Source organism: Populus alba, chromosome 4, assembly GCF_005239225.2.
Source record: "Populus alba chromosome 4, ASM523922v2, whole genome shotgun sequence".
NCBI classification, from domain to species: Eukaryota; Viridiplantae; Streptophyta; class Magnoliopsida; order Malpighiales; family Salicaceae; genus Populus; species Populus alba.
Window position 1 is genome coordinate 19666483 of NC_133287.1, and position 141402 is coordinate 19807884.

At 33.8% G+C, this 141402-nt stretch overlaps 17 protein-coding genes and 1 pseudogene across 20 annotated transcripts in view; 5 read left to right on the top strand and 13 right to left on the bottom strand.

Moving 5' to 3' along the window:
- Positions 1–3571: 3571 nt before the first annotated feature.
- On the bottom strand, positions 3572–6515 carry LOC118060032 (UDP-D-apiose/UDP-D-xylose synthase 2). Its single transcript, XM_035073120.2, has 9 exons — positions 6038–6515; positions 5847–5939; positions 5608–5715; positions 4943–5057; positions 4728–4861; positions 4537–4638; positions 4355–4447; positions 4115–4250; positions 3572–4021 (listed from the first exon to the last, which is right to left on the bottom strand). The coding sequence occupies exons 1-9, from the start codon at positions 6311–6313 to the stop codon at positions 3909–3911; spliced, it is 1170 nt and encodes a 389-aa protein (XP_034929011.1). The 5' UTR covers positions 6314–6515; the 3' UTR covers positions 3572–3908.
- A 13285-nt stretch (positions 6516–19800) lies between these two features.
- On the top strand, positions 19801–24441 carry LOC118060023 (putative phospholipid:diacylglycerol acyltransferase 2). The gene is made up of 6 exons (XM_035073108.2): positions 19801–20259; positions 20765–20989; positions 21626–21909; positions 22127–22463; positions 22991–23259; positions 23554–24441. Exons 1-6 carry the CDS (start codon positions 19816–19818, stop codon positions 24035–24037), a joined length of 2043 nt encoding a protein of 680 aa, XP_034928999.1. The 5' UTR covers positions 19801–19815; the 3' UTR covers positions 24038–24441.
- Positions 24442–27025: 2584 nt separating this feature from the next.
- On the top strand, positions 27026–27996 carry LOC118060015 (uncharacterized). The gene is made up of 4 exons (XM_035073098.2): positions 27026–27224; positions 27307–27415; positions 27533–27594; positions 27769–27996. The coding sequence occupies exons 1-4, from the start codon at positions 27105–27107 to the stop codon at positions 27880–27882; spliced, it is 405 nt and encodes a 134-aa protein (XP_034928989.1). The 5' UTR covers positions 27026–27104; the 3' UTR covers positions 27883–27996.
- A 4437-nt stretch (positions 27997–32433) lies between these two features.
- Positions 32434–36267, bottom strand: LOC118060008 (uncharacterized). Its single transcript, XM_035073086.2, has 4 exons — positions 35489–36267; positions 34046–35026; positions 33405–33452; positions 32434–33251 (listed from the first exon to the last, which is right to left on the bottom strand). Exons 1-4 carry the CDS (start codon positions 35687–35689, stop codon positions 32835–32837), a joined length of 1647 nt encoding a protein of 548 aa, XP_034928977.1. The 5' UTR covers positions 35690–36267; the 3' UTR covers positions 32434–32834.
- Positions 36268–40616: 4349 nt separating this feature from the next.
- On the bottom strand, positions 40617–41919 carry LOC118059997 (uncharacterized). Its single transcript, XM_035073075.2, has one exon. The coding sequence runs from the start codon at positions 41545–41547 to the stop codon at positions 41035–41037; it is 513 nt and encodes a 170-aa protein (XP_034928966.1). The 5' UTR covers positions 41548–41919; the 3' UTR covers positions 40617–41034.
- A 2416-nt stretch (positions 41920–44335) lies between these two features.
- LOC118059988 (outer envelope protein 61) lies at positions 44336–49196 on the bottom strand. Its single transcript, XM_035073064.2, has 11 exons — positions 48947–49196; positions 48243–48473; positions 48018–48074; positions 47780–47908; positions 47535–47612; positions 47368–47438; positions 46993–47042; positions 46678–46876; positions 45513–46104; positions 44985–45128; positions 44336–44724 (listed from the first exon to the last, which is right to left on the bottom strand). The coding sequence occupies exons 1-11, from the start codon at positions 49040–49042 to the stop codon at positions 44578–44580; spliced, it is 1794 nt and encodes a 597-aa protein (XP_034928955.1). The 5' UTR covers positions 49043–49196; the 3' UTR covers positions 44336–44577.
- A 3878-nt stretch (positions 49197–53074) lies between these two features.
- Positions 53075–54051, bottom strand: LOC118059981 (uncharacterized). Its single transcript, XM_035073053.2, has one exon. It carries the CDS (start codon positions 53963–53965, stop codon positions 53213–53215), a length of 753 nt encoding a protein of 250 aa, XP_034928944.1. The 5' UTR covers positions 53966–54051; the 3' UTR covers positions 53075–53212.
- A 9983-nt stretch (positions 54052–64034) lies between these two features.
- Positions 64035–69405, top strand: LOC118059972 (5-methyltetrahydropteroyltriglutamate--homocysteine methyltransferase). Its single transcript, XM_035073040.2, has 12 exons — positions 64035–64214; positions 65219–65572; positions 65674–65761; positions 66237–66364; positions 66464–66855; positions 66946–67109; positions 67448–67528; positions 67617–67783; positions 67892–67997; positions 68098–68348; positions 68439–68640; positions 68808–69405. The coding sequence occupies exons 1-12, from the start codon at positions 64063–64065 to the stop codon at positions 69174–69176; spliced, it is 2454 nt and encodes an 817-aa protein (XP_034928931.1). The 5' UTR covers positions 64035–64062; the 3' UTR covers positions 69177–69405.
- Positions 69406–69536: 131 nt separating this feature from the next.
- LOC118060377 (uncharacterized) lies at positions 69537–70106 on the bottom strand. Its single transcript, XM_035073594.1, has 3 exons — positions 70010–70106; positions 69908–69930; positions 69537–69821 (listed from the first exon to the last, which is right to left on the bottom strand). The coding sequence occupies exons 1-3, from the start codon at positions 70104–70106 to the stop codon at positions 69537–69539; spliced, it is 405 nt and encodes a 134-aa protein (XP_034929485.1).
- A 3404-nt stretch (positions 70107–73510) lies between these two features.
- Positions 73511–74995, bottom strand: LOC118059963 (uncharacterized). The gene is made up of 2 exons (XM_035073029.2): positions 74707–74995; positions 73511–74467 (listed from the first exon to the last, which is right to left on the bottom strand). The coding sequence occupies exons 1-2, from the start codon at positions 74819–74821 to the stop codon at positions 73611–73613; spliced, it is 972 nt and encodes a 323-aa protein (XP_034928920.1). The 5' UTR covers positions 74822–74995; the 3' UTR covers positions 73511–73610.
- Positions 74996–80281: 5286 nt separating this feature from the next.
- LOC118059949 (abscisic-aldehyde oxidase) lies at positions 80282–87854 on the top strand. Of its 3 annotated transcripts, none has more exons than XM_035073016.2 (11): positions 80363–80503; positions 81517–81591; positions 81705–83117; positions 83283–83542; positions 83674–83883; positions 84025–84243; positions 85087–86049; positions 86393–86488; positions 86717–86815; positions 87091–87280; positions 87403–87854. In XM_035073016.2, exons 2-11 carry the CDS (start codon positions 81522–81524, stop codon positions 87630–87632), a joined length of 3750 nt encoding a protein of 1249 aa, XP_034928907.1. In that variant the 5' UTR covers positions 80363–80503; positions 81517–81521; the 3' UTR covers positions 87633–87854. The 3 variants fall into 3 exon arrangements, with proteins under 3 accessions (XP_034928889.1, XP_034928907.1, XP_034928899.1); XM_035073008.2 differs by having other exon boundaries at positions 80364–80503; positions 81417–81591; XM_035072998.2 differs by having other exon boundaries at positions 80282–80503; positions 81417–83117.
- Positions 87855–90308: 2454 nt separating this feature from the next.
- On the top strand, positions 90309–93404 carry LOC118059940 (wall-associated receptor kinase 2-like; annotated as a pseudogene).
- A 3791-nt stretch (positions 93405–97195) lies between these two features.
- Positions 97196–98948, bottom strand: LOC118059929 (uncharacterized). 2 transcript variants are annotated; one of them, XM_035072976.2, is made up of 3 exons: positions 98183–98948; positions 97696–97963; positions 97196–97571 (listed from the first exon to the last, which is right to left on the bottom strand). In XM_035072976.2, the coding sequence occupies exons 1-3, from the start codon at positions 98333–98335 to the stop codon at positions 97513–97515; spliced, it is 480 nt and encodes a 159-aa protein (XP_034928867.1). In that variant the 5' UTR covers positions 98336–98948; the 3' UTR covers positions 97196–97512. The 2 variants fall into 2 exon arrangements, with proteins under 2 accessions (XP_034928867.1, XP_073264557.1); XM_073408456.1 differs by having other exon boundaries at positions 97196–97601.
- Positions 98949–99099: 151 nt separating this feature from the next.
- LOC118059922 (protein TIC 20-v, chloroplastic) lies at positions 99100–99919 on the bottom strand. Its single transcript, XM_073408455.1, has one exon. The coding sequence runs from the start codon at positions 99834–99836 to the stop codon at positions 99225–99227; it is 612 nt and encodes a 203-aa protein (XP_073264556.1). The 5' UTR covers positions 99837–99919; the 3' UTR covers positions 99100–99224.
- Positions 99920–101473: 1554 nt separating this feature from the next.
- Positions 101474–104831, bottom strand: LOC118059918 (wall-associated receptor kinase 2). The gene is made up of 3 exons (XM_035072940.2): positions 103920–104831; positions 103178–103327; positions 101474–102732 (listed from the first exon to the last, which is right to left on the bottom strand). The coding sequence occupies exons 1-3, from the start codon at positions 104800–104802 to the stop codon at positions 101582–101584; spliced, it is 2184 nt and encodes a 727-aa protein (XP_034928831.2). The 5' UTR covers positions 104803–104831; the 3' UTR covers positions 101474–101581.
- Positions 104832–109269: 4438 nt separating this feature from the next.
- LOC118059888 (wall-associated receptor kinase 2) lies at positions 109270–112761 on the bottom strand. The gene is made up of 3 exons (XM_035072888.2): positions 111632–112761; positions 111334–111486; positions 109270–110623 (listed from the first exon to the last, which is right to left on the bottom strand). The coding sequence occupies exons 1-3, from the start codon at positions 112491–112493 to the stop codon at positions 109470–109472; spliced, it is 2169 nt and encodes a 722-aa protein (XP_034928779.1). The 5' UTR covers positions 112494–112761; the 3' UTR covers positions 109270–109469.
- A 16959-nt stretch (positions 112762–129720) lies between these two features.
- Positions 129721–133459, bottom strand: LOC118059913 (wall-associated receptor kinase 2). The gene is made up of 3 exons (XM_035072925.2): positions 132570–133459; positions 132316–132468; positions 129721–131227 (listed from the first exon to the last, which is right to left on the bottom strand). The coding sequence occupies exons 1-3, from the start codon at positions 133420–133422 to the stop codon at positions 130074–130076; spliced, it is 2160 nt and encodes a 719-aa protein (XP_034928816.1). The 5' UTR covers positions 133423–133459; the 3' UTR covers positions 129721–130073.
- A 6937-nt stretch (positions 133460–140396) lies between these two features.
- The window catches only part of LOC118059744 (putative wall-associated receptor kinase-like 16), a 3180-nt gene continuing 2174 nt past the window's right edge, over positions 140397–141402 (bottom strand). The window contains exon 6 of the mRNA XM_035072701.1: positions 140397–141402. This exon is cut by the window's right edge and continues 145 nt beyond it. Coding sequence (XP_034928592.1) covers positions 140397–141402 — 1006 coding nt within the window.

Genomic DNA, 141402 nt, shown 5'->3' on the forward strand with positions numbered 1-141402 from the left:
ATTTATTTGTTTTTATCTCTTCAATTAAATATATTCATGTTATTATTATCTTTGTTTCTTAATTTCTCTCAAAATGATAATTAAAATAAAAGATGTGTGAAACATATCTTTTCTAGTTTGAAGAATCACAACGAAAGAAAATAAAATTACCAGAATTAGAATCTTGATTTACACGGTTGTTAGACTAAATCTATATGCAATTGTTTGTTAGACTAAATCTATATGCAATTGTGCATGAAGAGATTTTTTTAAAAAAATATACATTATATATAACGTGAATAGTTAATCTGAAATGCAAGTTGTTAAAATCTTTTTTAGATTAATGTGGGTGTTCGGGTTAGCTTGTGTGTACCTCGACTAATTCCACGGGCCCTAAAATTAACAACCATATAAATCTTCAGTAATCATCATATAAGCACTTTAAAGTTTAAACTTAAAAACATAAAAAAACAAAACTCTTGGTTCAGGCTTTTTATCCAAGTTAAAATCTTGAGGTGGGACTAGGAGGAGGGATGTTAGAGAGACAGTCTGACCGTGAAAAGAGAAAAAATAAATGGCATGTGGCGACATATTAAAGGAATGCACAGATCACGACATGGTATAAAGAGTGGCAAGGTGAAAATGAAAACTTTTGTGATGGAAAATGTTCGAGTAAGATTTGATGTTGGGCAAAGGAAATAAAACAAGGCACGAGATTCTTGGGGGTAAGGCAAGGACCAGGAGAGAAACAGAGAGACAAGCGTAATGATAAGAGGCAATTTATGGTAAAACAAAAGGATGATGGTTTGTCTCGCGCTTTTTGTCGAACATTTTGCCTGCAATCCTCTAATTTACATTGCCACAACCTCAATCATTTCACTTGATCATGATCATGATTAATTCTTGACTCTACACTTAGCTCTATAATTAAGGATTTAAAACCCGTATAGCACTATAATCTACACACAAGGGAGTACTAAAACATGAATTGCCATATCACATGCACGGGTTACACAATTGGATCTCAAATTCTCGGCCTGGAGAGAAAGTAGATGGCTTCCTGTGCTTTGCAAGGTTTGGTGAAGGGAGTAAGTGAGGTAAACATGGATCATTCGTCGACCAATGTAGTGGTTAGGCTATTATTGCTAGCCAGGTTGTCCGAGAACCAAACACTACAAGATAAGGAAGCTTTTTGCTGTGAACATAATCATAATCTCATGGAGGTGCACAGGCAAGGCACCTAATTCTCCCGGTCATGCCTTCTTCCCCTATCGACTTCCGAGCCCCGAGCATTATAACTCCACGTGGAGACTAACTGGTTCGCGTTTTCGTGTTTTATTTTCTTTTTCTCTCGGAGACAAAAAAAAGGTTAAAATTTCACATGCACGCTGTGTGCTGTTCAATTTGTTGAATAATTAATTTAATCACTAAAAACAATAAATCAAACTCATTAAATTTGCTTCGGTAAACAACATGAAAACACTGCCCATTTGAAAAAAAAATTATATTTTTGAATAAAAAAAAAAAAAAAACATTATTTTATTTTTGTAAAAAAAATTAAATTAAATTTTGATTATGCTGAATCGGATCGTGAGCATAAGTTAAATCATTAGGTCTTAGTTAAATCAATTAACTCCAAGTTGACTTTTCTTTGATACTGCCCTGTGTTTTTAGAAATGATTAATTTTTCTAATAACTAGTTATTTCACTTAAAGTTATAATTTTATTAATGCAAACAAAAGGAACAGCAATTGATTGATTTGACCATATATTATATACATGTCTCGGATTACCCTACTAGTACTCCATTATTCGAGATTGTTTATGTCACAGGCCCGATCCTAACTTTCCTCCCAAGCAACCTTCAACATGCCAGGAGGAGTGATTATTCGAGAGCAGGAGTTGATCATACGATCTCGAGTGCCACGGCCTTTTGAATTACCATCTCACCTATACTATTCTCAGTTACACTCCGAGTTAACTTTGTTTGCGCATAGGCGTCTTGCCCGAATTCAGATTGTCAGTGCATGCGAGAAAACGGACAAGGAATTAACTCCTTAACGAAATTTCGGCCCAGTTAGCGATCGATTTTTGTCGAGTTGGCAGTCAAAGTTATGTATATTCGGAATGGTTCCTGTGCCTCGAAACTTCCAAAAACATGCAGTCTTGTAACGATGTTGATGTCTTCAGCAAAAAATGTTCACGATATTGAGCTATCCTGAAACCGGACTTGAAATAGTTTTCTAATTACTTGCCTCTTCGTGGTGTCCTTATCTTCGACGGAGCAAAAAGATTCCGTGGCAACACTCTCTAGCTCTTGAGAGTTCTGTATACTCATCTCCTTTTCTTGGACTGGGCTACTTTAGTACACATGATGAAAGCATCATGCTAGCTTGCCTGTCTTTTTCGTGCCAACTAGGTATACAATTAATGTACTCAAATTTACTGGTGGAGGAACCCCACTCTGACTCTGAGGTCCTGGCAAACCAAACCAAAGATGGTGCATGAAGATACAAAGCTGTTACAAGTCATTTTTCAGAAGGCAAAAATAAGAAAATGTGCTTCAGACTCGCCCAGTGGTTTTTCAGGGGACATGCCGACAGAGAGAACTTGCACAAAAGGTTATCAGATGCTTGGCAAAAGCGTGCCGATAAAAGGAATCTTCAAGCAGTGTCACCTGTGTGACGGAAGGAAAGTGCTTTATACGACCTTTTTGTTTCCTTTCGGACAAGTGACTAAATAAAGCCAAGCCCCTCCAGTCTCTAATAATGGTAAAACCATCAAATCAGTCAAATTAAGGACCCTAATCCTCCCTTTAGAAATTAAAAAGAGAAGGGAGGGAGAGGCCCTAACGCTCATAATACCGCAGACACCAGCATTGGCCAGGATAGAGACCCCTGATGAATGTATCGAAGACCTAATAATTAGATTATACTATATTATATTATGTTGCTTTTCTTTAAAATAAAATAAAATTGATAGGTGATAGGATGCTTGATGGACGTGGGAAAAGCAGGAAACCGCCTTCACAAGTCAATCCAACAGCTCGAAAGGCTTGGCCAGTCCGTGGAGCAGGTTCAAGCCCGAGTCCTGTAAGTCAACATGTATTTTTGAATCAGGATAAAACTGGCCCATACAAAGCCCATCGGGCTCTCCCCAAAGGCATACCCCCGCCCATATTACAGCCCGTTATTGAGTTCCTTTTTAAACTTTTGATTTTTTTCATTGAGTTTGTATGTTCTCTACTTGGAACAAGCCAATTTCCCTCTTAAATACACAATAGAATAAATAAAACAGATTGCTCTCGAAGAAATCCCATCTCACGTAAAGAAACACAAGGAAACATGATTCAGATGGAAGCTTCTTTACTAGTTTGCTCATCCTCTACAACACCACACGCGCTCTCTCCTGTCAACAAGGTATTTTGCATGGTGGACATATCCATGTCTAGAGTTGTGTGGCCAGGTTCCATGAATCCATTTGCTTTCTCTCTCTCTCTTTTATTCAACAAGATATTTGCATCGAAAAAAAGCATGTCATCGAATCATTCTACAGACGCAAGCTCTGACAGGTCAGGATTTTGCAAACAAGGTAAAGAAGCTTACAAGATTGAATTAATAAATAATAATTTAAGAAACATAAGTTTGATCGGGTCAACAAATTAATACAACACTTCCCTAGACCATGCTCAAAGTGACAAATTACAATGACACGGGCATAATTGCCCATCAGAATCTTCTCGAGGTTTAACATTTTGAAAACACATTCCTGAGCTACACTGAGCTACCGACACCAGAAAGCCAAAAATTGTAATGTATATCGAACCAACCATTATGATATACTTAAGATTGCCTTAAAAAGAATTGAAACACTTCGCTAATTACCAGCCCATCCAGGAATATCCCCTTCATCGTGTCTCATTTATTTCTTCAGCTGGTTGTGGGTTGTGACATGACCTTCTTGATTGCCTCGGCATACGTCTTGTGTTGATATGTGAGGGTTGAATCGAGCAAGTCCCACAGAGATGTCTTGGGGTTCCATCCTGGTGTCCACCAAACAAATGTCAAGATGACATTAAACATCAGAAAGTAGAGTTGACGAAAATTGAAAATGCAGCCAAGAAAGAAGGCAATACCAAGTTGTCTATTGATTATTGTCATGTCTGGAATTCTCTTGTCACTATCGTCATATCCCTCACCGTAGAACTCTTTGGAGCTGACATCAACTGTTGGTTCCTCCAGAGCAGGTTCTCCACTTACATTTGCGTAGACCTGTTGCAAGAAAAGTTTGAGCATCAATTTCAGGATGCAGAGACGAGATTAATAATGTAGTCGCCTAACATAAGCCGAAAGGTAACATCAGAAAAATTCCACACCGCTGTCATCATTTCTGCAAGCTGCCTCACAGTGACTTCATTGTTAGGGTTGCCAACGTTAAAAATATGACCATTGGCCCTGGAAGGATTTTCCTATATGAAATATAACACTGTTAGATACTCCTTTAGCATTGAAATATAAATAAAAAAAGGAAAGAAAGAGGGCATAGCTTAGCACGTACAATCATCAAGAGAACAGCCTCGATGGCATCCTTAATATAAACAAATGTTCTCTGGGATTCGCCACCATCCACAAGCTTGAGCGGCTCCCGGCGAAGAAGAGCCTGGGGCAATGAAAAATGGAGACATCACAATCAAAGAACCCAAAGAAAACAAATGAGCTCAAGACCCATGCAGAAAAAATTAGACTAACATTGCTAAAGCAAGCAAGAACCCGAGGAACCCCCTCACTTGGGCCATCAACACCGGGAATAAAATCCATTCTGGGTCCAATCCAGTTGAAAGGCCTCACGATGGTGAACTCAAGTCCATTCTCTGCACCCTCAGCTGTCATCATTAAGAAAAGAAATCAGAACAAAAGGTCCTAAATAGCTCAAAATTGCCAGATCATAGGTCAAGATTGATTACCATAAACTAGCCTCTCAATCAATTGCTTTGCACACGCATAAGACCATCTCTGCTTCTCAATGGAACCGAAAATGCAGGGAGAGGCATCTTCTTTAAGCACATAATATGCAGGATCCTATCACATCGTGCCAAATAAAATCACTCATCTCTAACTACAACCATTTCATAAAAAATTAAATAACAGAGCAAATCAAAAGGTCAAAGCAACTCAAAATCACAACTTCCGTAACTCGCAACAGTCAATAATAGAATGACTATAAAACAAGTTCACAATTTTATCAGTTTCTAACCTTCAACACTCCAGCAAAATAAAAAAATAAAAAAAAAACCGATGACACCTGACACCATTATACAAGTTCGACATGAACAAACTAATGAAACAGAAACTTCTCATCCGCAATCACACCTTCCATTAAGCTAAATATGATCATCTTACCTATATAAAACATTGACACAGAACCAAACCCCTCTACCTACAAATGCAAGCATATCACTAATGCAGCTTGATCCAAAAGGATCTGCTAATTCAAACATTAAAATGTTAACGCATTTCAAAGACTTTTCAAAATAAACCCACCGACAAATGCTTCTTCGATTACACATTTCAAGAAAGCACGGAGACATGAATATAATTCGCGAAAACGAAAACGGAAGCGAAATTTTACCTGACGAAGAGGACTGTCTTTAGGAAGAAAACTCCCAATAGTTTTCCCATACACTTCACAAGTCGAGAAGTGAATCAGACGCTTCCCATTCTCTGAACAGTACTTCACCTAAAATAATTCAAAAAAAAAAAAAAACAGCAACGATAGAATCTTTAACAATTTCAACCGATCTCGAAAACTACAAAAACAAATTCAACCGAAAACGAAACACGAAACTTAACAAAACGCAGAAGCATTACCACAGGCAGCGCGTCGATAAAGTTGCTATAAATAGTATCCAAAGGACGCGTATTATAATCCGCTGGAGTACAGATCGCAGCCAGATTTATCGTCTGAACCACACATTACCACAAAACAACACAAATCAACACAACGATTAGATACTAGCGCTTGATTGCAGCTTAATGACTAGAGAGGTGAAGACGAATACCAGATCTGACATCTTGATGAGGCCTTCGAGGCGAGAGTCGTGTTTGATATTGATACGGTGAAACTGGATCCGGCCAGCCCAAGGGAGGCTGTCCGGTTCGAGAAGGTGCTTGATCTTGTCATTGTAAACATCAAGGGCTAAGATCTTGTGTTGAGTTTCGTTCAAGATCTTCTCACACAGGTGGGACCCAATGAAACCACCAGCACCGATCATGCAAATTGTTAGCGGATTTATTGGTTTTCCATCAAGATCAACCCTCACCACTGATGATGCCATTGCTAAAAATGAGAGGGAGGGAGGGAGGGAGCTCAGAGGAGGTGAAATGAGTGTGTTTTTCGGAAGAAGAGAGGGAAGGGGTGCGGTTTATATGGGAAGGAGGGAATTTGTTGATGTGTTTTGTATACCCGAATTTGGACGGGGACTGTACTCGCTGTGGATATGATGCGGGACGCGGTGAAATAGTGGATTTTAGGAGATAACAGCTGTTTTGTACATGTGCGGTAATCTGATTTTTTGTTTTTGTTAATTTCTTTCACGGTTGAAGGATTGGGGAACAAGGTGGTGTTTGGCGCCCGCGTTTCAACCTGAATTTAAAAGAATAATTGTTTAAAATTAAAATATTTTTTTTTTTATAATGTGCTAATAATATAAATAAATTTTAAAAATAAAATATATATAATATTTTGATATATTTATAAATAAATAAAATATAAAAATAATTATTATAGTATCTCAAGCACCCCGTATAAGATAAACCAGTAATTAATTATATTTTTCTTCAATTGATCTTTTGTTGTAGACTTAAGGTTGTCATTTTCATGTGTTGCTTAAGATGGGTAGAATTAACATAATATTTGAAAACATGGTTGAAATTTAAAATATTTTTATATTATTTTGATATACTGATATTAAAAATATATTATTTTAATATATTTTTAAATAAAAAAAACACTTTAAAGTATAGTCTTTATCACATTCTCAAACATCAATGGAAAGTACTAGCAATTTAGCATATATATTTTTTGTAATCATGGGAAGATTGTTTAAAAATAAAGCATGAGTGAGTATTAGAAGAGATATAGTTGTGATTTATCTTGTGCTGCTAGCTTTTTTATAAACAGGAATTACATGTATGAAGCTGTGAGATTTTAAAGTGCAATGGGAAAACAAAATTTTCAACTATTAATTATCATCAACTATGTATCCAATTGTTTACTTAGTACTTTCTTATTAGGCATGTATTTGATAAAAAGAATTAAAATGCATGTGATTTATATGGTAATTGATGAATCAAGGTGACGTCAATTTCGGTCAGGATATTTGAAAGTGTAATAATAATTTTTTAAAAGTATTTTTTAAAAAATATATTAAAATATATTTTTTTATTTTTTAAAAATAATTTTAATATTAATATATAAAAAATATATAAAAAATTAAAATTTTAAAAAACATGATTTTAACATAATGTTCCACATTCCACAAAATTTTAAATTTTATTTTACTAAAAAATAATTTTTTTATGTGTTTTGTATCGTTTTAATACACTAATCTTAAAAATAATTTTTAAAATATAAAAATTATTATTTTAATATATTTTAAAAATAATTATAACCACATCTCAAAATACAGATATGTTCCCAAACTGTTAGGGAATAGTTTAATAATTAATATTAATATCAACAGCAGAAGATAAATTCGCGAGCAGCCAGAAGTTATGACATTAACTGTGATTATTTATTTAAGCAATGATTAGAAGAAGAAAAAAAAAAAAAAAAAGGGGAGACGCGGGATAGAAGTTTCGAAACACGAGAAAGGAGTAAAAATGGTGGCATCAGCGGGAGAGCATCGAATGGCAAGCAAGCCATGTGAGTGGCTTCTTCCCAATGAGCTGTCTATCTATTAGGCTCACGTGGGTTTCCGATTTTTGCATATTCCGTGTCAGTAGAAACCACAAGCCCCACCCGCCCCCGACCCCCATGCATTCTCACCACGCTCCAATCCCCGTGGAATCTTATTTCCCAGGAGTACCTTTACATGATTTTATTCTTTCCTTTATCCACTCGGATAAATAAATATCGCCAAGATAACAGCGAAAAAGAAAGAGGAGAAAGAAGGGGTGTATCTCTAATATTTCATATATCTTTAGGACTAAACTTAAATTTTATTCAAAGTTCGGGTTGCCACGATCCCCATGGCAAGAGCACCTCTTCTGCCATCGTTGGGTGATATACATGGTTTTTAAACCCGATTAAATAATCGATCCAATATAATAATTGAGTTGCGGGTCAAATAAATTAACCCAGATCAACAAAAAAAATCATTAAAAAAACCCGAGTTAATAAAAGGACTGCTATTACTCCACCTGTGATAATCAAGTTGATTAAATCAACAAAACATCACATACCATTAATGGATATAAAACCATCTTTTCTTTTTCAATATCAGACATGAAACCTCTCACCTCTCCTACGAGACAAAACAAAACAACATCATAAAAAAGTAATGTACAGATCCGTTTGAAAACATTAACTTCGATATCAAGAATTAGTTTCGGTCACTAAACTAGCACTCTATACCCATTAGGAAGAGGCACCAAACACCTTGGATATGGATTTTTTAAAAGGATTTTGAGGTAGTGGGGTTAGATTTTTAGAGATCTACGAGAAAGAATGTGAGAGATTGAAAATTGTTTTGAGCATAAGAAGAAGATAGTGGCGGAAACAAGTAACGTAACAAGAGCAAAGATGAAAGGGTATTTTCTTTCTTTGATCATATTTTGAACACCATATGCTTTCTTTTTATGAGCTTTTGAGAGAAAAAGAGTTTAAGCAACTAGCAAGGATTGAGATCCACAGATTTTAGCTTGGAGACAAGAGAGACAATGACTTTCAATTAAATTGAGTGTTTAGGCCAAAAAACGATGTCGTTTTATATATATATATATATATGAAAAAAACAACTAGGTCTCAGCTAGATTTACCCGGGTCGTCCGGGTTTTAACGGGTCAAATCCCCATATGGTTTTATCTTCAACCCAACACCGTTCCAGGCCCAAGTCGACCCGCTAGGCCGGGCTGGATTTTAAAACATTGGTAATATGATAATATTTGTATTTTAAAAAATTTTTGTTAAAAATATATTAGAATATTTTTTTTATTTTTAAATGAATTATTTTTTACATTGATACATCAAAATGATCTGAAAACATAAACAAAAGCATTTTCAAATTTTAGGGGAATATCGTTTGAATCCTATTTCCAAACACACTTTAAAATTGATTGAAATTACGTTCTAAATATTATTTTTAGAGCCGGTTATGCATACGAGCAACCTGGACGAGGGCTCAAAACCCCCATTAAAAAAAATATCCAAGAACAAGTAAGGTATATTTATCAATTATGTTTTGTGAAATGAAAATTGTCCCCTTACTCTAAATATCAAATAAAGATTGCTTGAGACTCCACTTGTTAGGCATACATAAACAAATAATAAATAAATATTTTTATGAATATCAAATAAAGTCTCATTTATAATTTCGCTTAAGGCTCGTATTCACCTTAAGTCGGCTCTGCATTTCTAAAAAGTTGATTTTTTTTTGTTTATTTTTTTATCATTTTAATATAATGATATCAAAAATAATTTTTTAAAAATAAAAAAATATGATTTTAATATAGTTATAATAAAAAAATATTTTTAAAAATAACATGAATCACCAGTTTATACATTGTTCGGGAACTTGGTGCAAATCACGTTTCATGAAAATTCAAAAAAAAATTTGCTTGGATTTTTTTTATATTTTCAAATCGTTTTAATGTACTGATATCAAAAAATAATTTTTAAAAATTAAAAAAATTATTTTAACATATTACTAAATAAAAAATAAATTAAAAAATAACAATTATTTTACCACCAAACACCCACTTAAACTAGCTACCAAACGATTGTCATAATACACATCTCCTTGTATGATTAAGACCCAAATAGAAGCTCGGGGAATGACGGTGACAGTTTGATAAAATATTTATTGCCTTTCCTTATGATTAAGACCTTAAAGGCTAAAAACCATACTTGTCAGCTGGATACAGAGTTGATGTGGAAAAGAAAAAAATCACGAGTTATCGGGTAAGATATTTTATTAAAACGAAATCTTCACAAGAACCCAATTGATATTTATCAGTTTAATATATTATTTGAGACAGACGTGAGGTGACAAGAACCCAGCATGGTTATGCGTGTGACTGTGAAATTCCCCCTTGTAAAAACGTTTATTTTCACAAGAACATGATCCTTGAAGAGTTTTTTTTACAAAAGAGTTGCTTTTTATTTTTTTAAATTTTTTTATTTAAAAATATATTAAGATAATATATTTTTTTATATTTAAAAATTTAATTTTTTAATATCAATAAATTAAAAATCAATCGGCACGTCAATCTCTCCCTTGTTTATTTTAGAGCCTATTTAAAAATATAATTATGATTATTTTTTAAAGTTTTTTTATTTAGAAATACATTAAAATAATATTTTTTATTATTTAAAAATTATTTTTGATATCAATATATCAAAATAATCTTAAAAAATAAAAAAATATTAATTTAAAATAAAAAAATTTAATATTTTTTAAAAATATTTTTAAAATACAAAAACAAACAAAAAAATTAAATTCTATATTATCACAATTGTTTCTGTTCACACAACACTTGCAAATAAGCTCCACACGAGGAAGCACACCTCATGGACCTGTCTCAACTTTTTCATGACTAGGACTCTTCAATCGAATTCCATGTTTTTTAATTGATAAATTGTATTTATATAACGTGATGTTTATTTATATGTTTTTGTGCCCTTACTTTAGCAAATTTCACCATAAATTTTTTTAATTTATTATTTTAACCATATATTAAGATAAATTGTTAAAATTAATCATGTGATTTACACGTGAAAAACACATAAAAAATTTATTAAAAATATAGATCAACTCACGTTTCCAAACACAGAACTATTCTCGTATACAAATTTCGTAATTGATTTTGCTGAGTTGGTTTGTAAATTCATCATATTAAAAATACATGCAAAGATAAAATCTACTTAGTTGAAAATATAAATATAAATTAAAAATTTCGTACCATATAAAGACGAACTCAATCATTAATTCAAAAGAAACATCTAGCTATATTTATCATGGTCGGCCATCACATAGCCATTTGTAAAAAAATGGAAAGTACTTTCATATCACTATATATGCATAAGAATCACAGGTCTTAAATCTCATGTGTACCCAATCTTACGTACAATGGCCCACACCGAATTCTGCACCAAAGCACCGACACGGAAAATCTAGCGTCGCTAAGACCACGCGGTGCTTCTGGCGCGTGTTTGAGGGTTCCGACAGAAAGGAGAGTGACCTGTTATTGGACCATAGTGTCCACTGCTATAACTGTATTATTTTCTCTTCTTTTTACTTAAAGGGGGAAAACTTGACTGGGCCATGACGAGCTTTGGAAGAAAACAGCTTGATCCATTACTTGCGAAACTTACTGGGCTAGACCCATCTATTTCCTTTTTTAGAGTCGGTGAGGAAAAGCGTGCTCATTCTTGCACTGAGGATATTTGTGAGTATGTGGGTTTAAATAATTTTTTATTTGAAAATATATTAAAATAATAATTTTTTTATTTTTTTAAAATTATTTATGATATAGCACATCAAAAATAATATAAAAATTTTAATTTTAAATAATTTTTTAAATTAAAAAAAAAAACACGATTCCACTGTGTTTCTAAATACTGCCAATGTATTTCATGAAAGTAGCCTTTTGCACCAGGCCGTAGCTGCAGCTGGATTAGTTTTTTTCTGTTTAAAAACGAAGTAAATATTATTTTTTTTAAAATATATTAAAATAATATTTTTTATATTTTTTTATATTAATACATGTAAACAATTTAAGAACACTAAAAATAATATTATTACAACAGAGAAAAGTGAAAAGGGATATTATTACCATATTAGACGTTTCAACAGTTTAATAATGCGATGTGAGTGTTTCTGATATAAAAAGTATTTCTTATTTATTAAAGTATCTTATCAAGACTTTTTTTTCATGTTTCTGATATTAAAAAATGTCAAAATCATAATAAAAAAGCCAGGCTTGTAGTAATCTGAAAAGAAAGCCTGAATTGATTTTTTTTATGCGAAGAACATCATCATAAACAATGATGTCAAGATGTATATATTTTTTGTTCGTTTTAAGATTTATTGGTTACAAAAGAAAGACAGGCATCGAGCAACTCAAGATTTTCACTCTTTGAGACACCGAGATCCACATTTTCGGTCAATTTGTTTGAAAATATCTCTTACCGATGCCCGCTCATAATAAAAATATCCGTGTTTTGCTGTAATTTAGATATTTTTTCTATAAAAATAAATTTTATATACAAGTATTTTGATGTGTTTATATTTATTTATTTATGAATATTTTTAATTAAATAAATTGAGAATTATATGTGTTAATAAATAAAAAATCAAAATATTTGACCTCACAACATGAGCCTTCGACCTGGTTGTATTTAATAACATTGTTTATCAAAATTAAATTTTTATTAAATCAAACGATAATAGAATAAACACATATGAAATTGATTGAATAAAAAAACATATATTATGTAAGGTTACAAATATTGCAAATATTTTTTTATTTATATAAAACATAAAAGAAAAGGTTATATATTAATTAAAATAAAATCTTCAAAAAATAAATGCATTCAAAATAACTAAAAAACAACTGTTATTTAAAAGAAGTTAAAATAAAAAATAAAAAAGAGAAGGAACATTAATGTAAATATAAATTAAAAAATTATTTTGAAAAAATACATGTAAAAAAAGCATCAATAAAAAAAATAGAAGAAAAAAAGAAAAAGCTAGGCCAACGCATCTACCTATTTACCAAGGGAGCGTGCTCTTGGGCTCTTAAATTTATCCATGATAAATGGAACGGATGACATGTCATCCACCCCAATTTTCTTTTAAAAAAAAACTAAGTTAGACAATGTATTGTCTGATTTTGCCTAAACGATGGTAAAAAAATTAGGGCTCAAGCTTTTTTGACACAAAAACTCATTTTTTTAACTTTTTTTTACCTCAATACACATAGAAAACATCTTGAATATTTTGATAAACTCATTGCTAGTTGAACTATTTGACACAAAGTTTAAGTGTTTTAGTGGTCGAATCTATATCAATGATATTTTTCTCTCTTTACCGTTAAAATTTAACGACTTTCTCTCTTTTCTTTCAAACTAGAAAATAAAAAAATAAAAAAAATAAAGTTTTGAACTAGAATTGATTTTTGTTAAGACTTCAAAAACTAGAAGGACCCAGTTGTTATAATTAGTAAAAAATAATGACTAAGTTGGACATTTCTTCCATGCCAAAGCATAGTTATAACTTTCAACACCACAAATCAAACTAGAATATAACCAGTGTTAGATTTTATTTCAAAATAATATATTTTTTTAATGAAATAATATCAATTTTTTTAATTAAAAAACGACATGATTTCATTGCTTGGATTGAGTTGTGAAATCGCTGTTACCATATCAATTCTTAAACCTGGTGTTGTAACTTTGTCTAAATTCAAGTGAAGGAAACAGGAAGAAAGCCTCGATTCATCTACAGAATTGATTTCGCTCATGCTTTTTGATATTCCTTTTTCTCTCCTCTCCTGCCACCGAAGATTTAACTTTTTATAAAGGGAAAACCTAAAAGAGGGCACAATTTAAATAATAAGAGAGGTCACGAAACTTCCAGGAACGTTTCGAAGATCCAAGAATAGCAGTTAAATCACGATTCGGCTGTGTAGAAGTTTCGATTGTAGAAAGTAGTTCTATCAAGAGTTTTCAGGCATTTTTCTTGTTACCATGGGACATAATTAGGAATAATTACATCGAAAGTGTCGGTTAGAACTGGTGAGGGAATCACAGGATACAATGCATTTGTACACGCTTATATGCGAGAATTAGTACAAGGATACTCTAAATCTTAAAATCATCAAAATTAGCACTATCATATCGAGAAGTTATAAAGAAACTGATTTTGCTTTTGTGTTATAGTAAAATGAATGATTGGGTGATATTACTAGCCAAGGTTAATATTCAGGTCAGTCGAAGTATATTATTTATATTTAAAATGATATTGTTTTAATTTTTTAAATTTTTTAATCTTGATCTAGTAGATTTTTGACTGGATCTATCAAGTTGTACATCAACCTATATGTCACTTGGGTTTGGTCATTTAATGTAAAAATCGGTTTAAATTAAAACTTGATTCAAATCAGGCTTTAGGTTATAAACTTATCTGGGCAAATCATTTAATGTATATCTATGACTTAAACTTAGAAGACATAATTTTTTTTAACTATCAAACGTATCACTTTTTGAGTTATTAGCTATTTAACTCGTGCTTCGCTATGATGAGTTATATTGTTTTATTTTAAATACCAGACATGCAGATTGCTTCAATGTATTTTTTCACATAAAAAAATTTAAAATATAAATTAAAAAGCTTATACAAGCATCTAGTTAAATAAATCAATTACCATTTATGTAAATAAATGAAAAAAAAAATCATTAACAGTAATCAAAAGAGAAATAAAAAAAATTAAAGAGATTAATGTAGATTAAGATATTTAATCATACAAAATAAAACATTCACCTGATTGTGTTCTCTAAATTTATTTACTTAAATCAATAAAAAATAAATTCACACCCTAAAAAACTCATGACCTAAAAAATAAACACAATGCCTAAAAAACAATTATTATTTAAACCCAAGCTCTAAAAACAATTATCCAAGGCCGAATACATCAATAATATTATTTGAAAATGGATGTTTTTTTTTATCTTGAAAGATAAATAAAAGGCCAAATCAGTTTCTTCACCAATGTCCTCTTCTCATAAATTATCTTTATTCTCGGGTGCAACTTACTAAGATCCTTCAACTTACAACAGTGTAGTAGAGGCGTTACAATATTTGTCACTGACTCGACCATATATCTCTTTTGCAGTTAACAAAGTCTGCCAATTCATGCACAAACCCACCGACAAACACTAGACAACAATCAAAAGGATTATTTGGTATCTAAAGTTTTTGATTTATTTTGGACTACTTATTAAGCCAAACAAGTCAACACAACTTTATATCTACTCTGCTGTCGACTGGGTGGGCTGCCCAGATGATCGAAAGTCCACCTCAAGTTTGTGCCTGTATTTTGGTGATAACTTAGTCTCATTGAGCTCTAAAAAACAACAAATTGTGGCGTGTTTAAACAATGAATTTGAGTACCATGCAGTTGCACATGGTCTCACTAAACCAATTGTATCAGCCAAATTTGCCTTCCACATAGACAAGCTTAACGTATATTCATCTTCGTCATATTATGAAAATGCATTATGCAAATGACGATGCATCAACAAATGTAATTGCAGATCAAGCCAAATCAACAAGTGTAATTGCACATTGATCCTAGGAGTTAATTATTTGCTTTCCATGTATATTTCATAGACTACACAACTGTAATTAATTCCTCAATAATTTGTACAGTTACTAATATAAATATACATCATCTCTCGCTGAACAGAATACACGAGAGTTTCCAGCATTTCTCCTTGATATAAAATTACAAAAATTAAATGATCATGGAAGAAATTGAAAATAAAATCTAATTAGAACTAATCAATGTTATTAAAACAATTATAATTAAAAAAAAACTAAATCAAAAGCAAAAGAAAATTGAAGTGTTAGATTAATTTTTTGCATGGACAGCCCACAATTCAAAAAAAAACAAAAGAAGCAAATTGATATAAGCCTGACCAAACCATTATTTACTGGGCTACCCAGAAAAAAAATAAAATCAAAACGAGTCAAATGATCCGGTGCAAGCGTAATTGATAATAAGATCAGAGTCCTTAGCATGCGCTGCCCGCAAACAGTGCAGCGGCAACAGTAGATCATGTAGCTAGAGACAAGAGAATAATTCAGCAGCCCTTAAAATCCAAAAAGAAAATGCATAAATACCTTAATATATCAAATCGAAGATACATAAAATATCTATGGATTTTAGCTGGTAGCATCATCAGCTAGACGAAACAGATCAACTTTGTACTTAACTCAGTGTCTCCTAGCCTGGCACTGCCACTTGAGCACAGAAAGCTTGACTGCTGTCCTGTCAGAACATGAACAGATTCTGAGTTCACCTGCAATGCTGCAACCACCAGCAACCATCCCTGTTCGTGGAAATTTGTCCCCTCCCGGTATTGTCCTCGGCCGGAGAATCAAATCTGTAACTGAGAAGACACAAAGTAAAGATAAGAAATCAGAATATAGGCATGGACAGATTTTATAGCATAAATAATAATATTTTTTATTTCTGCCAAACTTGGGGTCAAAGACCGTAATCCTAATGCTCGGACAAGCTATAAATGCCTGCAGACATGCATCCTTAACTGGCATGTTATACACGGACCACATGAATGGATATGCCATGTGGCAGCTGCCAGGACAAGTCGGAGAGAAAAAAGGTTACAGCTTTTAAAGTAAACAATATCTGGTAAATATCTGGTAGTGGTGTGTTTGAAATTGTAATAATAATAATAATAATCTTTTTATTAAAATATTATTATTATTTTTAAAATATTATTTTAAACATCAACTTATTAAAAAATAATAAAAACAATCATGGTTTTCTTAACCCAGCACAGAGATCATGACGTAACTATGGCGCAAAAAAGCCTGTTGCACGTACAGCCGCAGTGAAGCTTAGTGGAACAATAACAGGTGGATTCGTGAATTTATTTTTTTAAAAATTATTAATTAGATTTTTATAAATTTTAATACCGTTAAATATTTATATATTTGTTAATTCTATAACTGCAAGTTTAAAGTGACAACTTTTAAAGTAACAATCTTTTTCACTGTGTTTGGAAATTTGATAATAATTATTTAATTTTAAAGAATATAATTTAACTAGTTAAATTTTAGATTTATTTTTTAAAAATTACTAATTCAATTCTCACCATTCCTAAAATAATTATAAACTTATATAATTATAAAATTGAAGTTCATAGAATTAATAGAGCTATCCGAATACCTATGTTATCTTGAAAAGGAAAAGAAATAGGATTAGTCGAGCTATCCGGACACCTGTGTTATCTTAAAAAGAAAAGGAAGAAGTCAATTTTGTCCTTACACGGAGAGAAATAAAGTGGAAATCCATCCCTTCAATCACTTGGACAACGAGAAAGGAAAATGAAAGCTGTCCAAAGCTCCATGAAATATCAATCTCTGAAAGCATCATCAACTGCAAGAAAGCTGAAGACTTTCATGTGCTTATATTACAGTTAAAGTGTAAGATACTTTAAAAAATGAGATCAAACAGATGCAAATATTATAGTATACTTTCAAGAAATCAAATTTGAAATGAAGACTCTGGAACGAGTCCTTTTCAAACCATTTGAGAGCTTACATGTTTACTTCGTTCATGGCCGACACAACTTATTAGTTTTAGCACTTAAATTTGTGCATTGATCATTACCATTTTGTTGCGATTAAAAAAGATTAGGTCTAGAGTAATCGTCATCTTTTTTAAGTTAGGTAAGTCTCTAATTTCTAAGATTTTATTTTATTATATTTTCTTAACTTTTTATGTAGTGTTTTGGATTGTGATAACGGTTTTTTTTAGGTGTTTTTTCGTTTGAAAATGTATAAAAATAATAATATTTTGTATTTTTTAAAATTCATTTTTGATATAAACATATTAAAAAGATGAAAAATTATTTTTAAAATAAAATCAAAAATATTTTTTTTAAAAAATTATTTTTAATGGCAAATAAAAACACGTTATTAATTTGGTCTTTCTTTAAACAATAAATAAAGGTATCTACCTGTTTGGAAGTGTGATTGCGATTGTTTTTTAAAATGTTTTTTATTAAAAAATATATCAAAATAATATTTTTTTTATTCTTTAAAAAATTATTTTTAATATCAGCATATCAAAATGATTTAAAAATATCAAAATATATTAATTTTAAAAAAATAATAAATGCATCAAAAACACACTTGAAACATCAATCTCACTTGGCCAGCAAATAATTTGAAAAACATAAATGCATCAATTTAAAACTTGAAAAATGCTTTAAAGATGCTTCAAAATAATTTAAAAAACATCAAAATAATTTAAACACTTTTAAAAATGGAAAATCACACTAGCTTAAATCAGCTGTCCCAGCAAACCCTATTAAATTATTAATATATCAATAGTAACATCTCTCTTTAATTAATAAATGAATGCATCAAAATCACTTGGCCCAGCAAAACCTTCTAAGATATTAAACCCTATTAAATTATTAATATATCAATAGTAACATCTCTCTTTAATTAATAAATGAATGCATCAAAATCACTTGGCCCAGCAAAACCTTCTAAGATATTAATAGGCACGGATTACCGTCATATGTTATTGGGCACAGCTCTAACAAAATAAAAAATCAAATATTTTTTTAAATTAGTTTTTAATCGCAAATACAAACACGTTATTAATTTGATCTCTCTCTAATTAATAAGTAAATGCATCCAAATCAGATGTCCCGACAAACCCTAATAATATATCAATATGCTCATCTCTCTTTAATTAATAAATAAATGCATCAAAATAACTTGGCCCAGCAAACCCTACTAAGATATTAATAGGCACGGATTAGGAAGAACTCCGTCATATGTTCTTGGGCACAGCTCTAATACTACCAGAGTGCTTCTTCTTGCAAGTTCTAGTGCAGTAGTGAGGGTCCACAGGCACCACCATTCCAATGGAGTCATATTGACAATTTGGGGTCTGTGTTTTTCTTGGTGTGTGCTTTTCCCATGATCGGGGCTGCAAGACGTTGTCCCCTTTGGATTCCCTCTTCTTCGCTCAACAGTAAGCACAAGCAACATCTCTCTCTCTCTCAAACCCAACACTACTATTCTCGAGACTTGCCATTTTAGACAAACTCCAGAAAGGTTTCCCGTCCTTTTTCTCTCTGGCTTTCCTTCCCAGTCCCTGACATCTCTTTTGTTCCCATACAGAGAGAGGTGCAGTAATGGTGTAAATGACAGTAAGGAGAGACAGCCACGTGATCGACCAGAAAGAACCCCAAAATGCTTACTATTTAAGGAACGGCTCTGTTGCGGGTGAAGGCCACAAGACAAATGCCCTACTGGTCTGGCACGTAAACAAGCCTGTTCACACACTTACACTTGAGCTTTACACTCCCTTGGTATCATCTCTCACAACTGGCTAGCTCCAAAAACTCCCTTCTTTTTCACCCACCATGCCTGAAGAGTATTGAGAGAGATGCTAAAATTTCTCTCTAATGTCTTTGTTTTTATCGGATTGCTAGGTAGCCCAGTGTTCATCGCTAGTGCTTCCACAGACACAATCATATCTTCACCTTCACCACGTGCTCTTGCCTTTTCTTAACGGGTATCTGAAGCCCACAGCCCTCTTTGCTCTATAATTCACTACATTTGCATTCCTGTCTATTTATCTAACCAATCGATCTTACAGTTTTCCTTAAAGGGTTGTTCATTGTTTCTGTTATTCAAGGCGAATCCTCAGTAGCTAACCAATCTGTCTGACATTTTTGTACTACCAATGAATAGAAAGCTGGCCCAGTCTTTCATTTCTAAAAAGGGGTTGTTTTGGTTCTTTCTTTTGGTGGTGAATAATTAGTTTGAAGTGATTTTAGTCTTCAATGGCTTCAATTCTTCGGTTCCGAAAGCTATGTTATGTAGAGCCTGTGAAATTTCAGTCCTTTCAACCCCAAAAAATCGACAAGAAAGAAGAAACTGTTGCCACCGAGGCCAAAACTGCCTTGGAAAAAAACGAGAAGAGGAATAAAAGGCAGCCAAAGGAATGGAGCTGTATAAACTCTTGCTGTTGGGTAATTGGGTACTTGTGCACTACTTGGTGGCTTCTTTTGGTCTTGTTTAACTGCTTGCCAGCTACATTTCCAGGCTTTCAGGTCCTTGAATCACCTGGAACAAGACTTAAACTTGAAGGCTTGACAGCTCTTCATCCAGTTGTTTTGGTGCCTGGCATTGTCACTGGAGGACTAGAGCTGTGGGAGGGCAAGCCTTGTGCAGAAGGTCTTTTTCGAAAGCGACTTTGGGGTGGTAGCTTTACTGAGCTTTTTAAAAAGGTTCGTATTGTAATTGAGAATCACATTTTGTTCCATTTCATGCCTTAATTCTGATAACATCTGTGAGTTTATAGTGTAATTTGTGTCGATTGTGTTAGTTTAAGCACCTATTTCTTAATGCAGAACCAAATTTGGTTCACTTTGTCAAACCCCCTCAGCATTGTGTAAGTACATTTTTTGGGGTCATTTTGTGTTTCAATTGGATTGCAATTGTGAACTTATGTGGGAATGGTATCAAATGTTTTAGACCACCGTGCTGGTTGAATAACCTGTTTCTTGACAGGCGAGGTTATATATCTTGACACAGTCGAATTACATCGTAATTTTTTTGCTAAATTTAATGACAAGTTTGAATGCTCATTGTAGAGGGTTTTGGACCTCTATGTTTAGTTGGAGCCTATCCTTGCTTTATGAGATTGTTCTTGCAAGATTAAATCATTCATTGCTCCATCAGTTCGGTAATCAGATTACTGAATTTATATGTGAACTGTGTTGGAAATTTAGGCCATTGTGTTTGCTGGAGCATCTGGCTTTGCACAATGAGACTGGTCTTGACCCTCCAGGCATTCGACTACGTGCAGTGCCAGGGCTGGTTGCAGCTGACTATTTTGCTCCAGGGTACTTTGTTTGGGCTGTACTCATTGAGAATTTAGCAAAAATTGGTTACGAAGGGAAGAATATGCACATGGCAGCGTATGATTGGAGACTTTCTTTTCAAAATACAGAGGTATAGAGGCTCTTCCCCTGCCTTTAGTTATTCACTAAATTGGGAGGATTAGCACATTATACTAGTCGTGACTCCGATAGCCAGCTTTTATTGTACATATGCGCCACTTCATCAAGTGAAGTAGAATAGCCAGCAGTAATCATTGTGTAAATGGTTATAATTTTTCTAGAACATGGTTTTAATTTGCAGTTTCAATCGAGGTAAAGTAGATCATCATGGATATTACGTAACAGTCATGATTTTATCATACATATTTAAAACTTAATACCTGCAATTAACTCCAAACTTACTTGAGCAATGTGGAAAAATGCTTTAAAGATGCTTCAAATCTTTTTCTCATAACACCGAGTTCCTTTTAATCGCAAATTGTCACAATGTTTATGTTAGATTCCTTGAAAAGAGTATTTTTCTAAATAATCTAACATAAATTATCTTCGTTGCAAGCATGCTTATGTGTCCCATTACAAGTTTTCCATGTCATGAAAACAACGCAGAACCATTCTGGTGTTATTCAAAATCCTTTTGATGTTTCAGTTTCCCTCCCTGTTCATGTTCCTAAGATCCTGATCAGCAATTTTGTTTAAGATTAATTTGAATCTAGTCTCCACTAATACATTTCTAATTGAGGATGAGCAGATTCGGGACCAGACACTAAGTAGATTGAAGAGTCAAATAGAGCTTATGTATGTAACAAATGGCTATATGAAAGTGGTAGTGGTGCCCCATTCCATGGGGGTTATCTATTTTCTTCACTTCCTTAAGTGGGTTGAAACACCTCCTCCTATGGGAGGCGGTGGTGGTCCAGGTTGGTGTGCAAAGCACATAAAGGCAATCATGAATATTGGTCCAGTATTCCTTGGTGTACCAAAAGCAGTCAGCAATCTGTTCTCCGCCGAAGCCAAAGACGTGGCATCTTTAAGGTTAGTATTTGCAACCTGTCTCTCATTAGATGACATATATCTAGTGACTATATGCCTGGATAGAGCAAGCTAGTACAATTTGTTCAACAGACAACGCACCTAATGGTCCATCTCAGAGTCGGTCATGTAGTTTTTTTCACATGAAGTTCACAATATTGTAGAATTATAAAATAAGAAAAATGTACTTATCTGGAATGCTTTTGTGTGGACAATGCAGAGCTATGGATCCTGGTGTTTTGGATTCTGAGATTCTCAGACTTCAAGCCTTGGAGCATGTAATGCGGGTGACTCGAACATGGGATTCAATAGCATCATTGTTACCTAAAGGAGGAGAGACCATCTGGGGTAATCTGGATTGGTCTCCTGAAGAGGGGCATGCTTGTGATTTGTCAAAGAAAAGATACTCGCAAGCTTCTGCAGGTGACAAGGATACAAATGACAGTGATGTGAAGATGGGTTTTCACGTGAAAGAATCAAAGTACGGAAGGATCATTTCTTTCGGGAAGGAAACATTGCAGTTATCATCCTCACAGCTTCCCTCTGTTGATACAAAGGTACTCTTTTACTGATCTTGTTACTTCTTACTGTGAGAGTTTGCTAGGTTATGAGATAAATATCTATGGAATCCTTCATCTGATCGATGTTACATCTTCTTAACCATCCTTGATACAATATCACTCATTTTCACAAGAGGCCTATAGCCTTGCAGTAAGGCTCCCACCTATGCGGAAACAAATTCTTCATTTTCTTGAGAGAGAGCCTTTACTTCCGGCCAAAACAAGATCACTTAACACAAAACAAGATCTTAATACGTTGAACAGAGAGAGCCTTTACTTCCGGCCAAAATTTTGGACTTCAAAGAAAAGAGGCTGCATTTCATGAATAGGTTGCTTCTTCGAAGTTTATTGAAGTGAACAATCAAAGATTGTATCAATTCGCAGATTGGAATTCGTTTCTATTCGCGCTCAATCTTATTAAACCCTGTTTAATAACAGTGGAGATCAAGCGATCCTTTAATTTGATTTTGGAGAAATGTTCTTTTCATTTGCATACATAGATGTTGATAAAGATGCTTCAACAGGAATTTTTGGGCACAAGAACCAACAAGAACACTAACTCAGCATGTGGAGGAGAGGTTTGGACCGAATATGATGAGATGTGCAGGGAAACCATCCCAAAAATTGCAGAAAATAAACCTTATACAGCTAGAACTGTTCTTGATTTACTCCGTTTTGTGGCTCCGAAAATGATGCAACGTGTTGAGAGTCATTTATCTTATGGGATAGCCGACAATCTTGATGATCCTAAATATAATCGTTACAAGTACTGGTCTAACCCACTAGAGACCAAGTGAGTACAACTGTCCTTCTGTTTTGTCTCTCTTCATTTAACCATCCATGCAGATTTTTTTTTTCACGTTTCGAAATCTTCCACATACATTCTTAAATAGAAGACATTTTTTTTTGATAAAGTGGATGGGTTTTCTATTTACATTTTTCTGAAATTCTTTTATCATTGTTTTACTATATTTGCTTTTTTAAAAGCTAGTGTCTTGATGTCCTCTTTTCCGTTTAGTGCATAATGTCCAATCTTATGAGTTGAAGCATAAATCTTGATGGTGTAAACGTTGGGATTCTGTTTCAGGTTACCTGATGCACCAGATATTGAGATATACTGCTCATATGGTGTTGGAATCCCCACCGAGAGATCATATATCTACAAGCTATCACCAAATGATAAGTGCAAGAGCATTCCATTCCGGATTGATAGCTCAGTTGATGGAGATGAAGACAGTTGCTTGAGAGGTGGAGTATACTTAACTGACGGTGATGAGACTGTGCCGGTAATAAGTGCTGGTTTCATGTGTGCGAAAGGGTGGAGAGGAAGAACCCGGTTCAATCCATCTGGCATCGCCACCTACATAAGGGAATATCGGCACAAGCCACCGGCTAGCCTCCTAGAGGGAAGGGGTCTGGAGAGCGGAGCACACGTGGACATTTTGGGAAATTTTGCTCTAATCGAAGATGTCCTTAGAGTTGCTGCTGGGGCCACTGGTGCAGAAATTGGAGGTGATAGAGTGTATTCCGACATCTTCAGGATGTCTGACAGGGTAAATCTCCGGCTATGATCATTTTGCACGAATTGACACCGCCAAAATTCACCATAACGCAGAAAGTTTGCCACAAGGCTCGGAGAGAGAAGAATGGAGTTGCAGCATCGAGCCTTGTCGTAACAGTGATTAGTAGTATCATATAGTTAAAGGCTGTGGAGTTCTAGTGATTCCTGGATCAAGAAAAGCAAGTACTTTGGAGGCGAAGGAAAGGTACACAAGATAGCGGAAGAAGCATTATCTTTAGCAGCCTGCAGGAGTTTCCAGCTGAGGTTTGGACAAACCAGGCTGCGCAATCTTGTCCTTGTCCTTCTCCTTGTTTTCCTTCTATCATGTTAATAAATTAAGATGAACATCATGAACTAATGAACTCTATGATTAGTACTCCTACTAAAATATGGATTTGTTTTTGTTTTTTAAAATATTTATTTTAAAGTATTTTTTTAAATTATATTAAAATAATATATTTTTTATTTTTAAAAATTTATTTTTAACATTAACATATCAATAATCTAAAAACACTAAAAAATTATTAATTTAAAATATAAAAAATAAAAAATAAATTAAAATGCAAGAACAAATAGGTTTTAATTTATTATTTATTTATTTATTTATTGTTTTTATTTTTTATATAGTATATTAAAATAACTGAAAATATTAAAAATATTAATTTTTAAAACATAAAAATAACATGCTCTAATTTATTACTTATTTATCTCTCTCTCACTTCTATTTACTGAAAGTGTTTTACTTTACCTTTCTTTCATTAAAAAAAACAAGCCTACGGAAGAATATATTACTAATAATTATTACAAATAGCCTCGCAGAACCCTTCAAACCAAATTATTTGTTTCTTGACTAAATTATGATTTCACATGGTGGCTTGTTCAAAATTATAATAATCTTTTTTTTATTCAATTGGTGAGCTTGAAAGAGGTAATTCAATGTAATATTGTTTTAGAAACACTAAAATTAAAGAAAAAAATATTTTTATTTTTATTTTTTAATTTCAACATTTCATTCAAGAAATTTCTGAAACTATTTTATTATATCAATCCTTAGGATTTTGTTAGGTAGAATTAGATAGAAAATTTGTGTTATGGTTTATTTATGGACATAATATAACAAAAAAATTCAAGTTCTATCCTGAACTTAAAATTCTTTAAAATTAAATTTTTTTATCTAATTTAATGTATATATCTTGATATATTATTCAACCCAAACATATAAATTAAACTAAATTAGTTAAAATTTACACATTTTTATCTACCTGGTACTTCTTCTAATTGGATTGAAGGCATCAAATGTTCTTTTACAGTGATTAAAAAAAGTTGTCAAGACAGTTATAAAATAAGTTAAGTTTAATTGAATTTTCATATATATATATATATATATATATATATAACAAGTTGCCTCCAAGTTGAGTGTAGAACTCTTCAAACCTAATTATTTGTGCATTGACTGGATTATTTGTAAGATCATGATGTATGGATATTTTATTTAATGTGAATTATTACAATCAATAGCTGGTGAAGAACCCTAAGAAAAGGTGGATTGGTTTTTGTCTCTTATGATTTTTATTTAGAAATATCTACCGTTGCTTTTATGATTTTTATTTTACAAATATATTAAAATAATACATATTTTTTATTTTAAAAAAATATTTTTAATATTAGAATATCAAAATAATTTGAAAACACTAAAAAATATTAATTTAAAATAAAAAAATAAAAAATTATTTTTTAAAAAGCGTCTTTGAAACGTAAAAACAAACAAATTCTAATTTATTACTTATTTATTTATTTCTTTTATTTTTTATATTAACATATCAAAATAATTTGAAAATATTAAAAAATATTAATTTAAAATAAAATAAATAAATAAAATATTTTTTTTAAATTATTTTTTAAAACACAAAAACAACTGTACTCTAATTTATTACTTATTTATCTCTCTCTCACTTAAAGTGTTTTCCCTTACTTATCTTTCATTGAAAGAAAAAAAGCCTGCGGGAGAATATATTACTAATAATTATTACAAATAGCCTTCAGGTTGATCGCAGAACCCTTCAAAACCAAATTATTTGTTTCTTGACTAAATTATGACCTTGAATTTTCATAACAAAAAAAGTATATATAATAAATTGTCTCCAAGTTGATTGTAGAACTCTTTTTGATGCCCTCCCCTTTGCATGAAGGGACTACATGGAGTGTTGTAAATAAATAAATATATAATTTTTTATTCAAAATTGATTTTTTTATATGTTAATAACAAAAATAATTTTAAAAAATTAAAAAAATAAATTATTTTGATATATTTAAAACACATTATGTAAGGCTGCATATATTAAAAATATCATCTAAAAATAATGTTTATTTTATTTTTAAAAAAAATCATCCATAAAAAGAATAAAAAAAACTTTTCAAATTTAAATACATAACTTCAAAAGTAAATATCATTTAAAAAAATGCTCTTCAAAAAAAATAAAAAAGAAAAAGAGTAATAATTTAAATACAAATTAAAAATATATAGATAAAAACCATTAATTAAAAAAAATTAGAAAAAAGAAATCAAAGCCATGCAAGCTCGCTTGACCCATTTTATCACGTTCCCTCAATTAGATTTTTTTAAAAAATATTATTTTAATATATATTCAATTAAAAAATATTTTAACAAATAATATTTATTATATTTTTCAAATAGATCTTTCGATCTTGGTCTCACATGTTTTTTATAAATTTTAAAATGCATTTTTTGCACGAAAATATATCAATATTTTTTAAAAATGGTGATTTTAAAAACATTTCTGCACCTCGTAAACAAATGGTGATTTTAAGAAGGAAAAAAAGGAGAAAGATGGGTACAGTTTGAGAGAAAACGGTCAGCTTGAAAATGTGACTGGTCCAGTTTGAAGAACAATTACAGATAAAGGGACTAAAGTAGTAAGGAGGAATAATTACAGGTACCAAACGCACCTTACCCCACATCTTTATTTGCCCTTCGAATAAAATAACGTTTGAATAACTCGCCAACACAGTAGAGTAGAGAAGAGAGGGAAGAGGGAGGAATCGGTGGAGACCAGGAGATGGATTACAGTCTAGCAGCGCTTAAGCTACTCTGCGTCCAATTGAAAGGCGCCAGCGAGACTCCTTCTCAAAACGCCTTGACTCTCGGCGGCATTCTCTTTCAACGTGCCTGGTTACAGGTTCCTCCTCCTCTTTTTATCGGCTCCCCATTTACCCCTCTTCCACTTCCCTTATGTAATTCCTTTCTGCTGTTGTTCTCAGGGGATTTTGGTCTCCAACGACGGCGACGGTCGTCTCCTTCTCGATGACGGCAGTGGTGTCATCGAGCTTTGCCTTTCTCCCGACTTCCGTCTCCGTCACTGGGACTCGGGTATCACTTTTCCCTTTCTATTTTTTTTATTTTGGCGCATTTTAGCATATATTGGTGCATTTTAGCATTGACCGCTGTGTTTTTCTTGGGTGCATTTCGGAATTTTGGATTGTACAGGGATGTATGTGATGGTAGTTGGAGGGTACTTTGTCCGTCATGGCGAGACCCCTATGATTAAGGTAAATTTACGAATTGATCCCCCGAGTTTTAATCAAATACTTGCGAACAATTCGTTTTTACATAGTTCAATAGAACTTACTACTTGATCCACCTATTTTCTGTCAAATACCTGCAAAGAATACATTTTGTTCAGATTTTGATCATGTGGATAACAGTTTATTTTCAAATTCTAGGTTCATAAGATGGTTGATCTTTCGGCATTTCCGGATCGAGAAGCAATGTGGTATCTTGAAGTTATGGAGGCATATAAGCTCTTCTACCAGCCCTTAATTGAAGAGTTTATGTGATTGCTTAGATTGTTTGTTCAGACAAAGGAACTGCAATTCTAGAACTGCGAAATTCTTGCAGATGCATTCATGTTCATAGTCTTGAAATATCATGCAAATCTGAGTTATGGTTTATGTGCCTGTGCGAACAATCTCTTCTGAACCACCATGAAAATAGGGGAAACTAGAATACATGGAGGATAAAATGTGCAAACCTGCTTTCCCAGTTTGTAGCATAAATTTGCATGACCTAAAAATCAACTTTATAGAGCTGGGATCAATTATTTCACTACACCTGATTGTTGGATTCTATGTTTCCTCACGGTCCAGAGAGATTTCATCTTAGCTACAGCATGTAGCCATGCACTGAGGGACCTGTGTTGTGTTCCTGCCGCATGAGATTCCCTGAGATATTGGGGCATTAATGGAAGTGTTGCACACACAAACAATATGGAAGATGGACCACTGATTAAGAATACTGACTATTCTCATGAGCTGCATCAGAGTTGAGGAAAAAAGAGTAGAAGAACGTAGAGTATGGTGTGCATAAGTTTTTCAAAATCAAATTGATGTGTTTCTAATACAAGTTCAAGAAAAATAAGAGAACAGGATATTGCTGTGCTTCTAGTATTTTGTATTGAGCTAGAACTGGTAAAGTCCTTGGTTTCTTCGCAGGAATTATCTAATTGTCGGTTGAGAAGATCATCTTCAATAATCTCAGATTTGCTTGCCAGAACCAACACAAACTGATACAGGCTAGACGGGCTTATATCATTCTCTCTAACTCGAACGAGTAACCTTGCCGGAGAACACTCCTTGCTTCCACATCATCTGAAGCCAACGGGAATACCTCAAGCAATCGCTGTAAGAAGGGCAACTCTGGGAAGATCCAACTTGTCTTGTCTAGTTCAATTAGGGGCTAAATATTTGCAGAAGATTGCGATTCAGGAAGAACTTTTCTGATAAGAAACAAGTAAAGCTTACCTGTGACATCTCCGAAGCTATACTGAGCACATCAGACAGAATGCTTGCTGCTAAACAGCAACAGTAACACAGGAGCTGGCAACCTGCTATTTAGTCAAGCAGCAATAGATGAATAAGCATGGACTAGAACATCCAACACAATTGCAAATTATCCCTGAAAGATTTAACTCTTCCCACAACTCGCTTCTTCTTGTGGAAAACTTTATCAACAGGAGGTAGAGTCAATGCACATTCTCGTAAACTTTTAAATAGGCCTTCCACAAAACAGTTCTGCTAAATTTTGTTATTTAACATCCTAGCAAATAGCTTAAGCAATAGTGAGAGAAAAAAAATTAATGATTTTATTTCAACTTCATTTATTTTAGAATCCTTTTAATATTACCACAAAAAAAATTGTATTTTTTTTAGAAATTATTATGCAGCTAGGCACATAAAACTGCTTGTTACTTAACATTATTAGTTATAATAGTATGATGAAGAAATTGTTCTTTAATCATATAATCTTTGAACTGTGCATTAGAAACAATATAGTCTTTTCACCATGATTAAATTGGTACTAAATTATACGAGGACATAGTAGTTTTTTTACCATTTTCTGCATATTAAAATGACTTTTTTATCCTTAGAATAAAAACATTAAACTTACATCTAGGGGTTTTTTAGTTTTTTTAAATTTTTAGCACAATAGAATAACTCAGTTACCATACAAAATATACTAAACAATTTTTAGGGGGCTTTTTTTGTTCTTTTATCTTGGGTTTTTGGTTAATATCGAATTAACTTGCGAGTATTTTTATATTTAAATAAACATGAAATATTATTAAAAAACCTTCCGTGAGGTTTTCTAATGATCAAACATTGCCTTTCATAAAAACATTTGAATTACCTTAATATATCTTTAGTGATAAGGTGATGCGTGTGGTTAAAGACTTTTCAGTTTGGCATCAATAATTTTTTATTTATTTATTTTTCTTTCTTTCACAATTTACATATTTGTACCTTTAAAATTTCAAAACAACTCTTTTAACATGTTATTCTTTCAAGTTCCGTTAGTGTTCTTTGTATTATAATTTATTTTATTTAAAATAATTCATAAAATTAAAATTTCTTTTCAATTTCATCTCCCTCTTGATCGGCTCATTATGTTAGTTAATATAGTAAACGATTCAGTTCGATTTTGTAATCAGTTTCTATCAGGGCATTGTTTCTTTATTCTTATTCATGACTGATATAATTATTTGAAATCGAGCTAAAAATTGTGATTTATGTATCTTGTAGTATATTCTCTATTATCGGGATAGTACCTTTTGAAACATCTTGTTCCATGAATGTCAAAATCAGACAGAAAAGCCATGAACTTGGCTGTTGACAGGAACCGTGTCTTTATGACCTGCTGCTAATTTCCCATTCCCAAAGCCAATGGGAATCTGGTTGATGCAGGAGAGGGATGTTCCAATTTAGCTGACGGGAATGTGGTTTTGGCCTTTTGGGGCCTGCTGATAAGCTTGGCAATGAAAATACAGGTGAGTTGGTTTTTTTATTTGCTAGTCATGATTTGTTGAGTTTTTTTCTTAATTACTTTTTGCTCGACTATTTGAGATTCTGTAGTTGCAAAAATAAATCACCATCATCTTTATAACTGTGTTCCTCCCTCTCTTCTCCCTCCCTCCCTCCCCCTCTCCTCTCTCTCTCTCTCTCTCTCTCTCTCTTAAACTGTAGAAATTCAGTAGTATAAGCACGGGCATGTTGCTCTTATCAAATGCTCAAAAGGTGTCGTCAAGGTCACAAATACAGGAATTGCCGGAGCGGACACAACCACAGGCGGAGGCACGGCAAAGGCTGGGGTGGGCTTTAGTCTATGTCAAAATTTTATCAATATTTTTTAACTAGTTTTATGTAAAATAAATTCATAATTTATAATTAAATTATCAAAAAAATTATAATTTATAATTAACTTTCAAGTTCATGTATTATTAGGCAGAACTTTCTGAAACAAACTTAATAAAAGACAATCTATATACCTAATTGCTCCGTGTTTTTGTGCAGCATTTACAACCTGGAAGTATACATGCAGTGGACCGATTTGCTGCAATTATAAATCCGCCTCAGGTTCTCTCGTTTTATCTGTCTCTCTCTCAAACTCATCCCTACACACGCACATTCACGTATGCATTAAACTACACTAATTCAATCAAGGCATCGTGATTGGCTCCAAACAAATGTGTCACTGTTCGAGAAAAATAAAATTCGAACGACTATGGCCCTGTTAGGTTTAGGCATTGCAGATAGCTTGATTTTCTACAGTTTTTCATCTACCATACTGGAAGCAATGAGCCATGAATGTTTAAATTCTCAATAGTTAAATATCATTCATTTTTTTTCTCAAACAGTCACCTTGCATATAGCTTGATTAGTGAAAATTTGAAATATGTACATGCTACCTGCTTTTAACAATTATTTCTTACCTGGTCTTATACATCGACAACACAGTCCTCCTGTATATTGGAAGCACTACTAGGCAATGTAGCCTTCCATCTTTGTTGTTCGTTTTATCTTTTCTAGCTTACACATCATATGCATATAGCCAGCCTGTGGATCACCAGTATTTTAGCTTTTAGAATAGTATTGGTTTGGTGGCTTCTTAATTGTGTCCAATGTTCCATATTTTGGTCTTCATCACAATTCGCTGAATGCCTTAATTGAGAATGAGTTCCGAAGTTGACATGGAAATCCATCGGTTCTTTTTCCAATGTTTTTCGTTTTTACCATGGCAAATAGACAAGCACAACCTTGGACTTCCTTTCCTCCTTGTAAGCAGGACAAAATCCTCTATATATGTATATAATTCAGAAGGGAAAATGACCCTTCCTGTAATTAAATTTTCCGAATTCAGTTCTAATTGCCACTGCTCTTTTGGTTGATTGTAAAATTTGGTTAGCAAAATAGGCTTTTGTCAAACTCCAAGTTCCTGAACTCTAATTATATCTCGTTTTAATCGTTCTAATCTACAAAAAATAAAAAAACATGCAGATTGGCAAACTTTAATTACAGTTATTCTATGATTACTAGGAGATAAGATTATGTGGAAGTGCCTCCTTCTTGAGACATTTTAAAATCCACCTACAAATCCTTTATTTGCCAATACAATAAGAAATATAACAATCTTCTTTCAGATTCAGTTTAGTTATATGTGGCTTTTATAGCTGGTCTTGCAGATTTCTTTTTTTGATGGCATGCTCAAAGTATGGATACATGATTGCCCCTGGATGGTCCTAAATGCGACCAAGTCTGAGTAGGTTACCTATTTCATGCACAGCGTCGGATTGCAGGTCTAGCTCTACAGGTCCGGGATTGCTGCTCCAAGTTTCATCAGCTCCAAAATGTTGCATTCCAATAGGTGGTCTAAAACCATGGGCATAGATTCCTCCAGGGCATCAATAGGTGGCACCTTACTTTAGGCCAACCCTAGTTGTGCTAAGGGGGCAGGAAAAGAAGCACCAAACCTTAACCATTATGTCAACATGAACCCTGTGACATGCTATTAGAAAAGATAACATATAATTCATCGAGGATAAGCACGCAGCAGTATCTCCGAAGAAATCAATGGAACAAGTGCAATCCAATAAAATGTACATTTGAAACCTCGACATGTCATGTCTCCAAATAACACGGTAATCTAGAAGCCTGATACATGAACCCTCGGAACAATGCTTGTACATTGTACAAAAAGAAAAATCAAAGCAGAGTCAAATAGAGGGACGTGTATTTCTTAGTTTGAGCACCTGTGAGAGCCTACTTTCAAAAACTGGAACATTCGCCTGACAAATCAACCGCACTACAACTTGATGATTCCTAAATCACATTCCACAACACCACATGGATGGATCTCAAATGAAATTGGGAAGCTGATGTTCCTCGGATGATTGCAAACCGCTTTTGGAAAAGATACAAGTGAAAAGTTTGGAATTAAACACCACTTGGGAATTATATCATGTCACTTTAGAAGGGTTTTCCATAGGTTGTGATTCTTCGGATTTTTTTGAAGCGCCATCAATAACTATATTTCCTACTCCAGCTTCCATAGCCTCCCTCTCAGCCTTCTCCTTGATTTCAGATGTATTCCTATTTTTGGCCTCGTGCTTAACACTTGGCATGGAAGGTTCAAGCAGACGAGGACCAGCAGTGATCCATGGATGACTAAGGCATTGAGCTGCTGTCGGTCTCTTTTCAGGCACAAAATCAAGTATTGGAACAAGGAAGTCAGTCATGTCATTAGCATCTTGCTCACTGAAATCATACTTCTCCATAAGCACCTTAGTAAGAGGCCAGAAACGCAACCTACGAATATGCCTTAAATCTCCATATCTATTGAAGAAATCCCGAGAATAGCGACCACCTAATGCAATCTGAGGAAAGTATGCACAGAGTAAATGTTCACAGCAAGTACATAAAACCTAATACTGCATTGCTAATTTTGGTCTCATTCAGTTTATCCAGAAAAGAGATGATCTTGCAAATAAGCATGCAATCGAAATCAGCAAAACACGTGACACTCCTACCTTGCGCGGCATCATGCCTAGAAGCTCCATCATCAATGCCAAGTGATCCTGCAAGTATAATCTAGATGAGTTAGAACAAAGCAAAAATCAAGCAAATGAGGGAAAGCTAAGCTTGGACCATAATGCAGGAAGCCACCGCCCACCCCCACCCCCCCCCCAAAAAAAAAAAAAACCCACCACCATCCCAAAAAATCTTGTAAATGAAGCTAGAACCCGCGCACACAGTTTTATATGTTTGGCATTCAGCAAAAAGAAAAGGTAACCCAAATTTGCAAGGAGCATGAAGTCTCAAGAAATCATATAATGGGTGATTAATAAATCAGAGCCCAAAAGCAAAAGCTATTCTCAACAACCACGCTTATATTTTTTTTCCCTTTCTTTTTAATGTATGTGTGAAGCAAAATATCTGGTTAAATTTAGTCTGATAAGGCAAAAGCTACCCTCTAAGTTCTAACATCCACAACAGTTAGAGAATATTATATAGAAATGTAAATCCAATGAATTAGACACCACAAGAAGAAGAAAAATTCTGTTCACTGAAAAAAAAAAGGCGCTATTGTTTAATTAAACAGAACAATAGCGCTATTGCAGAAAAGAATGAAAAGGGTAAGGCGGGAAAATATTGCAGCATCTTCACATACCTCATCTCTATCATAGTTGTCACCACTGTGAGGATCAAAAAGGACATCACCAGTGACAAGCTCAAAACAAATGCAAGCAAAGGACCATAGATCTGCTGGAGTAGAGTATTTAGATCCAAGAAGAACCTCTGGACACCTATACTGTCTTGTCTGAATATCACTTGTAAACTGTTTGTACGTCCAACAAGCATTTCCAAAATCGACCAATTTGCACTTTAGATCAGCAGCTGCCAAGAGATTTTGCCTCGTGGAGCGACTCCCCCTTCTACTGCGTTTTGCTTGACAAGCATCCTTCTGTCCATCACTGTTTGCTGAATCATCCTTAATCACAAAACCATTTGATTGTTCCTCAAAAGAATCTTCATTTGATTTCACATCAACATTAGAATCTTCAGGACTAGATGGTTTGGGATCGGCATCATTTTCCAAAGAGGCTTCCTTCTGTGTACAACTCTGAGCTGCCTTCTTAGCCTTCTTTCGGATTTTCTTCTTTTGATTCCTTGTCAAATCCCCATTCAAACTCTTAATTTCTTTCGAAGAACTAGATTCAGCCACAATTTTGTTCTTGTTGGTTGGAAGGATAAGAGGAGCACCTGATTTTCTCGGATCTTTTGATGGATCAATCATTGAGAAAAGCAGGACATTCTCTGGCTTCAAATCGGTGTGTATAATTGAAAGCTGGCGATGCAAGTAATCCAAACCCACCAGCATATGAAAGCATATCTCTTTGACCATGTGCAGAGGCACCCCGCGGTAACCACTATACTTAATAAGGCTCAAAAGGTTATCTCCTAAGTACTCAAAAACCATACATACGTGCTGTCCATTAGGCCCTGAATGCTTAAAATGATCCAAAAGCTTGACGACACACTTTTTATCATCAGGATCTCCCTCAGCAATCTGTTTGAGGATCTTTATCTCATCCATCGCTGCCTCAGTGTAGTGCTGAGCACTCTTTTGAACTTTCAAAGCTACGTAACGCTGCAAACAATGAATTTCTCATGTTGCTAACAAAGTCAAACAGTAAAAATTAATGACAACTTCCTCAATCATGAAATTATCTAATAAAGCACCTTATAACCTAAATCTTGAAGAGCAAAAAAATTACTAGAAAAAAAAAAAACTTCATTGAATGTTGTTGCCTACAAACTCCATTAAATCCACAATCCATACCCTCAGTAGTTCATGATAACTCCAACACTGTCATCTTACTATCGTTTCTCTTTTTTTCCCCTCGTTTAAGACTAAACAAACCCTATTATTCTATCCGATTAAAAATCTAGTGTTTCTTTCCATGATCTTCCTTAGCAACAAAAGGAGTCTTTAGAACAACAAAATAAAGGAAATCCAAACATAAGAAACTGGAATTTCGATTCCAAAACACACAAATTCCCCATTGTTGATTAAAGAAGAAAAAAGAAAAGAAAAGGCCATAAAACATACCGATCCTTGAATGTCCCAAGCGAGCCAAACAGTAGAGAAATGACCCCAACCAAGCTTGCTTTGCACCACATACCTCCCATTCTTGAATGTATCACCAATTCTCACAGCATGATACCCTCCTCTCCTATAATCCTCCGTTCCCTCATCTTCTGAAGTGTAATCACTCTCTTCGCTTCGATCCCCATTCCTATCCTCTGCCATTGAAGCAACGACAGAAAAATCCAACTAATATAGAGTAGGTTGAAAAAATCTTCCAGGCTGCTAAGTCTCTGAGATTAACAAAAACAAGAAATAAATGGATGGTTTTGGAGGTCAAAATCGACTAAGTAGTTTTGAGAGATTGGTTTTGATTGAATTTGACGAAGAAGTAGAAAATTGAGAAGACTGGAAGAGAAGCAGCAAACTTTTGTCGAAGCAGCAAACTTTTGTCAAAGGGGTTACTTTCAAGAGATGGGTGTTGAGTGAATTTGACAAGGAAGTGAATTTGCGAAGCAAAATAAAGAAATTTTACAGATGGGTAATTCAGAAATGGAATTTTGTTCAATTTTGGAGACAGAGGGAAAGGGAGGGAGGGAGGGAGGGAGAGGGTAAGTAACTGGTTCTTGAGTGTGGGTTGTGGTGGTGGTTGCTGCTGCTGAGGTAAAAACTAAAAAGTGAATTAGGGTTTTTGAGAGAGTTTTATAATACTTTGTAGTTACAGCTAGTCTTGCCGGGAAATTAAAGCAACGAACATTTACGATATGGGTTCAAGTAATCAAGTGGCGTATGATGATTCTGGGCCGGCCTGCGGGTTCCACTAATGAACATAGTTATTAAATCTGGAGTTGCCTCACAGGAATTTAAAATTTGGTGGCTAAAGCAGTTTGGATAAGGCTAAAAACTAAAATAAATAAAAACCTAGTAAAATTTAGTTGATTCATCAAGTTGACCAGTAATTTAGGTAATTTGACAAAACTCTAGTTGAGATTATTTTTTTAATGTATTTTTTTTTTCTAGTTAAATGTTTTTTTTATATATTTTTTAGTTGGTTATTAACTCTTTTTTTTTTAAGTTCATTATATAAATAATAAAATAATATTTTATTTTTTTAATGTGAGATTTGAAAAATTTAGTATATATATTTTATGTTTATAAAAAAAAAATTAATATGGGATTTTTTTTCTTTCAATTGAATCTTTGTTTGCCTTTTTTTTTATTAATTTTATCCTATAACTTTTGGTTGATTTTGAACTGGTATTTGTAATTTTTTATTTATTTATTTTCTATAAAGTTATCATAATTTCAAACAAATATTTTAACATTTGATTGGTGCTTAATTTTACAAGTGTTTATTTTTTTGTTATCATAACTAAGTAAAAAATTATTAAATTTAATTGAGTTTATAATTCAAATCACAGGTTTAGTTGGTTAAGTCACAAAACCTAAGTCAATCTAATATGAAGTTGTTTCAACATTAAAAATGTGTGTGTGTGTTCTTGAATTTTATTTAAAATTAAACTATATTTTTTACTGATTGTTAGGGTTTTTTTTTTTAACCGATCAAGTTGATTGGTAACTCTTATATGATTTAATTTAAAACTTAGGTTAGAAGTTAAATCATGAGTTTTTTAAAATTTATTTATTATGTTGGGTTTAATAACAACACCAAAAAATTATCTGCAACCTAAATATTTTTATTAGATTTAAAAAAATATTGATCCAACTCGTAATGTAGCGCATCTCAATAAACTAATATTTGATAAAGTATTTCCAAGTAATAAAGTGGACAAATTTATTAAACAAGACTTGGTCCAAGATGTTTGAAGTTTATTGAGTCAATTTATTTTATTTTTTAAAAAAAAATAAAAGTTAAAATAAAACCATTTTAAAAAGAAAAAAATCAAAATAAATTTTGATTGGATAGTCAGAATCATGGGTTGACTTTGACGTAAGCTTCTCCTTGATGTTTTTGTAAAACCAACTCAAATAAGATCTTGGGTCAACCCAATTCCACAACGGGAAAACCAGATTTAAAGCTCCATTAAAGGAGCGTTTAGTCGTGAAATACGGGGGGGCGGGGGGGGAACGATAAAGATGAAAACAATTACAAGTGATAGGACGTAGAGTGCGGGTTGGTTTATCTCCATATAATCACACTCACACACACACACACACACACACACACATATATATATATATATATATATTAAAATATGTTCAATGTCTCTATATAAACATCGAAGTCAAGCATATATTTGTCATTTTATCAAATAAATATTAACGAGTCTCAAACTCGAACACTTGAATCAAGTGATCCTTGTTTTTTACACGTTAATCAATCTCAAGAACATTCAATATTACATTTAATTACTTTATATTTAAAAAATATAATTTTTCAAACTATAAGGATTCATTAAAATTGGCTCTTGGTTTTTTTTTTTGGTAATCGTGGTCCTTGCTCATTTAATTTCTCAGCTATAAATTAAAATTCTATTTTATAGTAGCAACTTTTAATTTAACATAGAAATAATCTCTAAATTCAAAGCGAAATAAATCTAAATACTTAAGAATATGCCAACAAAACCTAAGAGGACAGTATAAAATATAAATAAAGTTTAACGGAGAAAGTTTTGAACATGTGAGAATATACCAATAAAATTATTTAAAAAATAATTTTTACCACAATATTATATATAAATATTTTTCATCACATTCAATATAAATATTATTAATTACATTCACTTCTTTAGGGATAAGCAAGAAAACCAAAAAATCAATTAAACTAAAAAAATTAAAAACACCTAACCGTTAAAAAAATCAATTAAAATTTTGAAATAACTAATCAGTTAGGTTTGGTTTTATAAACCTAAAATTAAAAAAACCAAACCGAATCCAAATTAAAAAAAACCGAGCCAAACCAGAAAAAATCGAGATAAATTAAAAAAAACTAAGTCAAACTAATTTAAACTAGTTTTTATTTTAAAAAATCAAACCAAACCGAAATAATAAACCCTACACTCCTCTCTCATTGCATTTCTTTTCAAATGCGGAGGAAATTATTTCCTCTCTCAACACTCAATGCCCTTACCCTACCCTCCAAACCCCCTAGCTCAAAATACTCAACAAGATTCCTTTCTCATCATTACAAATTTCTTCAACATTTCTCTAAATTCCTCTCTACACACCTCAAACACCCTTCTATCTTCGATGCTAATCTCAAATTCATCTTAAATACCCTTGTTGGATGCTCAATATTTTAGCATGCTCGTGATGTCAAGTGCTTCAAATCACCAATCCAACATGTTTGGAGAAGGGATTTAATTGGAATATGTGTTGGCGATCAAGAACAATAAAAAATAATTTAGTTATAAACGAATTAAATGTCACGATGAAATTATTGGGGCTTTTGTGTTATGATATTTCTTAAGAAAAACAATCTATTTTGAATTTAAGAGTGTTTGGAATTGTGTTTCAAAAGTATTTTAAAAAAAAATTGAATTGAATTTATTTTTTTCTTTGTTTCAAGTTAATATATTTTTTTATATTTTTAAATCATTTTGATATGTTGATGTCAAAAATTATTTTTAAAAAGTAAAAAAATATTTTACAATAAAAAATATTTTAAAAAGTATTTAAATCATCACCCTCCGAAAGGCCCTCTACGAATAAAATATAACAAAGGCATAGCAATATGTTCAATGCTGAAGAAGGGTGGTGGGTATTAAAAAACAAAAACCGAGGTAGAAAATGGCCTTGAATCTGCCTGAAAAGAAAAAGGATATCTAGAAGCCCATTAAAGGCTAGATTAAAAAAACCTAAGCCCGTAAAAGCCCATTTTCAAGGTCCAAATTTGACTGAGGCAATGTGGCCTTCTAGGCAGATTGAGAATGTTAATTTTCTAAGCCCACCGGGCTACAAATTACGGTTGGTTCGTTCTCTTCTTAACTTTTTGTTCGGCCTTACAAAAAATCACAAGCCAATGGACTTTGAAAATTAACCTGCCCAGTTTATTATCAATGGGCTTTAAAAAATAAAAATTAACTTGCCCAAATTATCGTATGTGCCTTGAAAATAACTTGCTTGATTTATTAATTATATTTGACTGGGTACACATAACAAATATATTTAAAACGCATAGAGATGCTGGTTGATGGGCGTCACAAACGTTGAAAGTTCCCACCCTATATTATATAATTTAAATGCAATGATCTTCGTGTATGTGGCAGATTTAATTAACCATTCAAATTTAAATTAAACTAGCACTGATGCCTTTTTAGAAAAGAAATAATTACTCCAATAAAAAGAAAGTGGATTTTAATTAATGGAAAGCTTGGTAATATTTTACCTGGCAAGATATAGAGACAGCTAACATAAAATAAGAGAACGATCCTTCTTTTACGGCAATCCCATCAGTCTGGTAGAAATCATGAAACTATCGAGTCAAGTGTCTGCAGAACTCAGTGCTATTATTCCCGGCTATAACTCGAAGGCCTGTCCTTATATTTGAAGGAAATGCAATACTAAAATACTTTTTTGTTTTTTTATAAATGCTATTTTTATATATTTTTTTAAAGAACTAAAACTAATAAAATAAACCAACAAAAAAATAAACCAATTAAATATAATCATATAAAAAAAAAATAACATCAAAATCATTAAAAAAAAAAACTTATTTATTTCACTATAATAAAATTAACTTTTCAAATAGCTTTTTTTTATTGGAATACACATGATAAAACAAATCTATATTTATATTATTTAAAATACTATTTTATCAATTTACTTATTTGAAATAGCATTTTTCATGCTTTAACTCAAACGCCTATCCTTCTTTTCAGAACAAAGATAATACTTTTATTCTTTTTATGGTCTAGGTTCAAACTTTAAGTTGCTCATATGATAGCCACTGGAGCCTTACATGGTTGTTAATTTCAGAGCCTGTGGGATTAATCGAGGTGCGTGCAAGCTAGCCCGGACACCCACGTTAATAAAAAAAAGAAAGAAAAGAAAAGATAGTACTGAAAGATTAGTTTCAGCCATCAATTTCTCCTATCCAAGACAGAGTTATTGGCTACATTCAACACACAAACAAGCAAAACCCAGAAACAAAATGAACATAAAAGGGCAAAAACAAGTGAAGAACACCAAGTATAAAACTGGGAAGCTAAGAGGTTTATTGATGGTGGATTTGGATTTCATAACATGCAAGAATCTCTTATAATGAAATGTCAAATAACATTCGATATTTGATTATCCAACCCATGAATGCCAAATATCCAGCAGAAAAACAAAAAACACGGGGCCATCTTCTCCACATTGCATTCAATAGGCTTCTTCATGGTCAAAAGAACTCATGTTCTTCCACACAAGTTAATCTCCATGAACCCGCAATGGACCATAAACAAAACCCGGTTTGAATTTGTACAATTCCTGTCAAAGTACAAATCCGATCCCATAATCTATCACTATCAGGTTCAATGGCCCTAGAATTTTTAGCCCTTTACCACCGTCATAGTACAATCCCACAGCAAATTACTTTATACCATGCACCAATGATGCATCATCCATCATGTACCTATTTGAGATGGACTCCTCCAAAACCCAGTATTGTTAAACTGGTCCCACATTTCCTTCTCCAAATTAACGGCATCAGTTTCACCATTAGGATCATGATTATGCTGATCACAACATTTCCCTTTCTCCATAATCTCTCTAGCCTCCTTCTCCCATCCCTCATCCCTGGACAGACCACTGCTCGCGCGAGACAGCAGGGACCTTTCTCTCTGCTTTCTTCTCAAACGCTGTCGTTTCTTGGCTTTCTTACATAAGGAAACCGGCACCTTATAGACGGCTAAAACAAGAAGGTTTATCACCGTGCATGGACAGCAGCAACACACCGCCGCACACCCCGCAGCCGTGCCACCTGCCACCTCACCAAAACTCTGCGTTTTCGCCCTTGCCGGATTCCTCTCCCTCTTCTCTCCTCCCGGCACCATCTTTGACCCTGTCTTTTCCTTCAACAAAGGCTGCAACCTTTGGCTCGAAGAAGGCGATCGCAGAAGAAGTCCCTGTCGAATCATACTGGGTCAACTCAGCCAGCCCAGAAATTTTTAAAAAAATCCAAGACTCTCCTTTTCCTGGGTTCTTGAGGTGGGAAATTCCTGGGCATTAATGGGTCTCAGGAGTTATTTAAACAAAGTTTCAAGAAAGGGCACAACTTTCTTGAAAAAAGCCATTTTTTGATAGCCAAGAAAAGGGAAGAAAGTCGGGGTTTTCTTTCTTTCTTTCTCCCTCTGTTTGGAGTCTTGAGAGAGATTAAACAGATCGAAGAGGAGGTATTAATAAGGGAATGATCAGGTTTAAATGGCTGAAGAAGCGGGGATAGGAAACGAGACGAGAGGCAAGGCGAGTAAAGGGGTGGGTTTTGTCCTTTTAGACGCGGACATGAAGAGTATTTTGTAGAGCTTTGATTAGGTATTTATGTTAATTTGTTATCTGTTATTGATATATGATTGGTCTCTTTTTGACCCCATGAAATTAAGAGTAAAAAAAAAGGCCCGTGGAAAGGAATCCGCAATATTCATCTATTAACTTTGACGGTCTGATATATAATGTTCTGGAACTTTTTTTCAAACTTGTTCTCTGGGACATCCAACCATCCGAGTTCAAATAATTTTTATTTTTTTTTAATTTATATTTAAGTTTTTTTATATAAAAAAAAAAAACCAAAAGAGAGCCAAGAAATAGCCTGTTACCCAACATGTGTGGGTCATTACAAGGAAAAGCTCGGACACATGAGTAGGCCTTCATGTCCAAGCTCGTATATTTGGGCTTGATATTATTTTTTTAGTATTTTAAAGGGATGAATAACATTTTTTTAAAGAAAAAACACAAATGACATGTTGCTTGCAAGCTAAGATTCCAATGATCTAGTGATGGCTGAAAAATCAAGGCAGTATATCTTTTGAAAAAATTAATAATCTAATTTTAAATTATTTGAACCCAAAAGTACCTCACCAATGTTTTTGTAACACTCATAAATCAATACATCAACTCAAAATACCTAAAAAGAAGTCCAAAAAAAGAAATCAAAATGAGTTATATTTGTCTTCCTCGGCTTAGATTTTTTTTTTAGAAAATATTGAGATTTTAAATAGCTACCATCAAGCTCTTCTCATCTCATAGAACCTATGGACACCAAAAAAATTTATTTTGGTGGTCAGAAATGACTTGAATGACAATCTTCTCTCTCATAGTCAAAATACAGCCACTCCTCTTTCTCTTCTCTCCATAACCAGAGATTGTAAAATACTATAATTAAATTTTTGTACCAAAACTGATTTTTTTGAATTCTAAAGGAACCTAATTTGTTTAATTTGTGTTATTTTTTAAAGTTTAAGTATCTAAGTGTATTGTTAAAACAATTTATAGCGCGCTATCTATATTTGATGTACTTTTCATTTAAGTCCTTCTCATTCAATTCTATCATTGCATAAGAATTAAAAAACAACTAATCTTTAATTATAATTAAATCACTTAAAATAAAATTTTAAGGACTAAAATGAATTATTAAAAAATAAACAGTATATTCATTAGTTTTTACGAGTATGTGAACAATGTCAGCTCAACAGTATCTAGCACACGCATTTTAGTTTTTTAGTTAATAATGAAAGGTAAAATTAGAAAGTTTGTTGCTTTGTTTTGGGTAATTTGTTAGATTGTATTTATTTATTTATTTATTTTTGGTGCTATTTTGTTTTTTTCAAAAAAACGGTCAACAAGAAACTATAGAAATTGGTGGCGAAAAAAACGGTCAATGGATGGTCAGATCATTATATTTTGGTTATACCTTTTCTTTTAACATAATATATATATTAAAATAGAAAAAAGTTAATTCATAAGAAGAAATATAAAGAATATGATAAATAGAAATAAAAGAATCATAAACCATTAGAACGGTGAAAGGCTGAAAGCCATCAATTCCAATAAAAAGAAAAGAGAAAGAACAAGAACCATCAATAACTCCCCACATTAACCACCTGACTGAATGATTCGTTGCGGTCTATTCTTGTTTTTTTTTTTTTTGCTCTGTTCATGCAAAATACAGATATTTGTTTAAATCATTATAATTTTTTTTTTTAATTTTCATCTCAAATTGTTTCAACTACGTAGATATATTGGTTCCATCCTGCCAAAATCTCAAAATGATTGAAACTAAGACATTCAATCGGGTTAGATATGGAGATAGGTTAGGGTTTACCCGACCCACCTAACCCCACCTCCCTAGATTTTTTTAAACTTTTATTTTTAATTTTGTGAAATTATAAATTCATTTTTCAATATAGTACATAGATTTTTACCTTATATACAAAGGATTTTATGTAAAGATTTGAAATTTAGGTTATTTGTTGATTTTATAATTCATAAAAAAAAAAATATAATTTTTACTTTTTAAAAAAATAAGTAGGGACCATGGGTAAAGAAAATCCTCGACCCGAAGTTTGAAATTATAAAAACAATGATGATTTAAAATATTTTTTATTTAGAAATACATTAAAATAATTTTTTTTATTTTTTAAAATATATATATATATATATGTTAAGCAAAAGAAAAATAATTTTAAAATTTAAGCCAAACACACCCTAAATGCGAAGACATGATGTGTTTTGATATTCTGGCTCGGATGCGAATAAAAGAGCCCTAATTGAGACAAAGTTTTTTTTTTCAAGTCAACAAGTCTTCTTCAGTGGATTGCTGACAACAAAGTTCATATCCTTGGGAATGAAATCTTGCAAATCACGCCATGCAAAGACACCAAGTTCAATTACTTCGGATCTTCTCTTTCTACTAATGTAAATGCCAACAGCTCCGAGAAATCAAGTAACGAAAGCATTAATGCAGAATCACATGCAGAGCAAGTTATGGGTATCTGTCTTTCTTTACCCAATGAATACATGTACCCCTCGTTATCTCTCCATCCCTAGGGTTTTCCTTTTCATCTCTATCCTCACAATACTTTCCTGTCCTCGCATCAAGGACGCACTTACTACCCCCTACAAGTTGAGCATGTAGGGCATAGCAATGATGAATCAAAATTATTATTCCTGCTCTACCTCCCGATGACGCCTAGCCGGTGGAGGATGACGGCTAGGATCAACATGCAAATGGCAAGGATCATACCAGGTCTTCCCAGTAACCAGTTCTTTGCCTTCTTTGCACCTTCAGCTCCTCTTTGGATCCTATCAGCCCATCGCATCTGCAGCAATTAATGGGAAAAATCATTATATATTCATAATGAAGCGGGGCAGTCATAACTATGAAACTTGTGAAACGTTATTTCAGAACAAACGTGTGAAAAAAATAAAAGTTTACGTACAGAAGTAATACACGAGAGAGAAAATTCTTGTAGTAATATTTGACCCCAATTAATTTTATAGATGAAAGCTGGACCAGGATGGGGTATCTTGAAAGAAAAGCACACAATTTCATTGGAAGTAAGCATGGCAAAGAAGGTACCATTTTATCCAAGTCCTCTGGTGATAAAGATGCCATGGCCTGTTGAGCTTTAGCTGCATCTTCTTGAGAAAGTTTTATTCCAAACTGCTCGCTCATGTTAGCCATCATCTCTGGGCTCATATTCTTCATCATTGACGTGAACATCTGCCAATTTGCAAGCAACCAGACATTACAGCACAAACAATCAGCCATGCATTTATATAGTATTCTTATATTGTTTTTAAATTTTTTAAGCAAGAAGATAATATTGTGTGATGTATATTACAAAAGTTCAAATTATCTCTAAGCCTTTCTTTACTGTAGCATGGAAATTTTCTGCAGGAAATTATAAGTCAGAACAATCTCTAAAAGCGATATTTTGAATTGCAAATAATACATGTTTTGAAAACCTGAAAGTACATGCATGCACAGATCAGATCATTTCAAAATGACCAAAATAAATAAAGAGATTCTATGGCATGCAAAGGGAAATCTTATTGGGGTAAGAATTCAATAACTCAGAAACACAAAGGAAAGAAAAGCCCATACCTGCTGCATAGCTGGATCTTTCATTTGATTTCTCATCTGTTCTTGCATATCAGAAGTTGAGGCAGGAAAGCTTGATGGAGGAGCATTTCTCAAACTTGAAAAGAAATCACCTGAGGAACTAGTTTCACTAATGCCATTATTCCCATTAACTGCAAATTTTTCTCGAGTTTCTGTTGATTTTGACCTAGCACCCGAACTTGACCTGTCAGTGTTTAAAGCTGAAGCAGCAGCTGGAACTGAGCCATTTCCTCTCAAAGAAGATGCCATTTCAAACATTTTCTGAAGCTCTTCTGGTGACATCTTATTCATCGTATCACTTGCTGTTTTGAGCATGTCCGGTGTCACATTTGGAGGAACCACACTAGATTTGAAGCCATTAAAACTGCTAGCTGAAGATCCACCTGCAGTAAAAGGAGTCGCCCCTTGGAATGAGGAAGCCATTTGAAGCATTCTTTGAAGCTCTTCGGGTGACATCTTGCCAATCATATTTGAGGCAGCCTTAACCATGTCAGGAGAAACCTCTCCAGCTTTTGCCCCATTTAAAGCAGCCAAAGTTTCAGGATCAGCATTAGATATGAAATTTTGGAATGACCTACAATCAGACAGAAGGGAAAAACAGAAAATCAAAACAAATTGAAAACCAAGCTTAATATCTAATTTTATGGTTGATTGACAGCAAAAGAAGGCTACACTGCCGCAAGAAAACAACCTCCAGCCTTAAGATGTTAGACAGAAAAATACTAGGCATGCTGAACTTGTATTGTTATTTCATTAATCAAAACAAATTGGGCATGTTTTCATAAGTTTTCCCTGACTCCATGTCAGACTTACAAATAATTGCCATTACAGTAACACCACCAAAATCAGAGATATTTTGTGACAAATACAACCAAATATGGCAGCAATTATTTTGCAGGAGAGACTGCAATTAACATTCCATGTAATCCTTCATTGCAGAAATAAAATTCTGGTAACTTACACTAATGAAAAAGAAGGATCAATTAACATGAATTGCTCCCTAGGGGGAATAAAAACTTAACATTCCATCTAATATCTCTGCTGTACAATCTCTAGAAAGGAAACAGGAGGATAGTTGAAAACATAATACCAGTGCCAACATATAAATACATAAAATCAATGAATTTTTAGATGTATTAAAAATAACCTTATAGCTTCAGGATCATCTTTCAGCGCCTCCAGGTGCTCTGAATTAGTTGCTGAACTCCCATTGCGACCTCCCTTTCCACTTTTAGATATATCAGCACTTTCCCGTGGTTGCTTGACTTGATACTCTGTTGATGTACTCTTGAGGTTTTCAGAGGAGACAGTCTCAGCTTCATCAGTTATTTCTTCAATTATCACTCCTATCAAACAAGTTGAAATCAATTGTCAATTGAGAATTTGAAAGTGGAACCTGCAACTTTTAGGTGTGTTTGAAGAAAGTCGAGCATCAAGAAAAAATAAAGGAAAAATAAAATACCCCTTGGTGCATGATGGCCACCTTCCCGAGCCAATCTTTCCTCAGCATTCCTGTATTAACAATTAACTTTACAATGAACATGTTGTATTAAACACTAGCACCATTATTTACATTTTGTTGGAAATTCTAACACATTATATACAACACAGAGGAAGGTCAGAAGATTTGGAAATTCCTCAACATTAATCAGAGGACAGGAAACTTAACAGTGAACTACTGAGGACATGACAACGAGAATGCAAAAGCTAAAGCTAAAAACTCAACATGGAAAAGACTCCATACTCCTTAACAAGATGTAAACCATATGGGAAGTAAATATCAAACTGTACAACTTCCAGCCAGCCACTGGTCTAAGAATTCCAGATGAAATAATACCTTAGAATGTCTGCAATGGTTTCCTCATCCGGGGAAACTTCATGTGCTTTTCTAAGATCAGATACAGCATCCTAACATATATCAGGGAATCATTAGATATCTTATCAAACAACAAACAGCGAAATCACCACTACTACCATTTGCAAGCTATGCACAAACAAACTTACTTCCAGTTGTCCTAGTTCACTGTAAGCTTGACCCCTTCTATAAAGAGCTTTAACATTATTGGCATCATATCCCAAAACCTGAAGTGATACAGTAATCCAATCAGAAAGAAGAAAGACACACAAAAACAAAATGATTTGCAAGCAAAGGAACAAACCCTATTCATATCAACAATGTATATTATAAGTATAATTATTATTACTATCCGTTCTCTATGTAAACTGAATTTGTTAGTGGATTGTTGTACCTCTGAGCCCTCTTTTATGCATTCATTGTACTGCTTTGTTTTCAAGTAGCAAGACATTAAATTAAGAGAGCATGCTAACCAAAGTGTTCTGCCTTTGGAGGATGGAATTCCTTTTAGATTTTGCTTTGCCTAAGAAATAAGGGAGGAAAAGAATTTCATCAGTTCAAAAATCCATAAGACATGCCAACTAGAAGAACTGATACTTATAAAATAAGAAAGATAAAGATGCAGCACTTACAAGCAAATATTTCTGCAAAGCATCATTGAACTTTCCCTGGCTATGCAGCTCATTACCCTGCCAAAGGAGATTCAATTACATAAGTTAAATAAACACAGCGACATCTTCAGTAGCAAAATCAGCACTAGTTAACCTTCTGCATTTACACTAGTAGGTACATTAACCACTACTAAAATCCAATATGCACACAAAGAGCAAATCATCTGATTTATGATTTAAATTTACCTGTTTCTTCAACATCTGCGCCGCATTTATTTCATATGTTGTCTGTGCATCAGCACGAGCACGCATAGCAGCAATCTCTTCAGGTGATGCATTCATCATTTTCTCACCAATCTCCGCCATCTCTTCAGGGCGCGTATGCTTCAACTGTTCTGCTGCCTGTTTCAAGTCATCAGGCTTCATATTCTTCATACTTTCAGATGCCATTCTCACCAACTCAGGATTAGACATTACCTGCAATCAAAACCAATACGACCAGAGATGTAAACAACACCAGATACACTGGCAACCAGTTTCTAGTGATCTATTACACAAACTCAGTTCAGGTTATATGTTTAAACACAGCCACAGCACTACAATCTATTCATCTTAAGTGCTTAATGACCCATTATTGAACGGTTACTTTCCATCTAAGTCAATTCCCCGAATCAAAGAACTAAACTTGCAGTATCCGAAGACTAAAATCTTCACCGATTCAAACAAAGCAAAGAAAAAAAAATAAAAACCATAATTTAAAATCAACAAAAAATCACGAACACAAAATTAACAGCCAAGATTCAGGCTTTCCATGCTAAAACAATCACCAAATCAAAATTCATAAACAAAAAGCAGTTCCCCTCAAAATTGAACTAAACTACACGTCAATCCATTCAAATAAAAACAAACCCACATCAAAATTATCCTTAGAACAACAAAAACAAACGAACCTGTTGTTGGATCCTGGCCAAATCCGCGGGCGTCATTCGACTCATCTGTTCCTGAGCAATTTTTATCAGTTCGGGATCCATCATTCCATTAAACATCTTCAATTCTCTCTCTCTCTGTCAACTTATTCTTGAACAGATAAAAAAGAATCGGAGAACTAAAACTAGAGGAACAAGAATGTAGGAAAGGAAAAGAAGCTTTTTAAGAGAGCTGTTAATTAGAGAGAGAGAAAGGAATTTTATGTTTCGGAAATATTTTTAAAAAATTTTAAAGCTTCTTTATTTTTTTTTTAAATTAATATATATATTTTTATTTTTTTATTATTTTGATATATTAAAAGCATCTTCAATAACAAATATAAAAAAACTATTTTGAAGAGCTAAATTTATAAAAATATTATTTTAAATAATATAAATATTATTATTTTTTATTATTATATCTACTGAAGAGCCAATTATATTGAAATGGAAAAATAAATATTTTATTATTTTTTAATAAGTTTGATGTTATTTTTTTTCATATAATTATATTTAATTTGTTTATTTTTTTAGTGGTTCTATTTTATTGATTTTGATTTTTTTTAAAAGATATATATAAATAATATTTATGAGAGAAAAAAAAATATTTTAACATTACTTTTGAAGGGTGTAAAATAAACATAAAAGAGCTAAAATAATATTTTTTTTTAAATATTTAGCTTTTCATTTAGCACATTTGTTAAATACTTTAATATTAAAATTAAATTTTAAAAAATAAAAAATATTATTTTAATATATTTTAAAATAAAATATAATTTAAAAAATAACCATTCTAAAATTCCCTAACACTTTTTAAGTAAATTTGTTATTGGATTCAGGTTTTATTATTATTATTATTATTTTATGTTTTGGATTTTGGAATGGTAAAGCCTCTTCGGTAGCCGACCAAAGCAGAATGGAATTAGAATCGTGAACCCTAATATATATAGTGACTAGCGAATAAGTCCTTGATCTTTATGATCTTTCTGATTGTCCCCCTTCCAGGTTTTCCCTTGTTTAATTAGGTCATCTATATCTCATTTTAAATTAATTATAAGAACCTAAGTATTGTATCCAATACGGTATATATGCTAGATATATGTTAGTATTGCATTAATCATTAAAAAATCATTGTTATACTATATTATAATATTTTTATTTCAGGTTTGGGATTAAAAATAAGCATAGATTAAATTTCTCTTTGTTAATGCACGGAATAAATTGTATTTACTTTTTTTTTTAGTTTGATTTTTGTATAAATAAACACATTTACTATGATTGACTTGATAAATATAATTTTTTTTATTTCATTTGAATTATTTTTCAAGTGAAATAAAGAACAAAAAATATCATATGTATGCACTAACAAATCGTCTTTTAATACACTTCATCTTATAATAGTTTTACACACGTATACTTATACAGTCACAATAAAAAATAAAAAAGTTCTATTTACACCTTCTCTGCATCATGTACTCTAAAATGCAATAGTATAATATTTCAAATTTATAAAAGTAAGTTTAGTAAACTGAATTTTCTAGCAAGGAATGAACTTGTTACACCACAAAAAGTAAAGAAGTAATTAGTAAGATTCTATAGGTTAAGGACAATTAAACAATACATGGTTATATAAGTCACAAATTATAATAATCTTCACCTTGATAAATATACATCCCTTAGAAGAAAAGTAAAATAACCATAACTTGGAACTTCACATGAGACATTAATAGTTCAAGTAATGCTTTAACTTATTTGTGGTAACAAGCTTTATCAATATACTCACTATATTTTTTGAAGGGTGAACTTTCTCAAGTAATAGTTCACTAAAAAAACCAATTCCTCGGTCCTATAAAACCTCACATCTATATGTTTGATTCTTATATAATACACCTAACTTTTTACCAAGTAAATGACACTTTGACTGTCATAATTTAACTGACCTCACATCTATGTGTTTGATCCTTACATGATACATCTGGTTTTTTACCAAGTAAATGACACTTTAACTGTCACAATGCAACTGAACTTCATCTTGCTGAATACCCGGGTTTTTTTATCAAACCTACAAGCCACAAAGCTTTCTTAGTGGCCTTAGCCACTATCATATATTTCAACTCAGTAGTAGATAGTGTAAGTAGAGACTAAAACATAGAACTCCAACAAATAGCTCCTCATACCAAAGTAAATACATGGAAGACTTGTGTTGGCCAAACCCAATCCTCTCATGAGATTACTTAATATGGCCACACAGAACTCTCCCTACAGACATAACACAAGCAAAGGATATGAACAAGACTATAAAAGCCAGATAACATGTTCGGAAAGATGGGAAAACCTGCTTCTTTCTCAAGCATGTATTTGTAAGTCTTGACATGGCGACGACTACAGTAGTAGGCTGCCTGGCCTCCAGATAGTTTTAAGGAATGAAACGTTCCATCCCCTTCAAAGAAATGGAGAGGACAGTGTAGTGCATGGTCTGATAAGTAATGGAAATGATTGTTTTGGAGAGAAATGATGAAGGTGGTGCAGCTCAAGGGATATTTTGAATATATATATAGCTTTATTAGTAGGGCATCAGCTGCTGCCGACGGTAGGAAAAAAATTCAAACACGCATCTGCTAGCTACAATTCTACCTATCAATTTTTATGTATCAGAACAAATTATTGAAAAGCCACAGGAAATTAATTAAACATTTGAATGCATGCATGTAAACTACACACAGTATCCCCATTTCCAACAACATCCAATTACAATTAAATTTTAAGATTTTTACTAGTGTCAAGTGTCCAAAATTTGAGGCCAAATTTCTGAAGATGAGGATTTGGAATTGAGGAATTAAGGGTTAAAATCATTAAAATTTGGAGCTAAAATTTTCTATGCACATTAATTAGCTGTGGTGTGTAAGCTGAACTTTACGTGGCTTATAAAATCCTTGCACGTCTTTCTTTGCATGATCATATAGATGCATAGAAAGTAAGCAGTACGTGGATGAAGTGAAGAAGGCAGAGGTAGAGGATTTGTTGAGTTGAATAAATCAATTTAAGCTAGTGATTAATTTGCTTATTTTCAATTGTAATTTTTAAGATGATTATTTTCCGTTTCTTATATATATTTTGAGGGCTTAATTTTTCTTATAACGATGATTTCTGTGTCCTTTATTTACTTATCTTTCCCTTTCATCATCCATATTCGACACTCATTCCTTCCATTTTCATCATCTAAACAGACCAGAATTTCTTGGCACCTGTCCCTGAATTTTTTGGTATAAGATTCATTAAATATTTCATCAGAGAAGTGAAAAAGGGGGTTTATCTTACTAAATAACAAAAATATCAGCATGATATCCGAAGTAACCATGCTCTCAATACTGCTTTAAAATGCTTTTCATACGAGGCATACGTGATGACCACAAGCAACAGCTTGGAGCTAACCAGCAAAGACCAAAAAAAAAACAAGAAGGGGTGATCAACCTCTTCTATCTCAGGCATTATTTTCTTTAGAATTCCAAATAAGACTACAGAAAGCAGGATCAATTGATAAAAAGCCCAAACATTGTTCACCACACATTGTTCACCACAAGTAGGATGCTCTTGGGCATCAACCCCCCTTTCTGTCCCCTCATTATCACTAACTATTATTATTATCAGTGATGTTTGGCTCTGAGTTACAGTAGCCATCAACTCACCTCTGTCGAACGATGCATCACCTATCCAAGCTGAACTAATAGCCTGATCCCTTACCAAATTCTGCCACCACCATTACCTCTTAGCATCCACAGATCCTTACAAAAATCACACCCCTTAACTCAATTTCCTTCCTAAGATAATAAGTGATTCCATCAATGGACAATACCCGTGTCTATTACGTATTTTCTAGCACTTTTCTTCTGTGTTTCATTAATTTCTCTAGAAAGACCGTTCTAAGTTTCTTGAGTTCTCTTCAAATGGTACCAGAATTCATTCCCTAGCTTTTCATTAAAGAAAGCAAAGAACATATTAACACATACAACACCCCCTAACATGATCAAAACAAGACAATGCCTCAAAACTTTCACTCCATTTCTTGATTTGAAGATAACAATCATCAGATTAACCAGGAACCAGAAAAACTAATTGATCAAAAACATTTAATGCCCACTAACATATTATTAACATCAAGCTCAAAAATTCTACAACAACCACATTTCAAAAACTACATAATGAACCAATACGAAAACACCCATCGATTCACATTCCCACTAATCATCACTGCTAAAATATAACAAGCAGTGAAAACAGAGTGTAAATCAAGAAACAGGCGTACGCAATCAATCCACGATGCTCCTCTCCACCATCAGCAACAGCGACCATCAAATTCGTGCAAGCCCTCGTAGCCCAAATCACGAAAACCCCAGCAATCCCAAACCTAAGAGGCCCATTTTGCGGCACGAACAACGAAACCGCCGATAAAATCACCACCGGCAACAAACAGTAACCAATCACACTCGTACATGTGTGCAGATTTAAATTCCCATGTCTACCAGCCAACATATTGAACACAATGTACAAGAAAATCGAGGAAACAACAATCCACCCCAATATCACGCCAAATTGGATTTTCCCGGCAAGTAATTGAAACAAACAGAACGATAGGTACAAAAATATTGGGCCGGATAGATCCGAATCCTTGTGGAATGTAGGGTTGACCCGGAATGGATTTAAAATAGACTTCGTTTTCTTCCAGATTTGGTCTGGGTGGATCCCGAGTTCGTCTAGGAGTGGTTCTTCGTCGTCGAAGTTGGCTGCACCACCGATAGGACCGGTTCCTCCGCCGATTGGACCGGCGGTGGTCGCAGCAGCGGAACCGATATCGAAGGACATGAAAGGGATTCCGGAGTTTGATGGACGTGGAGGTTGGAATGGAGCTATTGGTACTCGGCGTTGCTGGATGTTTCCGCCAGTGGCGACCGTCGGGTTCCCGACGGATGGGAAAACTACTGGTGGAACAGCGAATTCCTTCGTCATGGTTGTTGATGTTGAAAGGAAAGGAAATGATATTAAGGTTTCCAGATCAGTGAATTGGGGATTTTGTTTTTGTCTATTTACTTGGATCTTTGGATTTTTTTTTCGGGTGAAATAAGAAAGGAGAGGGACTTTACTTTTTTGGAAAACCTCAAGAAAGTCCCCAGCTTATAGGGGTAATTTTAATTAGGTCCCCAACTTAATTTTAATATCGTTTAGATTGTTAAAATGCCAATAAATCCTCAATCAGATCCTTCTATTAGTTTAGGTTAATATAATATTTAACCATTCATATGAAAATCACATAAATTCTCTTTACCTCGATAAAAAAGTCATTAATTAATTTACTGAAATATTTTACATTACATGATAAAACAGACTACAAAAAAGTAAATGTTTCGTGTTTTATATAATTTGGCTAGAATCATGAGTTTCGTATAATTCAAAACCAAAATTTTAGAAATTCATTGATTTTTTATATATTAAAAAATAAAAATCATGTAAATTTTACTTTAGTAGTGAATAATTTATACAATTCTTAAAATGTTAGTAACTTTTACTAGGTTTATCTTTTTTTTTCTTTTTTAATTGGTGGTAAATATAGGATGGTATTAGATTATTGCCTATGCTACATTGCGGATTATATTTTTTTTAATATATAAAATATCTAGGCATTGCTAATATTTTTGTAGTAGAAAAAAATTAGATCTTATAGGTGTAAACTCCAAGATAAATTGAAAATAAAAATATAATAAAAAGTGAGGTCTAATTCAAAGAAAAAGGAAAGGAAAAGGAGATAAGAAGATATATAAAAAAAAGAGTTTTTGGTTGAAAATGCATTTTTTTTTTTAATATAAAAAACAGTCTAGCCATTTTGAAAAACAATTAGAACAATTTACATAAAATTGTCAAATTGTTTTGATTATTATCTCTGATATAACCTGATAGTCTGCAGCTAGAGGGAAAATAACAAATTTATTTCATCTTCTTTTCTTCCACCTTAAATGACTATGAAAGTGATGGGTATGAGTAAAAAGATAGTGTTTTAAGAGAGAAATACAATTTACCCTAGAAATTTAGATAAATCGTGGGTAGAAAAGCTTAGTTAGAGTAAAAGGTGTATATGAAAAATGAAAAGAGAGAAGCTTGAGAAAAATCTTGACGGATCGACTTTTAAAATAAGTTTCGCAACCGGGTAAGGTGTTTAAAACTCTTTCATATCGATTTGAACAAGTGTTTAATGATCTAATGTAAAATTAGTAATATTTGAATAAGGGTTTTTGAGATGAAATTTTGGGGAAATTAAAATTAGTTGTTAATTATTATTAATGATGATTAAATGATTAGAGCCAATAAGAAATTTGTTAAATTTAATAAAAAAAATTTGGATTGGTGATAGAGCTTAAGGGCTGGCCATGAAGAGTAAAAAAATAGAGGTTTGATGAATTTGTATTATTCTTGTAAATTGTGTTGAAATTGTGATAACCAAAATATATGGGTAGTAGTTTAAATGATTAATCCTATTTCTCCATGCTAAAAATGAATTTTGATGTTTTAAAAATTCAATATTTTTTAGAAATTGATGAAATTAGAGTGAATTATACTTGTTTAATATTTGTAGTGATGTGATGAAGGGTTAATTATTGATTTGATGAGTAAATTGTGGTTAATTGGAAAAAAAAGCATGCCCCCACCTAAAAAGAAACATTTAGTCAATTGAAGAAATTAGAAGGAGTGGGTTGTTTAAATAAATTGATATTGAAAATGGTAGAACTTGCAATGAATTAATCATGGGATGATTAATGGGTAACTAGGTTTTGAGAATTTTAAGTAGAATACATATCTTTCTCTTTTTAGTATTGTCGACCAAATATAAATGAATGGTATTTTAGTAATAATTGTTTATGTATTAAGCTAATACAATAATATGAAACATTTAACATTGAAGTGTTAAAATTACAAGAGAGATTGCGGAGAGAGTACTAAATTAGGATCCTACTTATAGAGTTCAAACGTCAAGTACGTGCTCAAGACCTTATTAATTTGGCTCTATTTAAAATTGTTATAAATACTGAAGTAAATTCCTTACTATTTAATTGTATTAATATCTGAAATGAGATTATTGTCTTGTTTTGGGCTGGATAATTAGTTCTTGGTTTAAGAAACAATACTCTATTATAGGCTGAAATTGCTCTTGGTATGCCTACTCGAATGTAGTCAACGTGTCTCAGGGGATAGGATAATTAGTTTCTTGGTTTAAGGATTAATGTCTTATTTTGAGCTGGATGATTAGTTTCTTTGTTTAAGAACCAGTGCCCTCTTCTGGGCTTGATTATTGGTTTCTTGATTTAAGGATTAATGCCTTATTCTGTACTGAATGACTAATTCTTGGTTTAAGAACTAGTATCCTGTTTTGGATTGGATAATTAGTTCATTGGTTTAAGGATTAGTACCATGTTTAGAATTGTGAAATTGAATACCCTAGATTAGAGTTTATTACTCAGGTTCAGGTTAAGAAGCAAATCTTTTACATGTTCAAGGGATTGATGAAATTAATAAGAAGAGAAATTAAGTTATTTATTAATTTAATTCTTAATGTAACACCTTAGTTACTTAGTAAATTCATTAAATTGTGTATAAAAAATGTTATGTTATATTAATTAATTGATTAATCATGGTATAAAATGATTTGAAGGTCCTCATAGTTTTGTTTGGGATTAGTAGATTATGGAGCTCTTGTGTTTTGTATTTTATAAAAACATAACTGATATTGCATATTTTATGTAATTTTAGGATGATGACATGCATGTTAAATATTTAATTTAATTATTAATATGTTAGGAATTTTATGAGATGTTGGACTTAAATATTAGTTAAATCCATGATTATCTAAACATGTTAGATTGATTTGGGTTAAATCAATCAAACCATGTGTTAGGTTATGAGATCTTGATAATCACATATAAAGTAAAAAAAAAAAATTATGAAACTTAATTTTTAATAAACACAATATTGAAAGATGAAATTAAAAAAAGTTCATTTGAAAAAAATAATCAAAAATAAACAACCCAAGTCAACATGTCAAACTCGTGACTCGGATCATAAGATGGGGATAACCCAACAAAAAACAAGTTGAAACAAATTATAAAGCCTAATCCTTAATCAATCTAGCGTTGAAAGGTGAAATTGAAAAAAATTGATTAAAAAAAGACTCAAAAAATTAAATCGAGTTAACTTGTCAAACTCGTGATCTAAGTCATGAAACAAGAATAACCTTATAGAAAACAAACTGAAATAAATCATGAAGTCTCTTTTCAATCAACACAATATTGAATGATAAAATTAAAAAAAAAAATCAATTAGACAGAGAAAAAAAACTTAAGTAAACCCATCAAACTCGAGGTCTAAATCATGAGAATATGATAATCTCATAAAAAGTAAATTAAAAAAATATAAAGCTTAATCCTCAATAAATTTAATATTAAATTATAAATTGAATTAAAATAACAAAAAAACATACTATTTAATTGATCGAATATGTTTAATATTGAGAAACCAAAGAGAGGCTCGTGTTTATGTTCGAGTAATTGATCGAATATGTTTAGTATCGAAAAATCATCTCAACCAAGAAGATCGGGTTTCAAAATACGATTTATATTATTTTCTAATATAATTTTTCAAGTGAAAATCTTTGAACTTGAAATTGCACAGCTACACACTATTTTTTGCTATTAATTTTATCATATAAAATTAAATTGTAAGATTTAAACTTGTGACAAATCAACTTTTAAACTATTAAATAAAATTCTAATATATAATTTATATTATTTTTCAATAACAAATTTACCAGTGAGATTTGCTGGATAATCATCTTATCAAACTTGGACTGTGGACCTGAAATTGATATTCGGAAGGTAAAGATTGAATTAGATCAAGTGCCACAGAATCCTAGATTGTCCAGCAGGTGGTGAAATTAAGAAACAAAACAGAGAGAAGAAGGTTGAAAAGCGAGCCAGAGTCAAAATCATGACACCTTTTTCGCAAGGAAATCTAGCGTTGGGAATTCGTGGAGGATGAACATTATGCTGAATCTGCAGAATGATGACAAGAGATGAACATTTCTGATGTAAATGAATTTACTCTGATGTTCCATAATTGCAGCATTGAGGGAATTCTTGTTTGCTTTATTGCTGGAAGAGAAGTTACAGATTGGATCCAACAAAGCACAGAATCATATGACAAAACAAAAGGTCATAGGTACTTGTGACGATAAGTACTTGTTGTCAGTCTGCCCGATCTTGCTCAAAATTAAGCTCGACAAATTTGATTGTTGGCATTTACTTTTAGCCAATTCCTGACAGAACCAACACAAAAAAAAAAAAGTGAAAAAAAGAACTCCAAATTTTGGGCTATATGGGACACTCTCAGGCTTTTTGCTTGATCGAAGCTGCGAATGATGGGAGGATCTGAAGAGATGGACCTTGTCCAGGAAGGTTTCGTACCTGGACAGAGATTAGACGACGAGAGAAAGAAACCTGAGGAAAGTAGCAGGTGTCGCAGCCATAGTTTTAAGACCTGTCTTATTAGCCGGCCGGTATAAGATCCGGATTTAAAATTTTAATTGGGTTATTAGATTTTGATCGAGTTTATTGGCTCTAATTTTTTTTTAAAAAAATCAAAATAATATCGTTTTAGTAAAAAAATAAATAAAATAAAAGTCAACGAGTTTGTAGCCGGGTCACGCCTGGTTTTTTCTTCCTCCATTTTTTTTTAACCTGGTCTAATTCCAGTTTCGAATTGGCCGGGTTCCGGATCAACCCACCAGGCCAGACCAGGTTTAGAAAATTATCCTCTCGTGTGTGCTGCAAAATACAAGATAGAGAGCATATGATCCTCCATGCGCTTAGGAAAAGAAAATTGGCATGATGCATTGCTATCTATTCTTAAAAAATAAAAAAGAGAAATTAGTGGGGATAATGTCAATAAATGTTATTTGAAGTAATTAGTGAAATTTTTTCTTATCGACTAGCCATATTTCACAAATAATGGGGGGGGGGGAATATTGAAGAGATTTGCTTCTTTTATTAACCCTTTTCAATTCAAACCTTCAACTTCATATCATATGAATATATTAGTATGATAAATGGTGTCATTAAAATCATTTCAAGGTATAGTACCAGCACACAACTTAACACTTATTATAAAAAAAAAAAATTAATAAGATTGAAGAAATTTGCTTGAGACAAATTTACTTCAATGTTTTTATATATTTTTTATATTTTTTAATATGAAAATTTTGCTAGTTTAATATGACATGTGGCCAACCGGTTGGTTATACATGATATCATTATATTTATGTAAATATATGTTTATTATTAATAAAGGTTAATTTATTTTTAATATTCATATAATATTAAATTAATGAATTTAATATTTGATTTATGAATCTAGAGTAAAAATAATGTCAATAGGAAAAAAATATTTTGCAAAGAAAAATATAAAGTTGTTATAATTATGATATTCTTCTTGTTTCAAATTATTATTTCTACTTGATGCTCTTTTAAATACTGGACATTCATTAGAATTGTAGAGACTGATATATATTATGTTCTTTTTATATATGTAAAATGAAACATCTATTCTCATAAACTGAGATATAAATAATACATAAAACTCATATATAGGTGCTTATCATAAGAGACGTAAACTGAATTGACCTATATGAGAATTACGTACAGAGATATCATTTATATTTATGGAAAGTCTCACGCGACGGTTGTATAAGTGGTTTTTAAACTTGAGATCACTAAGTTATCTTATATAAATAGTGTTATGCTTTGATCATATCACATGATATTTTAATCGAGGTAATGAAAAGACACATATTGGATATAACATGAACTATATAAAGGTATTTGAGTGATCAAAAGAAAATTTATCACCTTGGGTAAATTAGAAAAAATATCACATATATTTTCAAATAATATTGACTAAGAAATTCTTTGTCAATGTGAAATGAGATTTAAAAAGGGTTTTAATTTTTATTCAAACAATCAATGATTATTGTGTAGAGAATAAACCTGATTTAATATGGTAGACATACTCTATAATTTAATGTTAAATCAGAATATTATTGATGAAAAAATATTAATTACACTAAAAAACCGTTCACTAAAAGGTTAAGTCAAACCACTAATGACTTTTATAATATTAAGGGGATCATGACATTTACTAGATAATGCATCTGATCTTCAAATATAAATTAATCAATTGTTTAATTTATTTAATTATATTTCATTATAATTATAATTTATATTTAGACCAATATATTAGAAACCTAATGGGTCACACATATATTAAGAACCATTACTAAGAAATTAAACTGGAAATGATTTAATTAAGTATGATTTTATTAAAATATATTTTTAAAGACTATAATATAATTAATACAATGATTATATTTCTGGACATAGAAAAATCAAGCAAAACTCAATTGATTTATTTTCTAAAATTATTCTAAATTAATATATGGATATTATTTAAGGGACAAATTTATTTTTGCTAATTTATAAGGTTTTGCAAAAAAATATATATATATAAATAGTAAGATAAGCTTCTTTATTTAGAGAGGTTGTATGTTAGATTAAAAAACCTATAAAAATACAGAATTAAAGCTAGTACTCTAAGCATAGCAATCACTTTTTCTTGGATATGGGTTTAAGTGATTTATCACAGGTGATTCATGTGGATTATTATTGGAGGTTAGAAAACTAGATAACTTACGGATTGCGACAACCCAACCTTTAAAAAATTATTCAAAATAAAAAAAGATCAGATATTCATAAAATAAATCCCTAAACAACTCTTGATCTATCTAATAGGATCCTAAGGACTCCTGAATAAGTTTTGTTTTATAATTTTTATGGCTGGTTTGAGAGTATAGTTAGAGTTTTTTTTTAAAGTACTTTTCGCTCGAAAATATATCAAAATAGTATTTTTTATTTTTAAAATTTTATTTTTCACATTAGCATATTAAAAACGATAAAAAATATTAAAAAAATAATTTAAATTTTATTTATTTATTTATTTTTATTAGATGATAAGAAGTATTTTTAGAATAATTACGATCTTGAGAAATTATTTATTTCATTGTGTATGGCTCCTGTCAATTCCCTGGGTGCCACGAGGTCGACATTTGCAAATTTGATAGCAAATGCAGGTTTTTTTATTTTTATTTTTATGGCTTATAAGTATTTTAAAAAAATTTGATTTTTTTTATTTTAAATTAATAATTTTTTAGTTTTTAGATATTTTGTATATTGATATTAAAAATATTTTTTTAAAAAAATAAAAAAAATATTATTTTAATATATTTAAAAATAAAATTTAAAAGTTAACTGACACCCTATTCTTAAATATCCTATAAAAAGAGACTTTAACTTTACAACAAATGAAAAATAAAATAAAAATGTAGTGGCAGTTAATTATGTTTCATCTTGACCAATAAAGCACGCCTGTTGGTCCAATCATTGCTGTAACAAATTGCAGAATACGTGCTTTTTTTATTTTAAAAGCAATCACTTGTCTATATCAAGCATGAGTACCAAACTTCATCGGGTTATTCATTTAATATAATTATGGTTATGTTTTAAAGTATTTTTAATTTATAAATATATTAAAATAATATTTTTTTTTATTTTTAAAAGTTAATTTTAAAATCAACACATTAAAATTATTTAAAAACATTAAAAAATATTAATTTAAAACAAAAAAACAAAAAAAATTCAAAACATTATTGAATCTTAAAATAATATTTTTTTAAATTAAAATAAAATTATAAAATTAAACTAGTAAAATCTCGTTTTAATCACTCGTATCAATCTTAGCTTGTAAATTCACTTGAATTTAATTAATTCAACCCTTAATTTAATTTAAAAAAATAAATTCAATCCACTCCAAGTTGATATCTCGTTAGGTTAATATATTTAAGCTTAGTTAGGTTTTATTCATTCATATTTTTATAAAAATCATTATTTTTATTTTAAATTATTTATTTTATATTTTTACATATTTGATTTGTTGATTTCAAGAATAAATTTAAAAAATAAATTTAAATAATTTTTTTTTTATAAAAAAACCTGCTAGCATAGTAAGAAACAGGAATTTAATGCCCATGGCACCGACATAAATTAATAATTAAATTAAATTTTAAGAGCACGGAGGCTTCCATGTGAAAACTGAAGAATGGTCCCATCTCACCAACTCACATCACCAATATAATAATATTGTATGACTAATGGAAATTAGGATGGTCCTTTTTATTTGATAATTTTGTCACTCTCTCTCTCTTTTATTGTCCTAATCACGAGTTGGTAAACTTCATTTTTTTTGCTCCTGCAAATTCACCCATCTCCCACCTCCATTCATATAGTTTAAAAATTCTCAATTTTATCCTTGTAGCTCTCTAAAAGTTTCAATTTTATCCATAGTTTTCAGACTTGGTCCTGTGGCCAACCCAATCCAAGATCCAGGTTCCGGGTTTTGACCTCGTCACCGGATCAATTCTTAAAAAAAAATAAATTAAAACAACGTCATTTTTGTAAAAAATTAGCAAGTTGCAACTGAGTTTTTGACCGGGTCTTGTCGGGTCACGCTGGTTTTTTCTTTCTCTATTTTTTTTCAACTCGGTCCGGTTTCAGCCCTTGATCGGCCAGGTCTCGAGTTGACCTGCCAGGTCAAGCCGGGTTTTAAAACTATGATTTTATCAATGATATATTGAATCTTGAAAAACACATGAATGTTGAAAACAAAAGGGTAAAATTGGAAAATAATTAATTATAAATGCAGAAGTGGATTGTTGGTGAATCTATAGTGGCAAAAGATATGGCTCACCTCACCACACAATTTTGAGTAGATTGCATTCTAGGGAAGTTGCTTACAAGTATACATCCACTAGGGCACCAACTTCAAGGATGTGACATTGGAAGTGATTATAAAATTAAATTCGGAGCTTGGTTGTATGGTCATGGTCATGTTCATGCTCATTTTGATCTAAAATATAAGATTTTTAAGATGACTCATATTCAATTAATTCCCCAAAAGATTGAAGTAGGTGATGGATTTGTCTTTTTGGATTTTTTTGCCCTCCACAAATTATATTTTACCTCAATCCTTACCTACACCTAGTGAAACTTGAGACACATTGGGATAACTGGGATAAATAGCATATAAATGTTTTAAAAATAGATGAATTAACATCATAACAAAAAAAAAAAAATAGATAAATTGGATAATTATTGTGATTTTTTTTTAAAATCCAATACATTGATGGTTATGGCAACTTAACATTATCCAATATTAAAAAAAAATTAAAATACCAAAATAAAATACTATTTGCTATAAATTGAACATTAATATTCCATTAGTAGTTGGGTTACAATATTCAATTTTGTTGCATAATAAAACTGAAATGAAATTTTATGTGTGTATGTAATAATTTTTATTGATTGGTATGATTTTTAGATATCATAGCATAACATTTAAACCATATCAATATCATAACACTTGAGGATCCTTTGATATTATTGTTGAAGTGTTTTTTATAAATAAATTCTAAAATATTTTTATATAAAATTATCAATTTAATATATTTTTATATGTTCTTGCTTTCTAATATAGTTGAAAGTACTTTTGATCTGAAAAAATTATAGAATTAAAATATTTTAAATAATTTTAACATATTATATTAAAATTATCAAAAATTAACTAAAATACATCAATTGAATTAAAACTAAATTAAAAAAAAAAATTCACTAGAAACATGTCTCTAAATAGTGGCTTCTTACCTTTGCATATATTACTAGCATAATTTATTTTTCCCTGGCACTGAAACGCATGAAAATAGCCAAGTACAAAACAAAAATAATTAATCAATGAAAACAAGAAAAAAAAATACTTTTTTTTTGCCCAACGGAAGACTCCAAATTCCAAAACAAAGAATATTTATTAAATAAATTAAATAAAAAACAAATGGTTCAGACTTCAGATCTAGAGAGAAAAGTGGGACTGAGGTACACTCATATGCAGCTTTTCCGTTATAAATGAACCGGTTCTCTCATCACATACTCGCGCCGTTCTCATCTCATAGAGTCATATCCCTTCGCTCTCTCTCTTTCTCCACTTCCTTCACCGCCACCAATTCCCACTCTCCTCCTTCACTTATCCGCTTCTCCTTTCGCACCTTCTCTATTAGGTACCGTATTTTATTAGCTACATTACCTTTTTCTGAAATCCCCTTTTTGGTATCTAATTGTTTGCTTTTTGAATGGATCGATTCTTGGTAGATCCGATGAGAAACTTGCAAGTTCTTGTTTTGACCTTGTTGTTTCGTCGATCTGGTCTTGTTTGCAAATGGGGTTGTTTGGTTTATGTTTGTGAGGGAAATGGTTGAGTTTGGGTTTGTGAAGTTAGTTTTGTTGGGATCTTTAAATGGTCAAAGATTCGAACTTTTGGATTGGTTTCTTGATTGTCGATAAAGGGGTTGTTTGGTTTTGGTGATTGAATGTGGATTTCGGGTGGGAATTTGATTCAGATCTGGAAATGGGAATTGGAAGCGTGTGGATGATGTGCATTTACTGACGTTATGTTCCATTAACTATGACAATGGATCTTGTTGCTGGGAGTTGTTAGTTGATTAGACATGATGGCTAGCATTTATGTGTTTGTGTTTTTGAATGTCAGCTATGTCGGTTATGAATCAAATGGGATCTGGATCATTAATTTTCGATTTAATTTCCTTATGGAACAAAGTTTGAATTTTGGTTAACTATATAGATAAATCCACCTTCTCTTATAGCATCTGATTAGATTCCAAAAAGGTGTGTTTGGGGTTTGAAACTTGGTTGTATGGACATTCTCTTTTGACCTCTCTCTTTTGTCGTTTCATTTTATTGAAACATTCTGTGTTTCATTATTAGATCAGTTGCAGTGTCCATGGGAGTTAGTTTAGGTTTGATGGAACCTACCGATTCTTTTGTCCCCTTATGGTTCTATTTGGCGATTGTAGTATGATTTGATGGATTGTCTTTCATTCTTTTAATGTTGTTTTTGATGGTATTATCCTTTAACATTAGAAGTTTGGGACTCTTGATTTATGGTTTTGTGAAGCTATTCCTCTGTTGTTCTATATGCAATTTGGCTATTGTTTAAGACATGCACTGGGATCTAAGCTTTGTTTAATGTCTTATGTTGAAACAGTGCAATGGCTTCCCACATCGTTGGTTACCCTCGCATGGGCCCCAAGAGAGAACTCAAGTTTGCTTTGGAATCTTTCTGGGATGGCAAGAGCAGTGCTGAAGATTTACAGAAGGTGGCAGCTGATCTCAGGTCATCCATCTGGAAGCAGATGACTGATGCTGGAATCAAGTTTATTCCCAGCAACACTTTTTCATGCTATGATCAGGTGTTGGACACTACAGCCATGCTTGGTGCTGTTCCTCCAAGATATGGATGGAATGGTGGTGAGATTGGATTTGATGTCTATTTTTCCATGGCTAGAGGTAATGCCTCAGTCCCGGCCATGGAAATGACCAAGTGGTTTGATACCAACTAGTAAGTGTCATTTTTTCCTATAATGTTGGTTCATACTTTCGTTCGAAGTATAACAAGGCTAAAACTAACAGTATATGAACGGCGTTGTAATATTGGTGCAGCCATTACATTGTCCCTGAATTGGGACCAGAAGTTAACTTCTCCTACGCATCTCACAAGGCTGTCAACGAGTACAAGGAGGCCAAGGCTGTAAGTTATCCTCTTTGCACATGATAAATGATCACGAGGAAGCTTGAGCCTTCCTTGGATATTCAACTTGAATTTCATATCATGGACATCATAAAGTAATAGAATGATGATTTTTTGCTCTGATAGAAAAATAACATGAAAGTCATTATACATGCTGTCAGAAGTTTTAGCAAATTTTCCTTTGTTACAACTTACAAATAAATAAATTTACCATGGTTCAATAACAGCTGTCTTTCTCATCTTGGTGCCCCCACTTTTACCATGATTCATGGTTCAATTTTAAACCTTCTCATAGGAAGCAAACTTTAGTCCCATCTGAGAGCTCTAGTCATGTTGTCGACACATCGAGCTAGGATAGTGTCTTCATGAGAATCTTGTGTTGATTGCGGCTGTTCAGTGGAAACATTCTTTAATTTGACTGTCTCTAGATGATTTTATTGGTTAATTAGCAATCTTTTATTTTTCTGTGACACAGCTTGGAGTTGATACTGTGCCCGTCCTCGTCGGTCCTGTTTCATACTTGTTGCTATCAAAACCAGCAAAGGGTGTGGAGAAATCCTTCTCTCTCCTCTCGCTAATTGACAAGATTCTTCCTGTCTACCAGTGAGTGCCAACTATTTTCTGAGTTTCATTGGGTTGGATGTTAGGCTATGCTATTTGTCTCTATCTCGGGAATCTATGCTGACAATTAGTTTCTTTCAGGGAAGTTCTGGCTGAACTAAAGGCAGCAGGTGCAAGCTGGATTCAGTTTGATGAGCCGAAGCTTGTGATGGATCTTGGAGCTAATGAATTGCAAGCATTTACCCATGCCTACTCTGCACTTGAGACATCTTTATCTGGTTTGAATGTTCTGGTTGAGACATATTTTGCTGATGTTCCAGTTGAAGCATACAAAACACTCACTTCTTTGAAGAGTGTTACTGGATTTGGGTTTGACCTGGTTCGGGGAACAAAGACCCTAGAATTGATTAAGGGTGGATTTCCTTCTGGAAAATACCTCTTTGCTGGAGTGGTTGATGGAAGGAACATCTGGGCCAACAATCTTGCTTCTTCCCTCGATACACTAAAAGCTCTCGAGGGCATTGTTGGCAAAGGTATTAATGCTTTAACATGGTGCTTTATCATTGCTATTTTGATTCAATTCACATGAAGCTGAAAAGTGCATCTATCTTATGCTTTTGCAGACAAGCTTGTAGTATCCACTTCCTGCTCTCTTCTGCACACTGCTGTTGATCTAGTTAACGAGCCTAAGTTGGACAAAGAGATCAAGTCATGGCTTGCATTTGCAGCACAGAAAGTAGTTGAAGTAAACGCCTTGGCTAAGGCACTTGCTGGACAGCAGGATGAGGTATCTCATCTCTCAGTTTTCTCATCATACATCATCCTCTTCATTATTTAAAACTTAAAACAGTGTCTAAGAATTAGAAGTTCATTGCTGTTTCTTTTTTATATATTGTGCTACTAAGGTTTCTTCTAGACAGTTTTGAACCCAATCTGCATTTAATGCTTTTCTGTATCAAATGAATTGATTTACGGTCAGATGCATTTATATGTATTATGTTGTTTGTTGTCATTATTAGAATACCAAGAGATCTTACTCCTGAAAGATTCTTCTTGTGAGAAATATGATGATATGACTAGTAAGAGTTGTACTAAGGTCTTTGCCTCCTATTTCCATATGTCCAGGCATTCTTTTCTGCAAATGCAGCAGCTCAGGCTTCAAGAAAATCCTCACCAAGGGTGACAAATGAGGCTGTTCAAAAGGCTGTAAGTGGCTTTTAGTTCATCCTTAATGCTGTTGTATGGCTTATGTTCATAGCTTGTTCTTACTTTGGATTCTTGCCTTCTTGCTCAGGCCGTTGCTTTGAAGGGTTCTGACCACCGCCGTGCCACCAATGTTAGTGCTAGGCTGGACGCTCAGCAGAAGAAGTTGAACCTTCCTATTCTTCCTACCACAACAATTGGATCATTCCCTCAGACCATGGACCTTAGAAGAGTGCGCCGTGAATACAAGGCTAAGAAGTGAGAATACTGTTGCATTATTGCACGTATGTTTAAGTTTATCAGTTGCAGTTTGTGTTTCAACTTAGCTGATTTTGGTTTTTCTTTTCCCTTTTTGATAAAAAATAGGATCTCAGAGCAAAATTATGTTGAGGCCATCAAGGAGGAAATTAACAAGGTTGTCAAAATCCAGGAAGAGCTTGACATTGATGTTTTGGTGCATGGTGAACCAGAAGTGAGTTTTCCCTCTAAATAAAATAGTTTAGTTACTGAGCTGTGATGCATTTTCCTCCCTTTGAGATTTTACTGATTTTTAAAAATTTCTTGCAATGCAGAGGAACGACATGGTTGAGTACTTTGGTGAGCAATTGTCTGGTTTTGCCTTCACCGCTAATGGGTGGGTCCAATCTTATGGTTCTCGTTGTGTCAAGCCTCCTATCATCTATGGTGATGTGAGCCGCCCCAAGGCCATGACTGTATTCTGGTCTTCAATGGCTCAAAGTATGACTAAGCGACCCATGAAGGGAATGCTTACTGGTCCAGTTACCATTTTAAACTGGTCCTTTGTCAGAAACGACCAGCCCAGGTAAGAATTTAAGTAAAATAATTATAACCATGCTTGGTTTTCAGGGTTTCTAATATTATTTGACTTTACCTATCTATGTTTGTGTTATAGATTTGAGACCTGCTATCAAATAGCTTTGGCCATCAAGGATGAGGTTGAGGATCTTGAGAAAGCTGGAATCACTGTCATTCAGATTGACGAGGCTGCTTTGAGAGAAGGCTTGCCCCTAAGGAAGTCTGAGCATGCTTTCTATTTGAACTGGGCCGTTCACTCTTTCAGGATCACTAATTGTGGAGTCGAAGACACCACTCAGGTTCTTTACTCTCTTTCCTTTCTTTCTTTGATTTTTTTTTTTGAGATATTTATTAAACCTTGGGTTACATGGCGGGGTGGCCTCCCCTTTTTCCTCCAATGCAATTTGCTGGATTAATGATACTAAACTTATGGATGAACATTAAATAATCGTTATGTCTTGGACAGATCCACACCCACATGTGCTACTCAAACTTCAATGACATCATCCACTCAATCATTGACATGGATGCTGATGTGATCACTATAGAGAACTCCAGATCAGATGAGAAGCTTCTGTCAGTCTTCCGTGAGGGCGTGAAATACGGTGCAGGCATTGGCCCTGGTGTTTATGACATTCACTCTCCTAGGATCCCCTCAGAAGAAGAAATTGCAGACCGCATTGAGAAGATGCTTGCTGTCCTTGAAAGCAACATCCTTTGGGTCAACCCTGATTGTGGTTTGAAGACCCGCAAATATGCTGAAGTCAAACCTGCCCTCAGCAACATGGTCGCAGCTGCCAAGCATCTTCGCACCAAGCTCGGAAGTTCTCAGTGAGTTCAAAAAGTTTTGACGAATTATAATTCTTTCATCAGCGAATGGAAATTATGACGAATAATCGTTCTTTCATCAGCGAACGGAAATTATGTATTAATCCGTTTATGAGACGAGTATTTTCCTTGTTTTTCTTCTTTTAATTTAGGAAGCAATTATTATGTAACTGGATGTGTTTCACAAGGTTTTTGTCCTTGGAATATCTTAAGCTCATGAAGCTGTTGATTTCTTAGCTCATGCTCTCCCGCTCATTGCTTCTTCAAAGTGAAAGTCAGCAGTCATAACGAATATTACTGTTGATATTTGCTTCATCTTCTGATCCTTCAAGTATCACCCATCAATATTTTCACTTGTTTTTCCTTCCTAGACTTTGGAGGCACGACTTGAGCAGCCGAATCCTGTCCCACTCTTTTGGTCTTGTGGTTTATCATTTGCAGGCCTTTGAGGTCCTGCAGCTGGCTTTGGATTGTTTTCCTTTACCGGTTTGGCTGGACCGATATATAGCATTCCGCCCTCAAAACCTTGGATGGATTTTGTAAAAAAATCAAAATCTGATGGAACAATAACCTCCTTGTTAAAACGGATCCATTCATTGTCACCCCGATCTTGAGTTCCTGACCTGATGCTTGAATCCTGACTTGCAGAAACCTATAGAATCAACATAAACATCCAGGTATACGAATTTTCCTCTCTTTTTACTTGTTTTAATTTTTGTGTGGCCATTCTGGACATACACGAGTGAAGCGAGCTACACGCCCTCTAAAGCCAGCATATGATCATAAACAAGAACAAATGGCCTGAATCCGAAAATAAAGCATGAATTAATGAAATATCACCTGTTAGATGCACAAGTAGGCTACCAAATCCAGCTTCTTTAACCCATTCCATTGTGGAACCAATGTCTTCACAAACATGATCACTAACTTTAGCCATCGGCTTAGTACTATCCATCTTAGGGTTTGTATCGATGTGTATGTTTCAAGTGAGAACGAAAGGTCCCGAATTGTGTTGGTCGTATACACAGGTAAAGAAAGAGTTGCAATGTGAAGGAACTTTCTTTTTTTCTACACATTTTCTTTAATTGAAGGAACAAAAGATAAAAATGTAAAATAAATATATATTGAGACTATTTTGGTGTGAATTTCTATTTTTTAAAAATAAAAATACAAGTAGATATATCTTTCCTATCATCATTATCTTCATGTCTGTTTCTTTTATCTCGAAAAAATAACAAAAACTAATGAATCATCTTTTACTAAAAAATACCAAAATTGATATGAATATGATTAATCCAAAGCTACACATTGCAAATGAAAAAACAGATCGTCCAGTTCTACCTTTTCTTCACAAAAAAGGGTTACTTGTCTCTTCATTTAATTTACTTAGATGCTAAAAAAATCTAATAAGCTGGAGCAAACTGCAATTTCTGCTTCCTTTCCCTGGAATACAATGGCATAATTCTTCAAATTTTGACCTCTTATTCAACTTGTTTACCTTTCAGACATGTTTTGACGATGTGTAGAATTTATTCCTAAGCACACACTTGAAAAATGAAGAAGTAGTGAGTTCTTGGATTCTTAGCTCTCAGATTCTCCATGGGACCTCATAGCTTTTTGTGCATAAAGCCTTGGGACAGCAACAAACATGCCAGCTGACACAACCAATGTTTTTTATATTCTCAACTTCTTTTTCTTTGCTACCAAGCCACTATTGCCCGCGGTTTCATGATTTTCACTTGTTCCTGTGACCTTTCCTGCTTCAGTCAAGCTACGATCACTCTTCGGATCCTTCAAGTTAGCCTAAGTTGAAGTAGCATTTGCTCGTCCATCAATATTTCCACTTGTTTGTCCTTCTGTCTGTGTTTTTGGAGGTACTTCTTGAGTAGCCTAATCTTGTCCACTTGTTTCGTCTTCTGGTTTTTCATTTGCAGGCTTTTGAGGCTCTGTAGTTGAGCTTGCATTATTTTCCTGTACCGGCATGGCTGGACTGATGTTCTTCTTGGGGTGTTTGATATAAAGCACTCCACCCTCAAACTTAGCACGGATTTGATCAAGATCATAATCTGATGAAACAGTAAGCTCCTTGTTAAAACGGATCAATATATTGTCTCCCTGACGGCTCTTTCCTGTGATCTTGAGTTTTCGATCACCTGTTGCTGCTTGGATCCTTAGTTGCTGCTTCGTAAAACCTATACGATCAATATATGCATCCTATTATACATTTTTGTTACTGCTTTCTTTTCTTTATCATAGAAAAAAGAAAGAACTTCTGTGTGGCCTTGCTGGGCACGAACAAAGCAAACAACCAGACCAAACACTCTCTAAAGCAAACAAACGATCATAAACAAGAACAAATGACTAGAGTTTCACATCATTTTAAGGAATAAAATGTCACCAGGTAGACGGACAAGTAGGGTGTCGAATCCTGCTGATTCACCCATTCCATTTTAGGATCAATATCTTCATAGACTTGATCATTAACTTTAGCCAATGGCCTAGTGCTATCCATCTTAACCTTTCAAATGATATGTTTCTTTCAAATGCCAAAGAAAGGTCCCAAATTAGTTGATTTTATATACAATATAAAGAAAGAATTGTAATGTGATAGGAACTTTCTTTTCTTCCACATGTTTTCTCTGTATTCAATTCTTCCTTTTTATTATTACATCAATTATTTCTTTTCCTTTTGAATCTTCTCTGATTTCCTCTGAGCGAGGCAAAACAATTTTCTCTGTAAGCTGCTTTACAGCCTTCTATTCCCTTAGATCTATTTTAAGGAAAGCTTTACAGACCGTTTAGAAACTCCTTCCTTGTGTATAACCTTTTAGTGAGAGCATCCACCTCTGAATTAATTTGCTGGGAACATGATCGATTACATGCATTTCAGCACCCAATCTTGCAGGTTGGCCTATTTTGAACATAAGCTACTATGTTTCTCTTTTCTTTTCTAGAAGATTTCTTTTTCCTCAAAAAGGTTATTCCTTCTCTTTATTTAATATTATTCTGGACATATTTTCTGAAACTCTTCAAGATTTTGAGCCCTTTATTCATCATTGTACATTTGCAAACATGTTTTGAGTTTATGTACCACTTATTCAAAGGTTTACAGTACAGTTTTTATTATTGGATCCTCCAGTTCTGAGATTCTCCATTAAACCTGATGGTGTTGTGAACATGCATCCCAAGCACCAGGATTAACAAACCAGCAGCCGTGACCAAGTTTGTTGATTTTCTTGGTTTCTTCATCTCTTCAACCAAACCTCCAAGAACCTGCTTATGATATGCTAGTTTAAATTTATCACTACCACGAACAGCAGCAGTTTCTTCTTCCTGGTGCATCTTGGCAGCATTCTGAACCAAGCGGCCCTCATTTTCACGCTTTTGGTCACTTGTGCTAGTGTTATTTTCTGCTTCAGCCAAGCCACGATCACTCTTCCAATCCTCTGAAGTCTTTGGTGTAACATGAATCTTAGCCTCAGTTGCAGAACAGTTTGCAACCGCATCAATTTTTTCCACTAGTTGGTTCATTGATCTAGTTCTTTGAAGGAACTTCTTGAGCAACCTGATATTGTGGTTTTTTGTTGTTGGGCTTTTGAGGCTCTGCAGTTTATGCGGGTGCGTTTGCATAATTTTCCTGCACTGGGTCAGCTGGAGTTACAATCTTCTTGGGGTGTTTGACTTGAAGTAAGGCCACCCTTAAACTCTGTACTGATATGACTAGCTTCATAATATGATGGAATAGGAAGCTCCTTGTGAAAATGGCTCCATTAATTATCACCACGAGAGCATTCTCCAATGATCCTGAGTTTTCGAGTTGATGTTACCAGAAACTTTAGTTGCTGTCTCTTAGAACCTGCAGAAACAATATTTAGGATGCTTTCGATTTACCGAACACTTTTCATATATAGTATATGAATACTGGCTTCAAAATTATGTTAGAACAATACTGAAGATGCCCCCGATGGTTGATCCAATTTTATAGTTTTGCAACAGTTTAAAAGCTGTTTTTTTTATGGAAAACACTCTGATAAGGTTATTCTAATGACCTAAACATTCTTAAAACTAATCCAGTTTATGGTTTTGAACAATTTCTGCTTGCTTAATACTTCCAATTTTCCAAAAACCCGGGAGATTACTCTAAACATGCAGAGAACGCCATTCTCTACTTCGTTCTAGTTCATGATTCTGGAAAACTTCTTAGAGTACCTCCTTGTTCCATGTACTGCAACAACTCTTCCAATTCATAAACTTTGTTCATGATTTTGTAACAATCTTAATGGCGTTTCCATTAGCCTAAACATAATCCTGATTGTTTGAAATAACAGCGTTCTTCAAATATATGAATCATCAATATTTTTTTCTGAAGTGGGGTGGGATTTTATTATTTAATTGCAGACGTAGTTACAATTTGTATAGATTAATATACAGATGAAAAGACTTAATTATCAGATTTCTTGAGGGATCTGATTGCATTCCTACCATACATCCCTAGAACCATAATAAATAAAATAACCAGAACCAGGGTCACCAATGTTCTTGGCTTCTTCATGTCCATGACCAAACCACTGAAATCCTTCTTGTAACTTTCCATTCCGAGTTTCTCAGCTCCACTTAGAAGTCCTTTTTCTGCTTTATCTTTAACCATGTTTGTAGAATCAATGATAGAGTCAACAAGATTTCCAGGTTTAGCACTTTTGCTTGTTGTGGCAATTCCCTTTGCTTCAGCTTGCCCATTGTTAGTGCTCTTCTCATTCCATTCATATTTCACTGGATCTTTCTCCTTCCTCGGTGTCCTCGGTGAAAGATTATCATTTTCTGCTCCCTCAATCTCGCCACCCGTTTGTTTCTCCATGCCAACCTTTGCAACAGGATCTTCAGGTTGTTGCTCGCTTGCGGGCTTTTCCTGTGGTTGTTTTTTAGGCTCGGTAGCTGATTCTGAGGGTGGCTCCACTTTTCCCTCAGCTGATGACGACTTTTGTTCAGGTTTACCTGGGGCTTGTATCGGAGGCGATTGTGCCTTTTCCAGTGCTGGCTTCTGATCATACGTCGATGGTTCCACAGGCGATGGCACTTGTTCCTGTGGCTTAGGAGCATCTGCAACAATTATTTTAGGATGGTTCACATAAAGGATTCCCCTTTCAAACCTTGCAGCGATCTCATTGATGTCATAATTTGTTGGGATAGGAATCTCCTTGCGGAAAGTTCTCCATCTATGCTCACTCAGTTTGCGTTCTCCGATGACCCTTAGAATACGCGATGAGGTTACTTGAACTTTCAGCTGATCTTTCTTGAAGCCTGTAGGAAAACCAGAAAGATGACAAGCAGAATGTTAGGTTTGATTTTCTATGGAATTTTGTGTTAAGAATTGCATCCATAACTAAAGAAAAGAAAAGAAAAAAATCCCTCAAGACACCATATTTTACATGGTTCAACTATGTCCACATCCGCTGCACTGCACTGCATTAGAATGGGGAATTATGAAAATAAGAATTAAACTGGAGATAATGAAAAAAAAGAAGAAAAGAACCAAAGACCTGGTAAATAGATTCGCAGAGTGTCAGCTCCTGGCTCCTGTATCCAGTCCATTGATGGTTCAAACTCTTCATGAACACGTGCAGCAGCTGCATTACCAGTTGGCTTTGACTCCATTCGTTAGCCTTGGTTTGTTTTTGGACTTTGTTCTGATATATGTTGATGAGGAGGGAGAAGAACTATATAATTCTTTGTTTTTTTATGCATACAAAGGAGAGAATTTATATATAATTAATCTGATGATTAGAAGCCTTGCGTTTTATGTTTTGCTTTGGACGATGTTATTCTTTGTGTAGTGGCATGGATTTCTTACCATTTATTCCTTCCAAATTGTTTCCATGGTTTCAAGTATGCTTTATCTGATTACATAGAATTGGTCGCTTCAAGCATAGGCAAAGGCAAAACTTCTTTTAGGGTTTAGCTAAAAGAAAGGACGGAGTCCAAATCACATCATAGACATATAGTTGCAAGGAGAAGTCGACAAGAGTTTTGATAAAAAACGATACATTTTCAAGACATTGGTTATATATATTCACGCAATCTCTCAAAACAAATACTGATGAAACTTTGAGCGCCACGTGACCCGGCTCGAGGAGCTTGGGTTACAGTTGGTTAAGTTAATTTGATTTAATTAAAATAATAATATTTTTAAAATATTAAAATAATATTAAATAATAATGAAATTTTTCATGACTAATAATTCAGTCCAAGCTCGGGTCATGAGGATGCTAAGTTAATTAGAGTTAATTAAATTGATATCATTTTAAAAAAATTAAAAAAGTTAATTTGGGAGTTGATTAGTCAATCAGATTATAAAATTTCTAAAGACTGTTTTTTTGGACTTTTTATCCTAGTTTTTACATTATAAACCATGTGAATGAGGGTTAGTTTGGCTTTTTTGAAGATATAAAATTAATATTAAAAAGTGTTAGATGTCTAAAGAGAATGTGTTTACGCGTGGGGAAAAGTCACCACATTCAACTTTCAAAAAAGCATAATCAATGCGACCAAAAAAGCATAATCAATGCGAGTCACCAAAAAAGAAATGAATTATTTTAATTAAGTTATAGTCTCCAATCTTTTGATTAATCTTTGATTATTTTAAATCTTTTTTTAGTTAATTTTTATTTTTAATTTCATCTCTTTAAATTAAGTTTATTTGATTTTTATATTATATTTGACCCTTAATCTCTTAGTTGCTATATTTTTCTTTTCAATTTTAGCCTATGAAATTTGATTTGTTTTAGTTTTAATATCAGATTTGATCATCATTCTTTTAATTATTATTTTTTTTTAATTTTATCTTTTTCAATTTTATTTAATTTAATTTTTATATTAGATCTAGTCCTCATTTTTTTTTTCAAAATTTTATTTCTTATATCATTTTCCAATTGATTTTTGTTTTGCAATTTCACCTCTCATCATTTTATCTATTTTTTATATTGAACTTTGTTCTCATTTTTTTTTAACTGTTTTTTTTCCTCCCATGTCCATCCTTTTTAATTAAATTTATCTTTCCAATTTTATTCATCAATATTTTATTGGTATATGGTTTGGGTTATAATATTTTATGGTGCGTGATCCGAGTCTCATGCCTAGATTACAAGTATGAGATGTTAACCCGAATTGATATCAATTGTAAGACCTGAGAATTTAAAATAAAAATAAATGAATAAATAAGTTATAATGAGAATTTTATTTTGATAAAAATAAATAATAATAAGAGGGATTGTTTTGGAAATTTAAGAATGATATATGGACTAAATTGTTTTCAATTAAAGTGCCAAATGTTAGTGAAAGTTTAGAGAAATAATTGAAATGATAATTTAGAAGGATGATGGGACAAAAATGTAATTAAACAAAAATCAACCTTTTCTTCCATACTTACGGCCGGCTGCACAGCCATGGAAGAAAAGAGAAGAGTATTTTGAAATTTTGCATTTTTTCTTGCGAAGTTCTTGAGAAAATGATGATTTTTAGGTATATAAGTGAATTGTGAGGGCCAAAAACACCTAAACACCGAAAAATAAAAGAAGATTAGAGGGAAGAAAAAGGTTGTCTTAGAAGGAGAAAGTGAAGAAAAGAGAGGGAAAAGGAGGTTAGGAAGAACCTTTTCTTTTTATTTTTTTTTGGTTTTTTGTAAGTTTTTTTATTAATAATTTTGTTTTTTAAAATTAAATTGGTTAAAAGTTAAGTTTTTTCGTTGAATTCAAATCCATAATTTAACGAATTATAAATTTTAAAGATTAGATCTAGTTTAAAAGATCTGTTCGAATTCGTTTAGTTTTTTATTTTTATTTTTTTGTGGGTTACCTTTTATGATATTAATATTCAGTTTTTTTTTTTTTTATTTTTTTAAAGAGAAGATATTGGCTGTTGACATTCTCCTTAAGTCTTGAAGTAAAGGAATTGAATTCCAATTTTGCTAAAACTTTTGTTTGTTGAAAAATAGTTTTTTTTTGAAAAGTAAATTCCGGGAAAGTGAATTCCGAGAAAGTATCTGTCGATATTTGGCAGTGTAATGAAAAATAATTTAAAAAACACTTTCCAGTGTTTGGTTATGTCATGAAAAATAAGCTGAAAAATAACTTATTAATATTTTATTTTTCTCAAGTTTATTAAAATAATAAGAAACAAATCTTACAAATTAAAAAGTTGAATAATAATGAAATTGAAAAAAATAATATAATTTCATAAATTATCTCAAATAAAACAAATAATAATCAAAATAATAGAGATCAAATCTAATTTTTTTTTTAAAAAAATAAAAGATGAAGAAATTAAAATAATAATAATCAACATTTCATAAATTATTTCAAATAAAATAAGTAACAATCAAAAGAATGAGGACCAAATTTGATAGATAAAAAATTTCAATAAAAAAATGATAAGAAAAAAAGAAATAACAATTATAAAAATAAGGACCAAAGTTAATATAAAAATAAAATTTTAAGAGATTACATTGAAAAATAAATATTCAAAACAAAATATATATAACAATCAAAAGTTTGAGGATCAAATTTGATATAATCAACAAATAATGACATTTCTAAATTTTTCACAACTTCCGGAAAGTGTTTTCCCCCAAAAATTTTCAGGAAAACACTTTCCTAAAAACCAAGCCAAATTTTCTTTTTACTGGAAAATGTTTTTCATTAACCAACTTTTTAATGGCAAACAAATACCATAAAGTTTGGAAATTGATTTTCCAGAAACCACTTTCCAGAAAACAAACACAACTAAAGGAAAACACTTTTCTGAAAACTAAACCAAATCTTTCTTTAATTGAAATTGATTGAAAAATGTTTTTCGTTGATTAATTTTTTTAATGACAAATAAATACAAAAACATTTTAAAAATAATATTTTAAAAACTATTTTTCAGAGAAGAAATCTGTCCTATATATCAGACACAATTAATCAGATTTGCCACAAGTAATTTTCTTGTCAATCTACCCCACTGCTTTGTGCTATATAGCTCACGTCTCTTTTGCTTCTATGGCACACTTTCTTTTTGTATCATTTCTATTATATTAGAATATGATAATGATTATTTTTTAAAATATTTTTTATTTAAAAATAAATTAAAAAATGTTATATATTTTAAATTAAAAAATATTATATATATTTTTAATTTTTTTTAACATCAATAAATTAAAACAATTTAAAAATATAAAAATAATTAATTTTAATAAAATAAAATCTCTTCATCGGTAGCAACAAGTTGAGCGAACCCATCCAACTTGATGGCACCATTTTTAATACCTTTATTGCAGACAGGCACCCATCACTGTCCCCACAAAATTCCTTTGACTGACTGTTACTGGCCAGTTCGTGGCAGCAGTATTATCCTTCGAATCTTCACCAGTGCTCCTTTTGTTCTCGATTTGGTTATTCACGAGTCAATTTAAGTTTTGATTGAGTCCTGTTAAGTTAATTTTTTTTTAATTTTTTGATAAATTGAAATTAGTTCAAATTCCGAGTTAATTAGCCAATCCATTCCGAATTTAATAACAATGCAAATTAATAATGATGTTTATAATATTAAAACATAATATAAAGCTTTTAAGCTGTGGTTTGATTGTGACCTATTCAAGCAAAAGATTATTATTTGGAGATTTTTATTATTATTTAGATTTTTTATTATAAAATCTATACTTAAAAAAATAAAATTTATTTTAATTATATCTTGAATAGTTCGAATAATTAAAATTATTCAAATTTTACACTCAATATTAATTCTGATGAGAAAAATATATAGAAATAATATATTTTAAATTACATTAAAATCAATATAATAATAAATTATAAAGAAGATTAAGTTTTAAGGATGAAATCAAGAATTTTAAATAATATTTTTATCCAAGATTTCTTAATAAATTTACTTCCTTGTATTTGTTTATTTTTTAAAAAATTCAATCAAAATATTTTTCAGTCAATGAAAAATTTGACTTAGTTTTCAGAAGTTTTTTTTAGATAAAAAATAATTTTCAGAAATTAGAAGAAATTAAAAAAATATCTTGTTATTTGTTAATTATATCAATATCAATCCCTAATCTTTTGTTGCTATATATATTATTTTGATTTGTTTTTCAATTTAATCAACTATAATTTGATTTAACTTGATTTTTATACTTACTTTGATCCCCATATTTTTTTATTATTTATTTTTATTTTATCCTGATTTAATTTTTTTATCATATTTGGTTCATATTTTTTTATTGTTATTTATTTTATTTTAAATAATTTATGAAATAATTTTTTTTTATTTTCATTATCTTTCAATTTTTTTTATGTGTATGATTTGGTTTTCGTTCTTTTAATTACTATTTAATTTTATTTAAAATAATTTATAAAATTAATTTTTTTTTCAATTTTATCTTTCTTTAATATTTTTTTATGTAAGTTTTAGTTTTTATTCTTTTAATAAAATTTTAAAAAATTTATTAATAAGTTATTTTTAAATTATTTTTTATTATATAATATAATATTAAAAAATATTTTTTAACTTATATTAATGATAATTTACTTTTCATAAATTTATTTTCAAAAGAAAATACTTGACGCCGCCAAACAAACGGGCCTTAAAATTTCAGTGTTTCTATTGTTGCTCTTGCTCTTGCTCTTGCTCTTGCTCTTCTTTGACGGTTTGACTTTGATAGTTTGATAAGCTGTGTTTCGTCATACTAAAAGGACAGTGATCTAGTAGGTAGTTATAATTGTGTTTCAAAATGTATTTTATATTAAAATATATTAAAAAATAATTTTTATATTTTACATTTGTTTTTAAAATTAACAAATCAAAATAATTTAAAATATAAAAAAATTATTTTTAATATATAATTTTGTTTTAAATTTTAAAAATGTGATTTGTACCGTGTTTTCAAATATTACTTTAAATGCAGTGTTTAAAAATATGGGCAATTCATATTTTTAATAAATTTTAATTTGTTTTCGAAAAATAAAATTTTTTATATATCTTAAATTGTTTTGTGTTAATTTTAAAAAATAAAAAAAATATTATTTTATATATTTTAATACAAAACAATGAAACATACTTTGAAAAAACAACTGAAGAACACTTTCAAAATGCTTGTCTACCTCACGAACTGACGTAGACACAAAAAAACAGAGTCTCAAAAAATGGAAGAGGAGCAGATAAAAAGAGAAACGAAAAGTCTGGTTTTTGCTGTTAATGGACAGAGGTTTGAGCTTTCAAGTGTTGACCCTTCAATGACTTTGCTTGAATTCTTGCGTACACAGACCCCTTTCAAGGGTGTCAAGCTTGGTTGTGGTGAAGGTATCATCTTTCTTTCTGTTTCTTTCTTTACCCATAAGAGCACGTCGTGTCCTACATTGTTAACAGATTTGATAAGTGAGGCACTGTTGGGTTTCAATCTGGGATTTTAACATCATGTTTTGCTTATATGCATGTGGAGTTTTCTTACTTTGAATGCTGAATTATATTGTAGTAATGTTTACTTTGTTGCCTGATTTTTTTACTGTGGTTGCAGCTCTGATTAGAATGTTCTTGACTTATGAACTGTTGATACTTTTGAGGAAATGGGTTTGCTTGTTAGTTTATTTGTAATTGAGAAGATTTCCTTAATGGGCTGATTCGTTTTCCATGGTTTCGATTCTTGTTTGTTTGCTGTAGATTTCTGAGAGAGCATAGGGAGAGAGTACTAAAAATCTCAAGTCTTGCACTATTATCACTATTTAAGACATGGCCACAGCCAAAATTTATTACACTTAATCATCTGGATTTTTCAAGCTGGCAAGCTATGTGAATGCATACAAAACTTGGAACTTTGTTTTCATAATGCTTGCTTCTGTTATAAAATCTTTTGAATCAACTTCATCTTTGGTTCTTGAGTTTTCCTGTGTTGCAATTGTTGTATTGTTCATATTCTTGTTTGCGATTTGGTGGTACTTCTTGCTTGTTTCAGTATATAAATACTTTCTCATTCTTCTCTCTAGAAAATGAGAAGAAAATAAGAAAAAAAGACAAACCACTTGGCCTATTAGATTTTGCATGCCGTAAATTTCAAACTCAATCACTTCCTGTAAGTCTGCTTGGGTTTTCACAGCAACCAAATGGAGGATAAAGATGAATCTGTTAATTCATGTCAGAACATCGATTACTTGAGTGGAATTAAAGCATTTGAAAGTTATATGGCTTCTCAATATGTTTTCAAATTTATGGTTTTTAGGTGGTTGTGGTGCTTGTATTGTTCTACTCTCCAAGTATGATCCCGTGATCGATCAAGTTGAAGATCTTACAGTAAGCTCATGTCTGACACTGCTTTGCAGTGTAAATGGATGTGCGATTACAACAACTGAAGGCCTTGGAAATAGCAAAGATGGGTTCCACTCAATTCACCAAAGGTTTGCTGGCTTCCATTCTTCTCAATGTGGCTTTTGTACTCCTGGAATGTGCATTTCACTCTTTGGGGCCCTGGTTAATGCTGAAGAGACTGATAGGCCGAAACCCTCTCCAGGATTCTCCAAGTTGACCGCTGTTGAAGCTGAAAAGGCTATTGCAGGAAACCTTTGTCGCTGTACAGGGTATCGATCCATTGCAGATGCATGCAAAAGTTTTGCAGCTGATGTTGACATGGAGGATTTGGGATTAAATTGTTTCTGGAAGAAGGGAGAAAGTCCAGGTGTAAAGATAAGTAGGTTACCTTCATATGACCATAATAACGAGATTTGTACTTTCCCTGAATTTCTTAAATGTGAAATCAAATCTTCCTTTCTTTTGGATTCTCAAAAGTCCTCTTGGTACAATCCTGTCAGTGTTAAGGAGCTCCAGAGCCTATTCAAAACCATCAAAGGCAACAACGGGGCCAGGATCAAACTAGTGGCTGGTAACACAGGTATGGGTTACTATAAGGATCTACAACACTACGACAATTACATTAATCTCTGCTATGTTCCTGAGCTTTCAATTATTGGGAAAGATCATACTGGGATTGAAATTGGGGCAACTGTTACTATTTCTAAAGCCATCAAAGCTTTGAAGACAGAGAGTAATAGCGAGTTTCTATCAGAAAGTGAGATGGTGTTCAAAAAAATTGCAGTCCATATGGAAAAAATAGCCACTCAATTTGTTCGAAATACAGGTAGTGTGGGGGGGAATTTAATGATGGCACAGAAGAATTGTTTTCCTTCAGATATTGCAACGATACTTCTTGCTGCTGGTTCATTTGTGAATATAATAACTGATACCATGCATGAAAAGCTTTCCTTGGAGGATTTTCTGGAAAGGCCTCCACTGGATTCAGAAAGTATACTTACAAGTGTTGAAATCCCAAAATGGGAACCAATTAAGAATGATTCTTCTGAAAAGGATTGCAAGATGCTCTTTGAAACCTATCGAGCTGCACCCCGACCTCTTGGGAATGCCTTGCCCTATTTAAATGCTGCTTTTTTGGCTGAAGTTTGTCGCTGGAAATCTTCCGGGACAATTGCTCTAAACAAATGCATGTTGGCTTTTGGTGCCTATGGAACCAGACATTCAATTAGAGCAAGGGAAGTTGAGGAATTTTTAACAGGAAAAAAATTAACTCTTGATGTTCTGTATGAGAGTATTAAATTAGTTGGAGCCTCTGTGGTACCTGAAGATGGCACAACAAGCTCTGCGTATAGGTCAAGCCTGGCTGTTGGTTTTTTATTTGACTTTCTTGGTCCCTTAATAGACAATGTTGCTAAAATTTCTAACCATTGGCTGGATAACTATGGTAGTGCAACAATATTCACTGTTGATGAAGTAACACAGAAACACAACCAGCTTGATCATGTTAAAGTCCCAACTTTGCTGTCATTATCAAAACACGTGTTTGAAGTAACCAAGGAGTATCATCCTGTTGGTGAGCCAGTGAAAAAATCTGGAGCTGCCCTTCAAGCTTCTGGTTTGTATTTGTTATCTCTCTGCTCCTGTGCCAGCAAACATTTTAAATTTGTGAAATTGTTTGTGTTGGTTTGATCTACTTCATATTTAAACTTCTGCATTGATTTCTAGCTGCAAATTTTCAAGAAGCAAGATACAAAACTTACTCATCCTATCACTTCTGCAGGTGAGGCTATTTTTGTGGATGACATTCCCTCTCCGATGAATTGTCTATATGGAGCATTCATTTATAGTAAAAAGCCTTTTGCTAAGGTCAAAAGTATAAAATTCAAGTCTAAATCACTACCATTTGGGGTTGCTGCACTTATCTGTTTCAAAGATATTCCGAAAGATGGGGAGAACATAGGTTCTAAATCCATTTTTGGTGCCGAACCTTTGTTTGCTGATGAGATGACTCGGCATGCTGGAGAGCGTATTGCTTTAGTGGTAATCTGTAACATATCTTTTTTTTTCTTTTTAATTTACCGTTTATGTTGTTACAGAGTCATTATTAAAGTATGCTACTGGATCATGGGGGCTATTAGTGCCTGATCGGGTCAATAAATTCACTTTGATAGGTTGCAGACACACAGAAACATGCAGATGTGGCATCAAACCTGGTCGTGGTAGATTATGACATGGAAAATCTAGAACCACCTATTTTAACAGTGGAAGAAGCTGTTAAGAGATCTAGCTTTTTTGAGGTCCCTCCTTTCTTCTACCCCAAACAAGTTGGAGATGCATCAAAAGGAATGGCCGAAGCTGATCATAAGATTCTCTCTGCTAAGGTAGGGGAAGGAAAGAAAATATTCCTCTTTAAGACATAAAAACAAGTGAATTAGTAAACTGACTTATTTTTCTTCTAGTATCATCTTTCAGCTATTAGGATATGCATTCATTTCAAATTTTCTGCTGAATTATAATGTCAGATGAAACTTGGATCACAATATTATTTCTATATGGAGAATCAGAGTGCTCTTGCTTTGCCTGATGAAGACAACTGCTTGGTGGTTTACAGTTCGAGTCAATGCCCTGAATTTTCACATTCTACAATTGCAAGATGTCTTGGTCTTCCTGAGCATAATGTGCGTGTAATCACAAGAAGGGTTGGAGGAGGCTTCGGTGGAAAGGCTTTAAAATCCATTCCTGTGAGTATCTTTCTATACACTCTAGATTCTGTTGCAATTATTATATAGCGACAACTCACAGGGTTATGTTTATGAAGCCTCTTCTCTCATTTTGTTATGTTTTGAGACAATTTCTATTGAGTTCTTACGGCACTGATTTTTCTGCCATTTCATCCAATATAATTTTCCTCATGACTCTCCTCTTTGCCTTTACTGCATGAATCTAATCACATTTAATACACTAGCTCATCCATAGATTATAATGGACATGGTCAAGCACTTAACCATCTCAAACAATCTCTCATCCTCGGGGCCGCCTCAACCTTCAATAAGTACACTCTTTTCTTATCCAACCCAGTTTTGCATTCACATGCATCCATCTCAATAATGTTAAGAGTTGATGCAGGATATGAATACTTTGTTCTTACTAATTTATAGTTGCCTTTCTCTCTCTCACAAACACAAACATTGAGTCACCCCAAACATATGCACCTTTTGAAGATCTTTATTGATGTGTGGTCCTCTTCATTATTTACTGAGTGAATTAAGTGTCCACTTCTTTATGTTAACTGTTAGAAAGTTTGAAATTGGTTTTCAGTTTGAATGCCTCTCAATGGAGGTTTGCCTCTCTTTAAATAGTTAGAATTCCCCCTATTTACAGCCTAATTATTAACTACATGCATGATTTTCTCTTTCAAATCATTCGAAATCCGTAACATTGCTCCACCAACCATATAAATCCCTAACATTGCTCTACCAACCACAAAGATCCTGTAAATACAAATTATTGTTATATATAAAATATTGCCTAATCTGGTAACATTAACTACTGGTACAAGTACTAACAACACGATGATGTTTTAGGTAGCAACAGCATGTGCACTTGCAGCACACACTTTACAACGACCTGTCAGGATGTATCTCAATCGCAAGACTGACATGATAATGGCAGGAGGGAGGCATCCCATGGAAATAACTTACAGTGTAGGGTTCAAATATAGTGGGAAAATCACAGCCTTACAACTCGATATACTGATTAATGCAGGGATATCTCCAGATATAAGTCCAGCAATGCCACATAACATGCTGGGTGCTCTTAAGAAATATGACTGGGGTGCTTTGTCTTTTGATATAAAGATTTGCAAAACAAACCATTCAAGTAAATCAGCAATGCGGGGCCCTGGGGAGACACAAGCATCATTTATTGCGGAAGCTGTAATAGAACATGTAGCCTCCACCCTTTCCATGGATGTTGATTCTGTGAGAAGCATAAATCTCCATACATACGACAGCCTTAAAATGTTCTATGTCTCTTCAGGTGAAGCTCTTGAGTATTCTTTAACTTCAATGTGGGATAAGATAGCCATGTCATCAAACTTGAATCAAAGGACTGAAGCGGTAAAAGAGTTTAATTGGAGTAATGTGTGGAAAAAAAGAGGCATTTCTCGAGTGCCTGTTGTGCATGAAGTGATGGTGAGACCAACTCCTGGGAAAGTTGGCATTCTAAGTGATGGGTCTGTTATTGTTGAAGTTGGAGGAGTAGAGCTGGGCCAGGGGCTCTGGACAAAGGTAAAACAGATGGTTGCATTTGCTCTCAATGCAATCAGATGTGATGGAGAAGGAGTACTTTTGGATAAAATACGGGTGATACAATCTGATACACTGAGTTTAATTCAAGGAGGGTTTACGTCTGGTAGCACTACATCTGAATCAAGCTGTGAAGCAGTTAGACTTTGCTGTAAAACTTTGGTTGAGAGACTAACACCTTTGAAGGAAAGGTTGCAGGTGCAGATGGGTTCTGTGAGATGGGAGATGCTCATATCCCAGGTTCTGTTTTATCTATGCTTCTCAGACATTATACTTGACATTTGTTTTTCCACTTCATTCTTAGAAATTCAGCTCTTGAAAACATTATAAAGTGAATGTGGTTCTTTTGTATTACTTTCTGTTTCTTTCGACAGAAAGAACTTTTTTTTTAATCTAAACTTATCTCTTTAATGACTATTAATTTCCAAGTTGTTCAGTTGCTCCCTTTTAAGAGAAGAAAGGTTTGGGTCAGGGTGAACTGATCTTTTATGAGACATAATATTGAAATTTCCATTCTTTATTTGTGCTCCTTTAGATAAAAAAGATCTTCACAATATCCGTGGTATGTTCAATCAAAATGCAGGCATATTTGGAAGCTCTGAACTTGTCAGCCAGTTCTTTCTTTGTCCCTGACTTGAATTCCATGCAATACTTAAACTACGGTGCAGCAGTCAGTGAGGCAAGTTTGTCCAGAACACCTTTTGATTTTCTTTGGTTCATGATTCAAAACTAAAGTTGTGCTTCTTAATGTATAATCAGAGACCTAGACCTTGCATTTTCAAACTTGCTTCATGAAATATTAAATGAAGTATGTCATTGTTAATTTATTATCATCACAGTTTGCAGAATGCATCACCATCATCTTGATTATCTTTCAAATATTTAATTTGAAGCTGTTGTGAAACAGGTGGAGGTGAATCTTCTGACTGGCGAAACAACAATTTTGAGGTCAGATATTATCTATGACTGCGGAAAAAGTCTGAATCCTGCTGTGGATTTAGGACAGGTTAGCTGGATACCAGTAACTCAAAAGCTCAATTCTCAAGTATAATGTTTTTCCGCATCTGTTTCTAGGCACTACACACTTTAAATGTGTATGGATGTCTTTTAGACCTCCAGGCTCCAGCCATATCCCATTCCTTTAGAGAATTAAAGTTTCTTTTATAGAAACGTTAACGTCCAGTTCTGAGTATGGATTGACTACACATTTTCAAAAACAAAACATGTTTATGAATGACTATCTTCACAGTCCAATTATTTAAGAAGACTTGGTGGTTGCAGATTGAAGGAGCTTTTGTCCAAGGAATCGGGTTTCTTATGCTTGAAGATTACACCACAAACCCAGATGGATTAGTGGTTTCTGACAGCACTTGGTCATATAAGATCCCTACAATAGACACGATACCGAAACAGATCAATGTTGAAATCCATAACAGTGGACATCACAAAAATCGTGTTCTTTCATCAAAAGGTACAACTCTTATGTTTTCTCGAGTACGTGAAAGGTCCAAAATAATTTTCTCCACGCATGTTGAAGAGGCTCGCATAGTTTGACATAGATCAAAATTAGTGAATTGAATGTGCTTTGTGCAGCTTGTGGTGAGCCACCACTACTCCTAGCAGCCTCAGTTTACTTCGCTGCACAAGCAGCTATTAAAGAGGCCCGCAAACAGATGCGTTCATGGGGTTGCATAGAGCAGCCACCATTCAACTTCCAGGTTCCGGCCATTATGCCTACCGTGAAGGAGCTTTGTGGTCTGGACAGTGTGGAGAGGTACTTACAATGGAAAATCGGAAGCGAGACCTCCTCCGAGCTAGACTAGTGAACATTACATGGAGACTGCTATTGTTCACACACACAAACAAATTGTTCTCTGTCATGCATGCATACAGCATACGAATGCACAGGTCTGTGCGACATCAAAACAAACAAATACTGCAAGCAGGTCTTATGCATGTCCAGTGTTGTCGTCCACCAAAAGTCATTATCTAGAACAAATTCGGATTGCCCCCTCTTTTAAAATTTAAGTTTCTTGTTTCTTTAACTCTATTCTTATAATAAGTTGAATAATTAACAAAATTGATTAAAGAACTTCTATCGGAGATGGAAAAGGTTGAGGAAAAAAAATCGACTTCTATATCTCTAATCTTTCAAATTTGTGTAGTTAATTAGAACTAAGAAACAAGACTAATTACGGATTACAATGAAACTAATAGTACTGCATTTAAATTTTTGTTTTTGCTTCCAATTCAAAATTTGAAGAAAAACTACGCAGCTATTTGCCTACATCACTGAGGCAGAAAGGAAACCAAACAGCCGGCTTTCTTGCCATTTCTGACCCCATTTCTTGCCTACATGGTCACACGATTCATACTTGGAAGCAACATAGGCTTGAACGATTTGGTATTTGCTAGCTTAGCAGGGGAATCAAGTGCAAGATTAAATGCAAATCTTGAGTTGTAATTAAAACCACAGTTATCTCTATTAATTTTATAAATGCCACAACCTACAAATTTCCCAAGCTCTCGAAGAAAGATATTGGCACCATCATAGCTCTTCAATCCAGGGAAAGGTTGGTTGAGAGGGGGCTGTACTGGAGGGAGCACGAAATCAGAGTCAAGCTGTGAATCAGTTAGATTTTGTTGTGAGTCTTGGTTTAGAGGCTGACACCTCTGAAGCGAAGGTTGCAGGCGCAGATGGGTTCCGTAAGATGGGGAGTGCTCATTTGCCAGGTACTTGTCTGCATCTCTTGAACATTCTATCTGACATACTTCTTAGTTCAAACCTAGATACTGTTCAACTCTTGAATAATCCCTTCAATATTTTAGTTCTTTCTAATAGTTTTTCTTTTCTGTTCTTACATTCAAGTATTTATTACGGGAACAAATGTTCATTCTTGTTCTTTTGATATCAACATTTCGATGCACAAGTTCTTTGCCATCATACTCTTTAAGTCAGTCAAAATGCAGGCACATGTCGAATCACTGAGTTCATAAACATCGTCGCACTTTCTCCCTAACTCTACTTCAATGCACGACATAAACTATGGTGCTGCAGTACGTGAGGCAAGTTTTTCCACTACACGTCCATCTAATTTCCTCCGGTGAACGATTTGAAACGAAAGCAAAACTTCTGTACACAAACTGGGAGAGTTGCAATTCAGTCCTGCTTCAGAAGTTGCTATTGAGTTTGGTATGCTCAGTTCTAGCACCAGCAAGAAGTAAAAGTTATATGCCTCATTATCTACTGTGAAGCTACGGTGACACGGGTAGAGGAAACAACAATTTTGAGATCAGATATTACATACGACTGTGGACAAAGTCTGAACCCTGCTGTGGATTTAGGACAGGGCTAGCTGGCTGTCAGCCTGTGACAACTCAAAAATCAAATTCTTACGTCCACAGTGGCCTTCAGTATTAAGGAACAAATATTACCTTTTGAAGAGAGAACACGTTTCAATGGATGAATGTAAGAAGAAAAGCAGAGTATACAGTACTGGGAGAGAATAATTAAAAACCATTTGATCTACAGATGCATGCAACCTCCCCTTTTGTTTTTTTGCCCCCTTCTTTTGAGTGGGATTATGTTATTCATCATTAGTTTTCGATTATTGATCAAAATCAGAGTTTCCTGTTCCAACCGGTAACATTTTTTAATGATTTTAACTCATGATGGACCCATGAAAAGGCAAAGAAAGTATAAATAATGTCTGGCAAAAAATTAAAAATTACTAAAATATTTATTTTATAAAAATATATCTTAACATGGAAATGACCTCCGAATATATTCTATTTATTATTAACCGGAACAGAAAACCTTAAAAAATAAAAAAATTGCAGTATCAAATAAATATCATTGATTAAGTAACCAAATGCAATGATCTGATCAACACATCTAGTGTAGGCCTCTTTCGAATTAAAAAAAAGAGGAATAAAATGATGACTGTTTCAAACGATGTTAATTTATTTGCCAAATATCCAATTATCAATGCATGCATTCCTCGACACAAGCTATTAAACAAAGTTTATAAAAAAGAGAAAAATGAAAAGAAGATTGTTTTCAAAGAAATAAATAACTTGTATTCATACTATTGCATACTCATATTCTGTATATTTTATATTTTCATAATGGTTTAATTATTATAATTTAATACTAATAACTTCTTATGATACCTTAAATTCAACATCTTTTATCTTTCGCAGTGATCCAGTCTAGTACCGATCCTTAACTATGACGCTAAGTAAACACGTGTTCCGCGCTAAATTTCCCGATGCCGGGTTGACTAGGGATTAATTCATGGAATAATACACCAACTGATGGATGATGTTCCTTCAATTGAATTCTTCAGACTTTGAGACAATGACAGTACACCTAAACAGCCTAAAATATAACACCAAAGTCGTCTGGGTAAATTACCTTGTGATTTCGAGTAAAAAAATGTACTGGTCCAGCTTTTGTTCCAGAAGTTGCAATGGTTTAAACTGATTCTTAATTAATTGGCGGCCTTGTTTATATTTCTTGGTTTTTTGATGTTTTTGATCTAGAACAAGCAAAGATGATTTTGAAGTTGTGTTTGCCCGGGCTAATGATTTTGTTTCTACTGTGTTCCGTGGCAACGTCAATGGATCAAAGTGCAGCTGATTCGAAACCTGGCTGCCGAGACAAGTGTGGCAATGTTAGTGTTCCCTATCCCTCGGTATTGATGAACCCAGTTGTGCCCAAAACCAGGACTTGTTTCTAAATTGCAGCCAGAGTGATGGTCATGGTCCTGAGAAGTTGTGGTTTTATAATATTCCTGTTCTCAATATATCAGTTCTTGAAGGCTTAATGGTTGTCAGCATCATCACAGCATATGACTGCTACAACCAGTCAGGGGCATACGTGAAGGAAACTAATCTCTCTATCAATCTCGGTCAGGGACCCTACACGTTCTCAGACACCCAAAACATGTTCACAGCTATAGGCTGTGATACTTTGGGTTTTGTGGGTGAAACTCAGGGCACATATGGAGCTGCTTGTATCTCCTCATGCGATGAAATGGTGAGCCTGGCCGATAACAGTTCTTGCTCAGGTTCAGGATGCTGTCAGACCTCAATTCCCCAGGGCCTAAAGTCTCTGTATATTCTCTCTAGCTCCATGAACAACACACGAATGTTTCATATTTCAATCCTTGTGGATATGCATTTTTAGCAGACAAAAGAACCTTCAAGGCTTCAGATTGGCAGCTCTCAGGTTTGCCAGATGGAAATGCTTCAGATGCTGTGATTGAATGGGTCGTCGAAACAAAGTCGTGTGAAAAGGCTGGAATGAATACCAGTTCATATGCTTGCCGCAATAATACTAACTGCAATTACTCTGAGAATGGCCAAGGATATCGTTGTTCATGCAAAGATGGATTCACAGGAAACCCCTATCTTTCACCAGGATGTCAAGGTAATCTACTGTTCCAATTAAATCGTAAACACCACATATTATGTTGGGTCCTTTTTTCGTTGTTTTGATTTTTTGTTTAGTCTTGTTTACTGGTTCTCTGCTTCTATACTCAAACAGATATTGACGAGTGTGCTGATCGACAAAGGTATCCTTGCAAAGGAAAGTGCAAGAACACGCCTGGAAATTACACATGCAGTTGTCCACTGGGCATGCACGGTGATGGTAAAACAGGTTGTCAAGGATTTGGTATCGCCACCATTGCTTCAGGTAAATTTGCACGTACCCTGTGATTAATCTCTCCCCACTTACATATTTTAGCAACCCCATGCTGGATTCTCTTAACATAGCACAGCAGAATCACTTTATATAAAATACTCAATAGGATATGTGGACTTAATAATATGTTACTTACAATAATTATATGAACTCCTCCTAGTGTGAGAACTGAGAAATTAGACCTGAGATAGATTCAGGGGAGACTGCCCCCTCAAAATCAAAATAATTGCATTTTGCTTGTTTATGAAGTATGAAGTTGGAATCTGGATTCATCCAAACTGACCAAAAATGGACTTCAGGGAGCCTGCCCTCCAAAAATTGCTTATACTTTCAGAATTTAGTACAACAATCCAGCTTTTTAACTATTCTAGCACTTTATAGAACACGGCAGTGTGCTGTTTGTATCAACAATTGTTTTCTTCCCAGACTCCCGGTTGCCCTAGGTTGATCATCATGGCAGTTCATTTCTTTCCATTGAATCTCTTGATGCAGTTACTGGAGGAACTATTTCCCTTGTGATCATCGGTGTGCTGCTCTATATAATTTTGAGGAAATTAAGAAAGGATAAAAACTTCAGAGAAAATGGAGGCATGGTTTTAAAGCATCAACGAGTAAGGATTTTCAGTGAGGCAGAGCTGGCAAAAGCAACCGAAAATTACAATGATCATAAGAAACTTGGCGAAGGAGGCTTTGGCTGTGTTTACAAAGGAGTTTTACCAGACAATACCCAACTTGCAGTCAAGAAGTTTAAGGGAGTAGACAAGGCTCAAATGAACGAGGAATTTCAGCATGAAATTGGCATGGTTTTGCAAGTCAATCACAAGAATGTGGTCAAGCTATTAGGCCTGTGTTTGCAGACCAAAGTGCCTTTGCTAGTTTATGAATTCATTTCAAATGGAACTCTTTTCCACCACATCCATGATAAGAAGTCTCAAGTGTTGAGAACATGGACAGACCGTTTTGAGGGTAGCTGCTGAGACTGCCCTTGCACTTGAATATTTGCATTCTTTAGCAAACCCTCCAATGATTCACGGGGATGTCAAGACGGTTAACATACTTTTGGACGAGGATGGAACAGCAAAGATAGCCGATTTTGGAGCTTCAGTGCTGATCTCACCTGGCCAAACGGATATAGCCACAAAAATACAGGGGACTTTTGGCTACCTGGATCCTGAGTATCTCATGACAGGTAATTTAACTGTAAAGAGCGATGTCTTCAGCTTCGGAGTAGTTCTGGTGGAACTTATGACAGGACAGAAGCCAAACTCTAACGCTAAGTCTGGAGAGAAGCGTAACGTGGTTCAAGATTTCATCTCATCATTAGAAAACAATAATCTCTTTAAGATTATAGATTTTGAGGCAGATGAAGAGGAGCTGGAGGAGATTGAAGTGGTTGCTGAGCTTGCAAAAAGATGTGTAAATAGCAGTGGTGTGAAAAGGCCAAGCATGAAGGAAGTATCTGACGAGCTTTCTAGGCTAACATCACTCCATGAGGACTTGTGGGGTCAGAAAAATAGTGAAGAGACAGAGCATTTGCTAGGAAAATCAGCACTTTCTTTCAATGAGAATGCAAGTCCTTCAATGAAAGAACCTCAGATGGCTCAGACTGTCATATCCTTGGAGATTGAAAATTACTCAAACAGTATTTAAAACTGAACCAATGCCGGTCTTTAACCGACATTATCGGTTGTAGATGTGCTTGTGCATGTAATAATAAGCAGCTTTCTACACTTTTGAGCTGTTGAAACTTGTGTTAATACTTGCTAGGATCCTGTTAGTCTCAGGTGAGGCTACAAGTAATAAACACTAGAGCTTTTTCAGTCTGTAAATCCAATTGGATCTGTTCTGATAAGGCACTGAAAGGTACATCGATAGTCTATAAAATCAAAAGAGAAGGTAAATCTGGAAGCATTGCGTGTCTGTTATATTCGATGATCTCTTTTTGAGTGTTCTACTCATTATATAGCCATGTTTGAGTTAATTACACGTATAAATTTGAGCAATTATATCAATTCTGCCCAGGAAGCTAAAATATACGGCAACTCACAAATATTTACAGCTATAATCATTCCATAAATAGATAGGCTACTCATACCTTAATATACCTCGACTGACATTCCCCCTCAAATTGATGCAAAGCGATAAAGAAGCATTAATTTGTCAATAAAAAATTAAAGGCATTGGCCAGTCATGATTTTTGTAAAGATATCAGCAATCTGGAGGTCACTGGAAATACAAGGAAAAGAAATAACACAAGTGTCCAATACTTATCGAATAGAGTGACAATTCACCTCAATATGCTTTGCGCGCTCATGATAAACAAGATTAACTATAAACTAAATTGCACTAGTTTTATCATCATGGAGAGGAGTGGGATCAGACTAGGAGAAATCGAGAATTACTCGAATAGTATTTAAAACTGAACCAATGCCGGTCTTTAACCGACATTATCGGTTGTAGATGTGCTTGTGCCTGTAATAATAAGCAGCTTTTTACATCCTCTTGAGCTGTTGAAACTCGTGTTAATACTTGCTAGGATTCTGTTAGTCTCAGGTGAGGCTACAAGTAATAAACACTCCTCTTGAGCTTTTTCTGTCTGTAAATCCAACTGGATCTGTTCTGATAAGGCACCGAAAGATACATCAATAATCTTTTCAAAAGAGAAGGTAAATTTGGAAGCATTGCTTGTCAGTTATAGCGAGTTTCATTCCTCGATTTGTCATAGCAGCTATATGCTGTACCAATACTTACAGTCACTGTGCCCTCCAGCACCAGTATTTTACGAGCAGTCATGTTGCTTCTAAACCACAGTTCACCACCACCATCATTTGAACTGCAATTTAGAAAGAAATGCTCATCCATGGCACAGTCAGGTTTCCCAATCCCAAAGGGATAGGGAACACTAACATTCCCACATTTTTCTTGGCACCAAGGTTTCACATCTTGGCCTGAAGATTCAATTCTCATAAGCCTGAACATTACTGTTGGGGAAATCTCGACCGGTGATGAACTGATAATTGCTCATAGAAAGGGAAGCACACTGACACAATATTTAACGTGGTTCGACAAACCGCCTACATCCACGGGAGAAATCATTTCATTATATAGGGAGAGAACAATATTTACAATAATAGAGGAGGAGGAATTATTCCCTCTTTAGCAACTCTCAACCTCACTCTATTTCTCTCTTCTTAGTGCTGCAATGACAGCTACTGCTGGCTGCCCCTGGCAGCCCACTCTCTCCTATATTTCTCACATCTTTGGCTCACTTTGCTCTCTAACATATGCCTCTATTTATAGACAAGAATAGTAAGACAAATTGGCCATGAATTATGACACAAATGGTGGCTAACACATGAGTTGCACCATTTTTGTCAATGGTGGGTGCAACTACCATTGAAAATGATAATCCTACTTCTTAGGGTAGGTTGCACCATTATTACCCATTAATGGCAAATCCTAACAATTACCAACATTATTAGCAAAGACACCCTCATCTGGAGAGTCATTTTCTCGCACTCCCCAAGTTAACTAATTGCCATTTAAACAAGAAATGAATATATAATAGGAATTTTCTATGAACAGCTGTTTTCTTAGGGCACACTGTGTGATGATGAAGCCTTGATGACAGAATGCAGCAACCTTTGTTGCACATCCCTTTTTAAAATTTCACAAGCATAACCGGCTGTTTATAAAAACAAGAAACTCAAGCATCCTATAAAAAATCATGCTATTAATCAAATAATTAGCCAAAAAGGCAACGAGACTAACATATTTCTTATCGAAAAAACAACAGCATCGTATTACTAGAGGTAACTCATCCAAGAATACATATATCAACATCAACCATTGTATGAAACAACTTTGAATTCCTCGCCTAAACATACATCCAAAACTCGTCATCATCAATCATCAAACAAAGTAATTACATATAAATTAACTCAATATCAAAAAATATATAAATCTATAGTTTCAACCAAATCATACTTTATTTTGTCCCAATCTTGACAACAACACAATGAGCTTCTTGGAAGATCATTAGAATAAAAGACTAGCATCTATCGTTGATTTAAATCATAAAATCCAAGGACTTGTTGAAGAGACTAAATATATAAATATTACGTGGTGATGTATATATATATGTACTTTGTACTGTACTGATTATACACCAGAGATTAGATAAGTGGACAGGTTTCAGGCGGTGTGGGTCTTGATTTACAGGGTCGTTGACAGTTTTCAAAAACATGGGACACTAATGCTATCAACGGTGGGCTGGTAGCACACTGCCAAACAAACTCGTAGCGTCAAAGCATGGCTGGAGGGATTGAATCTTTGTCATTGAAGCAAGTGTTCCATAGGGGTCCTGTTCTCATTCATTAGCTGGTTAGTATTCATTGCAGCAAATTGTGTTGGTGCGGAAAAGATGGAGAAAAAGAATGATGCGAGGTTTCTGGGGAATAAAGGTATGAAGATGATGCACCTGATCAAAATATATTTTTTAATGAATTGGACTTGAATAAATGTATGGCTTCTCTTTGCATGAATGAAGGGCAGCTGAATGGTCTACATATAGATAAGGAAATAGTTGGTTAAACGCAAGAGGTAAGAGGATGAGTGATAAGTACTGCTCTGTGTGTTCTTGGTGGGTGGCTATTACCTGGATTTGGAAGGGCATGTGACTGTGCAGGGATGCAATATTTTGTCCCGATTGAGACATAGCAATCATGGGATCGCCGGCAGGAAGTGAATCATGGGCTAAGATGCTGGTGTGAAAAGCAAAAGTCTATTTCTAGTAATTCGGGCATGCATTTTGTTTATCTAGTAATTCGTTGACTCCAAACGTAGCCTTCATCAAGTCTATTTCTAATCTAAGTTGAGAGTGGAATTGTTTAAATTCAATCAAACCTAAATAAAATCTAATTAGAAAATCTCAAATTAGTTTTTTTTTTAAAATTTTTTTTATTCAAAACAATATCTTTTTTGTTTTTTTTTTAAAACCTTTTACTAAACAATATTATATTATTTTAAAAAATCTAAAACAATATAAATCCGAGTCCACCTAACCAATGTTTAACTCCAGACTTGGTGTAAGTCTGGTTTTCTGGGCTACGCTCAGCAATAATTTGTGGGTCAGCAAAATAGCATTGAGACAGAATGTGTCAGGCAAATCATCACTCAGTTCCCATGAGAATGCAGCTCCCTCAACAAATGAACCCGTATAGTTTAGACTGTGTCCCATTATCCAGCCCACTTCTAGGTCATGTATGTGTCCCAAAAGAAAAAAAGAAAAGTTTAAAGTAGTTTTTTTTTTTTGTTCAATTAGGAAATTAAGCATTTGTTTTTTAATCGATGTGTTCAATAAGTTATTTAATTGTTTTTACAAGCCATGAATTTACAAAGATGAGGCTCAAAATGGAGCAATTAATACCTGTTTAGGAGAACCTATTCAGACTGTACCTTAACTTGTTTTTTATGAAATTTTTTTAAAAAATTAATTTTATTTTAATATACTAATATTAAAAATATTTTTTTTTAAAAAAAATATTATTTTCATGTATTTTTAAATAAAAAATACTTTAAAAAATAATATTATCAACCGGCCAAATACCAACTTAATCATAATCATGCAAGAGAAACACTAAGAAAACAAGCTTGTTGGTTTATAAACCTAATATTGCAAACCCATAATTTTACTTGAATAATGTATGATAAAAGTAAAATTTGAAGCTTCCGGATCCTAGAGACAATAGTTGACAGAATCACAAGCCGCACAGCTACAACTCATACAAACAACCAAATGTTCTGTTTTTCTCCTGACTTGGCATTGGGGTTTGGCTTCTTTCCCGTGTGCCTGGGAATTAGACATAGCTAGCAATGGTCACTGCTGCCTCTTAAGAAAATGCAGTGGGCAACTACCTGATATGACTGTGATTATACCAAATACTTGACAACCTGTTTTATCATCACCATTCTTGCTAAATTGACAGTAACGTTTATAATTTACGATGGCGCTGGCATTGGTATCTCTCTGGGTCTTTGTACTCATCGATATCTACATAACATAAGAAATCTGTATGTAAACCTGAAAATGATTTGTGTGAACATCAAATCTGAAAAGGAAATACTCCACATGACCGGATCACACAATAGAAAAGAACTGTTCTTGTGAATATCACCTGCAGAAATATTAACTACGGAAATTCCAAAAAGCATTAACCAGTTTATCTTGGCATCCTTGTTGAAGATAGTGGTGCCCTTCGAAACCTTCACAAGATATCCTTGAACGTTGTTTGAATGAGTGCAGTCTGCATTACTGCCACAAGTGTATGCACTAGTACTAGCTTTTGCCTGTTGGCGCCTCTCATTCTTAACTACCCATTCAATTTCAATCCCAACAACTGATGTATGTTTTCCATCAGCTATGCGAGTGAGCTGCCAGCCAATCTGAAAGATAAAAGGAGCGTTTATCTGTTAAAAAATGTCACTCCACAGCGATTTATGTCTGAAATATTTGTGTAGTTGTATATGCTTGAAACTGAAATATCAAGAAGCTCTAGGCAATTGGGAATTGAGGTCTGACAGCATATCAAGAATGAGCAAGGATTCTAGTGACATGTTCACATTTTCAGTGCAAAGACGAGACAGGCAGCGACCAAATGTCACCTCTGCTTTCATCGCCATGACCTCAGTATCACAACCAATAGCTGTCGACATGTTTCTGAAGTTTGAGAGCATGAAAAGGCCAGATCCAAGTGTGATAGACTGAAAAGAAAGGCATCTATCCATCCCTGAATTGTCATAGCAGTCAACAGTCATATGCCATATCAATGCTTACAGTTACTGTGCCCTCCTACACAGATACATCGCAAGCAGGCATGTTACATCCAAACCAAAGTTCAGCATCACCGTCATTTGAACTGCAATCTAGAAAGAAATGCTCCTTCATGGAACAGTCAGGTTTCTCGAACATATGACAAGGAACACCAACATTCACACATTTTCCTTGGCAACCAGGTTTCACTTCTTGGCTTGAAGTTGCTGTTGTCATTAGCCACAATAATAGCGGCATCATTAGCAAAGACACCCACATCTAGAGAATAGTTTCTCATGCACTTCCAAAGTTAATTAACCTCCTGTAAGCTAAAGAAAAAATTAATATGTACATATAAATATATAAAAAGAGAAGTTCTAAACCACCTCTCACAATTTGTGCAACTTGATTTCTTTTAGAAAATACTCAAAACGTTGAAACATGACAGATTCAGAGCAGACTCGGTTAATGAAAACTTAAGAATATACAGCAAAATTTGTTAAACATCTTCTTTCACTAGCTAGCTATTTATAAAACAAAGAAATTCAACCATCTTATGATAGCAGACTGTACTATTAAACAAATAGGAGCAACCGAACGCAACAAGATAAACACACTAAAAGAGGTAAAGCTGATTATTTCTAATCCTTCCATACATATGTATAATCCTCAAAAAAAAAAAAAAAAATCAACTATTAAACGAAATGAAATTGAATTCGGTCCATATCAACATTCAACACAATATGCACAAAAGCATTAACAACACGCGTTGCAAGATCAAAGTCTCTCCCTTTTTTTTAGCAAATTTATTAATTCAAAAAGCAAAATACAAGCACATTACAAAGTAAAAAAAAAAAAAAAAGTGACAATAATCAAAACCCAACAATGGGAAATCTAAAGAACCTGCCTATCAGCAGCCTCAGCAACAATGGGCAACCTAGGAATCTGACCAAACAAACAAGAAGCAGACCCATAAATCAAACAAACCAGAAGGTACAAAAACACAGTACTGTCCAAACTCATCAACAAATCCAATCCCAACCCATCTCTTGGATTAAAACTCCTCTCTAACAAATCAGGAAATATCAACAACACATCAAGCACTATAGCTTGCATGGTATTGAACCTCACATATCTGCTAAAATTGGAGTTTCTCACAACAACAAAGTAAAGAGTCAAAAACACCAAAAACCCATTTAAGGGAAAGCTCTTAAAGACTTTAATAGCTGGGAACAGAGGCTGGATGAGAGCTTGAATTGGAGAAAACTGGGTTATGACGTATTTTCCGTACTGGATTCCGTCAAAGAATGGGTAGAAGTAGCAGACAGCAGAGATTATCCTGTCTGTTGTGTCTGCTGAATCGTTACCGTTGGATTTGGCTAAAATTAGTCTTCTGGGCCCTTTCCATTTTCTTGTGTGAGGCAAAAAAGATGGGTTTCTGAGGGAGAGAAGGAAGGGTTTTTGGGAGAGGGTAAGAGGGGCTTGTGGAAAGAGAAGAGTGGACATGGTTAGCTCTTCTCCTTCCTTCTTTTCCAGTGAGAGGTAGAAGAAGCTACAATTGTAGGAGATAAGTTCTTCTAATATCCAATAAAAAAGAAAATAAAATGAGATTAAACCCAGATTTTTTTTTTCTTAAAAAATTAAGGATGATTTTAAAGTTATACGATGTTGTCCTTGTGTTTATCCTATTTCAAACTATTGATTTTTTTTTTTCTTCTAATGACGAGTCAAATTTGGGTAACTAATCAAGGCGCCTCACAATAATGCATAAAGTTACTAATTTGCCCGATTATGATTGATCGGTTTGAAAATCTATTGATATTTTGGTAGTTTTAATTTTTTAAAATATTATTTTATTTAAAAATATATTGAAATAATTTTTTAAAAATTTATTTTTATTATCAATATATTAAAATGATATAAAAATTAAAATAAAATTAAAATAAAAAAAATTAAATTTTTTCAAAAATATTTTTTAAATTAAAAAACAAACATACTCTAAATCAATACAAAATCATATTTTAATTGTATTAAAGATTTACTAGTCGAAGTAAACCAAATCTAATTAAATCAATTTTTAATTAATTTAATTTAAAATAAGTTTCAAACAATTTTTTTTTTTTTATCAAATAGGTTTTAATACTTAGTAATAATATTTTTAGATTAGTTTTCTTATACATGAAATATATATTTGAAGTAAACTTTTAATTTAATCCAGCTCAATAGTAGATTTATTTTTTTTATATTAATATGAGTGTTTGAGTTAACTTGCGCGTATCTTAATTAATTTTATGAATTTTAAAATTAACAACTATGTAAATTTTCAATGACTTTAAAGTTTATAAAGTTTAAACTGATAATTTTTAAAAAATAAATTTAAAATCTAACTACTTGAACTATTCTATTCAATAATAAACTTATGTTTTGTTAGGCTATGAGGTGATTTTGGCATGAGAATGTATAATAAATGATTTTGATGTAGAAAATTAAGAAACTATTAGGTATAGTTTTGTGTTTTGGGGTCAAAATTATCCAAGATTTTTTTTTTTCATTTTTTCTTAAGTTCATTTATTTGAAAGTAAAAGGAAAACTACTCTAGGAACATGTGTTACTTGGTGTTCTGTTTATATAAATTAAATATATTAAAATTAATATAATTTTTTATATAATTTATTTATTAAAATCATATAAATAAATGTAATTATGTGATTGGACGTAAATGGACGAAACACTCAATGATTTTTGTAAGTTATTTTCGGAGTAGAAGATATTTTTTCGGACACTGAAAATTGGATAAGATGGTTAGGTCGACGTGTTTGATCTGCCTACACCTGACGCGGGCGGGTTAGTCGTCAAGCAGTCTTGGGCCGCCAATGTGGAGACATTGGCACGAGCCATTGCACAGGCCAGACATGTCTTGGCCCAATTTCTGAGATGCACTTCTCTCCCGTTTTATTTTTCGAATCTTATTTATTTATAAACTTATTTTTAAAATAACAAAACTACGAAATAATAACCACTCTCTTTATTTATTTTATTATTTTGCAAACCCGCACGTTTATTTGAATAATTTATGGCTCAAAGAGAGGTAATTTGGAGGCAAGTAAAGCTTCCATAAAACTACGACGTATTCAAATAAGCAAGAGCGTACCTGCTTGCCCGTACAAACATGGATGAAAATTTACTTGACATTATTGAGAGTTGAGACTGATTCATAAAGCGACCATGCTGATAAGACGATCGCTCCAGTTTTAAATACTATCAGAGAAGTTCTCAATCTCAAGTGGTATCACAGTCTGAGATTGTGTCATTGGACGACGTGCAATCTTGCCGAAAGATTGTGATGATTCGCCTAACAAGTATTCCGTCTCGTCGCTATTTTGCTGAGTCCATGATTTCTGATGAAGATCTATCAGCTTAGCAAGCTCATCTGACACTTCCTTCATGGTTGGCCGGTTTAATCCCATGCTATTCAGACATCCTTTTGCAAGCTCAGCTACAGCTTCTATCTCATCCATTTCGCCTTCATCAGCTGCCTGGAAATCCAAAATTCTGAAAAGATTATTAGTTTCCAGAGCTGAGATAAAGTGTTGAATGAGGTTCCGTTTCTCTCCAGAACTGGAGCTGGAGTTTGGCTTTTCTCCAGTGAGAAGCTCCACAAGAACAACCCCAAAGCTGAAGACATCGCTCCTTGCGGTTAAAATACCCGTCATAAGATACTCTGGATCGAGGTAGCCTAAAGTCCCTTGTATTTTTGTTGCTATAATGGTTTGGTCTGAAGAAATCAGCACTGAAGCTCCAAAATCTGCAACCTTTGCCGTGTAGTTGTTGTCTAAAAGTATGTTCACTGACTTGACATCTCCATGAATAATCGGAGGGTCTGCAAGAGAATGCAGGTAATTAAGCGCAAGGGCAATCTCTGATGCTATCCTCAGGCGATTGCTCCAGGAAGCTAGTAACTGCGACGTTTTGCCATGTATGTGCTTGAAAAGAGTTCCATTTGAAATGAACTCATAAACTAACAATGGCACTTTGGTCTCCAAACACAGGCCCAAGAGCTTCACCACGTTCTTGTGATTGACCTGTGAGACAACGCCCATTTCCTTTTGAAATTCCTCATTCATCTGAGCCTTGTCTACCCCTTTAAACTTCTTGACTGCAACTTGGACATCATCTGCTAGAACTCCTCTGTAAACAGAACCAAAACCACCTTCTCCAAGTTTCTGATCATCATCATAGTTTTTTGTTGCCTTTTCCAGCTCCGCCTCGCTGAAAATCCTTACTCGTTGGTGCTTTAAAACCATTCCCCCGTTCTCCTTGAAGTTTCTATACTTCTTCCTTTTCTTGCACACCATGTACAGTAGAACACAAATGATCACAAGCAAAATGGCTGCTCCAATAGCTGCATACCAATGTCAAAGAAAAATTAATGTTGCTTTAAACACAAATCAAGAGATTTCTTCTCTAACCTTTTACCGAGTGATATATGGCCATTAGTATCATCATAAGAGCATCTAAATCGGATTTTTTTTTACTGTTCTCAGATTAAGTTTTTTTGCACACCAAGACGTAATTCCCTTTTCCGATCCAGTTAAAGTCAAGCAATGCAAGTTGGGATTAGGAGATTCATGAATATTCATTATATATGCTAGTCTTTTTAATCATATACTTATTGAAAATCATCAAAAGAAGAAGAACCATACATGCATAGATATAAATGCCTGTTCTTATTGTTAATTGTCTATAAAGCTGAAGCTCGAGAATTACAGACTCGGCCAGTAATGGCTACGATGCTCTTCATAACGGAGAAACTCATAACAAGATTAATTCCAAAGTCACTTGCGTACCTGTAATTAATGTGATGATACCAAGTCCTTGACAACCTATTTTACCATCACCATACATACCAAGTGGACATCGACACTTGTAATTCCCAATGGTGTTCTTGCATCTACCATGACATGGATAGCTTTCTGGATCCTTGCACTCATCGATATCTAAATGTTAAAAAAAGTAGTGAGTAAAACTTGAATATAAATCCGAAAATTAAATTTAATAAAAATAAAATCATGCCATTTAAATGATATGATTAGGCAATAATATATTTGCATTTATAGTAACCAACGAATGCTTGAGTTGAAATGCTCGGTAAAGCCAAATATTCAAGAGTTGGGAGTTTTAAGCAATCCCGAATTTCGGAGAACAATGTTTTTTTTTTTTTTTTAATTCCTCACAACGGAGATAGCTGAATATATAGAACTTAAGCTGCCAATATGGTTAATTTTTTTCCCTAGTTATAAAACCTGTATTCGTCTGACAAGTCGTCTTAGAATCTATATTAATCCAAGTTGAAGAAAAAGTAAAGGAGTGACCGGGCCAAAAAGTTAGTTCGACCCGCCAGCTAGTAAACCCGGGGTAATACCGGTCAAATCCGACACTTAATCTATTGACTTTTTTTTTTTAACACAGGCCAATGATCCAGTAAATACGCTACACATGACTAGAGACAACAGGGAAAGAACATAACCTGCAAAAGCATATACAAGTACTACTATTGGAAATCATACCAAAACGCAATAACCAGTTTACCTTGGCATCCTTCTTGGAGATAGGGATTTCCTTCGAACCCTTCATTGCATAAGCAACGATATCCTTGACCGCTCTCAGGGTAAGTGCAATTTGCATTAGCGCCACAAGCATATGCACTTGCATTAGCTTTAGCCTGTTCGCACGTCTTATTTTCAACTACCCATTCAATCACAATATCTGTTCTATATGCATCTTTTCCATATTTTGGCTTGCGAGAGAGCGGCCAATCTGAAATCTTGAGGGAGCTCTTGTCCGCTAAAAAAGCGAATCCACAAGGATTGAAGTCCGAAACTTTCGTGTAGTGGTTTAAAGTTGATAACGAATAATTAAGTGATTTGAGGCCCTTGGGGATTGAGGTTTGGCAGCATCCAGAACCTGAGCAAGGATTTCCATCGGACATGTTCGCATATTCTGTGCACAAGGAGAGACAGGCAGCTCCGTATGTGACCTCATAGTTGGTCATCCAGGCATATGTATCGCAACCAATTACTGTGAATGCATTTAGGGTGTCTGAGAACGTGAAGGGGCCTGATCCAAGGGTGATATCCTGTGAGAAAAAGTCTGTCGAGCTCCCTGTTCTGTCGTAGCAGTCGAATGCTGCCTCAATGCCCACAGTGACTGTGCCCTCCAGCACTGATATATTGCGAGCAGGCATGTTTCTTCCAAAAAACAGTTCAGGATGACCTTCATCGTTAGAACTGCAGTTTAGAAAGAAGTGCTTATTCATGGCACAGCTTCGTTCTCCAATCCCAAAGGGGTAAGGAACACTAACATTCCAACACTTGTCTTGGCAGCCAGGTTTTACATCTGGCCTTGCTGCCGCCACCGGCCACAACAATAGCAACATCATCAGCCAAGACACGCACATGATCTGCAGGATCATTTTTTTATGCACTACCCAACTTGTGTGACTTAAACAGACCATCTCCCTCTAATTTGTGTGAACTTTTTTTCCTGGTAGAGAATTTATACTGCTACGGGAAACTATTAAATCCATCACACCAAGAAAGTAAATTCTAGAAAAAAAAAAAAAAAAACATAACAGATGGAGAACAGATACGGTCGATCGATGGAGACATAACAACCGCTGCAACAATTTTTCAACGTATTCTCTGTTTTTTTTAATCTTCTTTTCACAACTGTAACTGATCATAAAAAATGACTTAGATATACATACTGAAGTCCATCGTTTAGTTGCAGACAGCAATGTCTTAATCGAATAGCCAACTGCAATACGATAAACAAATTTATTACAAAAAATAACGAAATTAAAAACAACTTGTTTCAAGAATTAAAACCCATCAACATCAATCATCAACTAGTTAGTATTCCAAGATGTTATAGGGACGGAAACAATAAGAATGAATGAAGACAACTGAAACCAGAACCCACTTGGTAGTAGAGACGGAGACAACATCACTTTTTTTTTTTTTGTCTGTCTCCAAAACAGTTTTCAAGCCAATTTCATCTTTTTTTATATAAAAAATAGCCGGTAAACATGTCCGAAAAATAAGGCAAAGCTTGGATGGGATTGATTAAAAGAGTAATAATTTTAGATCCAACCCAACGGATGGATCAAGTTCAAGTTAAAAAGTGTAGTTTTATAGGAGGTTAGCTGGCTATGTTTTGTCATTGCAGTACAGTGACTGAGCCCTCCAGCACTGATATATTGCGAACAGGCATGTTTCTTCCAAACAACAATTCTCTCTCTCTCTCTCTCTCTCTCTAAATTCTTCAACTTCTTTGCTTGTAGATGTATTTAATTAAGACAGACCACCAAGAACACATTACTAATATGACTAGTTCCAAGACGACCGGGTCAATGGAGCCCTGACAGTCCTTCCTCGCATCTTTCCTTTTTTAATTTTAGCAAAAACACAGCTAAGTCAAGTCGCCACACGGGCTCCTAATGTCCTTCCACATGTATAATTTTCCTTTGTAATTTCTCAAGTGGAAAGTGAAGAGAGATGTTTAAGCTATATATGTTTATTCCCTAATCAATTAAAACTTGCACTTCATATTTTTTCATTAATTACATTAATTATTTGTTAATCGACTTCATTTGTTTATTTTGCCTGTCCATTTCTTTGATGAATTATATGTAAATCAATCAATGTTATCAAAGAAAAAGTAAATGGCTAAGAGATGTTTATAGTTAATACGATCTTAATTTTCTAAATATATCGTAATAATAATATTAATAATGTATTCTTAAAATTTTTTTTTTTTTTAAAAAAAAACTTAATCTTAAACAACATTGAAACTAATTAAAGATAGCTTGATTGTTGAGTGAAAAGTAAACACAAACACCAAAATAAATGCCCACTCTTGCATATTCCAAAGCTATTAATGTATCCCAGCGGCTATGTACAAAAATAAATATTAAAAGAGACTATATTAAAGGAGACAACAAAAATCATATCTCACCAAAATTCTTTTATACTTACGAGATTTAACATAAAGAAAAAATTAATATCAAGCAAATTAGGTCAGGTGATAATTTAATAGATTTATTTACAAAGTCTTTACCAATCTCAACTTTCAAGAAGCTTGTTTATTGTCAAACCCGGACATAGTGGCGACCAATTAAAAATTTTCTTGTTGGAAAAAGAACAGAAATCTGGCATCTTGTTATTTGAGAGAAAATATCTATTTTAAGAAGTCGCCGCCTGGTATTATATTCATTAGAAACCTTATCTAGTCAACAAAGATTTTATGATACGAGATTAGTTACACGAAAGGAAAGATGTTATCACCTCTTAAACATCATACCTGACATAGGCTGCATTGTTGGTTTTGTCTAAAATTGCTAAGAATTTATTCTCCTTTCTTTTTTTTATTCTTCCTATCATATTCCAGATTCTGGCGTCGGTGAACAATACCTACAAATATTTCCAACTCTAGCATTGGTAAATATTACACAAATAAAAAAAAATGATATTTCTGACTTTAGTGTCAGTGAATAAGGTTGTAAATTTTTTAATGAAAAAAACAATTTTTCTATGCCTTTTTTCTTTTTGTGTATCCTTTTTTATTATTTGCTCTTCTTAGACAAGAATAATAAAAAAAAAAACATTGCACTACAATTTTGCATTTAACAGTAATAGTATAAAGATTGAGCATATAGCAGGAAAAAAAAACAAAACACAAAGAAAAGAAAAAAAAAATAAAAAAGGCTCGAGGGGCCCATAAAAAAATCAATGAAGATCTCCAAATTTTTCTAGAATTTTCTGATATAAAAAAGAGACTTGTTTGACCATATATCAAAATAGAAGAGGAATAAAATATAAGGACAAAATATAATGGTGTGTTTTGCCTAATATAATTTTAGCAAACACAATTAGAGTCGGCTGGGGTTAAGGCCCAAACTCGACCCAATTTATTTTATATGTTGAGCTGGATCTATCAGAGCCATATGGGCTAGGCTAGCCTAACTTGGTTACTTGTTTAGATCAATAACCGGCCCAGGTTGAGGCACGCGTGATGTATCTACATAGTGCGAAGGTAATTATCACAAAGGTAATTATAATTTCGCACTGGTTTGCAAACTAGAAATGCAAAAACTGGGCAGGAGAAAAAAAGGGCGTACCTGGGGCTTTTGCTTGAAGATGAAGATGATGGTGATGGAGAGCTTGAGGTTGCTGGTCGAACATACTTTTTCTCCTGTACTGGGTCTTTTTTTTGTGTTTCCTCCTTTTTTCTCTCTGTTTTTCTGGTCTTCTCTGTTTTTCTTTGCAGGTTTTTTTTTTTTTTTTTCAGTCTCTCTCTCTCGGTCTCTCTCTGTTTGCTGCTTTGTATTCTGGATCTCCTTCCCTTATTTTCTCCTCTCTCTCTTTCTCTTGCGGTGTCGCTCTTCTGGGGTATTTATTGTGGACTTTCCTCCTCCCCAGCCCACGTCTCTAATCACGGTGTGGGAGTTCGTCTTCTGCACGGATTCAAGCGTGAGATTCGGTCGTTATCTCCCCGGGATTATGATCCTCAATGAGATAGGAATTGATCTTTGTGTTGTAGGACTGGGATGCCGGCATTTCAACTTCCCTTCCCTTCTTTGCAGGCGGACTTTCAACTCCAGAGGAAGACGAAGAAGAACAGTGCATGTGGAAACAACATTATTTTGGTCTGGGAATGACCATTTTCAATTTGATCCTTGAAGTTTCAAAATTTTTCATTCAAGCCCCTAATCTTTTAATTTCAAATTTTAACCCCTTTCAAAATTAAATTAAAAAAAAAAGGTCAAAATTGGATTATAACATCCATAATATTGGAATGCATCATTTTAAAGATTTATCAAACATGTACTTTTAAAGTGAAGTTAATACAAATTGTACTCCTTTTTCTTTGCTTAATTTTTACCCATTAGATTTTACTTTGCAAGATTTTAATGAGACAATTTGATATTTTTATGAATCCTAAAGTATTCAAACATGATTTTTAAAGTATCTATACTAAATTTTTTAATGAATTCTAAAGTATTCGGAAATCAAACAAAAATATTATACTCTTTTTTATTCACTTAGGTTTTTTTTTTATTAGGTTTTCCTTTCCAAGGTTTTAATGAGATAATTTTTTAATACATTGAAATCAACGACTTTTGTCATTCTTGAGTTATAAAATCTATACTTATATACATTGAATATTGGTTAGAATTTCTTTGACTTCATCACTCTTGAATTTAGTTTCTTGATTTTCTATGACATATTGATACTTGCATTTTCTAGTATCCTTTAATATTTTCATTTCTTTTCCTATAAATAGACTACTTATTTTATATTTTAAAGATTGAAAATTATATATAAGAAACTGTATGGATTTCTCTTTCAATTTTTATTCTAAAAATTCATGTTTATATTTGTTTTTTTAACAAAGTCAGAATTAAAACCAATCAGATTAGTTTTTTTATTCTTTTCTAATAAAACAAAAGTAAAAGAAAAGCTTACTTATATAAGATGTAGCAATTGTTTTAAAACCCGACTTGACTTTAAAGAAGAATTAACTTAATAAAAAATCTAGATTAACCCAAGACTCAATCCAAATATGTTATTTAATTTTGTTTAAATGATATCTTTACTTTTTATAAAATTAAAAAATTAAGTTAACCCAAATTAATTTACCTGAATCGAACTTGTCCAGGTTGAGTTTAAAAATTATGTTTATAGGTGCTCATGCAATGGCTAGAAAATGATGGGAATCTTGTTTTGGTAAGACTTCGTATGCTATGAAAATTTGAGCTAGCTGTTGAGCTTTCTCTATCTGGGAATGTAGGCAAACATCATTGAATCTGGTTTGATTAGGAAATCGAAGGTACTTATCAATTTCTCAAAACAATTTCTTTTTGAGATTGTATATTAACTAGTCCAGTAAACACACAATTTTTATTTGAACATAGGTGACAAAAGAAAAGGTACATTTGGATTCTTGAAACATGTCTAGCTTCCAAGTTCCAGGAGAATTATAGAGACAATAACTCAAGAACATCAATAGCCATAATCTACAATTTATTAATGGAGCTATCTGACTTAATGAATGTTGGAAACTGATTGTGGTCTGACTTTAATTGCTGTTAGTGTAGTTCTCGATCTGCAATGAGATCACAGTCTGGGATTGATCCATGGGAGGACTTGCATTCTTGCAGAAAGATTGTGATGATTCGCCTAACAAGCAGTCTGTTTCCTCGCTATTTTGCTGAGCCAATGATTTCTGATGAAGAGCTTTCAGCTTAGCAAGCTCATCGGACACTTCTTTCATGGCTGGCCGGTTTACTCCCATGCTATTTAGACATCCTTTTGCAAGCTCAGCTACAGCTTCTATCTCGTCCATTTCACCTTCATCAGCTGTCTGGAAATCCAACATTTTGAAGAGATGATTATTTTCCAGTGCTGAGATGAAGTGTTGAATAACGTTCCGTTTCTCTCCAGACTTGGAAATGGAGTATGGCTTTTCTCCAGTGAGAAGCTCCACAAGAACTACCCCAAAGCTATAGACATCACTTTGAACGGTTAAAATACCCGTCATAAGATACTCAGGATCCAGGTAGCCTAGAGTCCCTTGTATTTTTGTAGCTAAGATATCGGTTTGGCCAGGAGACATCAGCACCGAAGCTCCAAAATCTGCTACTTTTGCTGTGTAATTATTGTCTAGAAGTATGTTTACTGACTTGACATCTCCATGAATAACTGGAGGGTCTGCCAGAGAGTGCAAATAATCAAGCGCAAGCGCAGTCTCCGATGCTACCCTCAAACGATTGGTCCAGGAAGCCAGTATCCGGGAACCTTTGTCGTGGATGTGCTTGGAAAGAGTTCCATTTGAGATGAACTCATAGACCAGTAATGGAACTTTGGTCTCTAAACACAGGCCCAAGAGCTTCACCACATTCTTGTGATTGACCTGTGAAACAATGCTCATTTCCTTCTGAAATTCCGCATTCATCTGAGCTTTGTCCATCCCTTTGGACTTCTTGACAGCAACCATTGTATTGTCTGTTAAAACTCCCTTGTAAACAGAACCAAAACCACCCTCCCCGAGTTTCCGATCATCAGCATAATTGTTGGTTGCCTTTGCCAGCTCTGCCTCGCTGAAAATCCTTACTCGTTGATTCTTTAAAAATTTTCCCCCGTTCTCTTGGAAGTTCTTGTCCTTTATTCTTTTCCTGCAGATCATGTAGAGTAGCAGACAAATAACCACAAGGAAAATGCTTGCGCCAACAGCTGCAAGCAAATGTCAAAGAAGGACGTTACTTTCTAAATCAAACCAAGGGAAAATATTTATTTACTAACTTTTTACTATTGTAATTGATCGAAAGCCTCCATATGAGCTTCGTTAATCCAACTAAATTCCTGATGTTTTATTTTTTAATTTATTTTGATCCCTCGAACTATAAAGTCAAGTTAAAATCAAGCCTTCGTTAGCCTTCCGATCAAAATCTACCTCAAATGTCATGATCTCCTAAACACCAATAGCAGCCAGAAGGAGAAGAAATGAAGCGAAGCTAAAACAATTGATTGAAGAGCGCACGCGCGCGCGCGCGAGAGAGAGAGAGTTTTTAATCAAACCATTAATTTATAAAAAGAATTAAGTTTAAGTACCCCTTTTTTAGAAGATTATATGATTCCACGTGTCTCCATTAAGTAATTTTTTAGAAGGCATCTATGATCACGAAAACCGTGTATAATAAAAAATAATATTGAAGTATAATAAGTGTATTTTTTTTTAAAAAAAATATATAACTTGGATTATAGACTAACTAAAATAAATAAACTATTTTTAATTTTATTAAATGAAAAGCAATCGATAATAAATGAATCAACATCCCATTAAATATAAGAACATAAAATAAAATAAAAAATAATATAAAAAATTGATTTTGATCAAAGCCGAATTTCTATACTTGCAAGAGTATGCAAAGAAAGCTAATTACCTGCAATAATTGTGATGATACCAGGTCCTTTACAGCCTGTTTTACCATCACCGTACTTGCCACGTGGACATCGACACTTGTAATCTCCAATCACATTCTCGCAAGTACCTTCTTTACAAGCGTTTTTTCCTCGAACCTTGCATTCATCCATATCTGTTGTAAATGTTAAAAATATTAGTAGAAAAAAGAAATATCAACGTACGTGATGAACACCGCACTGACAATTAGAGACCACACGGAACAGGATGAGCATAATTACAAGTGATTAAAGCCTAAAGAAAAGAAATAACCAGTTTACCTTGGCATCCTTCTTGGAGATAGGGATTTCCTTCGAACCCTTCTTTGCATAAGCAACGATATCCTTGACCAATCTCAGGGTAGGTGCAATTTGCGTTAGTTCCACAAGCATACGCACTTGTATTAGCTCTAGCCTGTTCGCACGTCTTATTTTCAACTACCCATTCAATCACAGTATCTGATCTATATGCATCATTTCCATATTTTGGCTTGCGAGAGAGCAGCCAATCTGAAAGCTTCAAGGAGCTTCTGTCCGCTAAAAAGGCAAATCCACAAGGATTGAAGTCCGAAACATTCGCGTGGTAGTTATAACTGAAAGTTGAAATGTTAAGTGACTTGAGGCCCTTGGGAATCGAGGTTTGGCAACATCCAGAACCTGTGCAAGGATTTCCATCTGACATGTTCACATATTCTGTACATATGGAGAGACATGCAGCTCCGTATGTACGATCTTTGTTGGTCACCTGAGCAAAGGTATCACAACCAATAGCTGTGAATACATTTCGGGTGTCTGAGAACATGAAGGGGCCTGATCCAAGTCTGATATGCTGTGTGAAATCATCTGTTATATTCCCTGTTTTGTTATAGCAGTCGAATGCTGCATCAATGCCCACAGTGACAGTGCCCTCCAGCACTGATATATTGCGAGCAGGCATGTTTATTCCAAAAAACAGTTCATCGTCTGAACTGCAGTTTAGAAAGAAGTGCGGATTCATGGCACACCTTCGTTCCAAGATCCCGAAGGGGTAAGGAACACTGACATTCCCACACTTATCTTGGCAGCCAGGTTTTACATCTGGGCTTGCTGTTGATGCTGCAGCTGGACACAATAAAAGCGACATCATCAGCAAAAACACCGACATGACTCTGAACCTCCCAACTTAATAAGGAGCAATTGACCCCTAGAAGATTTGTTAGCTCCAAACTAACTCTCTCCCCCCACCAACTTCTGCAGCTTCTTTTCTTGTAGAGGACATATATATATATATATATATATATATATATATATATAAGCTAATTAACACAGACCAATAAAACAATTGTTAACACGACCAAGTCCAAGACTACAGGGTCGATAGAGTCTTGAGAGTCCTTTCCTAGATCTTTCTTTTCAGTTTTTATTTTTCAAAGCAAGAAAAATATACATGTAGAAGACTCCTAGTACTGTAAATCATTCCCAAAATATCTTGATGTGACATTGACCAAATCAAAGTCTACAATTACTAATACATGTGTAGACAAACCCCAATGAAGCCAAATCACAGCCACCAACCTCGACGTTTGGGGTACGCAGAGTAATTAATGATTAAGGAGATTTGTTTTTTTTTTTAATTCATTTTTTTAAAATTAATATTTAATAGAATATGATTTTCTAATAAATACATTAATGTAATAATATTAAGTATGTATTCTTAAAATTATTTAAAAAAAATTAATCTCAAGTGACTTTGAAACTAATTAAAGATACAATGATTGTTAAGGGAAAAATAAACACAAACACCAAAATAAATACTCCTTTTTACATATTCCAAAGCCAATAAATGCATCCTCGAAATGTAAATGTGGTTTGATCACGTTTTTTAAATTTTTTCAAGTTTTTTATTTTTTATTTTTAATAATATCAAAAAGTTCAATTTATTAAATGAAAGAATTAGTACAAAATGAGAGCCACACATATTGCAGTGACCTTTTTAAAGTGCTTGTTGTAAATATGCTTTGATTATGCTTTTTAAAATTTTTAATTTTTATTTTTAATTAATATTTTGAATTATTGATAAAAAAAATATTTTAAAATAAAAGATATTTTAAAAAACACTTTCAAGACAAATAACAAATAGTAGGTCCCAACAATCACAAAGTCACTCACAATGAGATTAGACCCTTATTTTTTTATTTTAAAAATTTGTATTTTTTTTTAATTTAATTTAATTTTTTTTATATTTTCAAATTATTTTGATGTACTGATATAAAAAATAAATTTTTTTTAAAATAAAAATATTATTTTGATATAATTTTAAATAAAAAATATTTTATAAAATAATTATAATTACACTCGATGAAAAATAAGGAGGGCCTTTGGGTCCATGGCTTCGCAAAATCTAACTGGCAAGGTAGTGACCACCTTCGGGTCAAATAGTTTATTTTTTGGACCATCTATAGCCACTTGGATGCCATCCATTATCGTAGAAAACGCACATCAACCCTTTCGGCTTTTGGATCTCCTTGTGGAAAATTATATAAGGGCAGAGCTATCAGCACAAAACTACTCGCCGGGTCAAGTGCGGACATAGATTCTTTGAAATTTGAGTGTGATTGTCGTCGATATTCCTTAATAATTTTCAAAGGATCCCAAAGCCAGATTTTGCATTGGCCCCCATCGCAAGTAATGCTTGTGGTAACCATGTGATTGATTTTTTAGAAAAAACGAGGGGATTAGTTATTGGTGATGTTTACTATTATCACTTTATTTACGTGGTGAGTGTTGTACTACTAATTCAATATTGAAAATTTATAAAGAAAGAAGTGAATTGACAATTCAGGTAAGGCCAAGTTCAAGAAATATTATTATTATTTTTTTATTAATAGAAGAAATGTGTCCTTGTAGGACACGTACAAGAATTTTTAAGCTGTAGGATGATATTTTTGGCATTTCGGTTTCTCAATATGAATATTAAATAATAAAATATTTAATTTTTTTTGTTAACAAATTTCCTTTAGAGTTGTCTTTTTGGGAATTTTTTTATTGCCAACTCTTTTTATAGGTACCAATGAAAATATGTCGATTATATGCCTCGATGATAGGAATTGATATTTATGTTTTGGTAGGACTATGATGTAGGGACTACGGACACCACCTATCTCCACATTGGTATGATATTGTCCACTTTGGGCCTAAGCCCTCATGGATTTGCTCTTGGGCTATACCCCAAAAGGCCTCATCCCAATGGAGATATTTGTCCATCTTTATATACCCTTGATCCTCCCCATTTCTAGCCAATGTGGGACTTTGGTTGCATACCCAACAATCCTCCCCTCAAACAAAGGACCACCGAGCCTCCCCTCAAACGATCATTCATCCGTCCACTCTCTATCAACCATGATTCTTCATTCTCTACTTCACCGTGTTGGGGTCAGGACACGTCCATGAAGCATCCGGAGAGCACTACCTGATTTGAGAGTTTGCTCTTTCTAGGTCAACTCCTCTTCACCGTGTTGGAGCCAGGACACGTCCGTGAAGCACCTGGAGCACACCGCCTATCCAAGAGCTGATCCACGGATTACACGTGATTTGCTTGGGGGGCCCACCACCTTTTGTTCAGCATTCCGAGGATTCATCCATCATGGCTAACTCCGAGGCAAGGCTCTGATACCACTTGTAGGGACTACGGACACCACCTATCTCCACATTGGTATGATATTGTCCACTTTGGGCCTAAGCCCTCATGGATTTGCTCTTGGGCTATACCCCAAAAGGCCTCATCCCAATGGAGATATTTGTCCATCTTTATATACCCTTGATCCTCCCCATTTCTAGCCAATGTGGGACTTTGGTTGCATACCCAACAATTGGTATCAGAGCTAATGGTTTAAGTGGTGTTTGATTTTTTGCTCAAAAATAAAAGTTGTCAAAATTATGTTTTGACCATACCACTGTGTAGAAGAGGCCGAGACGAAGCCACTGGTGAAAACGGCGTCAAAATCGGACGTCGGACATGGCCGCACTCTCCATCACTCTCCGGCAAGGCGTATGCCCACGCGCACAGACGCGCCCCACGCGTCTTCTTCACCCGGATGAGTTGACCCGACCCGAATACCAGTTGACCCGACCCATGTGAACAGTATCATGAACAGTGACGGTATCATGAACAGTACCATGCAAAGGATGACGTCATCATGATGCAAGGATGACATCAGCATACACAGTCAGCAAGCAATTGACTAGTCAACATCCATGTCAGCATATGGGGGACCCACTTGCCACGTCATCAGCCGCGAGCCGAGCCACGTCGAGCCGAGTTGAGCTGAGCCGACTTGGAGCTGAGCCGAGCCGCGAGCCGAGGGATAGGATCCAGTGTAGCTGATCCTACATGCATCCGGATCTGAGATTGAATCTGAGCCGTTGATCAGGCCAGAATTGTTTTGATCAAATCGTAGCCGTCTGATGTGCGATTTGGACGATTCAAGACATGTTTCCAGCTAATTCGATTATTCCGGATGCAATGGTATGGTCCAATCGTTGAGATTCGAGACCAAAAATGGTGGTGGTGAATTATTAAAGAGAGATTGCCCGATCAGGAGGCATCTGAAGGTCATCATGGTGGTCGATGAAGATGATGAAGAAGAAGGTGCACATGTTTGCCCAATTACATGTGCTGAACTATTAAGAGGGGGAAATTTAATGCCTTGAAGGAAGGCAAAATTGGGACACTCAGGACACCCGAGATGTGGACAATTTGAGGTGTAGAGTGAAAATTGACGAAGACCAATATTGACGAATCTAAGCACTAGTAGTCTCGCTAGATGTTGAGAAATCATGTATTAAACCTGTATATTCCAGATCACTTGTAAAGGAAAGCCGCAACAAAGCTAGCAAATGGTTGTATATACGGAGAGACAGTACGATGGATAGATATGGCCTAAGAAGTTCTGTCTAGGAGATTGGGTTTTAAGCGGGACCGTTGTGACCCCTCCAATCTTTCCTGGGAACTTGCTTAGTGGAAGGATTATCCATACGGTACTATTTTCGTATATGTGACAGTTTGTTATGAAACTGTTGAAGACTAGCAAGATGACGGCACAAGGGGAACAGTTGGGTTCCGCATGATCAAGGATCTAATGGAGTGGTGATTTCTTCAAAGAAGCTAGATTCGGTGACTGTGATTTCTCGAGGGGAGAATTGATGAAGACCCTGATAATGGAAGAGAAATACAGCAAGGGAATAAAGATTGGCACCCTATTTTGACTTGGACAGGTGTTGTGACAGGATGAGCTGCTGTCAAACATAAGCAAGGAATAGGGAGAAATCTGGAGAGCAGAAATTGCACGAGGGCACACGGAGATTGTGCAAGAGTACCCGAGGGATCCAACGAGGTACTGAAATGAGATAATAGGTGCAAGGAGAAGAAGTGTTCCTAGATGAAGCTCAGAGCAGAGACTGTTAAAGTTTGTACAACAGGAAGTCTTTTATGCTCTTGATGAAGACAACAGGCGAAGACCTTTCCAATGCATGCAAGGATGGAAAGATGAGCTGTTGCAGAGGCACCTAATTGAGGGGGTGCAAATGCCTATGATAAAAGGCGAAGACACCAAAAGAGAGTGGTGTAGGTGGAGTTGTCAAGCAGAAAGGCGTAAAAGCTCCAAACATAGAAATCGAGGTGGAGGATTGCGAGGAGTATACCGCAACTTTCTCTTTCTATGTTATTAATGGCAGTAATCTCTCCCAAGTCCACATGGTGTTAGAGAATCTTGGAGCCACTGAAGCATCCCAACTGAAGGAGGATGCGACTGCCTATGAAAGACAAAGACACCTCAGGAGAAGGTGTGAGGGCTGTGATAGGAGCCCCGGTTCAAACCGCCACATGACGACGAGCGGAGACACCTCGGATGGAAGGTGTGAGGGCCATGATATGTGCCCAGATTTCAGACCGCCGCATGACGACGAGCGGAGACACCCGAGGAGAAGGTGTGTGGGCCACGATATGAGCCCAGTTCAGAACGCCCCAGAGCCGATGTGATGGCTAGATATAAGTGGACAGATGGATAGCCAATGAAGTGGCTATGATGAGTATGAAGACATATGCAGGATTGACTTTCATGGATATTGCCCCCATGCTAAAGATCAATGAGCTAGAAGACATTTGCCTTGGACAATAAGTGTGTGACTTGTGGAGCATTAAGACGCGGCTGCTATGAAGGAGCAGAGGGCATGCGCAGGTTCCGGGAACGAGTTGACTCTTGTCAAGGTGGTGAGCTCGGTAATGGCATTGTAATACTCAGAGTATGGAGATAGATATGGATCAACCTTTAATGGGCTGCCCCCATGGTTAAAGGTGGAGAGCTACCTGGACTCTTACGACTAAGAGCGAGAGACTCATGGAGAAGTAAGGCGTGGTTCCTACAGTGGAACAGAGGGCAGGCGCAACTCCTGGATGAGTAGACTCTTGGAAGAGTGGTGGGCTTGTGATCATATTGAGATACTCAGATAATGACTGTCGCACTTGGAAATAGAAATTTCCGTTTGAGGGGGTGTTGTAAGCCTTGGTGTAAGGCTTGATGAATCATTCCGGACCGAGCATGGTTGATACGCTCGAAGGGGAATGTTGTGTCCCAGAGACAAGCGTTAACACTCTTCAGATGTGAAGTGGCAGACCATCTGGTTGTAGTGATCCTTTTGTGTGAGAAAAGGTGTGCTTTGGTGACTCTGGTGATTGAAAGGTTTGGCGAGTACCTGTAAACTTGGCCACAGACGCTCTCAGAATGGTAAGCTTGGAAGAGCTGCAAGATGTCAGCATGTGCTGAAGAAGCAAGAGGACAATTGCCCCACATAAATGGCAAAGGGGGTGATTGTTGGAATATTGCCAATTATGTGGCTACCTATGTCAAAGAAGATGGCTTCCATGTGAGAGTCAAAGAAGGAGGCTACAATGGTGGGTTGTTGGTGGCAACCAACAACCATTGTCCATTGTCAAAGTTTGGTAAGTTTGGCAACCACCATTGTTGACAAAAGAGCATGAGAAGCTACCATGGATGCCTATAAATAAAGGCATGCATTAGAGAGCAAAATGAGAGAGTTGAGTGAGAGATATTAGAGCCAAAGATGTGAGAAATGTAGGAGAGAGTGGGCTGCCATTGCAGCACCAAGAAGAGAGAAATAGAGTGAGGTTGAGAGTTGCTAAAGAGGGAATAATTCCTCCTCCTCTATTGTTGTAAATCTTGTTCTCTCCCTATATAAACAAATGGCTTCTCCCGTGGATGTAGGCGGTTTGCCGAACCACGTTAAATATTGTGTCAGTGTGCTTAGCCTCCAATGAGAAAATATCAGAACATCACCGGTCGGAATTCCCTACATATGATGCCGGCATTTTAACTTTCCTTCCCTTCTTTGCAGGCGGACTTTCAACTTTAGAGGAAGAAGAAGAAGAACAATGCATGTGGAAACGACATCATTTTGGTTTGGGAATGATCATTTTCAATTTGATCCTTAAAGTTTTGAAATTTTGCATTCAAGCCTCTGATTTTTTAATTTCAAATTTTAACCTTTTTAAAATTAAATTAAAAGCAAATGGATCAAAATTGAGTTATAACATCCATAATATTGGAATGCATTATCTTAAAGATTTATCAAACATGTACTTTTGAAATGAAGTTAATATAAATTGTACTGCTTTTTCTTTGCTTAGTTTTTTCCCATTAAATTTTACTTTGCAAAGTTTTAATGAGGCAATTTGATATTTTTATAAATCATGAAGTATTCAAATATAGATTTTGAAGTATTTATATTAAATTCTTTTTTGAATTATGAAGTATTCAGAAATTCAACAAAAATATTTTACTCTTTTTTCTTTCACTTAGATTATCCCATTGGGTTTTAAATCTTTCAATGTTTTCACGCTCTTCGTGTTGGAGCTTGATTTATTAATCTTAAGATATTATTTAACTGCTGATCGAAGATATGATGAGAGAGTTAAAAATCAAGAAATCATTGAAATGAAGGAGCTATTACAAAATAAAGGTCTATACCTGGCTAGGAAGAATTCACATAACAGTGACCAAATCAAAGTCTACAATCACTAATACATGTGTAGACAAACCCCAGTGAAGCAAAATCACAGCCATCAACCTCGACGTTTGGGGTACGCAGAGTAATTGATGATTAAGGGTTTTTTTTTTAATTCATTTTTTAAAATTAATATTTAATAGAATTTGATTTTCTAATTAAATACATGAATGTAATAATATTAAGTATGTATTCTTAAAATTATTTTAAAAAAACTTAATCTCAAGTGAATTCGAAACTAATTAAAGATACATTGATTGTGAAGGGAAAAATAAATATAAACACCAAAATAAATACTCCCTCTTACATATTCCAAATCCAATAAATGCACCCTCGAAATGTAATTAATTAAAAATATTAAAACATGACCAAGACATAGAGATGGGAATTATATGGAGGTTTTTGAGGCCAACTGTACGCATGCTAAAAGCACAACAAGGGGATGGCACCATATATGACCTAAATGCTAAAAATCCATATTAAGATTCTCATTCACTTTATTTCAATTCAACATGAATTTTTTTATATAAATTATCCTAGTTCATTATATATATATATATATATATATATATATATATATATATATATACCAACCCATTATTTTTTTTTTCATTTTGATTATCTTAATTCAATTTATGGCTAGTTGTAATACGAACGGGTCAATGGAGCCTTGAGAGTCCTTCCTACATCTTTCTTTTTAGTTTTTGTTTTGGAAGGCAAACAAAATATTTGCAGAAAAGTCATAGTACTAAAACAATCAAATATCTTAATTTCATTTGGTTGGATTTGAGCTCTCCACCCATCTCTTTCATTATAATTGCAAGGGGGGGGGGGTTAAAGCTATAGTATGAAAAGTCTATGATTGTGATTTTTTTATGGTTGGTTTAAAGTTTTTTTTATTTTAAAATATATTAACAAAATATTTTAAAAAATTAATTTTCATGGATATCAAAATAATCTAAAAATATAAAAAAATTAAATTAATTTTTTTAAAAAATATAGCTCAACCATGTAACCAAACAGGCTCATAATTTCCTTATAAATATATAATTTTTCTTTTGTAATTTCTCAAGTGGAAAGTGAAGAGAGATGTTTAAGCTATGTATGTTAATTCCATAATCAATTAAAACTTTCTCTTAATATTTTTTCATTAATTACATTAATTATTTGTTGATCGAATTCATTTGTTTATTTTGCAAATCCATTTATTTCATGAAATTATATGTAAATCAATCAATGTTCTCATACTCTTCATATTAGCCAATTCAGCTTGATTTCTAAAAAAGAGCTAGCTGCATATATATTTCCTTGATCTCATTAAATGACTGGTCCAGTTCTAAATGCTTCCGTTGTTGCTGAAAGATTGTGATAATTCACCTAATAAGTGATTTCTAACGAAGGGCTTTTAGCTTAGCAAGCTTATCACATACTTCCTTCGTGGTTGGTCGGTTTCCTAGTACCATGCATGCTATTTAGAGATCCACAAGAAAAGAAATTTTCAAAGTAAAAAAATTATTAGGGTATAAAAACCTAATTGTAAAAAGGTAAATAGAATAAATCTAAGTTTGTTTAGATTATCAAACAATCTAACTATAATCTAATAGAAAGAAAATTAAAAATAATAACAAAGCAAAATTCAAAGAACAAAACATAAGCCTTTTTAAAAAAATATCAAGCAAACTTGGATGAACTTTTTAAATCTGATATAATATCTAAAACCCACAACTCGCTGAATTCTAGACTCAAATTCAATAAAGAACCTTAATAGTTGGAGGAGTTGAGGCAGCTGCTACAATTCTTCTTTTCCCCTGTGCAGAGATACAACCCTCCTCTTTTTCTTCACTGTGGTCGTGCTGGAGGAGCGAACGGTGGCCTTGTTGATGAAGACAGTGGTATCCCTTCCTCTGTGCTTTTCTTATCCTTTGTTTCTGCCCTCCCTCCTCCTCTCTCTCTCTCTTATTTTATTTTCTGTTTCATTCTTCTACTTCCCTCTTCTTCTTTGTTTTTTCTGTTTCCTCCCCTGTTTCCACTTCTTTCCGCCACCATGAGTCTGTCGCTTGCTTCCCTCTTTTCTCAAAAATTCTCCCACCCCTCTCCCTCCATTTCTCTTCTCTGCCTTTCTATTTATAGACAGAGGGAGAGAGGGTCATGGCAGGGTATGTGTGGGCATAGGTTGTGTCGGGTTTCTTGGACAAGTGGGGGGGGGGGAGTGAGACAAAGAGAGAATAGCGGGAAAACAAGGATTTTCAAAAGTCTTCTTTTCTCCTGTCTCTGCATTCGCAGGGGAGGAAGCAGCACAGTTCCATTTAAAACGGCATTGTGCATTGTGCATTGTTCTTTTTTTTTTTTTTTTAGAAAAGGAAATGAATTTACTAGTGACCCAAAATGGGGTGAAGAGAGAGAAAAAAAAATGGACTCTTGCATCAAACCAACACACCACCGTAGAGAGGACGTTGAGATCTTTTAAACACTGTCCTGAAAAGCTATTTTTGATGGTTGGACAGCCCTGTACGCGAGGGCCCCTCACACAGTGGCTAATTCGTTGCACGCGCCAACATGTTTTCTTTTTAAATAATATTTAATTATAATAATAATGCACAAAAAACCTCAAAGTCTACAACAAAAGCAATATTAAATGAATAAAATAACCTTATTAGAGAGTTATACTTTTTTGTCTCAAAAGATACCAAAGTTATTTAAGTATTTTTGAAAAAAATAAAAGGGTAAAAACACCCCCAAGACAAAAGCATAAGAGTTTTGTATTCCAAAGCCTTAGTAGTAATTTTATTGTGCAAAATAAAAATAAAATGATAAATATAACTTCATATGATATGTTAAAGACATGTTGGAAAGACAATTTTACACTCAAAACTTAGTTTATTGTCTTTTTTTTTGTTAGGTAAATTCATAATTATATTATTACAATGAATAATATCACCAGCAGCTTTAGTGTTTTTTTTATGATAATTTGCAAGCTCAGCTACAGCTTCTATCCCATCCATTTAACGTTCATCAGCTTCCTGAAAATCCAGAATTCTGGAAAGATGATTATTTTCCAGTGCGGAGATAAAGTACCGAGTAGTGTTCAGTTTCCCTCCTGACCTTACATTTCAGTTTGGCAGCTCTCCAGTGAGAAGCTCCACAAGGACAGCTCCAAAGCTATAGACATCACTTTGTCATAAGATACTAAGGATCCAGCTAGCTAAAAGTGGCTTATATTTTTTTGACTATGATGGTTTGGCCTGAAGAAATCAGTGGTGAAGCTCCAAAATCTGCAATCTTTGCCGTAAAATTGTTGTCTGAAAGCATGATCACCGACTTGACATCTCCATGAACAATAGGAGGGTCTGCTAGAGAAGGCAGATAATCAAGTGCAAGGGTAATCTCCGGTGCTATCCTTAGACGATTGCCTCAGGAAGCTAGTAAATGCAACTTTTTGTCATGGATGTTCTTGAAAAGATAATTTTCATTTGAAATGAACTCATAAACTAGTAATGGCATTTTAGTCTCCGAGCACAGGCCAAAGAGCTTGACCACATTCTTGTGATTGACCAGCAAAACAAGGCTAATTTCCTTTTGAAATTCTTCGTTCATCTAAGCCTTCTCTGCCCCTTTAAACTTATTGACTGCAACCAAGGTCTTATCTGCGAAAACTCCCTTGAAAACAGAACCAAAACCACCTTCCCAAGTTTCTGATCATCAACATACTTGTTGGTTTCTTTTGCCTCACCAAAAATCCTTGCTCGCTGATGCTTTAAGCCATTCCCTCATTCTCTCTGAAGTTTTTCTCCTCACTTTTTTTCCTTTCCAGCACATCATGTAGAACTGTCGACAAATAATCACAAGGAAAATTGTTGCTCCAATAGCTGCAAAAAAATGTCAACGAAAGATGCGTGTAACTTACAAAACGAACCAATGGAAAGGATACATTTACTAACTTTTTGATAAGTGATGAAAAGTAGTGATAGGCCATTAATGTTACTTACAAGCCCATCACCAATAATGGGCTCAATTTGGTAGTAGACCTATGGACTCAGAGAAGGCCTTTAGGTCCATGATGGTGGTTATGTAGCCGAAAGGAAAAGCAAAATGTACAATTATTCCTTGGGACTCAGAGCTTAGGTCACAAGGAATTCCTTCTATTCCTTTTATTCTAATAAAAAAAAAAGGTAAAGGAAAAGCTTAATTTTATAAGATGCAGCAACTATTTTAAAACTGACCTGACAGTTAACCTATGATTCTTGTGACTTCTGGCTTAGATCAAAAAATAATTTCAAAACAGTTGGGAGAATTAGGATTTTTGTAGTTGAGATATTGGTTTCGCCGGGAGACATCACAACAAGAATTCACAGTTTTACCGACGGCAATATTTCGTCGGTGTGTGATTAGGAGTTCATTGGTATTTTATTTACCAACTAAATTACTGACGAAATACGTCCGTCGGCTTACCTTTCGTCGGTGATTCCAAATTCCGTCGCTATATCGGTTGGAAAAACAAAAAAAAATATTTACTGACGGTTTTACAGACGAAACTTGCACACAAAAAAAAAAGTTTCCTGCTTGAAAAATACCGACGGATTTTCATCCGTCGGTGGTATCACAAGTCACCGACGGTTAATTTCCATTGGTAAATTGGTTGGTGAATTGTTGCAATACCGACCAAATATATCCGTCCGTCAATTCATCGGTAAGTTAAAACACCGATGGAATAGGTCCGTCGGTATATCTATTGATGAGTCATAATAATACCGACCGAATTTATCCATCTACAAATTTGTCGGTGATGGTCTCGACTACTGTCTAATGCTGACAGATTAATTCCGTCGGTAAATCCCTCTGTAATTATTTTTTTTTAATTATTTTGAATACATAATATAAAAATGATATAAATTAATGGTAATAAAAACCAATTATGCAAATAAAATTTATGTTAAGCATCAAAAACAAAAAAATGAAAGATAAATAATATTCATTACAAAATGAATGCGTGTCAAAAAAACATTAAATAAAATTTTAAATGTAAATAATATTTATTAAAAATTAATATAAAGGAGGAGGAGGAGGAGGAGGCTGACTGTTATGTGGCCAAAAAGGATTTGGTGCACATGTTCCACTTTGTGCCATGTTCATGACCATTTGACGAAGCTCTTCATAGGCCGCTCTTTGTCGTTCAGACTCTGCTCTTTGTTGTTCAGACTCCGCTCTTTGTTGTTCTACGAGTTGTGTGTACGTCTCTGATAGGTGGTCGTACTTTTCGGTAAGCAGAGCCATGTGTTGCTGCAAGGCCACGAACTCCTTAGATTGGGAGCTTGATACTGATTGGGAGCTCCTGACGGTTGAAGTACTACGGGCCGACCGCAAGTTGTCGGTCGTAGTGTTGGAGAGCCCGTAAACCTGATTTTTATCGGATCCACCTGACAATCCAGCCTCCATCCATAAATCCAGATCGAATTTCGGATGGGTCAAAAGATCGTCCCCGTATCTCTCCCTCAACCGATTATTATAGGTATCCTGAAAATAAAAAAAGTAATCATCATATTCAATTCAATAAACATAATAATAACTTCCAAAATAAAATGGTTGAACAAACATACCATAAAATGTTGAGCACAACTGTCAATGAATTGTTGCACCCCCTTTTGGCGGTCTTGACTCCGCACGTGCGTCTCCACAAACAGCTCTATAGGGCTTGACTCACGTCCAAGAGATGTAGCCTATAATAAAAAAAAAATTATTAACAATAAATTAATTAAACGATATATTTCATTTAAATTATTCATGGCACAGCTTCGTTCTCCAATCCCAAAGGGGTAAGGAACACTAACATTCCCACACTTGTCTTGGCAGCCAGGTTTTGCATCTGTCCTTGCTGCCACCACCGGCCACAACAATAGCAACATCATCAGCCAAGACACGCACATGATCAGCAGGATCATTTTTTTATGCACTACCCAACTTGTGTGACTTAAACAAACCATCACCCTCTAATTTGTGTGGCCTTTTTTCCTAGTAGAGAGTTTATACTGCTATGGGAAAGTATTAAATTCATCACACCAAGAAAGTAAATTCTAGAAAAAAAAAAAAAAAAAAACATAACATATGGAGAACAGATTCGGTCGATCGATGGAGACTTAACAACCTGCTGCAACAATTTTTCAACGTATTCTCTGTTTTTTTTAAATATTCTTTTCACAACTGTAACTGATCATAAAAAATGACTTAGATATATATATTGAAGTCCATCGTTTAGTTGCAGACAGCAATGTCTTAATTAAATAGCCAACTGCAATAGGATAAACAAATTTATTACAAAAAATAACGAAATTAAGAACAACTTGTTTCAAGAATTAAAACCCATCAACATCAATCATCAACTAGTTAGTATTCCAAGATGTTATAGGGACGGAAACAATAAGAATGTATGAAGACAACTGAAACCAGAACCCACTTGGTAGTAGAGACGGAGACAACATCTCTATTTTTTTGTTTTTTTGTCTCTGTCTCCAAAACAGTTTTCAAGCCAATTTCTATCCCTCCAAAAAGAATGGAGAAGCAGGGCATGTCCTAGAGAAAAACTCGTTATCTTTTTTTATAAAAAATAGCCCGGTAAACATGTCTGAAAAATAAGGCAAAGCTTGGATGAGATTGATTAAAACAGCCATAATTTTAGATCCAACCGAACGGATGGATCAAGTTCAAGTTACAAGTTTAGTTTTATAGGTGGTTAGCCGGCTATAACTATCCGATCGAGGTCTAAAAGATACTCAAATGAGACCTACAAGTTTAGTTTTCTCTATTTATTTTTCTAGTTTTTATTCATGCTATGCATTGTGTGAGAAAGGCCGAGAGAAATAGTCTGTCAAGTATTCTCCCTGTTTTGTCATAGCAGTCGAACGCAGCATCAATGGCTACAGTGACTGAGCCCTCCAGCACTGATATATTGCGACCGGGTTAATGGAGCCCTGAGGGGGTGGGGAGGCAAACAAAATATTTGTAGAAAATTCATAGTATTAAAACAATCCAATATCTTAATGTCAAGTGGTTGGATTTGAGCTCTCCACCCTTGTCTTTCATTATAATTGGAAGGTGGGTTAATCATGAAGGTGAAACTATTTTTAAAATGAAAGATGCCATTGTTTAGTTAGGTAGTGATTGATATTATAGAGTAGTTATTTTTAAAATAAAATTTACTTGAAAATATATTAAAAAAAATATTTTTAAAAAAAATTATTTTTAATATATATTAAAATAATCTAAAAACATCATAAAAAACTAATATAAAGTAAAAAAAAAAAAATCAAATTTTAGCAAAAACACAGCTAAGTCAAGCAGCCAAACGACTCCTAGAGCCCGTTTGGCATTGCTGCCAAACCAGCGTTTTGTAAAAATTCAAATTTTTTTTTTTTTTTGCTAAAATTGAGTGACGGTTGTACTTTCTGGATCGTTTTGATGTGCTGATGTCAAAAATGATTTTTAAAAAATGAAAAAACATCATTTGCATGCTTTTCGGCACGAAAAGCTATTTGAAAAGCAACCGCTACCACACTGCCAAACACGCTCCTAATGTCCTTCCACATGTATAATTCTTCTTTGTAATTTCTCAAGTGGAAGGTGAAGAGAGATGTTTAAGCTATATATGTTTATTCAATAATCAATTAAAACTTGCACTTCATATTTTTTCATTAATTACATTAATTATTTGTTAATCGACTTCATTTGTTTATTTTGCCTGTCCATTTATTTGATGAATTATATGTAAATCAATCAATGTTATCAAAGAAAAAGTAAATGGCTAGCTAAGAGATGTTAATAGTTAATACGATTTTAATTTTCTAAATATATCGTAATAATAACATTAATAATATATTCTTAAAATTGTTTTTTTTTTTTAAAAAAAAAACTTAATCTTAAACAACATTGAAACTAATTAAAGATAGCTTGATTGTTGAGTGAAAAGTAAACACAAACACCAAAATAAATGCCCACTCTTGCATATTCCAAAGCTATTAATGCATCCCAACGGCTATGTACAAAAATAAATATTAAAGGAGACAGCACAAATCATATCTCACATAAATTATTTTATACTTACGAAATTCAACATAAGGGAAAAATTAATATCAAGTAAATTAGGTCAGGTGATAATTTAACATATTTATTTATAAAGTCTTTACCAGCTTCAATTTTCAAGAAGCTTGTTTATTGTCACACCCGAACATCGTAGCGATCAATTAAAAATTTTCTTGTTGGAAAAAAAACAGAAATTTGACATCTTGTTATTTAAGGGAAAATGTCTAGTTTAAGAAGTCGCCACCTAGTATTATGGTCATTAGAAACCCTAACTAATCAACATAGATTCTATGGTACGAGACTAGTTACACGAAAGGAAAGATGTTATCACTTCTTAAACATCTTACCGGACACAGACTGTATTGTTGGTTTTGTCTAAAATTGCTAAGAATTTGTTCTCCCTTCTTTTTTTTTATTCTTCCTATCATATTCTAGATTATGGCGTGCCTGGGGCTTGTGCTTGAAGATGAAGATGATGGTGATGGAGAGCTTGAGGTTGCTGGTCGAACATACTTTTTCCCCTTTGCTTTTTTTCTTGTTTTTATTTTCTTTGGTTGTCTGTTTGTTGTTTGTCCTGTGCGCCTCTGTTTCCCCGTCTGTGTTATGCTTTTTTGTTTGTGTTATCCTTCTCCTCTGATCGCGTCCCTGTTCTATATTCCCCGGTCCTGTTTCTGGTGTCCTGGGTTTTTTCCTTCGTTTTCTGCCTGTGTTGTTCTCCTGTACTGGGTCTTTTTTTTTGTTTTTCCTCCTTTTTTCTCTCTGTTTTTCTGGTCTTCTCTGTTTTTCTTTGCAGGTTCTTTTTTTTTTTTTCAGTCTCTCTCTCTCGGTCTCTCTCTGTTTGCTGCTTTGTATTCTGGATCTCCTTCCCTTATTTTCTCCTTTCTCTCTTTCTCTTGAGGTGTCGCTCTTCTGGGGTATTTATAGGGGACTTTCCTCCTCCCCAGCCCACGTCTCTAATCACGGTGTGGGAGTTAGTCTTCTGCACGGATTCAAGCGTGAGATTCGGTCGTTATCTCCCCGGGATTATGATCTTCAATGAGATAGGAATTGATCTTTGTGTTTTCGTAGGACTAGGATGCCGGCATTTCAACTTCCCTTCCCTTCTTTGCAGGTGGACTTTCAACTCCAGAGGAAGACGAAGAAGAACAGTGCATGTGGAAACAGCATTATTTTGGTCTGGAAATGACCATTTTCAATTTGATCCTTGAAGTTTCAAAATTTTGCATTCAGGCCCATAATCTTTTAATTTCAAATTTTAACCCCTTTCAAAATTAAATTATAAGCAAATGTGTCAAAATTAGATTATAACATCCATAATATTGGAATGCATCATTTTAAAGATTTATCAAACATGTACTTTTAAAGTGAAGTTAATACAAATTGTACTTCTTTTTCTTTGCTTACTTTTTACCTATTAGATTTTACTTTACAAGGTTTTAATGAGGCAATTTGGTAATTTTATAAATCCTAAAGTATTCAAATATGATTTTTAAAGTATCCATATTAAACTTTTTATTGAATTCTAAAGCATTCTGAAATCAAATAAAAATATTACTCTTTTTTATTCACTTAGGTTTTTTTTTCATTGGGTTTTCCTTTCCAAGGTTTTAATGAGATAATTTTTTAATACATTGAAATCAACGACTTTGTCATTCTTGAGTTATAAAATCTATACTTATATACATTGAATATTCGTTAGAATCTCTTAGACTTCATCACTCTTGAATTTAGTTTTTTGATTTTCTATGACATATTGATACTTGCATTTTCTAGTATCCTTTAGTGTTATCATTTCTCCTATAAATAGACTACTTATTTTTATATTCTAAAGATTGAAAATTATATATAAGAAAATGTATGGATTCTCTTTTAATTTTTATTCTGAATATTCATATTTTTATTTATTTTTTATTTTTTTAACAAAGTCAAAATTAAAACTAATCAGATTAGTTTTTTTTATTCTATTCTAATAAAACAAAAATAAAAGAAAAGCTTGTAGCAATTGTTTTAAAACCTGACTTGATTTTAAGAGAGAATTAACTTAATAAAAAATCTAGATTGACCCAAGACCCAATCAAAATATGTTGATTTTTTTTTTTAATTTTGTTTAAATGATATTTTTATATTTTATAAATTAAAAAATTAACCTGGACCGAAACTTGCCCTAGATTAACAGGTTGAGTTTAAAAATTATGTTTTTAGCTGCTCGTGCAATGGCTAGAAAATGATGGGAATCTTGTTTTGGTAAGACTTCGTATGCTATGGAAATTTGAGCTAGCTGTGGAGCTTTCTCTATCTGGGAATGTAGGTAAACATCATTGAATCTGGTTTGATTAGGAAATCGAAGGTACTTATCAATTTCTCAAAACAATTTCTTTTTGAGAATGTATATTAACTAGTCCTGTAAACACACAATTTTTATTTGAACATAGGTGACAAAAGAAAAGGTACATCTGGATTCTTGAAACATGTCAAGCTTTCAAGTTCCAGGAGAATTATAGAGACAATAACTCAAGAACATCAATAGCCATAATCTACAATTTATTAATGGAGCTATCTGATTTATTGAATGTTGGAAATTGATTGTGGTTTGACTTTAATTGCTGTTAGTGTAGTTCTCGATCTGCAATGAGATCACAGTCTGGGATTGATCCATGGGAGGACTTGCATTCTTGCAGAAAGATTGTGATGATTCGCCTAACAAGTAGTCTGTTTCCTCGCTATTTTGCTGAGCCAATGATTTCTGATGAAGAGCTTTCAGCTTAGCAAGCTCATCAGACACTTCCTTCATGGTTGGCCGGTTTACTCCCATGCTATTTAGACATCCTTTTGCAAGCTCAGCTACAGCTTCTATCTCATCCATTTCACCGTCATCAGCTGTCTGGAAATCCAAAATTTTGAAGAGATGATTATTTTCCAGTGCTGAGATGAAGTGTTGAATAACGTTCCGTTTCTCTCCAGACTTGGAAATGGAGTTTGGCATCTCTCCGGTGAGAAGCTCCACAAGAACTACCCCAAAGCTATAGACATCACTTTGAACGGTTAAAATACCCGTCATAAGATACTCAGGATCCAGGTAGCCTAGAGTCCCTTGTATTTTTGTAGCTAAGATATCGGTTTGGCCAGGAGACATCAGCACCGAAGCTCCAAAATCTGCTACTTTTGCTGTGTAATTACTGTCTAGAAGTATGTTCACTGACTTGACATCTCCATGAATAACTGGAGGGTCTGCCAGAGAGTGCAAATAATCAAGCGCAAGCGCAGCCTCCGATGCTACCCTCAAACGATTGGTCCAGGAAGCCAATATCCGGGAACCTTTGTCGTGAATGTGCTTGGAAAGAGTTCCATTTGAGATGAACTCATAGACCAGTAATGGAACTTTGGTCTCTAAACACAGGCCCAAGAGCTTTACCACATTCTTGTGATTGACCTGTGAAACAATGCTCATTTCCTTTTGAAATTCCTCATTCATCTGAGCTTTGTCCACCCCTTTGGACTTCTTGACAGCAACCACTGTATTATCTGTTAAAGCTCCACTGTAAACAGAACCAAAACCACCCTCCCCGAGTTTCCGATCATCAGCATAATTGTTGGTTGCCTTTACCAGCTCTGCCTCGCTGAAAATCCTTACTCGTTGATTCTTTAAAATTTTTCCACCGTTCTCTTGGAAGTTCTTCTCCTTTATTCTTTTCGTGCAGATCATGTAGAGTAGCAGACAAATAACCACGAGGAAAATGCTTGCGCCAGCAGCTGTAAGCAAATGTCAAAGAAGGACGTTACTTTCAAAATCAAACCCAGGGAAAATATTTATTTACTTACGTTTTACTATTGTAATTGATCGCAAGCCTCCATGAGCTTCGTTAATCCAACTAAATTCCTGATGTTTTATTTTTAATTTATTTTGATCCCTCGAACTATCAAATCAAGTTAAAATCAAGCCGTCGTTAGCCTTCCGATCAAAAGCTAACTCAAATGTCGTGGTCTCCTCAACACCAATAGCAGCCAGAAGGAGAAGAAATGAAGCGAAGCTAGAACAATTGATTGAAGAACACGAGAGAGAGTTTTTAATCAAACCATTAATTTATAAAAAGAAATAAGTTTAACCCCTTTTTAATTTTTGTTTGTTTGCAAATCATGTGATTCCACGTGTCTCATTTAAGTTATTTTTTAGAAGACATCTTATGATCATGAAAACCGTGTACACTTTATATAAACCCTGTATGCTTTATATAACCTTCATAAATTAATAACTCTTATTAAATAATATTTTCGTTTAATCCCAACTTAAATTTGAAGTTTAAACAATATATCTTAATTAATTAATTAATTTTTATGGTTTGAAAATATATTAATTTATAATGGTTTAATTGTAGTTTAAAAAATCAGTATTAAAAAATCAAAAACTTCAGACCCTTTTAATTACTAATTGACGGCCTTGAGTATTTTTTCAAAAAACATGAGAGTATCAATATCTCTATTTTTTTTTTTATTTCAAATATCTTCAAAATATGTTTATGCACGAAAATTGTTAGTATAAGTACCAAAAAAAAAAAAAAGGCTATTCATATTAGAAGCAAGGGATTCTTGAATGGTCACTGTACCAAGCCCGTGCTTTGATCTAGAGCTGAATTATTTTTTTATATAAAAAATAATATTTAAGTATAGCTTGTAAGTGTATTTAAAAAAAAATATGTGTGTGATTTGGATTATAGACTCAACTAAAATTAATTAATTAATTTTAATTAAATTAAATAAAAAAATCGACAATAATTGATTTTGATCCATCCAAGTTAGCCGAATTTCTATACTTACAAGAGAACGCAAAGAAAGCTAATTACCTGCTATAATTGTGATGATACCAACTCCTTTACAACCTGTTTTACCATCACCGTACTTGCCAAGTGGACATCGACACTTGTAATCTCCAATCACATTCTCGCAAGTACCTTCTTCACAAGCGTTTTTTCCTCGAACCTTGCATTCATCTATGTCTGTTGTAAATGTTAAAAACATTAGCAAACAAAACCTGAATATACAAATAACCCTTCATTATTAGTGATTAAATCATGTCAAAATTCAATAACCAGTTTACCTTGGCATCCTTCTTGGAGATAGGGATTTCCTTCGAACCCTTCATTGCATAAGCAACGATATCCTTGACCGCTCTCAGGGTAAGTGCAATTTGCATTAGCGCCACAAGCATATGCAGTTTGATTAGCTTTAGCCTGTTCGCACGTCTCATTTTTAACTACCCATTCAATCACAGCATCTGTTCTATATGCATCATTTCCATATTTTGGCTTGCGAGAGAGCGGCCAATCTGAAAGCTTCAAGGAGCTTCTGTCCACTAAGAAGGCAAATCCACAAGGATTGAAGTCCGAAACATTCGCGTGGTTGTTATAACTGGAAGTTGAAATGTTAAGTGACTTGAGGCCCTTGGGGATTGAGGTTTGGCAGCATCCAGAACCTGAGCAAGGATTTCCATCTGACATGTTTACGTTTTCGGTGCATATGGAGAGACATGCAGCTCCGTATGTACGATCTTTGTTGGTCACCTGAGCAGAGGTATCGCAACCAATAGCTGTGAATACATTTTGGGTGTCTGAGAACATGAAGGGGCCTGATCCAAGGGTAACAGAAGATTTTGCCCTCTTCCTTGCTGTTTCGTTATAGCAGTCGGAAGCAGTGTATACGCCTACAGTGACTGTGCCGTTCAGCTGTGATATTTTGCGAACAGGAATGTTTCCAATCAAAAGTTCAGCGCCTGAAATGCATTTTAGGAAGAAGTCGTCGTTCATGGCACAGCTTCGTTCCAAAATCCCGAAGGGGTAAGGAACACTAACATTCCCACACTTATCTTGGCAGCCAGGTTTTACATCTGACCTTGCTGTTGCTGCCGCCACTGGCCACAATAATAGCGACATCATCAGCAAAAACACCCACATGACTATGCAACTCCCAACTTAATTAGTAGCAATTGACCCCACTAACTTCTGCAACTTCTTTTCTTGTAGAGGACATATATATATATATATATATATATATATATATATATATCAGCTAATTAACACAGACCACTAAAACAATTGTTAACACGACTTAGTCCAAGACTACAGGGTCGGTAGAGTCTTGAGAGTCCTTTCCTAGATCTTTCTTTCAGTTTTTATTTTTCAAAGCAAGAAAAATATACATGTAGAAGACTCCTAGCTAGTACCATAAATCATCCCCCAAAATATCTTGATGTGAAGTAGGTGAGCTTGAGGGGCTCATTATAATTGCAAGGTAATGTGAAAGCTATCTCAGTTGGCATGCATGCAAAGTCGTTGGCTGCATCTGCCTGGTTAATTCCCTCCCAGATGTATACTTTTCCTTCGTAATTTCTCATGTGGAAACTGAAGAGAGATGTTTTAGCCCATAATCAATTAAAACTTTCTTTCACTTTAGATATATTTTGTTCATTAATTAATTGTCAATTGACTTCATTTGGTTATTTTACTTGTCCATTTATTTGATTTCAATTATATCTAAATCTTTCAATGTTTTCACGCTCTTCGTATTGGAGCTTTATTAATCTTAAGAAATTAGTTAACGGCTGATCGAAGATATGCTGAGAGGGTTAAAAATTAATAAATCAAGAAATCATTGAAATGAAGGAGTTATTACAAAATTGAGATACCTAGCGAGGAAGAATTTACATAACATTGACCAAATCAAAGTCTACAATTAAAAAGTGTAGTTTTATAGGAGGTTAGCTGGCTATGTTTTGTCATTGCAGTACAGTGACTGAGCCCTCCAGCACTGATATATTGCGAACAGGCATGTTTCTTCCAAACAACAATTCTCTCTCTCTCTCTCTCTCTCTAAATTCTTCAACTTCTTTGCTTGTAGATGTATTTAATTAAGACAGACCACCAAGAACACATTACTAATATGACTGGTTCCAAGACGACCGGGTCAATGGAGCCCTGACAGTCCTTCCTCGCATCTTTCCTTTTTTAATTTTAGCAAAAACACAGCTAAGTCAAGTCGCCACACGGTCTCCTAATGTCCTTCCACATGTATAATTTTCCTTTGTAATTTCTCAAGTGGAAAGTGAAGAGAGATGTTTAAGCTATATATGTTTATTCCCTAATCAATTAAAACTTGCACTTCATATTTTTTCATTAATTACATTAATTATTTGTTAATCGACTTCATTTGTTTATTTTGCCTGTCCATTTCTTTGATGAATTATATGTAAATCAATCAATGTTATCAAAGAAAAAGTAAATGGCTAAGAGATGTTAATAGTTAATACGATTTTAATTTTCTAAATATATCGTAATAATAATATTAATAATGTATTCTTAAAATTTTTTTTTTTTAAAAAAAAAAAAAAACTTAATCTCAAACAACATTGAAACTAATTAAAGATATAGCTTGATTGTTGAGTGAAAAATAAGCACAAACACCAAAATAAATGCCCCCTCTTGCATATTCCGAAGCTATTTATGCATCCCAACGGCCATGTACAAAAATAAATATTAAAATTGAAGTGATCATAGCATCGCACTAATTCACTTTGGAGTGGGATTGGAAGTTTATGATCTATCACATCTAATACATTGTTTTTTTTTTTTTTTTTTTTTTGGTAACCCGGGGTGTCCAGTGAACATCTAATTCACCACGACTATTCCCCGGGCCCACTGAACATCCTGCAAGCCCAGTAGGCAGGTAAGGCACCGCGGGGGTGACAGGCTGGTACTCTTGAGGATCGAACCCAGGACCTTCGCAAAGACAAGCTTTGCTGTTGACCAATAGACTAGACCCTCAAGTGTACATCTAATACATTGTTTTAAAGCCTAGACCTTGCCAATGAATCAATATACGACAAGACTGATTCAGAGCATGGATCAGTTTGTAATGAAAAAAATAAAAAATGAAATTACTTGTTCCAGTCAAAAATTTTTGTTGACTAGTGATATACTTTACTTAGTTAAAATCTGAATATTAATTTATAATTTTTTTATTATAATAATATCATTTTATTCTTTTAATATTTTTAAGTTGATTTTTTTAATTTGTGATATAGACCTTACCTTAAATTATAATTTATTGGTATAATTTTAAAATTATAATTTTGTGTAACGATCCAGAGCTACAAAAGGTCTTTGTGTTAATTATTATTTTTTTCTATTTAGAATTACTTAGGTAACATTTCAGATAGTAGTTACTGTTTTTATTCAAAGTAATTTTTGCTTATAAATACATTAATATAATATTTTTTTTTTATTTTTGATATTAGCATTTTAAAATAATAAAAAATATAAAAAAATTAATTGAAAGTTAAAAAAAAATTAATTTTTATTTTAAAAGCACGATGTCACTGTAAGCACCGCATTCAACATGCCTTGATTTACTTCCAACAAAAAGCAAGTTGATTACTCTTTTTTTTTTTTTTTTTTTTTTTGATATTTCAAGCGGAAATCATCCACCAAATGATCAACTGGGGAGAGAAGGAAGGGTTAGAGGGAGCGGGTAAGAGGGGTCGTTGAAAGAGAAGAGTTACATGGCTTTGCTTCCTTTTTCTTTCAAGTGAGATATAATAAGTGTTTCAAAATATACACTTGTTTTTAAAAAATAAATTATTAAAATAATATTTTTTAAAAAATAAATTATTAAAATAATATTTTTTAATTTAAAAAAATTATTTTAGATATCAACACATTAAAATAATATGAAAATACCAAAAAAAATTAATTTGAAGTAAAAAATAAAAAAAAATATTTATTTTTTTAAATATTTTTAAAATCTAAAAATAAACAGTATCAGGAGATAAGTTTTTTATTATCTAACAAAATGAGATTAAACACCAAAAAATTGAAAATAAAGGGTGATGTTATGGCTTATACGATGTTGTACAGGCTGTTTCTATCCTATTTCAAATTATTGATTTTTACTTTGGTTATTTATTTATTTATTTATGAAGGACAAGTCAAAATTGGATAACTAATCTCGGCAACGAATTTGAATTGTATTTGAAAAAAAAACTGAAGCGACTTTGTATAGAAAAGATATCCCATCAATAATTTTTCTAAGTGTTTAAAATTATAAATAATATTTGAAAAGATATCAAATTTGATGTTTTTTTTTTTAATATTTTAAAACAATATTTTTTAGGAAATTATGAAAATAATAGAGATAATTTTGTATTTTGAGATTGAATAAAATTTTATTTATTTGTTTATTTATTTAAAATTAAAAAAAAATAACTCAATTACTATGCACTTCGACTAAATTAAAAATGTTAAAGGTATAAACAATAAAAAATAATTTTTGCATGTTATTTTTGAGGTAAAATATAGTTTTTGACATGGTTATAAAACTTGCATTAACTTGATAAGTTAATTTAAAATCTTAGTAACTCAGAATCTAGAATAATTTATATTGAAAAAAATATAAAAGAGAAAACAATGGGGTTAATTTAATTGACCTGATTAAAATTTGATAATAAAATTATTAATTTTTTTATAAAATAAAATTACAATATTTTTTTGAAAAAAAAACTTTAAAGTCCACTATCCAAATCAGATTTTATATCTATTATTTTTTAACATTAAAAATTGGATAAGATGGCCAGGTAGAAGGATGGGTCAGCGTCGGACAAGCTTGGGCTGCTAATGTAGAGGCCACACATTTCTGGGACCAATTTTGGATCTGCAACCCCCCCCCCCCCCCCCCCCCCGCGTCCCCTCTCTCAAATTTTATTTATTTATTGGATTATTTTTAAACTATCAAAACTAAAAAATAATATTCAATATCTGCATTTTTCATTTTTTTTAATTATTGGATAGAAAAAATTATATATATATATAGAATGGATGTTATCCTCCGGTACACATTCAAACTTTATATAAAACATCGGATTTCGGATTTTAATTATAAGATTTAGTCCTTTTAGGACAATCTGGTTTCAATTTTTCCCTTTATACCACACACGCATATATAATTAATTGCCCTAAAAATCCTATATCTATTTATACGAAGAAGAAATCATGTACAACATTTTCATCATCTACTTCATTGGTTATATTATCAAGTGTAAATAAAAAAAATTTATGCATGTTTTTAATTAAATAAATTGAGAACCATCTATATCAATAAATGAAAAAAAAAAAAAATCAATGATAACTAAATGTGTATATAAAAAAATCGAGAGGCAAATATAGATCAATATATTTGATATTACAACACTATCTATTTACTTGATTGTGTTTAATGACTTTATTAATTAAAATTAATTTTTATTTAATCAAATAATAGTAAAAATAGACACATACATACAATTGATTGAATAAAATCAAAAGAAAAAAAATATATATCGTAAGGTTTCATTTATTAAAAATACTATCCAAAAATAAATATTTTCATTTAAAAAAAATAAATTCAATTATATAAAATAAGATAAGCGACGTGTCACCCGACTTAGCTCAGATTTCGGTCATTATGGTGGTTGGAAAATCTAGATTAAATGTTTTTAATCTAAAAATTCACTTTCAACTCATTTTGATCTAAAATACCTAGAAAACACTATAGAAACCTTGATAAACACATTTTTGGCATAAAAAACACAAAATACTGTCTTAAAATCTAAAATCAACCCGAAACAAAAAATCTTTCTAAGTTGAAATATGTTTATAGCTACTTTCAAGGTAAAAAAAAAAATACTTAAATTGAACTCTTCTCATCAAATGAAATCATTTGATATAAAGATTGATGATTGTGGTGGTTTGAATTGGTGTCAATGATATTTCTCTCTTTTTACTGTTAAAATCTAGCAACCTGTCTCTCCTCTCTTAAATGAGGAATTATAAATTAAAAAAAAAAAATTTTTATACCAAAATTGAATTGAAAAAAAAAATAAGGGAACAAATATGTATTATTTGTAAAGTTTGAGGACTAAAGTAAACTTTTTTGTGAACTTTGAAACCATCATCCATTTGTGTATCCTTTCCTGCTTTGTTCCTTGTCTTTAAATTTTGTTCTTAGTCAATAAATTTGATTGAATTTTCCTTGAATTTTACCAAAAAAAATGCAATCGTGCAAAAAAAATTTTGAGGGCCAAATTAAAAAAAAAAATTGAACAATGGATCCATATTAAATATAAGAGGGTGAGTTGTGCATGTATGTACAATGTTTTGACCACACCTTTTAATTTTATTTTTAATTTAGATATGCTTAAATGCTTTTGTTATAGTAACCTATAAAATAACATTTATATTAATATCTACTGAAAAAAAGTTGATGAACCAAGATTTTATGAATATATCTTTACCAAAAAATATTGAATCAAGAAAAAAACATACGAGTATAATTTTCTTGAATTCTCGGATGCGTTGTGTTGGCATGCACGGACACAAACACTTCCTAGTGGAGGTATGCTGACTCTGCCCCAAGCTAGATCCAAAAGCTTATTGGATCTCGCTAGTGCCAAACCCAGCCACAGTTAGGCTTGACGTTGTGCCAAGCCTAAACATTTTAGATCTCGCACTAGCCAAACCCAACCACAAATGGGCTTACTAGCGTGTCAAGCCCCATGCGTGTTGCATCGGTGCTAACTAGACCCAGCCATGATTTAAATTAGTAATGTGCCGAGCCTCAGGCGCAATGGGTTTTCCAATGCTAAACCCATCCATGGTTGGGCTTGATAATGTGCCAAACCTTGGCACGCTGGGTCTGATGCTGGCAAGACTTAGCCATGATCGAGTATGGTGATGTGCCTAGCCCCGAGGTGTGTTTGGCCAATGCCAGACCCAGAGGTTGCTTGGTTTGTAGCTTGGCCTGATACGCTGTCATGCCAACATGATGGGTCTGTCATGTGTTTATTGAAAGTGTTGAGCCTGATGATTTTTGTCATCATAGCCCAAGCATGGTTGAATCCGTCACACCCTCAAATTCAAACATAATACATGAATTTAACGCTATTAATTCTATAGATTCTTACATAAAATCTTAGAAAATTTATTTCTCAACAAATAGACTTAATTAAATAAGTCTACACTCTACTAACACTATTAGGTGAATTAAAGTCATCTATGACCTGCCATGTCTTCATCTTTTTGCTTGATAAAATGAGCAGAAAACAGCTCACAATAAACTTCAAATATCATAAAGGTAAAATTACACTCAAGTCTCTCATCTCCATAAAGAAAAAAAAAAGACTTATGGACTATAAATACACCATGAGACCTTCAAAATAAAGGTTCACAATCTTTATTTTATACTGTATATATATTTTAAGAGCATCTCTTTTTAGATATTATTGTATTTTCTCTCTCTAAAAAGATACTTATTTAAGCATTGGAGGGTCCCCGCCACTACCAAAGAGATTTTATAGGTACTAGTCACAAACCTTGGCCTATCAAGCTCCAAGTACAAGCTATCAACCACTTTGTTCAGAGAGAATGAATGAGATTATAAATACCAATTGATTAATCGATAATTCAAACTGAAAACCCGTTCTTAGATTACTTGGATTTTTGGAACTTCATGAAAAACAGTTATCTTAATTTAATTAAATTAAAGTAAATTTACTAGACTTCATTATACAACATGTAAGTGTACATGTGTGTGACTTGAGATATCAACTCTCTTGCTTGTGCAAGAGTACCGCCGAATTGCAAGCTCATTGGTTGAGGTTTAGGCACTTAATCAGTCAATAATCTTGGTTTAGTAAACCCATAATTTTATTTGAATAGTTTATGGCACAAGGAGAGGTAAATCTGGAAACATGTTAAGCTTCCATAAAGCTACAACTTATTCAAACAAGATACACCATACCTTCTTGCCTGTACAAACAGAACTGAAAATTTACTTGACATAATTGAGAGTTGAGACTAATTCATAAAGCGAGCATGCTGACAAGACGATCGCTCAAGTTTTAAATACTATCAGAGAAGTTCTGAATCTGAAATGCTATCACAGTCTGAGATTGCGTCATTGGCTGACGTTCTTTCTTGCCAGAAGATTGTGATGATTCGCCTAACAAGTAGTCCGTCTCGTCGCTATTTTGTTGAGCCCATGATTTCTCATGAAGATCTTTCAGCTTAGCAAGCTCATCGGACACTTCCTTCATGGTTGGCCGGTTTACTCCCATGCTATTCAGACATCCTTTTGCAAGCTCAGCTACAGCTTCTATCTCGTCCATTTCGCCTTCATCAGCTGCCTGGAAATCCAAAATTCTGAAAAGATTATTAGTTTCCAGTGCTGAGATAAAGTGTTGAATGAGGTTCCGTTTCTCTCCAGAAGTGGAGCTGGAGTTTGGCTTTCCTCCAGTGAGAAGCTCCACAAGAACTACCCCAAAGCTGAAGACATCGCTCCTTGCGGTTAAAATACCCGTCATAAGATACTCTGGATCCAGGTAGCCTAAAGTCCCTTGTATTTTTGTGGCTATAATGGTTTGGTCTGAAGAAATCAGCACTGAAGCTCCAAAATCTGCAACCTTTGCCGTGTAGTTGTTGTCTAAGAGTATGTTCACCGACTTGACATCTCCATGAATAATCGGAGGGTCTGCAAGAGAATGCAGGTAATTCAGAGCAAGGGCAATCTCTGATGCTATCCTCCGGCGATTGCTCCAGGAAGCTAGTAACTGCGACGTTTTGTCATGTATGTGCTTGAAAAGAGTTCCATTTGAAATGAACTCATAAACTAACAATGGCACTTTGGTCTCCAAACACAGGCCCAAGAGCTTCACCACGTTCTTGTGATTGACCTGTGAGACAACGCCCATTTCCTTTTGAAATTCCTCATTCATCTGAGCCTTGTCTACCCCTTTAAACTTCTTGACTGCAACTTGGACATCATCTGCTAGAACTCCTCTGTAAACAGAACCAAAACCACCTTCTCCAAGTTTCTGATCATCATCATAGTTTTTTGTTGCCTTTTCC

Bases quoted from the DNA above. Each gene is read 5' to 3' on its own strand.
- LOC118059913 (XM_035072925.2), bottom strand. From the start codon at position 133,422: ATGTGGGTGTTTTTGCTGATGATGTCGCTATTATTGTGGCCAGTGGCG. The intron at 132,469-132,569 runs GTAAACTGGTTA...CATTTACAACAG, and splicing joins TCTCCAAGAAGGATGCCAAG to ACATAGATGAATGCAAGGTT. The intron at 131,228-132,315 runs GTAATTAGCTTT...ATTTGCTTACAG, and splicing joins TATCATCACAATTATAGCAG to CTGCTGGCGCAAGCATTTTC.
- LOC118060023 (XM_035073108.2), top strand. From the start codon at position 19,816: ATGGCTTCAATTCTTCGGTTCCGAAAGCTATGTTATGTAGAGCCTGTG. The intron at 20,260-20,764 runs AAGGTTCGTATT...TGTTGGAAATTT, and splicing joins GCTTTACTGAGCTTTTTAAA to AGGCCATTGTGTTTGCTGGA. The intron at 21,910-22,126 runs GTTAGTATTTGC...TGGACAATGCAG, and splicing joins AAAGACGTGGCATCTTTAAG to AGCTATGGATCCTGGTGTTT.
- LOC118059949 (XM_035072998.2), top strand. From the start codon at position 80,347: ATGGAAGAGGAGCAGATAAAAAGAGAAACGAAAAGTCTGGTTTTTGCT. The intron at 83,543-83,673 runs GTAATCTGTAAC...TCACTTTGATAG, and splicing joins GAGAGCGTATTGCTTTAGTG to GTTGCAGACACACAGAAACA. The intron at 86,489-86,716 runs GCAAGTTTGTCC...GTTGTGAAACAG, and splicing joins ACGGTGCAGCAGTCAGTGAG to GTGGAGGTGAATCTTCTGAC.
- LOC118059918 (XM_035072940.2), bottom strand. From the start codon at position 104,802: ATGATCCTGCAGATCATGTGCGTGTCTTGGCTGATGATGTTGCTATTG. The intron at 103,328-103,919 runs GTAAACTGGTTA...TTTAACATTTAG, and splicing joins TCTCCAAGAAGGATGCCAAG to ATATCGATGAGTGCAAGGAT. The intron at 102,733-103,177 runs GTACGCAAGTGA...ATTGGTATGCAG, and splicing joins TATCATCACATTAATTACAG to CTATTGGAGCAGCCATTTTG.
- LOC118059929 (XM_073408456.1), bottom strand. From the start codon at position 98,335: ATGACTGTTGACTGCTATGACAATTCAGGGATGGATAGATGCCTTTCT. The intron at 97,964-98,182 runs GTGACATTTGGT...TTTATCTTTCAG, and splicing joins TCATGGCGATGAAAGCAGAG to ATTGGCTGGCAGCTCACTCG. The intron at 97,602-97,695 runs GTGATATTCACA...AATCATTTTCAG, and splicing joins CGTAGTTAATATTTCTGCAG to GTTTACATACAGATTTCTTA.
- LOC118059997 (XM_035073075.2), bottom strand. From the start codon at position 41,547: ATGATTCGACAGGGACTTCTTCTGCGATCGCCTTCTTCGAGCCAAAGG.
- LOC118059922 (XM_073408455.1), bottom strand. From the start codon at position 99,836: ATGTCCACTCTTCTCTTTCCACAAGCCCCTCTTACCCTCTCCCAAAAA.
- LOC118060377 (XM_035073594.1), bottom strand. From the start codon at position 70,106: ATGGCTAAAGTTAGTGATCATGTTTGTGAAGACATTGGTTCCACAATG. The intron at 69,931-70,009 runs GTGATATTTCAT...CTGGCTTTAGAG, and splicing joins CCTACTTGTGCATCTAACAG to GGCGTGTAGCTCGCTTCACT. The intron at 69,822-69,907 runs GTATGTCCAGAA...TTGATTCTATAG, and splicing joins GTGTAGCTCGCTTCACTCGT to GTTTCTGCAAGTCAGGATTC.
- LOC118059972 (XM_035073040.2), top strand. From the start codon at position 64,063: ATGAACCGGTTCTCTCATCACATACTCGCGCCGTTCTCATCTCATAGA. The intron at 65,762-66,236 runs GTAAGTTATCCT...TCTGTGACACAG, and splicing joins AGTACAAGGAGGCCAAGGCT to CTTGGAGTTGATACTGTGCC. The intron at 67,110-67,447 runs GTATCTCATCTC...CCATATGTCCAG, and splicing joins TTGCTGGACAGCAGGATGAG to GCATTCTTTTCTGCAAATGC.
- LOC118060015 (XM_035073098.2), top strand. From the start codon at position 27,105: ATGGATTACAGTCTAGCAGCGCTTAAGCTACTCTGCGTCCAATTGAAA. The intron at 27,225-27,306 runs GTTCCTCCTCCT...TGTTGTTCTCAG, and splicing joins TTCAACGTGCCTGGTTACAG to GGGATTTTGGTCTCCAACGA. The intron at 27,416-27,532 runs GTATCACTTTTC...TGGATTGTACAG, and splicing joins TCTCCGTCACTGGGACTCGG to GGATGTATGTGATGGTAGTT.
- LOC118059963 (XM_035073029.2), bottom strand. From the start codon at position 74,821: ATGGAGTCAAAGCCAACTGGTAATGCAGCTGCTGCACGTGTTCATGAA. The intron at 74,468-74,706 runs GTCTTTGGTTCT...GTTTTCCTACAG, and splicing joins TCTGCGAATCTATTTACCAG to GCTTCAAGAAAGATCAGCTG.
- LOC118060008 (XM_035073086.2), bottom strand. From the start codon at position 35,689: ATGGCAGAGGATAGGAATGGGGATCGAAGCGAAGAGAGTGATTACACT. The intron at 35,027-35,488 runs GTATGTTTTATG...CATTGTTTGCAG, and splicing joins CTTGGGACATTCAAGGATCG to CGTTACGTAGCTTTGAAAGT. The intron at 33,453-34,045 runs GTATGTGAAGAT...TTATACTTGCAG, and splicing joins ACAACTATGATAGAGATGAG to GATCACTTGGCATTGATGAT.
- LOC118059981 (XM_035073053.2), bottom strand. From the start codon at position 53,965: ATGACGAAGGAATTCGCTGTTCCACCAGTAGTTTTCCCATCCGTCGGG.
- LOC118059888 (XM_035072888.2), bottom strand. From the start codon at position 112,493: ATGTCGGTGTTTTTGCTGATGATGTCGCTTTTATTGTGTCCAGCTGCA. The intron at 111,487-111,631 runs GTAAACTGGTTA...CATTTACAACAG, and splicing joins TCTCCAAGAAGGATGCCAAG to ATATGGATGAATGCAAGGTT. The intron at 110,624-111,333 runs GTAATTAGCTTT...ATTTGCTTGCAG, and splicing joins TATCATCACAATTATTGCAG to CTGTTGGCGCAAGCATTTTC.
- LOC118059988 (XM_035073064.2), bottom strand. From the start codon at position 49,042: ATGTTTAATGGAATGATGGATCCCGAACTGATAAAAATTGCTCAGGAA. The intron at 47,439-47,534 runs GTAAGTTTGTTT...GATATATGTTAG, and splicing joins GTGAACTAGGACAACTGGAA to GATGCTGTATCTGATCTTAG. The intron at 47,043-47,367 runs GTATTATTTCAT...TTGTTAATACAG, and splicing joins ACCATTGCAGACATTCTAAG to GAATGCTGAGGAAAGATTGG.
- LOC118060032 (XM_035073120.2), bottom strand. From the start codon at position 6,313: ATGGCATCATCAGTGGTGAGGGTTGATCTTGATGGAAAACCAATAAAT. The intron at 4,251-4,354 runs GTGTGGAATTTT...TTCTTGCAACAG, and splicing joins TTGCAGAAATGATGACAGCG to GTCTACGCAAATGTAAGTGG. The intron at 4,022-4,114 runs GTATTGCCTTCT...GGTGGACACCAG, and splicing joins AATAATCAATAGACAACTTG to GATGGAACCCCAAGACATCT.